Raw genomic sequence first — 144,179 nt, 5'->3', positions numbered from 1 at the left:
TACAAATAACACACATAGCTGAAATGATTCAGTCTGCGATTTATGCCACACAACAGAAAGGATGACTGTATTTTTGTCTGTTCGTGTGTGTGTGTGTGTGTGTGTGTGTGTGTGTGTGTGTGTGTGTGTGTGTGTGTGTCTGTCTGTCTGTCTGTCTGTCTGTCTGTCTGTCTGTCTGTCTGTCTGTCTGTCTGTCTGTCTGTGTGTGTGTGTGTGCTCCAGTTTGGTTTTTGTTTTCATTTTGGCGGGTGGTAGGTGGGGGTGGGGGTGTGGTTACACAACTCCACGGGAACTTGCTGCCAAACCAGATCATAGTCTGAAGTGTTGGTCATCTCCCACAGGTTATGCTCCTGTAATAAATACTGACGTGGTGGCCACCGTGGAGAACCCTCCTTTGACGTCATCGGACAACGCTACGTCATCAGTGATGTCACTGCTTGACAACGGAGCCGGTAAAACACATGCAAACATGGTTATATCATGTGTATTAAATAACATATTCTCTCCCATGTGGGATTTGTCAGTTTTAAAATGTAGAGTTTTTCCTTTGTAAAATGTATCAGTAGGCCCTACATCAGTAGTAATGCATGCACATGTATTGGTTAATTAGAAGTACAAGAACTAAAAGGCAAAGGTACAGAAGGTTATGAAATGGGTGATGGTAAGTTTATGTCTTGTCACAGTATGCAAAAGCAAAGACAAAACAAAAACAAAACAAAAACGAACACACACTGCGGAAATGTCTGTTTGTTCTCGAAAATTTTTTTTTTAACCAAGAAACATTACAAACTGGCAGATGCTTCTTTTTCGTGTAGCAGCCGACCTTATAAATCCCCACAGAACCGCCCGTCATGTAAAATAAGAGCATACATACATGTCTCCGCTTGGACGCATGACAAAAATCGACAGCCTGGCTGCTTTTTGCGCAGAAAGCGAATTTTTCGCTGAATTGGTTTTTGTTATTTTCATGGCACGAGTGTCAATCTGCAAAAGTATTTGAAGAAACTATTCAGACTCTCGGCGTCCCTTCGAAATTTTAGAGCGGCAGAGCATCGATCTTCATCGTACGATGATAACCGTGGTTGGTACGCTTGAGGCTCGACCACAGCTAGGCGGAAGGTATCGTTGACTACTATGATAGTGGTGGTCCAGTGAACGATACCTTCCGCCTGTGGCTCGACCTCAGTCTTTGAAGTCTCCGATGATCCCAATGCGCAGAGGGACTAGCCAGGCTGTGGAGCAGTATCTGCATGAGATCAGCTAAGTGAGAAGATGCTCTTATCCCATGTAAAAGTCTACATAGTTCTGTAGTACTGTACGTGGTTGTTCGCACAGTAAATAATGTGGTATCTTTCAACCAGCACAATTGCCATCTTTTGCTATATTTCCCATTTCCGTTTTCTCCCCCAGGTTCTGACGTCAAAAAAGATGACGGAATCTACTCGTCCTACGTCACCACCTTCACAGCCAATGGGCGGTACAATGTGCACGTGCTGGTGCGTGACGTCACAGGCACGGTGGTGGCGGACGGGGTGGTGGGGGTGGGGGTGCCTCCATCAGCAGCCAGACGACGACGTTCTGGTTACCAGAGAAAGTCAGCCCCCGTGGAATCTTTTCAACGTATATCATCACCTGGCTCGTTCACACTGCAAAACTATGATGGTAAGAGGAACTTGGAAGTCTAACGGCACAGTTCTTTCAATCAATATGAGGCTTATATCGCGCGAATTCCGTGGGTACAGTTTTAAGCGCAGGGATTTTTTTAATTTAAAAAAAAAATTTTATGCAATTTATATCGCGCACATATTCAAGGCGCAGGGATTTATTTATGCCGTGTGAGATGGAATTTTTTTTTTACACAATACATCACAAATTCACATGGGCCAGCAGATCGCAGCCATTTTGGCGCATATCCTACTTTTCACGGCCTATTATTCCAAGTCACACGGGTATTTTGGTGGACATTTTTATCTATGCCTATACAATTTTGCCAGGAAAGACCCTTTTGTCAATCGTGGGATCTTTAACGTGCACACCCCAATGTAGTGTACATGAAGGGACCTCGGTTTTTAGTCTCATCCGAAAGACTAGCACTTGAACCCACCACCTAGGTTAGGAAAGGGGGGAGAAAATTGCTAACGCCCTGACCCAGGGTCGAACTCGCAACATCTCGCTTCCGAGCGCAAGTGCGTTACCACTCGGCCACCCAGTCCATCTTATTCCTTGTCGGTTCCTGATTCCAAAAACATGTAGATATGATATGTTTGGATTAAAAACACGCTCAGAAAGTTCAAAGAAGAGAGGTGCAGTAAAGCGTGCTATGCAGCACAGCGAAACCACTACCGCGCTAAACACTGAGGCTCGTCAGTTTCACTGCGTTTTGCACGAGCGGCGGACAACGGTCATTGTTAAAAAATGCAGTGCGTTCAGTTTCATTCTGTGAGTTACACAGCTTGACTAAATGTAGTAATTTCGCCTTACGCGACTTGTTTTCTCTTTTTTCTTTCAGCTTCCCTGGGGGACATGATTCCCCCGTCTCGCATCAGTGACCTACAAGTGAGACGAGTGGGGGCAACAAGCGTGGAATTGGAGTGGACTGCACCTGGCGATAACCTCGACCAAGGCACAGGTAACTTCTGTCACTCACAGCTCGTATGTGCAAACAACCACAGTGAAACCTCTCTTTTAAAACCTGAGAAAAATATGTGAGAAAAATCGGGTTTGAAGAAAGATGATGTCTTAAAATGGGGGTAAATTGATTTAATTTACATAACTTGTCAACAGAAAGTGTCTACAAGAAAGCACGGCCTCAAAAGGGGGAATCCTAAATTGGGGGGGGGGGGGGGGGGTTCAAATGTCCCCTGACACAAGACTTGCGTGTCCTAAAAAGAGGTGGACGAACAAGACACACAACAGATTTTTGTTAATTATTTTTGGTGAAGTTTAAAATCTATTTGTTTACATTATTTCGAGGTAAGGATGATTGTGGCTAAACATGCCGCCAAGGCCATTGTCATCAGAAGATACAAGGCCCATCTCTACAGCATAATCTCATTTTCCAGACTTTAAAACATCTGATAAAATCAAGTCTTAAAAGGCAGGAATCCTATAAATGGAGGTACATTCACAGAACAACATAAGGTCTTAAAAGGGAGTGGGGGGAGGGGGTCTAAAATGGGGTGTTCTACTGTGCTCAGATCTAAAACTTTTGATGTGGATGATGTTTTCACAAAGCTGTTGCTAAAAGTGCATCTCTGTTCTCCCCTGTATCAACCAGCTGCTGGGTACGTGCTGAAGATGACGAGAGACTTTGAGGTTCTGTTCAGCAACCACAGCCAAGTGGTCGACGTCAGTGACCAGCAGATAATGGCGGGCAGCCTCCACTCACCCCTGGCTAGTGGGTCCAGGGAAAGCATCACCGTCTATGTCAGCGGAGGTCAGTTCTTACAGATTGTCTGCGCAATATAAGGAACTGCAGCATGCTTCTGGCCAGGGCTAACTCTTACGATGTCAGCAATGTCAGAACAGACCCGAAGTTCCAGACAAACAAATACAATTGTCATTTTTTATTCCTTATAAATGGCATGGGTCGCGTGCAACTGTAAATACCACAATCATTTGCAAGGGCCCGGGTGTATCTGAAACACATGGACAGGAGCACGTGTGAATTTTTTTGTCCGAGAAAAAGCAAGAGTATTCACTCTTTCACAACCGATACAAACCCGACAGAGTTATTTCCCAAAATGGTCTATTGTACCTCATTGCTGATTCTCCTTCCTCTCTTTTTCAGGTGCAGCTACCTTCTATTTTGCTATCCAAGCATATGACAATACCAGCAACATTTCACCACCGTCCAACATCGTCAGTGCCACAACAGCCTTTGCGGCGCAAGAAACATCCCCTTTTGACCCCCTCGTTTTGACGATTGTGGTTTCCATCGCTGCTGGCATTCTGATTGTGGGTGTTGTCGGTATTTTGCTGCATCGTCGCCGTTCTGGATCCAAAAACATAGAGCGAAGAAGAACCAAAGTGATGCATCCTAATTTTTAATTGCGCGTGCTTTTCAGTGAAGAGAACTTTTTTAGAAATGAGTGGATTGAATTCTTCTTCTTTTTCTGCGTACATTGACTGAAACTCTAACGCACATTCGTGTTTTTTGCACGAGTGGGTTTTTAGGTGTATCAGGGACCTATAATAAGAATCAAAAAACAAGAATGGTGTGTTAATTGGAATATTTAATTCATGACAAATCAGAACGTTACATTTACATTACGTCGACCCAGTGGTCTTTGAAGCAGACAAACAGACAAACGCTTATAATGAACTTATCTCAAAATTGTCTTTCCCTCCATTTTCTTTCAAACCCTGTTCGTTCCGTGTTGCGTCTGCTTTTTGTTGTCTTTTGTGTTCTTTTCCTGATGAAGCTTCCAGAAGCGAAAATTCGTAATCGTCTTGTGTCGTCTTTGTATCGGTGAGTACAGTAATCCTTTGTTTTTTAACTTTTTTCAAAATTGTCAACAAAACTCGCTTGCAAGCATTCTTTTTTTTAAGTTTTTTTAGCTAAAGAAATTTCACAGATTGACATTTGTGTCAGTTACGAAACTAAATCAGAAAAACGTTCCCACCCTGCTCAGAAAACAAGCAGTGTGAAGATGTTTGGTATGTGTCCAAGTGGAGGAATGCTCTTATCCCATGATGCATTGTACATTTTAAATATCGGTCGATTAAACAGACACCAGTGATGCTCCTTCAACGAACATCAATACTTCACTATAAAGGCAAACTGCTTTATGAAAATGTTATGAAGCGTAAAATAGACTGGAGCATTGATGAAAGATTGTGTCATGTGTAACAGTATAAAAGCGCAAAGAGCATAATTGTAAAGTTATGATGTTGCGCTATATAAATGCTCATTTATTATTATTATTATTATTATTATGAATAAAGAACCTCCGGTGGAGCAGCTAGGGGGAAGCATTGTGTAGTGTCAGAAGTGCAAAGATAGAAATGTGATTCTCTGAGAACGATGTTGACAGTCACTACAGTGCTACCTGTGATTAAAGGACACTTGGGACAAGCAGAATGTGTGGCTACAGGGCAGGTGGCTTGTTATGACAGGTATCATTTAGTGAAGATCAAGATGACAGACAAAAGGGACTGCAGGTTTTTTCAGACAAGTGAATAGAAAATCGTCAAAAACTTAGGAGGAAATAAGGTTAGTCAAAATCTTATGTAACACACAGAAAATGTTATCAGTGTTCCAACACCTTGACGTAAGAGAAGAAGGGAAAATGATTAACACACGAGGAATGTTGCTTACAGCTTCAAAAACAATTTAATGCGCTGATTTTCCATATCAGACATACTACCTAGAGAGGTTGAAAAGAAGGAATTACTCCAGAAGGAGGAAGATTCTCCAGCCTGTGTTTTTATTGGGAGGTGTCCTCTATCAGAGCGGCCTCGCATTGCAGGTTCCACTGTAGCTCACCAACGACGCAGCATTGTTTGACTTACCGTGTAGGCCTATATATTAACCAAGCATTTATTGAGTGTCACTTTTTTGTTGATCATTACACAGTGACTTTTCGTCCTATCTGAAACAAGAGACTGGGTGTGGCTGTGGTATGGATTGGTTTTCTCTTTGAATTCAGCGCAGGGCTTGCTCACTCTCCGTTGTTACAGAACAAAAAGATGTCATGTTTGAACAATGGTTTATTATTCCGCAGTGACTCGATTACTATTGATGTTACTAAAGTGAGAAATGTTAAATTCTTCTTCAGATAACTTTTCATGAAAATGTTTTGAATATGGGACAAATTATATGAACACATTTGCTTCTCTTCCTTGTTTGTTATTTTTGTTACATTTTAAACCAACCCAACTCGTGTAGTAGGGACCACTAATGCTCCAAAACACACACACACACACACACACCTGTGAGCATACATAAAGTGGGAATCCTACCGTTTACCGTTTAACTTACAGCTCTACTTATGGGTCACATGCAATCAAACATAGCAACCAACACATGCACACACACACACACACACTCACACACTTCACTTTACCACCAGCAGACACAGACATGTTTTCAGAATTCAACATAGTGTGTTCTTTTATTAGTTTTGCACCACAAAGAATCTGTAAAATATGCCACATTATGAATACAACACCACTTCGTCAATATTAGGCTGCAAGACTGCTGAAGACAACAACAACAACAAACTACTGAACACCATTGTAAACAAGATACAGCAGTCATGAGATATGGCATTGCCAAGCCCTGAAATAAAAGGAAAAGATCTGCTTCATTTCAGAACTAAAAATCATGACGTTTGAATTTCATAGGAATAGTGTTCCTGCTAATTTTATATGTCTTTTTAACAACAATTTTTTTGTGTGGGAAAGATTACAACTGCACGTGCAAATGATATATCACCTACTCACTGCTGAAAAATTCAGCAAACAAAATGATGATCCTTTCACAGCAACAATAAAAAAAACCATATTGCATCACACTTCCAAGCTAATGTAATTTAGTAAATATGTGCTTTTTAAAATACACTTCAGAAAGTTTATTTTTCTTAATGCAACATCAATACAACATTCAATACAAATTGATTTTTTTAGCTAATGCAGTTCTGTGAGTGTATGCTTCTTGAAATACCACTTAACAAAGTAAATTTTCCAAAGGCAACATCACTTATGAGCCACACATCATACACAAATATCAGACTAGCATTACAAATAAATCAGCAAATGCATCAGAAAAGAAGTAATGTTAACACCCATACACACAAATAAAATGATATGACTAGAACCAAACTTACTATCACAGACAAATCTAGAAATACAATGGGATAAATATTTTCTTTCTTGTAGCAAGCCACTCAACTATGACAAAGGAGTGAGAGGGTCAAATTTCAATTCACTAATTATGTCAATCAAAATTATTATTCACCAGCAAACAACATTATCACAATAATTGAAAGAAACGAGGAAAGTCTTTCATCTACAGCTCAGCCGGTGCGAGTTGCATCATGAACTTTTTGCTTGGCACTTAAATATGCAAGTCAGGTACAAAGCCAGCCCGTGAAAAATGCCTTGGGTGATAATCACAAGTATGATACAAAATAAATTATTTGTGATATGTCGGTCAACATAAGATGCAATTACCATGGAACCTTCTTTAAAGACCCCCCCCCCCCCCCCCCCCCCCCCCCCCCCCTGATTGAAGGCTTCCCGCTTTCTTTTTTATCTAATACCCTCCTGACTCATTGTCTCCCAGGTACGGATATATCCGTACCCACTCATATGGCTCTATCTGACCAAGTACGTATATATCCGCTCAGACTGTTAGCTTCAGTCGCTTACTGTAACGTCGATCTAACGCCTGCATTCCAGCACAGTTTCTACACAGTTACTACAATTCTGAGTGACCTGCTGCAGCTCAGCTGGTCTCGACCAAAAAAAAATTGGTCAACATAGGTGGGGTAGAAAGTGTTGACTTCCCCCTTTTTTCTTTTTTTAGACTTTTTTTTGTCCATGTCGTCCGTAAATTTACCATTTCAAGACTTTCTTTATTCTTTATTTGGTGTTTAACGTCGTTTTCAACCACGAAGGTTATATCGCGACGGGGAAAGGGGGGAGATGGGATAGAGCCACTTGTCAATTGTTTCTTGTTCACAAAAGCACTAATCAAAAATTTGCTCCAGGGGCTTGCAACGTAGTGCGATGTATTACCTTACTGGGAGAATGCAAGTTTCCAGTACAAAGGACTTAACATTTCTTACATACGGCTTGACTAAAATCTTTACAAACATGGACTATATTCTACACAAGAAACACTTAACAAGGGTAAAAAGAGAAACAGAATCCGTTAGTCGCCTCTTACGACATGCTGGGGAGCATGGGGTAAATTCTTCCCCCTAACCCGCGGGAGGTCCATTTCAAGACTCCTTCCCTTTAAGACCCAATGATTTGTGGAGGTCTTAAAGAGGAGGGTGGTGGGGTGCTCGTTCGGCTGTAATAAGACAGCAAAGAACACAAGTACAACTTATTCTTTTACACACTCACAGACAAAAGTTGTTGATAACACTTCCTTGTCTGCTGTGTTTGGGACACTAGCTGTTTCAGGCACTAAAACCTTTCACCCGTATCTCTAATTTCTCATACTTCTCCACAATCTGTTTTTCCTTCTTCTTAGCTACGTCATCCTGTGTTATAGTTTTAGACGTCGCATTCTCATGGTGAGATTCAAATCGGAGGTAAAAAGAAAACCCCACTAGCATTGAGGACAGTATGATTAACGTATCCAATCAGCCATAATTATGTTAACATTTTACAGAAAATGAGATCACAAAAAATTTGAAAATGATGTCTGTTATTATGTTTGTTATAGCTCAGCACACCAAAATAAATAACTTTTTGATAACTTAGCAAATTGATGATGTCAAAATGTGTACTCGTAGGTGCAGAAAAACAGTAAAGTTGAAGAAAAACACACATAGTAACAGATCACAAAAGATGCAACATTCACAGCTTGCACAAAATATAGACTTTGCAAAGAATATAAACAATTTGTGACCACAAATAAAAAGTATGCGTCGTTGTATGATATTTTCGTCACATAATGTTAACCATCTCCTTGCCTTTCTCTTTTTCCTCCCAAAAATATTCTTTTTTTATATTCTATTCCTTTTATCACAGGTATTAAAAAAACTGCTTTGTTCTAAAACATTTTGGTCTGCAATAAGTTACAAATAATTGTACCATTCATTTTGTATATGTTAATATATTGTACCATTCATTTTGTATAATTATGTTAATATATTATATTAACATATATATACAAAATGAATGGTACAATTATTTGTTTACCAATTATCCAATACTTTTCTCTTCATCGTCAGAACCGCCACCAACCTTTGTTTGCAGAATACATGTATTATTTGTTTCCTACTGACTCAAGACCATCCTTTCTGTTTCCCAAATACATCTGCAACTGTCTTGACTTTGTCGTACAGTTTCAGACAACAACAAAACACGAAATAGTGCTCTTCAACTCCTGTATGACAAGAAATGACAGAGAGCTATAGGGCTAAAAAGAAGGAAACATTTTAAACAAAACAGAAAAAAACAAAAGTTAAAGATGCTATTAAACTCCTGTACAGCTCCCGGCAAAAGCAAAATGAAATTTGTGCCCAAACTGTTGCTACAGTGCAACCCCCCTTTTAAGACCTCAATAAGTCTGAGAAAAACAGGGTCTTAAAAGGGAGGGAGTCTTAAAATGGGGGTAAATTTACAGAGGTTATGAACAAAAAGTCTGAAAAAACAGGGTCTTAAAAGGGAGGGAGTCTTAAATTGGGGGGGTCTTAAAATGGGGGGTGCTCTTTGTTTTACTTGTAGTTTTGATTTACCTTTTCAGCTTGGTATTAATTTTACAGCAAAAATTATTTATGAGAAGAAAAAACGCTCACAACAGTGTAGGCGAGAGTGGTATTTTCCTTTGCCGGGAACTGTACATAAATACATTGCTATTGCACCCTTCCCTAGTATTGCACACTCCCCTTCATCCCCTGTGACCTTACAAAATGCACCAACGGAAGGCCACAACACTGAAATTGCACATAGAGAAAGAGTTAAACAAGTGGATTGCGTAGAGATTCATCAGGCAGTCGGGGGTCGGCGTAGAAGCAATAGATCCGCCACGTCTCAGGAGTCGTCAGGAGGCAGAGCATCGGGGTTGATGTACTTACAAAGCTCTGTCTCGTCTGACACGAAGGTCACCTTGCTCGCCGTCACTTCGTTCAGCCTGCGCAAAGAGAAGGAAAAACAGTGTTCACTTTAGCTGGAATTTGCAGGCATTTTACCAGGGACAAGGACAAATGTGTTATCGTTCAGGCATACCTTGCCCATACATAATTAGGTACATTCAGGGCATCAATTCATATTTGACAGAAAAACATACAAACACACACAACAACAACAAAATTAACATGTATGTCAGGGCGTTGGCAGCCGGTTTTACCAGTTTAAACGTGAGAATACTGAAAAGAAATCGCCAACCGATCGCTCTGACCCATACGGATTGCACAACCAAAGGGAGATCATCCGAGTGAATGTGACCAGATACACCAACTCTAAACTACCAGTAACTGAAAGAGGATACACACAGCCAAATTACATTCAAGCTAAGGGTCAGTGACATGATACACAATGGCAGTGGGGCATGAGTGTCAGTGTGGGACAGATGTAAGAAATCGGCAACCTCCAAAACTCATGAACACTTTCCATTTCCAGTTTAGAGATATCAACTGTATGCCGTGCATAGCTTGTTGCGTTCCCCAAGTTATATCTGTCACCCAATATTTATTAAATGAAAAATGTTTAAACTAACTGGACACAAGCAATAACTGGACACAGTTTGCTTTTGACTTCAATAAAATCAGCTTTCCAGTAGCTAGAGGATTTGTGTTTCATACAAAAACTGCCTACAGCTGGTTTGCTCCTTTCTCTGTGCGAGTTGCTTCGCCTCGCTTTGAAAAGCTTGGCACAGTGAAAGGGGCTCTTACTCTGCCACACAGATTAAATATCATGACAGATTATTTTCCAAACATCATCTATTATGATGATATAATGGTGGTTGAGATTTGGTTTGACTGGTTTGGCATATCAAAACAAGTGGCTTTAGTGACAGGAAGCATACACCCTTGCAGAGAATTACAGGTATGAAAAAAAACCTAGCAAAGAATAAACTTGTTACAATGTTTCTGCATTACAATGAAGCTTTTGCTATGCAAGTACACTAAATAGTTTCTCAAATGAATGAATTTTGGAAGTTTACAATGATATAAAACACATGTATTTTGTTGCACAAAATCCATTGCTAAAAGAGCACTGGCCAAAGGGAAAGCATCAGTACAGATGTGCCTTCTTCTTCTGCGTTCGTGGGCCAAAACTCCCACGTACACTCGTGTTTTTTGCACGAGTGGAATTTTACGTGTATGACCGTTTTTTACCCCGCCATTTAGGCAGCCATACGCCGTTTTCGGAGGAAGCATGCTGGGTATTTTCGTGTTTCTATAACCCACCAAACTCTGACATGGATTACAGGATCTTTTTCGTGCGTACTTGGTCTTGTGCTTGTGTGTACACACGGGGGTGTTCGGACACCGAGGAGAGTCTGCACACAAAGTTGACTCTGAGAAATAAATCTCTCGCCGAACGTGGGGACGAACTCACGCTGACAGCGGCCAACTGGATACAAATCCAGCGCGCTACCGACTGAGCTACATCCCCGCCCTGTACAGATGTGCCAATACGCCATATCCTCAACTACCCGTAACTCAAAGAGGATGCACATAATCATTTAAACTCGTTAATAATCGTAAAAAAGTCGCAACTGCAACTGACCATGGGCTAATGACGGTCCAGCAGCCAGTGAAGATGAGGGGGGAGTTGATGATGAGGCAGTTGCCCAGACGCTCGGGGTAGTTGCGTGAGAACAACCAGATGAGGCTCTTGACAAACTGGTAGTCCATGCTGGCCAGAGTGAAGCCCTTCAGGTCGAAGATGAGGAGCAGGTTGTCAATCACACTCTCGTTGCACTTCTTGCAGGCAGACTCCTGTTAAAGATGAAAAAAAAGTGGTAAGTAAAGATAAAAATAGGATCAGGTGACAGGTACCCATTTCCAGCTGGTTTAGACTGGAGAGCGCTTGGAAAATTTGGGTACTTGTATTCGTCTTGGATGGGGATCGAACCCACGACCTCCAGCATGAGAGGCAAGCGCTCAAACCACTGTGCCACTCCGGCTCTCGATAACAAAGTGGTACCTGCCATTAAAACCCGAAAGTGTCCTCACATTGCAGGTGACTCACCTTTTGCGACACTTTTATTTTGGTCAAGATATGAGACGAAAGGTGACTTTTATTGGGAGGTGTCCTCTCGGGATGTCAATCACACTCTCATTACATTTCTTGCAGGCAGACACTCCTGCCCCAAAATCAAATAGAGTTTGTACCCGCCATGAAAAGTACACCCTTTGGGACCAGCCAAAATGTCTACACTGCACTGATCCAACATCAAAGTCAAGTTGTTCACTTTTAACTGATGTTTTGCTACCAGTAAATGTTTTTCTCATTTATCTTGTCACTGAAAGGCTAAACAGCGAAGGGTAAGTAAATGATCCAAATGTAGACAAGAACAGTCACTGAGAGAACTTTACGCAAAAGCAGCATCCTGGCCGCTGAGGGAGTAAGAAGGGTTGAAAGTGAATTTCATCCTCAAATGGTTATGATAATAAGAGCATAGTTGCCAACCTTCTGAAGTCAAAATCCAGGAGCCAGGGGGTCCAGGGGGACCGTTTAATCTTGAATATGAGCAGGGAGAAGTTGTAAAATTTGGGAGATTCCCAGAAAATCCGGGAGGGTTGGCAGCTATGTAAGTGGAAGGTTAACAACAGGATAACATTACCCGCTATTACGAGTTAGTCGTGTGACAGAGAGTTTTCTTGCACACGAGACTGTAGATGTCTCACGACGGCGTAGCCGAAGTGAGACAGCAGCAGTCGAGTGTGCAATAAAACTCTCTGTCACACGACTAACTCGTAATAGCGATTATGTCATACAGCATAGGCATAGAAAGACAGAAATGAGTTTTTGGGGACGAAATAACAGGCACAAAACAAGACTGAAAAACACAATTGCCCTTTTACACATACCCTACACACGCATGCGCGCAGAAGATAGATTCAATGCGTTTCGTGTCTTTTCTGGTTGAATGCATTCAACAAAGTATCAACCAACGTTTCTGAATCTTTCAATGAAAAAAAATAAACTTATAAACAGCACATACCAACGAAAGCTAAACACACAAACACACACGCGCACTAACACAGATTGAATGCAAAGCGCAAACGAACACGGAGGAATATTGTAAGTCAGGTCGTGGGAAAGTCCACCCGAAATGTTCCACAGGGGAACTGGTTGTGTTTGTATTGTTTATTTTCTCACAGTGATGTTGATGGTTTTTACAGTGCCGTTTTGAAAAAATATTTTCCGAATTTGGGGCACACTTTTGACTTTTGGTTCGTTTATCTCGTCGAAGTAACATTCGAGTGTTTCTAAATCAAACCCTTCCAACACCGCTGGTGCAGATTAGACCTGCCTGACTGTCTGCGTGCGTGTTTGAGCTGAAGACGAAGCCTCAATCGCCAAAGCGTCACCTATCTGGAGGTCCTGAGCATCGGATGTACGTTGATACGTGGTGAGATCCGCACGGAACTGTCTGTGCAACTTTTCCTAGTCACAGGTGTAAGGTTCGATCTTTTCTTTGAAATTTCGTCCTCTGTGTACGTAGCAAAGCGTTTCGCCATTTTCGGTTTTCGTTGCAGACGACGATAGTGAAAGTAGTACCTATGGTTTTGTTTTGACCTTTCGTATTCAGGGTTCTTAATTGAAGCTTGGTAAAGGGAGCTTGTCGTGTAAGTGGAAAGTTGACAAAGCTTTTGAAAACAGAAATTGATGAAGAAGAAAATGTGGCTTTCAGTTATATACAGGAGAACGGGGTTGGTGTTATTCTTTTTCCGTCAAACACAAAGTACACAGATAAAACGTGTTTGACTAACCAAGGCCTGTTGGCACACTATTCAGAATGCACAACAAAATGTAACAACACTTTGATACCCATTTTTCTATGTTCGTGATCACTTGAAATAAATACTGAAAACATAAGTGTTTAAGTTAGTGACTGAATGTATATGAAGGTAAAAATGTTCAGAAATAAATGCATAATCAAAATAATTGATTTCGGCATCAAAGCGTGTAACATGCAATCTTGCACACGTTTGCTTTAGTAGTGGCAAAGAAGGAATGCGTGTGACATACCAGGATGTACACAAGGAATTTCCGCAGCTTGTCAATGTCTCTGTCGTATGCATTGTGTTTCCTTGCAGCAACATAGATTACGGGCCTGAAAGCAAACAAGCATAATCAAATGTCAATCAAGCTGTGTCACTAAATTCATTCAGGGAAATCGACTACTGAAATAAGTGTAATGTTAAACTTGTGGGGTCCTGTTTTGGCCTATATGGTCCGCTGGACCCAAAAAGCAACAACAATCAAATCAAATCAAATCAAATCGACTACTGGATATTTAAATTTTACTGGTTAACAAAAACATCAAAATTCCAGAAATGAAATTGGCAACTGGTCACACATACCAATTGATATTTCATTTGACGTTTTCACCTGGCTAAAAATGTTCTAGGTTCAGGAGGAAAAAACAGGGTCAATTGGGGAATTGGGAACATTAAATTTCTTCTTATTTGGCCTTACGAGGCCTCACCTAATGCCTCACCTCACCTAACCTTATTCAACACTTGTCTGCTTCAAGGCACTGACAAATAGAATGAAAATCAACCGTATGCCACCAAGCAAAACTGTTGGGATAAATATGATCCTATTACAATAAGACTGATTTAGAGCCGTTAGTTCTTTACAAATCAGTGTGACCATTCATAAACACTCCTTCCTTTGTGTATAGCTCATCACAGATTATTCAGGACTTAATTTACTGTGCATGTATAAGTATGGCCCATACGTGCAAGTGTGTGTGTGTGTGTATGTGGGGATCTATGGTGTGTGTGTGCATGCTTGCATGTGTGCGCATTCATGGATGCATGTGTGTGTGTGTGTGTGTGTGTGTGTGTGTGTGTGTGAGCGTGCGTGCGTGTGTGCGTGCACGTGTGTGTGTCAGTCAGCAAAAAAAAAGTTCTGTACAAAATAAACGGTCACAAGACTTCTCACCTGCCTTTGTTGTCACGGTTACGCAGAATGTGCACCTTGCCTGTGGCCATCTCCTCAGCAATGTCGGGGTCGTCAGGTGACAGGGAATCTACCCCGAACTCTCGGCGCCATTTATTGTACTTAAGCAACATCTTGAATGCCACATCCACATCCTGGAAGGCACGCAAAAACCGGCGTAGCGATGCATCTGTGTGAGCCTGTATCAACACACAGGCAGGTAATAGACAATTTACCATTTGAACATTTTCATTTTCAGGCACAAATATGTGTTCTTGTTATCATTACTTTTAAAGGTACGTTGCTTCCTGCATAAACCATCACATTCACCACCACGGGTCTGTCTAGGAGTTTACATGGGATAAGAGCATCCTTACACTCGGACACATACCAAACATCTATTTATTTATATGGGAGATTTATAATATAGCGCTTGACGTTCTCTAAGCGCTTTACATATTAATTTCTGCCGTGTGAGATGGAATTTTTTACACAATAATTATATCACGCATGCACATCGGCCAGTAAATCTCAAGCCATTACGGCGAATATTTACTTTTCACGGCCTATTATTCCAAGTCACACGGGTATATTTGGTGGACAATTTTTATCTATGCCTATACAATTTTACCAGGAAAGACACTTTTGTCAATGGTGGGATCTTTAACGTGCACACCCCAATGTAGTGTACACGAAGGGACCTCGGTTTTTCATCTCATCCGAAAGACTAGCACTTGAACCCACCACCACCTGGGCTAGGAAAGGCGGAAGAAAATTGCTTACGCCCCGACCCAGGGTCGAACTCGCAACCTCTCGCTTCCGAGGCAAGTGCACTTACCACTCGGCCACCCTTTTAAATATCAACAACCTGTGTAGAGTGGGAACTTTTTCATGAATCAGTTTTGCTGTCACTTATGAAATTAAATTCGCAAAAACGTCCCACTCTGCACAGAAACTGAGAAAGCAGGACAGGTAGTTGATTCTGGGTATATGTTCAAGTGAAAGGAGACTGACCAGTCCTTGTACCCCTGCCTCATTTGGGAAACACCCCTCCCCCCTCATACAATGGGTCCACCCCTGTATAATTCAAGAAATTACCCCCCGCCCCCTCCCCTCTGCATTGAACAATGTGAACATGGAGTGATGTGTGATTAAAAGACTGATTTATGTGTGAGCAGAAGCATTGTGATTGCTAATATCCGGGTTAAAAAAAAAGACAGATCAGTGGTAGGAAATATGATCTCTTACATGAGAAGGGTGCTACCGTTAGACAAACACTTAAAGTTCCTCAATTTGATTTAGTGCACACACAAACCAAGCGTAATGACGCATCTGTGTGTGCCTGCCTATGTTACAGAATACCACACCAACTTGATTTAATGCCAAAAATAAAACAACACTTTTTGACACAATCACTGAACTGAGTTCGACCAAACACCTGGCAAATTTATTGTGATAATGAAACATACACTGCCTTGTGAATTTTTTTTTTTTTACAAAAGGTAATAAATCTTCAAAAAATGGATGTTACCGTAAAATACAAAAGCATCTTTATTCATATTCCTGTTTCTTCTTTCTCTTTCTTGAACACTTAATCTTTAACGAGGTTCTCTTCTTTGAATCGCCTTCTTTTTGCTTCATGTCAAATGTCAAAGCCATTAAAGATGGCAGTTTAGTATGATATATAAACAACTGTACCACAATGGGACTTCCCATCCGTTGTATCATAAACATTCCCCTGTGCCTATCATCCGACATAAAAACAAGAGAGACTGACATCTGTTGTGTTTATGAATGAAAATGAGTAAAAATAAGACAGTTAAGAAAAAATTGCACAGGGTAAATTGGTGACATCAGCCCACGCATACATTAGTTCAGAAAACACTGAATTATGGTCAATAAAATGAATTTGAAGGTCACACACACGCACACACACACACACACACAGGTTTGTTTGTTTATTTGTTGCTTAACGTCCAGCCGACTATGCAGAGCCATATCAGGACGAGGAAGGGGGGGATGAAGGGGGCCACTTGTCAAGCGATTCCTGTTTACAAATGCACTAACCCATTACTTGTGTCCCAGCAGGCTTTAGTAAAACTAAATTAATACCTACTGGAAGATTACCAGTTTCCAGTATGTTAAAATAGGCTTAACCTATCTACTGCTGGGCTTACATCAGAACACTAACAGATTAAACTATACATGAATCGCGAGACAAGCGGCAAGAGAAGAGATTTTTGGAAAAAATACAGGTGAATGAGCAAGAAGGCAGAAAAAAGAAAAGAATTCATGAAGAAAAAGAGAGCATGACAGGAAAGAGGAACCAAAAATCTACCTAACAGCAAACTAGAAAGCTCCTGCGGTTCCAAAAACAGGAGGGGCCTTTAATTTCATAACCGCAGTGCCCCACTGCGGGACACACACACAGGGACAACTATACTCAAAACAAAAACACAGTGTGAACATCATACTGAATGTATTAGATCAATAAATGTCTACAGCAACAGAATTATTTGCTGCTATCTGATTCACCTGCATAGGTAACTGCCACTAACACCACACAGCAGCCAGTAAAACCCCATGACATGGAGGTTTAGTTCAAAGATACCTTAATTCCCTCTCATAAAAATGATCATGTAAACCACCACAGATCTGCCCAGGCTTTTACATGAGATAAGAGCAATTTCTTCCTCATGAAAAAAATTAAAAAAATATACAGCCTGGCTGCTTTCTCTTCTGAGTTGACAATTTTGCGGAATTTATTTTATTTATTTATTTTTGAGGATTTATATCGCGCACGTATCTCACCACACAAGGCGACTCAAGGCGCATGTTACCTATTAATGCCGTGTGAGATGGAATTTTTTACACAATATATCACGCATTCACATCGGCCAGTAGATCGACTGCCTTTAGGCGCTGCATCCACCTTTCACGGCCTATTATTCCAGGTCACACGGGTATTTTAGTGGACATTTTTATCTGCGCCTATACAATTTTGCCAGGAAAGACCCTTTTGTCAATCGTGGGATCTTTAACGTGCATACCCCAATGTAGTGTACACGAAGGGACCTCGGTTTATCGTCTCATCCGAAAGACTAGCACTTGAACCCACCACCTAGGTTAGGAAAGGGGGGAGAAAATTGCTAACGCCCTGACCCAGGGTCGAACTCGCAACCTCTCGCTTCCGAGCGCAAGTGCGTTACCACTCGGCCACCCAGACCACAAATTCAACTCATAACTATATATATAACCTACCTCAATCTGCAAAATTATTTCAGCAAAGTAATATCATACCCTCAATTTATCTGAAGTACTTGTATTTATCTCTTGAAACATTCTTCTCCGAAATGAGAGGACAAACAATTCTTCAAAACCCAAGTTCACTTCATTTGTATGACTTAATAGACACCTGTGATATCATTAAACGTTCATTAACTGCGATAGCCTTAACTGCCATAAACCTGCTTCCCCCTTCTACGTCACAGTCACACACATGGAGTATAAAACACAGAGATAATGCTTTCAACCTACCTGAGAAGGGTCAGCCTCGAATAAGATCTGAAAAAGGAAAAAACAATTGGTGAAGCAACTAGCTGTGAAAGAGATGAGTACCATGCAGATTTGAAGCCAATTCTTTTTGTGACTGGGCCGCAGAAAGGACTCCAGAAATGGCTCACTTATGAACTGTTTTCGTTGTTCTTCTTCATCAGCAAACTTAATTTACAACACATAATTATGGTGTATGGAACTCTCAATGTATGCACTTGAAAGTACAGTTGAACCTAATTTAAGTCCTCCAAGAGTCTGTGAAAAGTAAGTGGCATTAAAAGGATTGAGTCTTAAAATGGAGGTAAATTTACAGAGGTAAAGGAAAGAAAATCTGAAAAATCAATGTCTTACAAGGGGGGAATTTTTCTTTCTCGGGGTGCCTGAAGAGTTGGGTTCCGCTATATAGTATACACACATCAATGTCAAAGGTAAATATGTGTCGCATGACCCTGCCTCGATGATAATGCATACAGTTACAACACAAGTTGCAACTGCTTTGCCTTAGTGTTCTTTTTGTCCCTACATTAATATTGAATTCGTTGTACATGTACTGCCTGGATGATAATACAAATAGCCAATGTGAAATGGCCTTCTAATTTAGTTTTGTTTAGTTTGTTTGTTTGTTTACTGATCATGTCTGTTCCCTTTCAATACCCTCTCAATGGCAAAAGTAAGAAAAAGCCATTCTCCAAGAATAAAGTACCGTAAGTATGTGTAGTGCCAACAAAGTAAAGACAGAACCAACACCAACAATCAGAATGTGCTGACACCAACACTGACTGATAAAATAAGTCAAAACTCTTCACAAACCTAGGTCAACATTCTGGAGAGTTGCTAAGACCCCTAACCAGTTATGTATGATTGAACATTTGATTTCCCTTCATTGAGCCATGAGATGTCAGAGTTCGAGAAAAACTCATATTTAGGCGGCTAGCCAAGATGACAAAAGAGTGCATGTTTCAATGTTTGTGTGCTATCAAAAGTACAAAATAAAAGGAATTCCAACTAAAATCCATTGATACATTAATGTTATTTGTATTTTTGACCAAAAATGACATTTTACACAGATCTCGACAGTCATTGTTTTCCTCGACTGTTGGTGCAATCTCGTAGGAACACTGACAACCTCAATCTGTGTAAAATGTCATATTTTGGTCAAAAATACAAATACAAAACGTAAAAAAAAAGTGAATCCCTCAATTTAAGATGACATGCTTTTAAGACAAGTTGCTTATCCATATTTTCTGTTTTTACATCTACAAATTTACCTCAATTTTAAAACTACAGTAACTAACTTTCTGGGATTTTTATGAGGCCAATAAGGGGGTTCCACTGTGTTTTCTCAATGTACAGACTCTCTTAGTGGTTTTCAGGCAAAGGGTCAGCTGTTTCATTGTCTATCTCCTTATGCTAATATAAATATTAATTTTTGTAATCTTTTGTCAGTGGAACAGCTGTCACTACAGGCTAGGTAGAGTGGGTTGCCGCTTGTTCATATAGGTGAAGCAATTATAGGATCGAACAGACGTCACTATAAGCGAACAGACGTCATTATAAGCGGAGAAAAATCCATTAACATCCTTACCCTCCAACCAGATACCAGTTAGTGTTTATTCTTTGGTCTATGAACAAATCCCAAGAAACAAAGACGATAAAGTTAAGTCAATAAATCTTGTCAGCAGAGCTTGCAGACACAAAAAATTAGGATTTGAAGGGTGAACACCATTCCTAAACCTAAATCTGGTGACAGAGATGTCGTTTGGCGTACACAGTCGGCAAAACTCCTTTCAAATTACCAAACACATCGCCATCATTGTGGAAGATCTGCTGAACTATTTTTTTTACGGTGGAGGAAAGTGGATGGCAAGGACGGCTTTAAACTTTGGAACGTTTCCAAAACTGTCTTGGTTATCTCATCTAAATTGCCAAAAGAAAGAAAGCTTAGCAAGACACCAAAATGATCATGATAAAAAAAGAAGTAATGATCAGTGGTACATGTAATCGTTCATTTGCAAGTGTGCGGTGTAAAGTAAATTCATGACAGTAGCTAGATTTAGAGAGAAGAACAAAGCCCACCACTTTCTCTTCGCCACCTCATTTTCTCTTGCCCGCTGGGATGCGTGCGCACAACGAAACTCAACAGCGCGTGTTAAAAAGTGTCGCGGTTTAGACTGACGCCAGCAGAGAAGTTCTGTTCGCAGAAGAAGCGTGATGTGCGATGTGTGTTATGTGCGATTAATTTGCAACCCGAAGCTCTACTCATACAATTTATAACTGTTCAAAGTGAGACAGTTCATAGATTAAGGTCTGCCCTTTAAATATAAGTATTCTATTTATATTAGGGAAGACATAGAACTCTAAAGTCGTGAAGCGGCAACCGGCTCCGGGCCGCCATCTTTCATTTTCCCAAGCGCAACCTAGGCAAATGTATGCTACAGAAATGCAGTGAAAGATCGACTTTAGCGTCCACTCCAGACCTTTAAGTAGGAAGATATTAACAGTTAAAAATAACGATCAAGTAACCTATATCCAATAGATTAAAGGTTTCCATACAGAAATAACCAAAACATGATTACAAAGTCAACGAAAGTAGAATCGTAGAATCGCCCAAATCAACGAAAGTCGTTTGTGTTTTTGGTGTGAACTTCGTTTCACCGCCAACCGGAAATGACGTGTACGCAACATTTGGGATTAGCACTTCCTTATATGGCACGAAACAAATGTGGTTGGTTGAAAAAAGTCTGTACTAAATAAGCCTATTATCTGCACTTGTGCATACAGGGGCAGATAGGCACAAAACCATATATTCACAAAAGGGAGAACCACGGGACCTGCTGGTGTGTGTGTTTGCGTGTCAGTGCTCTTTGTGAATATAATTACTGCAGTTTCAGGCTTTGTACACTAAACACTCATCCACAAAATAAATTATTCATATGTTTACAATAATCGGATTCCTCCATCTGAAACTAACACAAAGTTGGAAATCAAGTTCTACTTCTAGCCTCAGGAATATAACTGCACATTCCTATTCCTCTGACGACCATGTATAAAGCTCACTGGCTGTCACTCCCAAAGCCACAAAAGCAAATCAATAATCCTGGACTACCAAACCGCAGTAGCTTTGTGCTTGACAAAGATCTTTACAATTCGCCCAGGAGAGGGCTTAATAAACTCTTGCCATACCACTTCACCAGCCCCCCCCCCCCCCCCTTTTCAAGAAATGTGAGGATGGGAAATGATTCCCCCCCCCCCCCCCTTTTCAAGAAATGTGAGGATGGGAAATGGGAATCATTTCTACTTGTTTAAATATTATGAAATCCTACCAGTGTGTGAAATTTGGAAATTCGTGTTAAAACAATTCTGAGAAAACGTCATGTTTTATTTTTGGCCAGGCTTACCCATTAAGAGGAGCTCTAATAATGATAATGAAAGCTTAAACTCCTTGTTTTCACTACCTATTTTATTCATGTTTTTATTATTTAGTTAGTGGAAGAATCTTTTGTAATGTATCTTTGATGGTGTATGCTTTTAATTAAGCGTTGCCGACTATGAATGTAGATGTAAATGCTTGTATAACTGTGTTTTAATTTTAAATGTGTCAAGCGCAAAGAGCATAATTGTAAAGTTATGATGTTGCGCTATATAAATGCTCATTTATTATTATTATTATTATTATTATTATAGTATTATATATATACAGCGCAAACCACAAAATGTCTCTGTGCTCTCCAGGTTTTAAAAAACTATACCTACAACTAACAACACACTATTTTAACACTTAATTAATAACATCTAAATTTCTAATGCTCACCTTGCATCTTTCCTTTAGTTCCAGAAAGTCCTTTTCAAATTCTTCAGCAGATTTCTGTTCTTCTGCCATATTTACAAACTTGTATAAAAAGTCAGAGAGCCTCAAAACTATACAAAAAGCAGCTGTCACCAGAGTTTTCCACGGGCTGAAGGCTCAGAAAAGCAGCACATAACCGAAAAATGAACCTGGTGCAATCTTCCTTCATCAGACACTTGTAAGCCAATGTCCTGGCCTGAGGGGATGTATCGACAATAAAATCCACTGTCTAATCCATCTTCACTGCCAGTGTCAATGTCATTGGGACCCTGTCAACGCCACTTGGTAAAGTCTGACGAAAGGAGTCCTTGCCTGTGAAAACAGTACACCACAGAGAGTATTTAGTTAGATTCTTCTTCTTCTTCTTCTTCTTCTTCGTCGTTCGCTCAGAGTTAGATTCCAAACTGGTTCAAAACTGACCAATGAATAAACAAACTTTAAACAAAACAAAAATAAACTAACAAAACTGTTGCCACTGTTCACTTCATCCTAAAATACATTATAATCCTCCTTTTCAAAATTAAAATTTAATTGCACAATGTATAGTTTACTCACACCCCAGGCCTTTCAGTGTTTAACAATTGATCAGTGTGTAGAATTTGATTATTTTACAGCACTCCCTCAACCCCCGTGTTACCTCCTTCATTGCCAGGTCCGATCTATCGATCCGTCATAAACATTGACAGTCCCCGTGACTTCATTAATTTGACGTGCTGCAGATCAACGTTTTTCCCCACACTGAGCTCACGTTGACTGATGGTGATGGTCAACTCAGTCAGTGGGAGCAAACTGTGGTCGTTGATTTCATAAAACAGCTATTCAGTTGAATTTTTAAAAATCTTTTTCAGCCTTAAAAGCACGTTAATGTCAAAGCAAACGAATGCTACCGCTGGACCAAGCGAAGCCACGTTTTCACGACTTGTTTTGATCAAAACAGACGCAGATATGCAGAGGCAGCGTCTGCAAGATGCCGATCGTTTCAAAGATTTCGTAAAGAAATTAAAGCCGCATATAATGTGTGATATACCCATGAGACGTCAAAACGAAAGCAACGTCTTTATCGAATGCGTTTCTTCTGAGAAAAACAGAAATATTTGATGTGGTCTACTTACGTGCCCAGAAGACAGATGTGTACACCAGATCCAAGGAAACTCTGTCCCAGCCATTGATTAGGGGACTTAACTCAATCGCTCTTTGCAAGCTTTGATGAAGGGAACAAACTCCAACCTCACGAGTGACAGCTGGCACTGAGCTAGTTTTGAGGTTTACAGAACTGAAGTACCCGGTCATTTACGGACACATACGGCCGCGGTAAATTACAAATTCTGAACAGAAATATTGCCCAGTTCGGTCTTCTCTACCCCAACAAAAGAAAAAAATCGAATATTGACTGAATGTGTATAAGGTTTAAAACGGTCAGACTGACTGCACGTAAAAAACAACAAAACACTCAGTCGTGAATAAAACACGAATGTACGTGGGAGTTTCAGCCCATGAACGAAGAAGAAGAAGAAGAAGAAAAAGAAGAAGAAGAAAACTGAATGTTCACCCGAAAACTGAGTTCAAGGAGTGCTATGGATAGAAATAACAAGCAAAATAAGGATTAAAAGAATTTCTAAGATAATGTTAAAACTTGCACATGGTCCGTGTATTACTGGTTTGTTCACAAACACAAGGCTACTCAGTGAAGAAATTACTGAGATTCTACCTTGGATATGTAAACTTGATAAATCAGCCATCATTGAAACAGTGATCACACGGAGTGATACAGGAACAAACCAGAACACAGAACACAGCCGTTTAATTTTCAGGGGGAAAAACAACTTTGCACACACTTTGGACACTGTGTTTGTGCGGCGATCGTTAGAATCGGTGTGTGTGTGTGTGTGTGTGTGTGTCACGTTGTGTGTGTATGTGTGGCCGTGTCACTGTGCCGCGCGCGCGCCCGCGTGTGTGTGTGTGTGTGTGTGTGTGTGTCAAGTTATGTGTTGGTGTTTTTTGTGCAACAGGTAACAATCTGTAGGGCTTAAATCGGGTGAGTTTGGCTACCGCTCAATTTCAGACCTGTTGAGTCGATCCCCAAATTCGGATTTTATCAGTTTTGGCCCGAGAGCACAAACACTTGATCAGACCATTTGACATTCAAACTTGTTTGGTACTTCGTGGAATGATCATTCATAAGCTGAAATTAATGTACACAAAATATAAAGTAAATCTGTCAACAGATGTAGACGTAAATTGCATTTTTATGGGTGGCATGTTTTTGGGGTCACCCTCTATATAACGCTATCCTTAGCGGATTATGACTTTATTCAGTTATTCTGCAGAAATGCTGGAGATTAAACGATTTTTCTGCAGCATTTCTGCATAATGTCATCATCCGCCGAAGCATCGTTTTTCAGTTTCTACAGAAAAACAGTTTTTCTGCAGCCATGATAGTGTTTACATGTTTTTCTGCGGCATTATTGCGATTAACTTTTTCTTCGGAATAATCTGTGACAGTTTTTCTGGAGAAAAACCAACGATCTTGTAAACTGAGTAGCGTTTGTACCCGTCCCCCCCCCCCCCCCCCCCCCGGGATATGATAGCTTGCTCCACATTGGACCAATCAGAAGGCGTGTCAGTGGTCATTCACTCCCATTCATTCATTCGGAATGTCTTCTGTGTGATATGCTACCGGCGGTGCAAATGATACAACACAAAGTGAAAGTTTTGATACAGACGGTTATTTCTCCGCCTCTGACAGTACATGTGTGTGTATGAGTGTGAGCGTGTGTGCGTGTGTGTGTGTGCCGTTTTAATGTGTTTATCACTGAGTGAGACATTGTGTATGTGCATGTGTGCATGTCACGGTGTGTGTGTGTGTCAGACTTGAAGTATGTGTGCGCGGCGATGGTGTGTGTGTGTGTGTGTGTGTGAAGTGTGGGGGATATGCGCGTGCCGACACTATGCATTCTTTTGATATTCCAAAAACCGAGCTAGGTCAGAACGACAATCAACTGGTGAGTCGAACACAGCCATAAACAGCACGGCCCCTCCGTGAAGCATGCAGGGTACACACTGGCTCGTCACCGTGTGTCGCCCCACTGACTGAAGGGCGGTCAGCAAACAAAGGAATGTCGGGTCGGTCAAGCAGATTTTGGCGCATCTGCTGCCCTCATTGACCCAACAACACATCAGACACCTTCATTACCTTTACTTCATGTGTGTATTTTTCTACTCGTGTTAGTTTATCGTCATAGTGCTCAGATTTGTATCGCGGCCGGTAATTTTGGACGAGTCCATCTCTCAACAGAGGGGGATTTGACCGTGCGCGTCTCCAATACTATAATAAGCAAGTACAAAATGCTGCCAAAAAAAATGTAAGAAGTTTTTCTTGAGAAAAAAAACCAGCACCGTTTTACTGCAGCTTTCTTTATTTCAATTTTACTGCAGTAAAATGTTTTTCTGCAGAAAAAAAGATGCTTGGGCGGATGATGACATCAAGTTATTCAGAAATGCTGCAGAAAACCCGTTTTTTCTGGAGCATTTCTGTTTTTCTGCAGAATAACAACTGAACTAAAGTCATAATCCGCTGAGGATATAACGCCGTGTCTCTCACTCTTTGCCGCATATATCTGGCTTCAAACGCCGGGACCGAGTGATCGAGCTCCTGGGCTGCTCAATCAACAGCACAGAATATGATTGACATGATGAGTGTAGAAAATCTAGACATTGAATGTGTCGGGACTGTCCCGTGTGTGTCACGGTCAGTGTGTGTGTGTGTGTGTGTGTGTGTGTGTGTGCCGTGTGTGTGTGTGTGTGTGTGTGTGTGTGTGCGTGTGTGTGTGCCGGGGTGTGTCAGTGTGTGTCTCAGTGCCTGTCAGTGTCACCCGGTATGTCTTTGCCAGTCAGTCAGTTTGTGTGTGTGCGTGCGTGCGTGTGTGTGTGTGTGTGTGTGTCAGCCGGTGTGTGCATCGACTGTGTGACCGTGTGCTCAGTTACGAGATGAGAGAAGTTATGTTTATTTGTCTGACCACTGTCCATTCGTCCGCGAGTCAGTCTGTCAGGCTGTGTCTTTGTCTGTCTCTCCGTCTGTTTGTCTGTGTTCACTGAAGCGCTGGGACATTTAACTGCAATTAGTGAATCAATGAGTAATTACGTTCCGTACTGTCAAGTTGCCTTTTTTACACCGCAAGGTTAAGCCGAGATAAGATATTGCAACAATGCTTGCTAGAGTTACCGCTTTGTTATGATAACATTTAACACCAAATAATCATGTTAGTGCATTCCAGCTCGCAGCGGGTTCAAAAGATGATGTAAAGTATCATAGTCACAGGTCATTCTGATAATTCTCGCTCCACGGCTATCGCCAGAGATGAGCCGAACTCATTTTGACCTGAGGTCAGGATGAGTCACAGGTAGGCTATCATCTTTAGGCTACTATCAGCACGAGGTCAAGAAATGTAGGATTTTGCGCACTGACAATTACATAATTTACATGTAGGCTGGTATTCGCTTCGTCTTTTTCAACTTTCATCAACGACAACGTGCACGTATCAAGACTCTCTTGAAATTCGGAAAATAACGTTTGAACGTGTGCGTAGTTTTGAACTCTCCTCGACGTGCGGAGTGTATAAGACTCCCCGAGTTGCTGGAAAAAAAACCCACCTGAACACGCTTCTGGAAGATTGCGTATCTTTCAACTGTCCTTGACGGGCATCAGTCTACGAGCCTCCCTGAATTGCTGGGGGGAAAACCTTTTGGACTGAGAGCGAGTTGAAACTTGACACTCGAACATGAACTTGCTGTTCACACCTGTGGTTCACATTGTGTTGACCGCTCTGGTCATTGGTCACTCCAATGGACAGAGAGGCGTGGGTCAGCGGCCCAACATTGTTTTTATTCTGGCCGACGACTACGGGTTCCATGACATCGGGTACCATGGGTCGCGGATTCGAACCCCAAACCTTGACCGCCTGGCAGCGGATGGTGTGAAACTGGAGAACTACTACGTGCAGCCCATCTGTACCCCTACCCGTAGTCAGCTCATGTCGGGTAGATACCAGATCCACACCGGTAAGTCATGTAATTATGCATCTGTACTCCTACCCCAATCGTAGTCAGCTCATGTCAGGTAGATACCAGTACAGTGGATTCCCTCTTTTAAGCTCTTTAAGACCCCCCTCAGATTAAGACTTTTTAAGACCCTTCGTTCTCAAATGTTCTGTTTAGAAGCTCTGCAAATTTACCTCCATTTTAATACCGCCTTCATTTTAATACCACCTTCATTTTAATATCGCCTTCATTTTAATACCGCCTTCATTTTAATACCGCCTTCATTTTAATACCGCAATACCGCCTTCATTTTAATACCGCCCGCCTTCATTTTAATACCGCCTTCATTTTGATATCGGCCTTGCATCTAAATACCGCCTAAGAACAAGTCATCCTACTCAGACTCCGCACTGGACATAACAGACTAAACCATCATATGGCCACAAAGCTGAAGCTAGTTCCCTCCCCCCTATGTCCGTGTGGCAAGAATCAGACAGCAGAGCACATCCTGCAGGCTTGTCCATACCACAGTGCTCTGAGGGACACCACCTGGCCAGAGGAGACAGCGCTACAAAAGAAGCTATACGGCCCCAAAGAGGACTTGGAGAGGACAGCACGTTTCGCGCTGCAGTCCGGACTGACGATCTAACAGCGAACGACAAGAAGAAGAAATACCGCCTTCATTTTAATACCGCCTTCATTTTAATATCGCCTTCATTTTAATACCGCCTTCATTTTAATACCTGATTTTCTAAGGTTTTTGAAAGTCGTAAAAGGGGTGTTCCTGTGTATTTGGTATTTGACACTGTGGCCGCTTAGGTCTACAACACGGTATCATCTGGGCGGGTCAACCGAAAGCCTTACTGTGCCTTTAACCAAGTATTCAGTCTTGACATTGTGTGATTTAGGTCTACAACACGGCATTATCTGTACCGGCACGGTTGGCCTAGTGGTAAGGCGTCCGCCCCGTGATCGGGAGGTCGTGGGTTCGAACCCCGGCCGGGTCATACCTAAGACTTTAAAATTGGCAATCTAGTGGCTGCTCCGCCTGGCCTCTGGCATTGTGGGGTTAGTGCTAGGACTGGTTGGTCCGGTGTCAGAATAATGTGACTGGGTGAGACATGAAGCCTGTGCTGCGACTTCTGTCTTGTGTGTGGCGCACGTTACATGTCAAAGCAGCACCGCCCTGATATGGCCCTTCGCGGTCGGCTGGGCGTTAAGCAAACAAACAAACAAACAAACGGCATTATCTAGGCGGGTCAACCCAACACCTTACTGTGCCTGTAAACAAGTCCTTGACCCTGTGTGATTTAGGTCTACAACACGGCATTATCTAGTCGGGTCAACCGAAAGCCTTACTGTGCCTTTAACCAAGTATTTAGTCTTGACATTGTGTGATTTAGGTCTACAACACGGCATTATCTAGGCGGGTCAACCCAACGCCTTACTGTGCCTTTAACCAAGTATTTAGTCTTGACATTGTGTGATTTAGGACTACAACATGGCATTATCTATGAGGGTCAACCCAACACCTTACTGTGCCTGAACAAGTATTCACTCCTTGACCCTGTGTGATTTAGGTCTACAACACGGCATTATCTAGTCGGGTCAACCGAAAGCCTTACTGTGCCTTTAACCAAGTATTTAGTCTTGACATTGTGTGATTTAGATCTACAACACGCATTATCTAGGCGGGTCAACCCAAAGCCTTACTGTGCCTTTAACCAAGTACAACGGCATAATCTTTACATCCTTTTGTCAGTTGTTTTTCTCTGTTGTTAGTTATAGTTGACTTATAGGATACAAATGTGAGAAGATAATGTGGTTAAAGTGTGATAAGGTGATAATGTGATATAATTTTTAAACAGGCAATGCCGGCATTGCTTCTATTTGTAGGCTTATTTTAGTAAGTGTGTGGGTACAATGTTTGCGTGTAACGATATGATGTGAATATGCGATGCGAATGTTACTACATGCATGGTTGATTGATTGACTAATTGATTGATTTTACAGACACACAGTCAAGCTTGTAATTTCTCTTTTAGAGATGAATAAAGATTATTGTATTGTATTGTATTGTATTGTATTGTATTGTATTGTAGTCTTGACATTGTGTGATTTAGGACTACTACACGCATCATCTAGGCGGGTCAACCCAACGCCTTACTGTGCCCTTACCCAAGTATTTAGTCTTTCACACTGTGGCTCAGGTCCACAACCTAACGCCTTACTGTGCCCTTAACCAAGTATTTAGTCTTTGACACTTTGTGCCTTAGGTCTACAACACGGCATCATCTGGGCGGCTCAACCCAACGGCCTACCCCGGAACAGCCCCACCATGGCCGACAAGCTGAGGGAAGCCGGGTACTCCACTCACGCGGTGGGCAAGTGGCACCTGGGCTTCTACAAAGACGAGTTCCTGCCTACCAGCCGCGGGTTCGATTCTTACTACGGCTACCTCACAGGGTCGGAAGAATACTTCACCCACTCCCGCTGCTACGGCCATGGGTGTGAGTGATTTGTGTTTTGACTGGGAAGCGATCAGAATTGATCGATGCACAATTTTCCATACGTTGTTATTTTGTTTAAAAAAATTAATTATCCCCCTTGTGTGTGTGTGTGTGTGTGTGTGTGTGTGTGTGTGTGTGTGTGTGTGTGTGTGTGTGTGTGTGTGTGTGTGTGTGTGTGTGTGTGTGTGTGTGTGTGTTCTTCAAGTCACATAAAGAAAGAGATAAAAAAAAAAAAAAAGATTACACACAACAATACAAAAAAAGAGAAGACAAACGGTAGGAGCAGGGTTTAATCTAGAGGGGGGGGGGGGGGGGAGGAGGGAGGGTCCTTGGTTTTTCTTTTATCTCAAGGAAAGAAGAATCACGGAAGTTACAAGACACTAAAATTAACATCAAAAATCAAAACAAATATGTTGTTGGAACGTTTTATTATTGACAAAACAAAACGTTAAGTTCACATATATATATCGACCCAGCGGTCTTTTAAGTGCACAGACATACACTAATGATTAGACAAAACGTTCAGAATGTTCAGCCGCTTGCATTTAAATCAAATCAAAGCTAAGCAACCAAAACACACTTTGAACTGTCCTCAGGGTGCGGTCTGGACCTACGAGACAACACGGACCCCGTGTTCACAGAGAACGGGACCTACTCGGCCCACCTCTTCACGCGACAGGCGGAGCAGGTCATCAGGCAGCACGCAGCCAGCGCTAGTTCCAAGCCCCTGTTTCTCTACTTGGCCTACCAGTCCGTGCACGGCCCTCTGCAGGTCCCCGAGCAGTACATGGAGCAGTACCAGGACATCGAGGACACGAACAGGAGGACCTACGCTGGCATGGTGACCTGTATGGATGAAGGCATGTCCTCTTTGGCGTGTACAGTTTTATTAGCTCTGAGGTTGTATATATGTCATGGCTGAGATTTGAATCTGTCTAGATTACGAATCTACCTTGATAGGATCAGAATTCAGATCTCAGTCTGATGTTATCATCTGAATGAAATGAGAATCTTTGGTCATAAAAAAAAACGCGATTCTACTTGCATCTGGCTGAGATCGGAATTCCAAATTCTATTCACAAGATCACTGGAGAAAATCACAATTCTAAATTTTCTTCTCCTTCTACTTCCACAAGGTTCATTCAGAGCCTACGTTGTCAGAAAAGGTTATTCTTAGCCAGGCAAACTGCGGCCTGGACTTTGGGAATCGGCGCACAAGGACTTTTATAGCTAACACTGAAGGTCAGGTATTTGCAAAATGTCAACGAAAGAGTTGAGACTCAGAACTAGCGTGTAGTAAACACTTTTTGACTGTGAAGAATATTGGATCATACGACATCGTTTCATTCAACTTTTCAGATCCTCCATTTATTGGTTTTTTTTCATTTTTGCAGACTTATTGCTCAGGGCAAAAGTCAACGTTATCGTCTACTAGGCAATATCGGGCTAGATGTACTCACTAGAATAATAGAGGCAAATAAGGGAGGTCGTGGGATATAGGATGGAACCCCCCTTTTAAGACCTCCAAAAATATGAGATAATCGGGTCTTCTCCCATCTCCCCCCTTTCCCCGTCGCGATATAACCTTGAACGGTTGAAAACGACGTTAAACACCAAATAAAGAAAGAAAGAATCGGGTCTTCAGAAGGAGGGAGTCTTAAAATGGGGGTAATTTTACAGAGGTTATGAACATAAAGTCCGAGAAAACAGGGTCTTAAAACGGAGGGAGTATTAAATTAGTTTTGTTTTTAAAGGGGGGTTTCATTGTAATAACAAAGATGTGATTGCAGCTGTGGGCAATGTGACGGCCACACTGGACGCTGCGGGTCTGCTGGACAACACGGTGATCGTCTTCTCCACGGACAACGGCGGCCAAGTCCACGCAGGGGGGAACAACTGGCCCCTGAGGGGGTGGAAGGGGTCGCTGTGGGAGGGGGGAATGAAGGGGGTTGGCTTCGTGCACAGCAAGAGGCTCATCCCTAACAAGGGATCCATCAACAAGGTCTGTTTGTTTGTTTGTTTGTTTGTCTATTTGTTTGTTTGTTTGTTTGTTTTTTGTTGTTGTTTACCAAGGGGTCAAGCGAGACCGATGAAGCATCGTACGGAATAAGGACTCATTGCACACGTGTCCTGATTCATCGATATCGGAGTGGGTTCGAACCCCGGATTCGGCAAGAGATTTATTTAAGAATCTCCTTGGTGTCCGAACATCCCCATGTGCTCTTGCGCACGATAAAGAACCTAAATCCACAGCGAAAGCATCAGGACTTGGAAAACACCAACACATGCTTGCAACAACAAAATGAGTAAGATTCCATACTTTCATAATAACATCCTGAAGAAGGCAGTTTGCCGAAATATTGAAAAAGAAAAATCTAACCTGGTTACCGATGTGTCCACTTTTGTTTGAGATAGTACTGTATGGCACCTCGCTCTCTCCTTGGAGAAAGCAACCCAAGTTTTCACCATGGTAACCTCATATGATATGACCTTACCTCGTCTTGCCTTACCTTGTTGTCGTTTCCATTTATAAATGGCCTCTAACGCCACCTTCATAACTCTTCATACATCTTCATTCTAACTGTCAATCGCAGGGGTTCATGCACGTGTCCGACTGGTACCCGACTTTCGTGGAAGGTTTGGCCGGGTGGTCCCTCAACGGTACCCTGCCTCTGGACGGGCACAACCAGTGGGGTAGCATCACGGGTACACAGCCCAGCCCCCGCACAGAACTCCTTCACAACATCGACATCCTGACTGCTAAGAACGGGGTGGGACGGTACCCCGGGTACTTTGACACCGGCGTGCGAGCTGCAATCCGGGTGGGAGACATGAAACTGATCACTGGTCAGCCTGGCAACGGCTCCTGGATTTCTCCTCCTGAACTCAGCGGGAATCACACACAATCTGGTTTGCCTAAAGGTGGGTCAACTCAGACCGCGATACAAGACACACGAAAAGCAATTTCTTCTTTTATTCTCTTTTTACATTTAGTCAAGTCTTGACTAAATGTTTTAACGTAGAGGGGGAATCGAGACGAGGGTCGTGGTGTATGTGCGTGCGTGCGTGTGTGTGTGTGTGTGTGTGTCTGTGTGTGTGTGTAGAGCGATTCAGACTAAACTACTGGACCGATCTTTATGAAATTTGACATGAGAGTTCCTTGGTATGAAATCCCCAGACGTTTTTTTCATTTTTTTTTATAAATGTCTTTTATGACGTCATATCCGGCTTTTCGTGAAAGTTGAGGCGGCACTGTCACGCTCTCATTTTTCAACCAAATTGGTTGAAATTTTGGTCAAGTAATCTTCGACGAAGCCCGGACTTTGGTATTGCATTTCAGCTTGGAGGCTTAACATTTGATTAATGAGTTTGCTCATTAAAGTTGTCATTAAAATTGATTTTTTTGCAAACAGATTTAAAATTGATTGCATCGTATTCTTCATCACATTCTGAATCTAAAAATATATACATATGTCATGTTTACTCTTAAAATGTGATCACAATTAACGAAAATAGAATAATTAGTCTTACGATTAAAATGTAAGAAATCGATCCAAAAATGATGTCATCTTATTTGTGATCATTTCCTGATTCTAAAAACATATAGATATGATAGGTTGTATTCAAAACAAGCTCAGAAAGTTAACAAGAATACAGAAAAGCGCGCTTTCCTGCTTAGCACAATACGCTACCGCGCTAATCTGGCGTGTCAATATCACTACGTTTTGCACGTGGAAGGTGAGCGATTTCCTTCACGCGGGGATTGACGAAGCTGTACTGTCTTAGTCAATAAATACAGTGCGTTCAGTTTCATCCCGTGAGTTCGACAGCTTGACTAAATGTAGTAATTTCGTCTTACGCGACTTGTTTATTTTTTGCTTGTTTGTGACCGTATAAAGGTTGTAAACTTTGCGCAAGCTGTACAAGAAAATGTGTTATTGTTTTTTTATATAAAAAAAAACACCACACAAACGTCATTGGAATGAAACAGTCGCTATTACGTTGACCTAGCTGAATAGCGTATTTAACATATTTACATGATAAACATTATATTTTGACAACTTAAATAGCAGATTGTTTCACTGAATATTTAATTCTTTGTAATTTCAACATTGCAGAATTTATTTTTGTACAAAAAATTCTAATATTGCACACTCAGGCCAAGACAAAACCGGAGATCGTCCCATCCCGGATGGAAAGCTTCCCATCCAGAACGTGTGGCTGTTCAACATCACGGCTGACCCCGAGGAGCGCCACGACCTGTCGGACACCCGCCAGGACATCGTCAAGCAGCTGTTGCAAAAACTGACCGGCTACAACGCTACCGCTGAGCCACCGCGCTACCCCCCTGACGACCCAGCCTGTGATCCCCGCAAGCATGGCGGCGTGTGGGGGCCGTGGCAATAACATCAAGTGGAAATAGGGCAGAATAATAATGATGATGATGATGATGGATGATTGATGATTGATGATTGATGATTGATGATGATTGATGATGATGATGATGATGATAATGATGATGAGGATGATGATGATGAGGATGAGGATGATGATGATAGGCCTAAAAGCACAAGTAAGAAAGAACAAATTACAAAAACGACCCACGGTACACCCCTGAAGACCCGGCCTCACTTAAACCCCAGCACGCATGGCGGCAGTGGAGATAAAATGAACTGATACTAGTGTAGAAAATAAGAAGAATAGGAATACTAAGAATGATAAGGATAATGAAAATGATAAAAAAGCCTAAAAGTACAATCTTTTTTTTTTTTAAATGAAAACACGATACCCCAAAGATGACTCGGCCTGTTTTCACCACAGCAAGCTTTGCTGCGTGTGTAGGCCGTGAACATGCCCACAACTGTGAATTGGTTCGATTCTGAACATTTATCAGTACCTGTACAGAAACGTGGCTCCCATGTCGGAAACAGCGTTTCTTTCTTTTCTTTATTTGGTGTTTAACGTCGTTTTCAACCACGAAGGTTATATCGCGACGGGGGAAACAGCGTGCAATGCGGCATTGCTAAAAGTCTTATAAATGTGTAATCAAAAATCAGGTTTGTTATAAGTTCTTGACCGAATTACATTGTTTGCAATAAAATGTATATCTTTCGTTGTTTTCTTGTTTGGACTGACAGCTTGGACTGTCACACAAACACGCGCCCACGTTATCATACACACACAGTCACACCGTCACACACACACACACACACAAGCACACACACACACACACACAAGCACACACACACACACACACACACACGACACACACACACATACACACACGCACACACATTCACACACGTATGACCAAAGGCTAGCATAAATTAGGAAAGATAAAAGTTGGTAAAGAAGCTGCTTTTCCTATGCGCTTACACTCGGGAAATGCCTACAGCTACCCGTACACACATTTAACAAAATATTTAACAATGACAGTGATTGAAGTGAATGGTCATGAATGGTCCCTAGACTGCCGTGTTTAGATCAGAGAAGAGGTGCCAAGTGAACAAGAACACCAGAGACAGTCACGGGCTATGTCATTGACACATCACAGGAAACAGCCGTTGACTGTTGGGTAACCACGCTCACAAAAAACAGCAAGTGACTGCCTGGCTGACTGGTAGATCAAAACAAAACCGAAGAGGTTCTGGGGGGCCCACGATGCTCTTCGCCAAGCTCCGAACATAGTCACTGCTCTTATGCTCTCCGTATGATATACGAAGCAGTTTCCTCAGGCACTTGGTCTCCAATGTCAAGATTCTTCGTTCATCGTCGGCCAGCGGTGTCTATTATATGTCTCGCAGCCGTATAGCAGAATAAAGACGAATATTGCTATTTCATATGTTACGTGGATTTCCATTGGTCAATTGGGCAAAACTGAGCTCAGTGCAAAAGTGATATCGACGACATTTCCGTCGATATCAGTTTTGATATCGACGACCTCTTTATTGCTTCCCCACTTCAAAAACAAAAACACCTAAATTTAAAAACAAACAAATATATATGAAAATGTAATTATCCCAGAATTTAGTTGAGCAAGTGACTAAAGACTTTTTGAAAGGAAAGACATTTTAAAATACTGAAAAGTACAAGAAAAGAGTGAACAAAAAGAAATAATAATCAGAGGGAGGAATATGGAACAGCCAAAACTGAGACAAATACTTTTGTAATTTCTTTACAGAAAATACAAAATGTCCAGAGAATTAGCAATATATCTAACATTGACTGACTGTGTGATGATATCTTCTGCCATTGGTCTGTTTCGACAGTGATATCAAAATCTCGACCTCCGGTCTCGATTTTGATATCACTGTCTCAACAGACCATAGCAGAAGATATCATCACACAGTCCGTCAATATTGGGTACTATAGACCCGAAGAGATTTGAAAGCTGATGTTTCTCTTCCACGCCCTGTTTAGTCTTACCATCGCTACTGTGTCGTCGGAGGATGATGAAGACACGGTAGGCAACGGAAGAGCTGGTCCAACACCGTGAAAGAATGGACACAGATGAGTTTTCCTGTACTGTCTCTTCTGCCACCACGCCCCGACTGATAATGATGACGATGATGACGACGACGACGACGACGACGACGATGATGATGATGATGATGATGATGATGATGATGATGATGATGATGGCCATGATGATGATGATGGTGATGAAGAGAGAGAGAGATTAACAATTTATTGATTACTTATTTTTGCTGATTTTTAAGAGTGCACTTGGGAAACAATCACGAAAGACCGGCACGGTTGGCCTGGTGGTAAGGCGTCTGCCCCGTGATCGGGAGGTCGTGGGTTCGAACCCCGGCCGGGTCATACCTAAGACTTTAAATTTGGCAATCTAGTGGCTGCTCCGCCTGGCGTACATGAAGCCTGTGCTGCGACTTCTGTCTTGTGTGGCGCACGTTATATGTCAAAGCAGCACCGCCCTGATATGGCCCTTCGTGGTCGGCTGGGCGTTAAGCAAACAAACAAACAAACAAACAAACAATCACGACACAGTCGGAAACAATGCCCTTACATGGACAGGTGTCAAGGAGTGCTTCGCAAAATGTCCTCTCAAGCTTTTCAGACCTAGTCAGTCCAAGTTTCAAAACAAATTTGTAAAAACTCTCGGAGATGAGTCAATTACTGTAGTAAGGAATGCTTAGCAAATTTTTCCCCGACAGCATTGACTCCCGAGGTGCTCGGCACTGAAAAGGTTCTTGGCCGTCCACCAATAAAGCGGTCTCGTTCGAAGATGACGAAGAAGAAAATATGCCAGGAGTGATTGATGAATATACTTTGAGGACACGGTCTTTGGCTTCTCGGTCAATTACATGAGAGGAAATGATAAATATGCTTTCAGGAAACGGCTGTCTACTTCTTGGTCAATTTCATGACAGGAAATGATAAATATGCTTTCAGGAATCGGCTGTCTGCTTCTTGGTCAATTACATGACAGTAAATGATAAATATGCTTTCAGGAAACGGCTGTCTACTTCTTGGTCAATTACATGACAGGAAATGATAAATATGCTTTCAGGAAACGGCTGTCTACTTCTTGGTCAATTACATGACAGGAAATGATAAATATGCTTTCAGGAAACGGCTGTCTGCTTCTTGTTCAATTTCTTGACAGGAAATGATAAATATGCTTTCAGGAAACGGCTGTTTGCTTCTTGGTCAATTACCTGACAGTAAATGATAAATATGCTTTCAGGAAACGCCCGTCGACTTCTTGGTCAATTCCCTGGCAGAAAACAATGTTAGAAAACCCACTGGTACTGTCCTGCACAATGGCGTAGCTCTGATACCAGTTCCTGTGGTCGCTCATACTGTCGAGGTTCCTCAACTTGCATACGCACAACTGTAGCTTGGCTGTGCATTCTCAGCAGGAGGAATGTGTTGTGTTTGCATACTTAAAAAGAAATTCCTCCGAGGTAGGAAAAACACCCCCGTCAAAGGGAAATAACCTTCCCAGTTGGTGGCAGTGACTGAGTGAGAATGGTTATTTCCCTTTGACCATTAAGATGTCCCTCTATAAGTCCTTGTATAATTTTAATCCACCAATAACTCCCTAACCGTGTGTTTGACTGGTCCCAATTTTTGTAAGGACTGTCGTCTCAGGAATGTATAGAACCTGTTCACCAAGTTTGGTGACGATCGGTCCGTTCATTCTTGAGATCTATATGCGAACACAAACACACAAACAAACAAACACATCGACCGAAACCTATACACACCCCTATACCGGGGGTGTAAATAGGTACTCAATCTAAATCAAAATAATGGATTTTATGATAATGAGTACAAAGACAAGCGTGAAGCGATATCAAATCATTAAGTCAATCTGATGTCGGGCTGAAACTAAAAGTTCAATACTGAAAACACGGGATCAGCCATCATGAGACTAGTGAGGCTTGGCTAGCAGAAACCCGAAAGCCGAGACTGGTCGTGCTTGTCTCCGCAAAGCATGCGAACCAATGTTCTTTCATTTTGAGCACATTTTCAGAATAAACATGACTAATCTGTACTGATATTTTTGGATTCAGGTAATGATGAGAATACAATGCAATCAATTTTGAATCTGTTATTTAATCTTTAATTTGAATCAGAAAATTAAGTAAAATGTTTTTTCTATCTTCCAAACTCAAATGCAATCCCACACTCCGGCCCGGGTCAAAGATGGTTTGATCAACATTTTTATCAAGTATAATTGAAAAATGAGGTCGCCACAGTGCGGCCTCAACTTCTTTTAAAAAGCCGGATATGACGTCAACAAAGACAGTTATTGAGAAAACTGGAGAAAAAACCCTGAGGATATTATCTGGAAGAATGCACAATCTTGAACATCTGTCGAGCAGTTTTCTTAGAATCGCTGTGCTCGCACACACATACATACATCCTCACCCTCGTCTCGATTCCCAGTCTATCTGAAAAAAAACCTGGGGAAAAAAACAGGATTTTTTTTTTACTGCACTCATACCTTGGGTAGTTTAAACTTAAATACTTCAGATTTTGGAGGAGAAATACAATATATTTGGTTCTTTCTAAGACAACGAATCAGAAAACCATTCGTTTCACGCAAATTAAGGTATACCATTGGTTCTGTTACATCATGAGCTCTTAAAATGTGCCCAACGATCTAAACCCCTGCAACAAAATAATCTTCAATTCGAAAAGTGAGATAAAAAGTCCCCAAAAATGCTCCTTTTTTTAACTTTTTTTTTTATAAAAGTCGCAGCGTATATACTGAGAAATTAAACTGCAAATAAGTGTGCAATATTCTTTTCTCGGTGTTCATCCCGAAAATAGTGTTGTTTTCTTTCAGGCCATCTAAAGCAACGTTTCATTGCTATGCAGTGTGTTATGATTCCCCAGGGCAAAACAGGGGTTGGTAAGTGTGTGTGTGTGTGTGTGTGTGTGTGTGTGTGTTTGTGTGTGTGTGTGTGTGTGTGTGTGTGTGTTTGTGTGTGTGTGTTAGTGTGTGCGCGTGCGTGGGTGCGTGCGTGCGTGTGTATGTGTGTTTGTGTGTGTGTGTTTATGTGTGCGTGTGTTTGTAGAAGTGCAGGATGCCCACAAAGGATTCTGCTCAGCTCTAAAGGCTTGACTCCAAAGCCATCATCTGTTATCAGTCAGCACGGGCCCGCATTGTGGACAGGAAAGAGCGAACCTCGTCACAGGAGACGAGCTGTGACTCTAGGGCTGTGCTCAAACAGCGGAGAGCGGCGTCATTTCTGTCGTCACTCGCCCCACACGCTTCGTCCCCGGTCCTCTCCACTGACCTGGACACTGAAGTCCTTGCTGTGGATGCTGCCAACGGATCATCGCCGTTCTTCTCCAGCCACTCCAGCAGTCGCCTCTCTTCTCGCTTCCTCCGCTTCTCCACCATCATGTTGAAGGTGCAGAGGAAGGGGTTGAGCGCCGAGTTGAGCAGCAGCACGAAGATGGCCAAAGCCACGTTGACCTTGCCAGGGATAGGAACGTCCCCTCTGGCCAGCAGGCCCAGGAGTCTGTACCAACTGATCATTGCTGTGGGCCGATTCGCGTTTTCGCGGTGACTTTTTACTGCATGAGGAGAGGTGGGTGAAAAGTTTCGCGTGTAGCACGGCCGGTTGTCTTTCCTTGGCGGCCACGGAAGCCTCCTCTTTCTTCACCTTTCTCGTCGGGCTGGACATGTTCTTGGCCTTGTGTTCCTCTTCCGGCCGGTTTCAGAAGAGACTGCTCAGCTGGTGCAGCCTGTTGTGTTTCTTGGCTCATCGCCCTCGGCTTGGCTGCGTTGCCTTAGTTACCTGGGATATCCGGGACAGAGATCTACACAGGGACGAACATTTGCTCTGTGTTGCCTTCGCTCAGTGACGGGATGGGCGGTGAAACTTTCCTCGTGCTCGTGGTGCTCAACACTCTCCTTGCCCTCGCCACCCCTGTCTGCCAGGCTCTCGTGTACAGAGAGGTCTGCTCGCAATACGTCATGGCCAGCATCAGCCCACGATCACAGGACATGATGTCAGCACGACGTGTGATGACGATGGTGATCACTGACGTCATCTGCTGGGTCGGGATCGGTGTGACGGGACTACTGTCGTCACTGGGCGTGGCGGGTGTTGGGAGGGAGGTCTTGCAATGGTCGTTGCTGTGTTGGTCATTCCACTCAAGGCAGCGGTCAACCCGGCGCTGTTCCTGCTCGGTTGTTTCATGGAGAGGAAGAGACTGAATGAGGAGGCCCGACAAGAGATACTGTAGCAAGAGATCTCTGGCCCGACTGATGATACTGTTCAGGGCACAGTCAAAGGCCAAGAATTGACCACAGTCGCCAAATCATTGCCGTCAGATCCGAGATGCAGAGAGGATGTGTTTGGGGTTTTGGAGCATGGACAGCAGTCAAAGCGTACTACATTTGAAGACATTGAGGAGTGTGAATGAATGCAAATGAGCTAATATGCTGTCATACAGGAATCAAACACAACTCCAAATGTAGGTTCCCTCCACTGTATTATTCAGCTATGACAACATACACACGAATACACACAATCATGAACATAAATGTTAGGTATTCAAAAAATCAGGTACTCACAGGTTTGGATGCAAAAACAAAGCAAGATTACAATCTCGTACACAATTGCACTAACAAAACCCTCTACCCTTCACTTATGTAGAGAAATACACAAACAGTCCGTGAACTCACAGGCACACGATATCTACTTTACTGGTATCGACTCACGGCTCGTGTGTAATCAGAAAAAACAGTTACAGTTCATAATCCGGCAGACTCAAATCACCGTCTGCTCTGACTACTAAACACTCATTATATCTTAAGTAATTAAGATCTTATAGACATATTTTAACTCTGTTCATACACAGAATTACACAGCGTCTATAGCCGTTCACTAGGAAATGTATCTGAATACTAATTCCTTCTACTGGCGACCTCGGTCTACTCAGTTTCTATCGCCCTGTGACTTCTATGGTCCAACTATACGGACAACCATAACCTTGCACTAGCTTCTCGAAATCCCGTCGAATCTCAGCAATGCGGGTCTATAGGCATGATACTTCGGCGGCTTCTCAGATCCTTCATACTGTCATCTGGACACTATCTTCCTTTCCGACCGGTTATATGACGCACTGCACAACATAAATAGCGGACATCTTGTCTTAGATATCTGTCTGCTATGTTTACACTTTACAGTGTTAGTCGATTCACTTATGCGATAAACACTAGCGATATTCAAATGCTTATTCCATTTACCTGTTAAGTGCTTTACTCGGGCTTACTTTCTCCCGGTCGATTACTGTGACAACCCCTCTCTGTCCCCGGACAGTGGTTAAGTGTAACGATATCTTCGTTGCGATTTACAACGTCAACTCTCTTCGGTCAGTGAGCTGAATTCACAGTCCGTGCACCCATAGACTATGGTGCACCACACTTCGCTATGTCACGCTGGATCTCTGGTTAGCGCTTCTAAAAGCGTGGAGGATATCACTGTCAAACTTTGCCTGTTAGTGTTATTCGTGATTTCCTTCACAAGGAGCTTTTAAAACGTCGTGAAAATAAAGGTCGCGTTTTAGAATTACAGGAGTAGTCTTCTGTCAGTTTATTCAACTGATTCAGCTGGTGAAGATGAGGCTAGGTGAACACATTTGTTGGTGTTTTGTTTGCTATTTGCTACTATCTTTTTGTGTATTGTCAATGTTCCCTGTGTGCTGACGAGCATACGCGTAAGAATGTGTGTCGCTGAAGAGATCATTTCCAAGAATTCACATTGCTCCAGTTATCATTTTTCTCCCCGTGTAACAAAGACTCTGCCTTGTTCTTCTTCTTCATGTTCTCCAATCTTTTGTGAATGTTCTTCACAGTTCACATATTTTCTGAAACACGAGCAGACGTCACATGTACCTTCCATAGCTTATCTTTTTACCATTGTTGTGAAAACGTTGTTCAGTGCTCTGCTTCTACATTCTTAGACGGGTTGGGTTTTGTGTGTGTGTGTGTGTGTGTGTGGATGTTCTGAGAAAAACAAACAGGTGACGAATTTAGAAAGTGAGTAAATGTACAATTATAAAACGTTTGGTCACAGCACATTTTAAAAGTACCGCTCCCACCGGAAAACCGGTTAAAACAAACGGTCTGGAGAGAACAAAATGGTGCCTTAAACCGATGCAATGACCTACATTGGTTCTCAAAACTATTCTGAAGTAGGTGCGGCACTCATGCTGGAGTATACTCACATTTGTAGGAACATTTTCAAACCTATTATGGTTAAAAAAAAATTTTTAAAAAAATAAAAAATTTTTTCGAGCGCGGCCGTTATGCATAACGTCCTGAGAGGTTATTCCGAACGGACGACGTGCCGACGGACGTTATGTCGAACGGTGTGTTCGTGTGTGAGTTTACATGAGTGTTTGTACGTATTGTATGTATCTATTACTATCTGACGGGCATTATGTGGTCTGTATGTCCGAGTCTGTTTTTGCATCTGGGTTTGTGAGAGTGTTTTTCTTTCCGTTTTATTTGTGTTTAGGGAGCCCAGGTTTGAATGTATATATATGAATCTTACGGACATTGTGCGGCGAGACTATGTGTGTGTGTGTGTGTGTGTGTGTGTGTGATTGTGTGTGTGTGTGTGTGCGTGTGTGTGCGTGTGTGTGAGTGTGCGTGTGAGTGTGTGTGCGTGTGTGTGTGAATCTCAGTATTTGTCTTTCCGTCTGTACATTTTTGTTGTTGAGGGGGGTGGGGGGGAATTGTTTGTATGTATGTATACACACACACACACACACACACACATACGCGAGCGCATTCGAGTGTAGACCAAGAGTCACAAGAGAAGGGGTTAGTGTGTGGAAGAAATGGCTAAATGATAGTGAGCCCAAGCACATGAAGCAGGAGTGCAAGACCAGCAACGTCCATCTGGCATAACGTCCTTTCGGCATAACGTCTGTTCGGCATAACGTTCTTTCGGCATAACGTCTGTTCGGCATAACGTCCTTTCGGCATAACGTCTGTTCGGCATAACGTCCTTTCGGTATAACGTCCTTTAGGCATAACGTCCGTTGGCATCACGTTCTTTCGGCATAACGTCCGTTAGGCATAACGTCCATCTGGCATAACGTCCTTTAGGTATAACGAACATCTGGAATAACGTCCTTTCGGCATAACGTCTGTTCGGCATAACGTCCTTCAGGCATAACGTCTGTTCGGCATAACGTCCTTCAGGCATAACGTTCGTTTGGCATCACGTCCTTTAGGCATAACGTCCGTTTGGCATCACGTCCATTAGGCATAACGTCTGTTCGGCAAACGTCCGTCGGCATAACGTACGTCGTCATAACATACTAGTACCATTGATTGGCACTTTGAACTAAATTCCATATTTAGTAAGCCAGAGATTGTCTGTTTGCGTATAGGTTACTGTACAGAGAAACAATTGTGCAGAGTTAAAAGCAACCAGAAGTAGTCTTCAAAACAGTTGTAACATTGTGCCTCCGACTCTCCCTACACACACACACATGAAGGTGGATACTTTATTTTTTCTTCACCAATGACAAGACATAGCACGACAAAACAACAGCTCCCTGCCATGCTTATTGACATACAATTCAAGCAATAATTTTCAACCAAAATCGTATGTCTCTGTGTGTATGTGTGTGTTGATTTAACGAGTTTACAGGATTTGTTTGTTTGTTTATTTGTTGCTTAACGTCCAGCCGACTACGCAGAGCCATATCAGGACGAGGAAGGGGGGGATGAAGGGGGCCACTTGTCAAGCGATTCCTGTTTACAAATGCACTAACCCATTACTTGTGTCCCAGCAGGCTTTAGTAAAACTAAATTAATACCTACTGGAAGATTACCAGTTTCCAGTATGTTAAAATAGGCTTAACCTATCTACTGCTGGACTTACATCAGAACACTAACAGATTAAACTATACATGAATCGCGAGACAAGCGGCAAGAGAAGAGATTTTTGGAAAAAATACAGGTGAATGAGCAAGAAGGCAGAAAAAAGAAAAGAATTCACGAAGAAAAAGAGAGCATGACAGGAAAGAGGAACCAAAAATCTACCTAACAGCAAACTAGAAAGCTCCTGCGGTTCCAAAAACAGGAGGGGCTTTTAATTTCATAACCGCAGTGCCCCACTGCGGGAAGTTTACAGGATGAAGTAAACAAAACAGTGTTATGAGTGAGCAGACACTCACACATACACACACAGGACAATCCCTGAGGTACCAGTACTAGCTTACACAGAGTGTACTTTTGTTCTTTAAGCTCGTTGTGATTGTATTGCCTTGAATGTTTAGCACAGAGTAGAGAAATGATAGTACTGTCAATCTTTCTTTCTTTCTTTCTTTATTTGGTGTTTAACGTCGTTTTCAACCTTTCAAGGTTATATCGCGACAGGGAAAGGGGGGGGATGGGATAGAGCCACTTGTTAATTGTTTCTTGTTCACAAAAGCACTAATAAAAAAATTGCTCCAGGGGCTTGCAACGTAGTACAATATATGACCTTACTGGGAGAATGCAAGTTTCCAGTACAAAGGACTTAACATTTCTTACATACTGCTTGACTAAAATCTTTACAAACATTGACTATATTCTATACAAGAAACACTTAACAAGGGTAAAAGGAGAAACAGAATCCGTTATTCGCCTCTTACGACATGCTGGGGAGCATAGGGTAAATTCTTCCCCCTAACCCGCGGGGGGTTACTGTCAATCAAAATACGGAGTTTCATCATGAGAGGTGCAGTACCAGTATTAAAAAACCAAATAAGCATTGGGGGAAAAAACGGAAAATGTTGCTCAGCGAAAAATAGTTTACTGTGAGCAAGAAAGATTTTTTTTTAATCTGAGGCAGATCAGCCTGCAACCTTCGTTTTGTTCTATAATAAAGTTAGAACGAGAAAGGTCAATATTTGGTCAAAAATAAAAAAACAAAAAATGTCGTAACACAACTGTAAATGGCAATAAAAAAACAGCTCAGAACAAAACTGTGTTGTGCATGTTAAGTTGTAGCATATCAAATTCCAAGGCTATATTTTTCAAAATATAGGAAATACAATGTAAATATCAAATAAACATCACTTTTACGCTAATTTAATTTTGTTTACACTGGTTCTGTACCTCTCCTGAAAAAAACACCTGTTCACTTTTAGTAAATACAGTACTGAAAGTTTTGTATTCTGTGCTAAAGATTCAAGGCAATACAGTCACAATGAGATTCAAACAAAAATAAACAAAAAATACACTCTCTGTAAGCGAGTTCTGGTACCTTAGAGAGCAAACGTCTCAGCATCAGTGCTAAATCAACATTGATGAATCTCTTAAAAATGAAAAAAATCAGTTGTCCATGACAATCACACAAAGAAAGCAACTTAATGGACAATCTCCAAATCAACATCAAGATGCGAACTGGTATCCAACCAGCATACACGTTGACAACACTCTTAATGCAGGTCTGCTGCATGTTCCTCCACGTTCATTACACATAAAGTCAGTAATACAGAAATAAAATGATAAATAAAGAATTGTGTGGAAAAGGTACAAATAAAATAAAATAGATGCACTTTTGAAACATGTGCTTTCCCTTTCCCTAAAGACATTGACTCAAAGCAATGAAGGGTCAGATTCAGACATTGAATAGTGACCAAGCAAGGCTGATGAAGCACATCATGCAACTTAACCTAATAAGGGAGCAGTGGGAGGGTGGGAGAGAGAGAGAAGAAAAAAGTATTTTCATTTAAAAATGCAGCCACCTACTATCGTAAGCTCATGCCAGAAACTCAGAAAGATTAAACAAGTCGCGTAAGGCGAAATTACTACATTTAGTCAAACTGTGGAACTCACAGAATGAAACTGAGCGCACTGCATTTTTGCACAATGACCGTAGTCCGCCGCTCGTGCAAAACGCAGTGAAACTGACGAGCCTGTTTAGCGCGGTAGTGGTTTCGCTGTGCTGCATAGCACGCTTTTCTGTACCTCTCTTCGTTTTAACTTTCTGAGCGTGTTTTTAATCCAAACATATCATATCTATGTTTTTGGAATCAGAAACCGACAAAGAATAAGATGAAATTGTTTTTAAATCGATTTCGGAAATTTTATTTTAATCATAATTTTTATATTTTTATTTTTCAGAGCTTGTTTTTAATCCAATAATAAGATATTTATATGTTTTTGGAATCAGAAAATGATGAAGAATAAGATAAACGTAAATTTGGATCGTTTCATAAAAATGTTTTTTTAATGACAATTTTCAGATTTTTAATGACCAAAGTCATTAATTAATTTTTAAGCCACCAAGCTGAAATGCAATACCAAAGTCCAGCCTTCGTCGAAGATTGCTTTACAAAAATTTCAATCAATTTGATTGAAAAATGAGGGTGTGCCTCAACTTTTACAAAAAGCCGGATATGACGTCGTCAAAGACATTTATCCAAAAAATGAAAAAAACGTCTGGGGATTTCATACCCAGGAACTCCCATGTCAAATTTCATAAAGATCGATCCAGTAGTTTAGTCTTAATCGCTCCACACACACACACACACACACACACACACACACACACACACACACACACACTGTACACACACACACACAGACACACACACACCACGACCCTCGTCTCGATTCCCCCTCTGTGTTAAAACATTTAGTCAAAACTTGACTAAATGTAAAAACAAAGAAACAAACGGTCTTAGTGAACTGCTTTATTGGTCAAAATAATAGCTTCTTGTTTTTGTTTTTAATTCCAATATGATAAATTATTGAAAAAAGATATTTGAAAAAGTTCCGGTATTTGATTGCTCACTGTCTTTTTCCTCTACAAGCCGCAGAGAACTGATTTTGTTCTTATTTCTACAAATTTAAACTAGCAAAGACATGGCACAGAAAATAAAACTTAAAAAACCTATTTTTTAACACACTTGTTTATCAAGTGTGCTGTTGAAATGATAATAGTAGCAGAAGTAGAATTAATAACTATAATAATAATAATGAATTAATCCACATACACAGTGTTACTTCAGCAAAGAACAGAAAACTATTTAAAATCACAGTCGAACTTCATGCTCGTCTATTTCAAGTACTGGCCAAAAGTTCATGCAGCAAAAGTTTTTCTTCTTTTTTAACATGAGCAGAAAGCCCCTAATGGTTTAACCATGAGGGCGTTCTAACATCATTTATCATCAAGCTTCTTTTTCTAAAAGAGCTTCGGTTAAACAAAAGTTATGAAAAACTTACAGCCTGCTGATTTAAAAAAATTAAATCAGACACATAATTGAGCGAGAAAAAATGCTACTTGTGGGACTACCATATCAAACATTCAGATACAAATCCTCTCCCTCCATTATTTGTAAGAAAACCAAGCCGTTTCAAAATGACTCATTTCAAGAATAACATTAGTAATAATAACAACAATAATGTTGTGAGAATATAAGCATCGCCAGAAAACTGTCACTGGAATAACAAACTCAGAACAAATCTAGCAAAGTAGCATTCATCTTAGCTCTGGGGCTAAAACCTTATTAAAAACTTGTGAAACTTGAACAAAATACAGACAGGATATCTAACAAAGAAAAATAACCCTTCTAATTGAAATCTGTAGGGGACGAAGGAGGAAAGAAAGAAACTCAAAAACAGAGGGGAAGGGGGAAAGAGAGACAGAACAAGTGGGAGTCTGAAAAAGACAGAATCTGAAAGATGGGAAAGGGGGTAAATTGTGAAGGGATGAGAATCCATAAGATAAATGTTACTTATACTCGGTTCCCTTACATGACATTTACTAAATCAAAATGACCTGCTAGAACAACAGGTTATAAGAAAAAGGTGTTAATGACATTTTCCCATGTGCATGATAATTATATCTTTCACTGTGCATTGTTACTCTGCATCAAAAGCATCATTTTACTAATCATCTCATCCTACACAAACACATTTTTCCCCCTAAATTAGCAATACTGAGAATTCAAAATGTCAGCAGAACTTGGGCGCATTCTTATTTTGACCTTCTATAACAAGCCTGTGTTCACCATGCTAAAGCAAATTATGAGCTGCGCTCTGTGTTATTCAAGTAAAACAGCCTTCAGCCTAAAGTATTAGTTACTTTAAAGTGTGTGATATTTTCACCTTTAGCTTTGAATGCTGTCAGAAATAAGTATACAAACATGACAGTGATATCTAGCTAATGTAAACCCTGTTTGTCTCTTATTACGCTTTTTAGAATTTTATTTGTTATGTTCTTTGGAGTTATTCCATGTACAGTTAAACTGGTATGCACTTGAGAAAATGCCAAAAACACACCTTTGCAAGAAGCTCCCCAGAAGCCAAAATGCACATCAGAGTGTAAAAGAAAACTTTACACAGTGATCGTGTTTATAATAATGAACAGTGGACAGACACCAAGGTACATCCCTGTATAAAAATCATTCTCTGATTCAGAGCTTGAGGCATAGAAATTCTTTCCAAAAAACATTGCAAATCCAAATGGCTTGCTTGCCTAACGTAAATTGTACTAAATCAACAATGAAAAGCTGATGAGGTTTTAACCCTTACATAATGGACAGTTGTGGCATTCTCTTCTCCGCAGGTCAATAAAGTGAACATCTTATTTAGGATATCATTTCTTTCTTTCTTTCTTTATTTGGTGTTTAACGTCGTTTTCAACCACGAAGGTTATATCGCGACGGGGAAAGGGGGGGAGATGGGATAGAGCCACTTGTTAATTGTTTCTTGTTCACAAAAGCACTAATCCAAAAATTGCTCCAGGGGCTTGCAATGTAGTACAATATATTACCTTACTGGGAGAATGCAAGTTTCCAGTACAAAGGACTTAACATTTCTTACATACTGCTTGACTAAAATCTTCACAAAAATTGACTATATTCTATACAAGAAACACTTAACAAGGGTAAAAGGAGAAACAGAATCCGTTAGTCGCCTCTTACGACATGCTGGGGAGCATCAGGTAAATTCTTCCCCCTAACCCGCGGGGGGTAGAATATCATTTAAAATTTAACCAGAATGCAGGAATATATAAATATGATGCTGAAGAAGACAACATTTCTAAAAACAAAACTAATCTTGACTTCAAATCTACCAGATCACTTACATCACCTTACACATTGAAGCAGAATATCTGGCTTTTGCAAACCCTTTTTCTTCTCTCATTTTTTACTTCTTCTTCCTTTTTATTTGTTGGTGTTTGCTTGACCTTGCGATTAAAAAGGTTTTCCAAATTATTCACTATTTCCATCATAAGATGATCACTTTTTTGATGCCTGGGAGAAGAATGCTCTGCTAGGCCCACTAAAACTGGGCCGATACAACCATTTCTTACAAAAATTTACATCTCTGCATGTTACTGCCAAAAAATCCCAATCCTTATCAAATGTTTTCAACAATGCCAGCAATGTAGAACATAGTGCTACAAAAGCATAACACCCTCTGAAATAGATAGGTTTTAAAGCCTTACAGTGGTACCCACAATGAGAGGACACCTTCTATGAGAGGAAACCTTCTCTTGTCATGTTGTCTATCATCATGACCAGCATAAACCTGTCATGACTGGCCACTTGCTATGTAGGGACACAATTGACGGGTCCCAACGGCGTCCTTTCCTGGCAGGTATCACTGTCCATCAATCTGTACCTGAGCGTCACACTCGCCGGTTTCTACACACATGAACTCCCCACATGCACACAGTGCATAAACCCTCTTGTGCAAAACCCCACATAATGCAGTTCACAGTCGTGGAAGATTGGCCTGTTGTCACATCCATTTCATGTTGTTTTTGTGACACCCAAGCCCTCGTAAATTCTGTACCAAAATACCCTCTATTCAGACTCATGGACTTGCACATTCTCACAGTTTGCCTGTATGCTCATTACAAATTACTTCTCAATGTGCACTTGCTGCATACAGTCAATTGTATGTCTATCAAAACTACATAGAGAAGATTTTTTTAACAAACAGATCAACCAAAGAGACCTTTACCAATTTCTTGTAAAATCCAGTTACAAAAAATTAATTATGATCCATCCATGGACAAATTCAGCACACAGTGTGAACTTGAAGCGTCATAATAAAATCCAACAACATGGACTTAGAGTGTGAATCCCAACTTACAAAACATTGAAACTACTGAACAACATTTTATAGATTTGAATGTGTATGATACGCAGGTTTTTCACACCCATGCCAAGAAAAAAAAACTCACAACATGCACACAGTGCAAAATTTCGACTGAACAAACCATACTAACTTTTTAAAAAAAATCCCTATAGAAATCTGAATTACTTTTCTACTCACTTTCAGCTTCAGTTATTGTATTCAAACCTTTGACATGCACTTGGTGCATAAACTGTGCCAAGCTGAGTCCTCTGTCACCTCACAGTCGTGGAACTCTTGAGTAACTTTAACATGCTAAACTTTGCACATAAATGCAAACTCAAAGATGTTGTCCATGCAACCCTTACAGACAATGTAAAACCAATGCCTAGACAGGGCACTTTATCACAATCAACCAGGGTAAAAAAAACAAATGAATTACACTTTTCTTTATGACCAAAAATGTCTGTGAAGATTTTTTTCAGCACTGTACATCACAATAATCAACTCTGATGTTTTCTGCTATAAAAAAAACAACCTTCCTAACAGGCACAGATAAAAGATGGATTCAAAACAAACTTATCTAAGACTCTCCAGCACATAATTATTTTCATGTGTGAGCACAAACCAACAGCAAACGTGATTTTCTCTCAACCTTAATTAACAGTGTAAAAAATAATACCTAGTACATTGTAATTTATAATAATAATCATAATAATAATATTCATAATAATAGTAAACAGTAAAGCTTGCAAACAACAACAGCTTCAGCAGACTTACAGGTGTCAAAAGATATTCCACCCGTTCAAGAGACAAATTATCACACTGTTTACAAAACACACATCAAAACCACATTAGCAAATCCCAAGAGGGTCACAATTCCAACCACTAATGTGTGTGTGCTTTTTAAACACTTGATGGCAAGTATACACTACAGAAACACGGTGTGTTCAAAGTCTCTTGACCAAGAGGGTGAAACAGATTTCAAGTTAAACATAATGTGTGCAGACCCTTGCAGCTCCAAAATCTCGTGTTAGCTGTGTCCTTGTCCGGAGAAACCAAGAAGTGCTGACAATTCTGCCATCAGGGAGAAGAATCAAGCTGAATGTCAGCTTGACCTGTGCCTGGGTCATTTCCACTCTGCCATAAAGGAAGACAGGTCATCAGCTGAGTCCAGGGAGAAGCCCCCCCACCCCCCCCCCCCCCCTTCACCACCAAATTTAGACCATTTAAGGGATTTTTTTAACAGACAATTTGGAGCCACTAAATTCAAGAAAATGCAAAAAAAAATCAACATATATATTTTTAATACTTTCAGACTTACTTTTTTTTTAAACTTTAATTGGTAAACCTGTCTGGTAACTGTTGTCAAAATTCAGAATTTAGAATTTCAGGATGGGAATGTTTATCCCTGTACCCATCAACCAACAGCAGAAACGAATTCCAAACACTAGTAGTGTAGATCTAAGATGCAGTGAGAAAAAACTTATCAATCTCAGGAATCGTCAACAAAGGTAAAGAGATAAGTCAAACATTATAAAAAGGAAATCTTGTCTTGCTGAAATCTATGATTGCCATTATGTCTTCAAAGCATTCAAATAATGTATCACCAAGAAAACAAATGATATCCAGGCAGAATCAGGGATACAAGATGTTTCATGACATATAGTTGCCCAAACCAGGACATTCTACTAACCTGGATTGAAGTCGTTCCAATTTTGCTGTCGGATAGTGTCTTCTCCAGTGCCATACATTTTCCCCTGTACAAAACAAAAGCCAATCATGCAGTCACTTTCCCTATAAATCCCAACCAGTACTGAACAAACATTTACTACTTAAAGCCTGACCTCCTCTACAAAACTTTCCCTACAGTGGTTCCACAGCCTTTATCAGCTAAGCTGTCAACATAAGACCTCGTGCTAGTGGTGGTTTGTTCAGCGGAGTCAATTAGGCGTTTATAGTAGTGCCAAGACTGTTTGTTTATCTAGCGCGCCGACTTCTGACAGCTCCTGTAGGCTAGCGTGTACCCTGGGACAAGGAGATTTACGATGCAGGAGCTGTCAGAAGTCGGCGATAGCATGGGCTAGATAAACAAACAGGCTTGACACTACTATAAACGCTTAATTGACGCAGCTGAACAAACAACCGCCAGCACAAGGTTTTGTGTTGACAGCTTAGCTGATAAAAGGTGTGGAACCACGGAAGGGAAAGTTTTGTAGAGGAGGTCGGGCTTTAAAGCACCTACATCGTTTTGACTTTGTTTGTTAGATTTCTTTTTTTCAAACAAATTTGCTGCAAAGTAGTTCCCATGCACACACATTACATTCTTATTCTATCTAGATGCAATCTGAGCAAAAGAAAAACTGACTGATTATAAATGTAATTACCCCTTAGGTACAGTACTTTCAAATCCACAAAAACTGCACTCTTCTCAGACTCCTAGAGCTTAACTTTCCAGTGTCAAGCCTTTAAATATATACACAGAGGTTCTGGGGCTACATTATGTCCAAACCTAACACTAAAAATCCTTAAAATCCCAAAACCTGAACATACATTGCTGCGAGTTTTGAAACGTAACAGTCAGACGTGAAATCAAATTTTAGTTTTTTCCAGAACTGGAAATCAGGAATAAACCCAAAACTTTCACTGTCAACATATTAACCAAGAAATGTAAAATATAATGAAATTCAAAAACAAATAAGACTGCTAATGTTACCTCGCTGGCATCTCTAAAGCGAGAATATTCACGCTTCTAAGATAAGTCCATTATTTGTATCATAAGTGTTTGTCTGTCTACTTAAAAGACAACTGGGTCGACGTACCAGTAAATGTAACGTTTTGTTTTGTCAATAATGAACGTTCCATTAACCTACAATTCTTATTTTTTGATTCTGCAAAATATCATGCGTCGTCAGATTTGACTGTGAATCAAAATGTTTCACTCACAATGGATTGTGTGGTATCCTTGAGCTCCCTGTCCCCTGGAACGGCTTCTTGTAGCAGTAGGCTCACAAGCTTCGGGTTTTCTCCAGTTTTCTGAAACAAAAACCACACATTGAGATCAAAAGACTCTACTCTGAAGCACAGCACGATGTTATATTGCATTCAATAATCAACTTTGTTCACTCGTTGTTGTTTTTAAACCAGAATGTTCACAAGACTGACATTGAAGCACAGCAGATCAGGAGCAGGACGTTAATACATGTACAGCTATCAATAATCATCTTTTTTACTCTTTACACAAAAAAAGTTTGTTAATCCAGAATATCCAAAACTCTCTGCATAAATGTTTTAGTCACCATTGGATCCATTGGATCAATTAAAAAAATCCACCTATCCACCTTGATAGCGAAAAAAGATAACAAAAGAAAAATTTCATTGGAATGAATACATTTTCTCTGATTTTTTGCTGACAAGTACACAAAAATATGGCACAAAATCCTACAAACATTGCAGTTCAGTTTTTCATGCCACCTCTGCCCTGAAGAGCTGATTTTCTCAGATGCTATCTGGTACTACAGTGGAACACCCCAATAAGGACCTCTACAAATCTAAGAAAATCAAGTCTCAAAAGGGAAGAGCCTTAAAATGGAGGTTTTTTGTTTGTTTGTTTGCTTAATGCCCAGCCGACCACGAAGGGCCATATTTCATTTTTTTTCTTCATTTTTTCATTACTTTATTGTCCCATCGCTGGGAAATTCGGGTCGCTTCCTCCCAGTGGAAAGCTAGCAGCAACGGAGTCGCGCTACCCAGGTGTCTGCGTGTTTAGGTGTATTCTGCCACCTGCACTTATGGCAGAATGACCAAGGTCTTTTACGTGCCATTGTGATGACACGGGGGTGGGACATGGCTTCCGTCTCTGGGTCTGCACATAAAGTTGACCCGTGTCCGTCCCGGCCCGAATTCGAACCTGCGACCTTTCGATCACAAGTCCAGTGCTCTACCAACTGAGCTACCGGGCCCCCAGGGCGGTGCTGCTTTGACATATATAACGTGCGCCACACACAAGACAGAAGTCGCAGCACAGGCTTCATGTCTCACCCAGTCACATTATTCTGACACCGGACCAACCAGTCCTAGCACTAACCCCATAATGCCAGACGCCAGGCGGAGCAGCCACTAGATTGCCAATTTTAAAGTCTTAGGTATGACCCGGCCGGGGTTCGAACCCACGACCTCCCGAACACGGGGTGGACGCCTTACCACTAGGCCAACCGTGCCGGTCTTAAAATAGAGGTAAATTTAGAGGTTATGAATAGAAATTGTGAAAAAGTAAGGTCTTAACACTTTCTACCCCACCTATGTTGACCAAGTTTTTTTTAGCCGAGACCAGCTGTGCTGCAGCAGGTCACTCAGAATTGTGGTAACTGTGTAGAAACTGTGTATCAACACGCTGGAATGCAGGCGTTAGATCGACATTACAGGAAGCGATTTAAGTGACTGTGTGTATGGATATATCCGTCCTAAGTCAGATCGAGCCATATGAGTGGGTACGGGTACATCCGTACCTGGGAGACAATGAGTTAAAAGGGAGGTCTAATATTGGGCGGTCTTAAAAGGGGGGTTCAACTGTAAAAAGAGGAGGGCACTGTATCACAACAGACTGTTGCACTGACCATGGAGATTTGCAGCTCCACTGACTGAAGCTCCAGCGCTAGTCTCTCCGTGGTAGTGTTGGCCTGGATGGCGCTCGTCTCCAGGTTGTGAACTATCTCCGGGATCTGCCGTCTCCAGAAATCAAGGCCCCTGCAAGCACACAAACAGGAAACTGTCAAATCTGATACAGACCTGGGAACCCTTGTTTTGCACTTGGAACATTTCCAAACAAACTTCACGTACTCCACACAGCATTTGAACATCCATGATTCAAACAGGCTTCACACGTGTCCTTTGCACCGTTAATTTAGTTTACCAATACATTTAAAACAAATGCTTCTTTTAATGTTTACTGACAAAAACTGTAATTAAGTGTCAAAATACTGGATTGAATTCGGGAAGCGCTTGTGAAGAAGAGTAGATTAGGAATTTTTTTTTTCATATTTTTTTTCCACTGACCATACTGATCGTATTCTACAGAATCACGCGTACAAAATACAGTGGAGTCCAGCTATAACGAACCTGGGTAAAACGAAATCCCGCTTTTAACGAACTGCCATTGATTTCCCGGCAGACAGCCTTCTATTTCTTACTTGTTACTTTCGGGCTACAACGAACCTTTTGAACTCATTTGCATAACGAACCCCTCTTATAACAAACACGTTTTCATCCCCCCAGAGCAGTTTTGTCTCTAAAAGTCACAAGGCTACAACGAACGGTGCAAGGTCTCGGCCAACCAAGACTATGGCATACTCGTAGCAAAGCCCGGTAGCTCAGTTGGTAGAGCACTGGACTTGTGATCGGAAGGTCGCAGGTTCGAATTCGGGCCGGGACGGACACGGGTCAACTTTATGTGCAGACCCAGAGACGGAAGCCATGTCCCACCCCCGTGTCATCACAATGGCACGTAAAAGACCTTGGTCATTCTGCCATAAGTGCAAGTGGCTGAATACACCTAAACACGCAGACACCTGGGTAGCGCGACTCCGTTGCTGCTAGCTTTCCACTGGGAGAAAGCGACCCGAATTTCCCAGCGATGGGACAATAAAGTAATGAAAATGAAAAATGAAATGAAATGAATGGTACCGTAAACCAAGAATAGTGACGTAATTACGTCACGGTCGAAAGTCTTTGACGTCAATGCCTCCCTGTAGTCTTTTTCTCTCGCGCGGTGTGTGTGTGTTCATTTTGTGCACATGTGTTAGTGTTACTGTTTGTGTGTGTGTGTGTGTGTGTGTTTGTGTTTGTGTGTGTGTGTGTGTGTGCGCGCGTGCATGAGTCTGTACTCGTGTGTGTGTGTGTGGTGTGTGTGTGTGTGTGTGTAAGAAAGAAAGAGAGAGAGAGGGAGGGAGAGAGAGAGAGTGTGTATGTGTGTGTGTGTGTATGTGTGTGTGAATGTCTGAAGAGTACTCTGGTCCAGCGCGAGCGTTTTTTATAGACACTGACCTTCTTCCCAGGGGTCAATGACCCAGTTTTAGCTATGAGGTGGTTCCCCTGTCATATGAGAGAGGAAACACTTCCTGCACAGGGGTCAGTGACAGTTTAATCTATGGGGCGGTCTCTTTGATGTCTCAGCTGAAACATGCATTATCACAAGTTGTTTGACTGGTACTCAGGCGGTCTCTTTGATTTTTTTCTATTTTGATACACTCCAGGAAAAAAAGTCCCGCCTTATGACCCGGAAAATACCGTACATGCTTTTACACGACTTTTTAAATTTTACTTCTAAAATTACAGTAAAGTGAACATTTGAACTATGCCTCTCTATGGATTATATTATGAAGCATGCAGAGATTGTACTCTCCAAGGAAAGATCGATGGGACGATCATTTGAAGGTGAGTGGGAAAACTTGTCTTGAGGCCATTTAGGGTTGAAAACTCTACAGCGAATTACTGATATAACGAACTAAAATGTATCTCCCTTGAGATTCGTTGTACCCGGACTCCACTGTACGTCAAAATCGTATGGGTTCCCAGATCTGCAGATATTTCCATTCATAATGATAATTCTAACAGTGAGCAAAGCTGTAACCTATACCCACTTTTAAGACTGATTTTAACACACACACAAAAAACAGCTGTGACTTTGAAATGTATGTAAAAACCTCATATTTAACAACATAACAAGAAAAGAACATAGAATATATATCAAGATAAAACACTAACCCCCAAGGGGAGTACATGTTGGTGGGTGCAGGCTGGAGAGGGGTGGCCATGGAGGGAGCCGGGCAAGCCGTCATCTGTGGTGTGTACATGCTGGGCACCAGAGCTGATGTCGGGTAAGGGCGGTGCTGCAGCGACAACACCGGTGTGCACAGCATGATAGTCTGTCACAAAGAATGCATTCATGCACACATGGAAGAAAATGACAAATGAGTACAGTGGAACTCCCCTCTTAAAGACCCCGTTCCTGCAAGACCCCCTTTTCTCCAAGTTTCCATTCATATCCTCTGTAAATAGTCTTTCGGATGAAACGAAAAACCGAGGTCCCTTCGTGTACACTACATTGGGGTGTGCACGTTACAAGATCCCACCATTGACAAAAGGGTCTTTCCTGGCAAAATTGTATAGGCATAGATAAAAATGTCCACCAAAATACCCGTGTGACTTGGAATAATAGGCCGCGAAAAGTAGGATATGCGCCGAAATGGCTGCGATCTGCTGGCCGATGTGAATGCGTGATGTATTGTGTAAAAAAATTCCATCTCACACGGCATAAATAAATCCCTGCGCCTTGAATATGTGCGCGATATAAATTGCATAAAAAAAAAATTAAAAAAAATAAAAATCCCTGCGCTTAGAACTGTACCCACGGAATACGCGCGATATAAGCCTCATATTGATTGATTGATTGATAAATTTACCCCCATTTTGAGACATCCTCTATCATAAGGCCTGATTTCTTACAATTTTTGAAGGTTTTGAAATTGAGGAATCTACTGTGTAAGAAAAATCTTGTGAGAGTTGTATTTTTCACATTACCAGAGAAATACACTTTTTGCATTTTCTTTTAAGTCAATTTTGCAATAATAGAGCAGGGTATTTTTCTTTCCTGAATGAAATAAACTCAAGAATCAAATCTGTCTGTCCTTTCTTATAAAGCTGACAAAATCCCACACAATCTTTAAGTGTATTCAATTACCTCTTCGGCAGTAACCTGCACAGGGGCGGTGTTGCCTCCCTTGATGCGAGCTACCCTGTTTATCGGGCCGAACCTGGACACCAGTGGGGGATCAAATGGGATGAAGAAATCATCCTCATCATCCAGGGAGGTGGCCGACATCCTGAAATGTTGCATTGTGTACTGTCAAGTCCACTTTTCCTTGTTTCCATTTTGTATTGTAAATATGTGGCACTTCATTCCAAAAGTTCAATCGTTTGCTTCCGTTTTGCTCCCATATGTGGCTCTTCATTCCTAAATGAATGTTAATCGTTTGCTTCCCTTGTGCTTTGGTTACTGTGTTCAGGATTGTCCTAATCAGACATTTCAATTCATTTACTTTATTTTCCCATTGCTGGGAAATTCAGGTCGCTTTCTCCCAGTGAAAAGCTAGCAGCAACGAGAGTGGCACTACCCAGGTGTGAGTGCGTTTAGGTGTAATCAGCCACCTGCACTTATGGCAGAATGACTTGTCCCTCCCCGCCAAGATTCGAACCCGTGACCCTAGGATCATAAGTCCAGACCTGTTTACCCCCAAAACTTGACAAGAGTAATAGTCAAGTCAAAAAATAGTAATCTGATGACCAAAATAGTAACCCAGTGGTTACAAACAACAACATTAGTAACACAAACCTTAGTTGAAGCACATTTGAAAATCATAGTCTGAACTCAAATGGAGTATTTTCCCAAAATAATCCTAAAAAATAGTAATAAATTACTCCAAAGGGTAAACAGGTCTGCAAGTCCATGCAGTGCTCTATCAATTGAGCTACCCGGCCCCCAGACATAAAATTCACTGCAAACCAGCCTGCTTCCAATCAAGAAGTTAATTGATGGTTTGATGTCAATCTGTGACCAAGGCATTTTTGTTTGTAGCAAATACTGTTCAGTTCTTATGGTAACATACTCAATACTTTCCAGGCTGCACTGCAATTCTTCAATAAGAAACTCTGAAAAACAGACATTTAGATGACTACAGCCTTATTCTACTCCAAAAGAAAGGTTTTAAACACCTTAACCTGAATAAAATAGCATGCTTTCTGTAGAGTCCTGGGGTGATGAGCATGAGAAAGTGCTCAACTGGGTGGGAACCGGTTGAAATTGAGATTTGTTTGAGATCTCAACCAACCCGACCCAGGGCTTGGTTCCCACCCCGTCAGGCACTTTCTCTTGCACACCATCCCCATGGCAGCAGAAAGTAAAGTGACTGTGAAACCCACCTGGACATGTGCATGCCAATATAGTCAGCATCGTCGCTCTGACCATCTTCAGCCAGGTCGTGGCGCGGGGGGTAGTCTCCACATGCTCCGCCCGATGCCTGCGTCATGCAAGCAAACCTTATCTACCATAAACAATCAAAACACTTCAAATCCTAAGGTTTCATTCCTAACCCCCTGACTGCCACAATACATATGACTGGTACGTTTTTTGCCATGATGAAAAAATCAATACTCTCACAAGGAAAACAACCTCAACTTGGTTTTAACAGATTTGTATCCAAATACATAACATAAAACAATTAATAATAAGCAACCAGGGCATGAACTCAAGCAAAAGATTATTTTATGTGTTTAACTTGTTTTTTGTCTACGGACAGCCAGCCGGCCGGGCAGAAAAATCCTCATAACTAAGACTCCCAATTGCTCAGGTTAGTCAAAATGTAAAAAATTGAGGATCTCAAGAATGATCTCTGGAGCTTTAAAAATTCTGGATATCCAACAAAGAATGGAAAAGTATGCAAGTTGAAGCAGCAAGTACCTCGGATGCGCCAACATATGGTCTGTAGGACGAGGCGCTGGTGCTGGTATTTCCAGATCTGCTGCTATAGTTCACTTCAGGTCTGCTATAGTTCACTTCAGGTCTGCTATAGTTCACTTCAGGTCTGCTATAGTTCATTTCAGGTCTGCTACTTTGGTTCATTTCAGGTCTGCTACTGTAGTTCGTAGCTTCAACGCTGGTAGCAGGTCCGTCACGCTGCATCATCTTCTGGGGCGGAGGACCCACGGCATAGCCCTGACTCGTGTGATGACCTTGATTCAGTTGATACCTGGTCAGGTGCTCTGATTCTGTGAAACGCACAGGAGACGGTGAAGACACTGAATCAAAATGGAAAACCAACAGACGGAGGGAAATGAAAGACAAATAAAGACGTGATTTTTACTTGGCGCATAGCTGTTGCCAAACAAAAGGTGCTACAGCTAACAATGTATACAAAACACATTGACAAAAAGAAACAAGTCGCGTAAGGCGAAATTACTACATTTAGTCAAGCTGTGGAACTCACAGAATGAAACTGAACGCACTGCATTTTTTCACAATAATAATAATAATAATAAATGAGCATTTATATAGCGCAACATCATAACTTTACAATTATGCTCTTTGCGCTTGACACATTTAAAATTAAAACACAGTTATACAAGCATTTACATCTACATTCATAGTCAGCAACGCTTAATTAAAAGCATACACCATCAAACATACATTACAAAAGATTCTTCCACTACCTAAATAATAAAAACATGAATAAAACAGGTAGTGAAAACAAGGAAATACCAGCTGAATACCCTTAATCAAACAGAACCTGTTATCAACAATACTGAACAAGAAGGGCAAAGCCCATACGACTCACATGCTTGACCTTGACATGACCTTGACAAGGTCAAATAACTAAACCTAGCAATGACATCATACACTAAGAACTGCTTTACACATTTTTCCTACCAAAATACATGTGACCTGGACCCAAGGTCAAGGTCATCCAAGGTCATGCAACACAAAGCTGTTAATTCAAGACATAGGAAGTACAATGGTGCTTATTGGCCCTTTCTACCATGAGATATGGTCACTTTTAGTGGTTCACTACCTTATTTTGGTCACATTTCATAAGGGTCAAAGTGACCTTGACCTTGATCATATGTGACCAAATGTGTCTCATGATGAAAGCATAACATGTGCCCCACATAATTTTTAAGTTTGAAACAGTTATCTTCCATAGTTCAGGGTCAAGGTCACTTCAAAATATGTATACAATCCAACTTTAAAGGACCCTTGCGACCTTGACCTTGAAGCAAGGTCAACCAAACTGGTGTCCAAAGATAGGGCTTACATTGCCCTGTATAGCATACATAGCTAAGGTTGCCATTCTCGATAACTTCAGAAAAAAATGCGAAAATGTGAAAAATGGTCGTTTTTAAGACAACAATTACGGCCCCTGTGACCTTGAACTTGAACTTGAAGTAAGGTCAAGTTGCCGCACATGTTTTTTGAGATCTTGTAACCATACACCATCAGGCCACATCAGGTGTTGATAGACTGAATAGTGTCCAAGAAATATCCAACGTTAAAGTTTTCCGGACGGACGGACGCCGGGACGGACGGACGGACGACTCGGGTGAGTACATAGACTCACTTTTGCTTCGCATGTGAGTCAAAAAGGAAGCAAGCAAGGAAAAAAGTCAGAAAATTAGAAGTTCTTGACACGAAAAGATGGTTAGCACCAGAAAAAGGCACTCTCAGGAAAATGACGTACCCAGCTCGTCCAGTGTATGAGTTGTACGCGTGGCGACCAAAGAGTCCTTCACCGACACGGGCATTCGACTGACAGCAGGATGAGGACTGGTGGAAAGAACTCGGTCCAAGTCATTGTTGCTGACCGGAGCCGAGCACTCATGCTGCAGGTGGGAGATCAGCCTGGACTTGCGGTTGCGCAGTTTTTCTAACGTCTACAACATCAAACGAGAACGGACAAATTTAATCAAGGTGTTTTGACCATTTGCAACCTGCAAGAGAAACCTCTGTGAGCCACACAAATTATTTTCAGATTGCTTTCTGAAAATGTTCACTCAGTTATCCTTACACTCAAAACTTCTTTCTTATAATGCAAAGACACAATCTCTTTAAAACATAATCCTTTTGTATCAATCAAATCAAATCAAATTAACTTTATTATCTCAATCTGAGAAATAACATTTTATCTGAGATGAAACCTGAACTGAAATAGCCATAGGTAATTTTGAATGTGTTTAAAACAGGTCCCATGCGTGTACATCAGTGTTTCCATTCAAGACCGCCCAGAAGAAGGACAAATGTTCTTTTACACAGTGTACACACATAGTCACCTTTTCAAACAACAGGGTCTGAACAAGACTAGTCTAAGGAGCTCACAGAGAGATTAGAACATACAAAAAAGATGGGGGAGCAATTAGAAAAAATGCTACAGTGAAATAATGTTGCATTAGAAGTTACAGCTTTTGATGATGAAGTTGCTGCCACAAGCGTTCTGAAGGCATCTAGGCTTTACCTTTCAATGCAAAACGTCGTTGGTCCAAACATAAACTGTTTGCACAAAAGACGCTGCACTGAAAGTGTGCACACAAGGTTTCAGGTGGGATCAAAACAGTTCTGCATTTCCGATATTTTTGAGAAGTGTGGCAGCAACTTGTACAAGGTACTGTCATCACTGTCATCTAAACCAAGTCATTAACAAAAAAAGCAGCTAAACAAACCAAAACTGGTGGGGAATACGCTCTCAAGAAAGTGAAGGTAAAAATAAGATGGCCAAATGCGGGAAGCAAGAGTTTCCCCCCTTTCGGAACAGGGCAAAACCTTGCGTTCCTTTACAATGTGAATGGAGACACAATACCTGGAACGTCATGTCTCATTTGTGCCGCGCTTCATTCGGCAACCCATTGTTTTTGCCACTGTTCTTTTCGCCGACAAAAAAGGGATGCCACCTGGTCTTGAAGCAGGACTGCAACTAGACATACTCCATACATATGACTCCCCCACATCCCCCCTCCCTCCCGCAACAACACCCCCAACTCTCCCTCTGGCTCAAAACAGGACAACTGTGGCATTTTAGTTATGCTTGAAGTTAACAGTATTTTTTTCGTACATTTTCTTGGTGTCAAACATTACACCTGTTAAAAAAAGCGGTTGATAAGGCATATTTTGAAGTGGTTTTTTTTTTTTGTTTTTTTTTTTGGGGGGGGGGGGGGGGGGGATCTGCTACATCAGAAAGGATAATGTAACCCCCAAACACTTTTATTTTTCATTTATTAAATAACTTTCTTTAATGTAAAGTCTATACTAGAATGCCACAGTCCACATCAAAGGGCTGCCGTTTGACGTTCCATGCAATGATGCCAGTGGGATAGGCGAGAGGACTGCAACAAAGGCCTTCCCTCATCTATGCTGAGCCAGAACGCGTTGAACAACATCCACATCGCGTTGCACACTACAGTATTGTACTGGTTCTTCCATTGTCTTATTTCTGCTGTAAGTTACACAGTCCCGCAACTAAATTTCAGTTGACAGAACAAACTTCCCACAACAAGAAACGCCAAAATGATGAACATTTCTTTATCTACAGTAAGTAATCAGACAGGAATTTGATATAGAACAAACATGAAATGAACGAGGGGGACTGTCATCCCACCACCTCCTCCTGTTGAACCTCTCAAAACAATTCGCCACTTTCACCTGTTTTAAAGGTTTGTTTCCAAAACTGCCAAGTCGGGGCAGTGATATGCATGGTGAACCAAATGTCAATTTTAACCCGTTTCATCGGAACCAGTACTATACTGTAGCAATCCTCTTAAACCCACCAGCAGTCTGTTGCCTAGCCTATATAGGCCTATGTATCAGTCCAAGTCAAATGTCGTTTGCGTGTCAGTGTCTTTGAACAAAACAGGTTGCCTTGGAGCTACTAACATTATACACATTTAAATAAATCGGGGCTACTACAATCCAACAACCTGATCTGAACATAAAGAAGTTCAGTCTGCATGAAAATAAATTATTCGTAAACTCAGTTTGTTAACATAAAAGTACTCACGTTTTGAGGGGACAAGAAAAAAAATTAACTGTGTTACCCAATGAAACACACAAGATGTAAAATCCACTTGCAGACGATTCTCCACTGGATGGAAAAAGGAATTTATTTTGTTGCTTGTGTTTACTGGTCGTTGGTTAAAATGAGATTTAAATTCTATTAGGTGTGGCGTTTCATGATGCTCAGTTAAATGTTTGAGCCATCAGGTGAAGCTGGACGAAGAGACTCAGAGAGAGAGAGAGAGAGAGAGAGAGAGAGAGAGAGAGAGAGAGAGAGAGAGAGAGAGAAAGAGGGATAGATAGATAGAAAGAGAGAGAGAGGGAGAGAGAGAGGGAGAGAGAGAGAGGGAGAGAGAGAGAGAGGGAGAGAGAGAGAGAGAGAGAGAGAGAGAGAGAGAGAGAGAGAGAGAGAGAGAGAGAGAGAGAGACAGAGAGAGAGGGAGGGAGAGAGAGACAAAGAGACCAACTGAAAAAGATGCAGAGAGATAGAGAGATAGAGAAAATGTTTGTAATTGAATCGATGTGTGTAATATTACTAACGGCAAAGAGGAATGCATGTGACTTGTGCGTGCGTATGAGAGTCTGCACGTGCATTCAATACGCTGTCATATCTCTGGATGAAGTATTTAATCACGATTTTGTTCCTCCTGATTATTGACATTTTCGTCCAACTGTAGGTTGTTTTTTTTAGTCAAATACAAACAACACCATGACAAGTCACAAACATCTGATGACAAAGACACACAGGCAGTCAGTCGTGCACATGAATAACAGATGTAGACAAACAAAAGTAAAAGCCACACTCACACAACGTTCGTTCATTTTACCATTCTTTCAGAAAGAAAAATACCTTGAAAATGGTAAGGGGAAAGATACTTCTTAAGGCAAATACCAAAATGAAGTCGTGCTACCAAAGAATAACAATAGACTATTTGAATTTTTGCTTTCAATTTTCAAGTTATTTTTCTCTCCGACTTGAAAATCCCTGTGTGTACTCCACCCACAAAACACATGGCCAAATATTTACTCAAATGTGAAAATTCTGACATTTATTTTACATACTTTTAAGACTGCCAGTAACGTTCGCTTAAAAAATCTCGGCCCTGAAAGTCCCTCATTTCCTTACCAGCCTTTGACTGGGGCCTACTGAATTATCCTAGTAAAACAGACACATTACAATGACGAATGCAGCTCCAAACAGACAGTGCAAAAAATCTAGCTAGAAATCTATTTTGTTTCAAAAATGTTCACTTGCCATGGGAAGCTCATAATTCCCCACTTTCAGGGCTGAAAATGGTAAAACTGCACATGAATATGCTACATTGAACATGTGCTGAACACATGTAAAAACCGGGTAGCCATTGAAATGCTACAAAGACTTTGATTTCCAGACGAAGATTAGCGAGTGAATCTTAGACTGAGTTAAAATGTGCAGCTTACCTATTGATAGATAAGACTGCTACAATACCAGTCATGGTAATGTGTAACAAATATGACAATGACAAAAAAGACAGATACAATTTTTTAGAAAAGCTCTTTTTTAAAAAAATCATTATTATAATAACTGTGATTAAAAAAACAAAAATGTCATTAAAATAAGCTATATAATGAACTGAATGGAAATATAAATAATCCTACAGTCTACCCCTCTGACAAAATCATTCCCAGGGCCTTCAACAATATTTACTTTTTTCATGTTAATAAGTTTAAAACTTCAAATTAAGAATTAACAATACAATAAATCTGAGTATTGACTACAAAATCATGTACTGATTCTGCCAAGATGAAAAATATACAGAACGTGTCATCATTGGACAAAGTTTGAAAATAAATGCTTTTGAGTCCATGTTAATATACAATACAGACATCTAACCTTCACACTGCAATACTCTTCAGCAACAACAAATTCTTGTTGCTACGGAGCCATCAATTACACACTACACATAAAGTGCTATATAATGTGACATATAAAACTAATAACTGTCACTCCTCATCACTAACACCTATCACGAAAATTGGGGACTCGGGAAAAAAGGATAACAAAACCAATTGACGAAAAATGGGGAATCGGAAAAAAGGATAACGAAACCAATCCTGACTAATGGAAATAATTTTGTGAGAGAAAAATAAAATCGACAAAATGTCAAAATCTGACAGACGCGAAGTAGATATGCACGGAAACAACAAATCATCACATTTCTTTCACTTAAAGTTAAAGGCACAGTCCTTCCAGTGAAAACAGTTCAGCTCACCTTCACTTAAAGTTAAAGGCACAGTCCTTCCAGTGAAAACAGTTCAGCTCACCATCTCAGATCTGGCCAGGCTGTTACATGGGATATAAGCGGTACCCGATATCAGACCACCCCTCCATTTGGTCACATACCCAGACTGGGTGTTCTCTGTGCAGAGTGGATTTTATGAATTAATTGCGTAAAAACCACTAGTGGCTGTTGATTTTTGGTATGTGTCTACGAGGAGGGAGGGTCTTATCCCATGGTAGATTTGAAATAGTTAGCGCCAAACAAATGCTGTTTCTGTGAACTTTGTATACATGTCATGATTGTAACCTTTGTTAAAATAAACTTATGTTTAAACCAACTCCTTTGAATTGGGGAAAAAAATATAAAATAAAAAAAATAAAAAAATGTTTTCACGGGAAGGAGAGTGCCTTTACCTCTACTTTTGTCATTCAAGAATAGTTACAGGAGAGTAATTTCTCTCATAAAATCTAATCTACCCAATGGTCACGTGCTATGTACAAAATACAATTTCCGGGACAAAAATTACTCACACGTTATCTTTTGACCAAATTTACATTTACAAAATACATGTATGAACATTATCACCACTGAGGGAAAAAACGCTTCTTTACACACTGGGAAAGAGTTTGATAATTGTAACAATTATTACAATAGGACACATCTGAGATACAAGGACATTTATCCATATGGCACAGAAAATATGACCCAAAAAAATGCGATCAAGGGGAATACACTTTATTTTATGTGTCCTTTTTAGTGAGATAAATACCGCCAAAATGTTGAAATTTCCCCCATGTATTCTGAGTGGTTTTAGCATCAGTAAATTAAGTCACATGAGACTGGTCAGAACTGTATTCAGCAGCAATTTCTTTCCATTTCCCACCACACACAATTTTCACACCACATTTTGTGTATCTGCTGACCATTCTACAAAAACGTTCACCAAAGGAATGTGCCACGCTCGCAGATTACAAGGTTAAAAATATCCAGCCAAAACGCTGTTCAAAAAGTCTCAATCAGTGACGATCTAGCATGTTCTTAGGCCTCGTGTGGCGAAAAGGGGCGCGCATTCGGATCAAGATCACTTTCAGTTGGGACTAGAGGCACAGAAACCATGGTGCAGTTTTGGGGTTGGCAGCCTGGGAATGCAGTGAAAACTCCACTGGTCTGTTGAAAGAAAATACACCTTTCAGTAATCATACACTCATTTAACAGTGCCCTACACTGACTGAACGTATCTGCCTCTGTAGACAAAGGCTGAACAACATTTCCTCTTTCATGTGCGATCGTTTTGCAGGGCAAGAAGACATCATCTCCTTCTCATCAAACATCCTGAACAATCTCAAAACCTTGTACTTTTCATCTTGTCTCTATTGTTACTAGGGGGAAACATTTCCCGTCTTTTGAGGGGAATTGAAACTGAAATGATGCAGATAACCACAATGGTAATAATTCAAAAAGAACCCATGTACCGTAAATTATGTCACCAGACAACCATGGACACCTCTTGCTATCCAATGAACTAGCAAACACAAAAAGCGAATGGTGCATTTTTAGAACTACCTGACGGGTCACTTATAGTAATACATAGTGAATTTAAGATAAATTAATTTTCAGATCCAATACTGGTCCCAGAAAATCCATGTTTTTTTTTATGTTTGTTTGCTTAATCTGAATGTACGACAAAGATGAAGTTAGATTATGTCTGTGTACCCTTTACCCTGAATAAAACAAAAATCTGTACATGAACATTTCTGGGTTCTCTGTTTTTGTTTGTTTTTGTTAACACTATTTACAAACTTGTGCCTACAACATGAAAAACACACAGAATCAACTGAAACAAATTGACGCAACTATAACAGTATCAACTGTTACGGAAATTCCATCCAGCATCTAATCACCGATACTGTCTTTTGTGACCTTCAACAATTTTCTGATTGTTCACGCATGTGACCTTTCAAAACAGCCTGCTGGGCAGACACACAGACAGACAGACAAAACATATAAACAGACCCATAGCTAATCATGTATTGCAACATGAGTCTGATTTTTAGATCCGGTGAAACATGACCTTGAAACAAGTTTTTTAATCACACTCACAGAAACACTTATGCAGGGATGAAAGATGATGTTTGTAATTAGGAAAATGTGCCTGAAGACAAGGAAGCTCCAACGTTTACACATTTTGCTCCATGATTTAAAGTTTTTCAACACCTAAAATGATAGGAAAATCAGGAAGACCATCCGCAAATCCCTTCTTGTAACAGGATTTCCTGTGAGCTTTCATCCCTGCTAATGACCTCACATTACATACCCCCTTTTATACGAAATAAGAAACACATAAATCATACATTAGCAAATTGCTCAGTTTCAAAATGATTGTTTCAAAGCTACAGTAAAACCTGACCTGGCGACCACCTCTCGATAACAACTACTTGCCCACAACGACCATTTCAGAGAATCCCGGATGACCATTTTATTCTATTTCATTTTATTCTAAATCACCTTTATAAAGTGACCATAATTATATATCCACCACTTTTGGTCGATCCCTTGTGTGGTTGTTATCGACAGGTTTGACTGTATTAGTAAAATAAATGCACTTAAATGACTACAACTAAATTTCTCTTCTCTTGTACAAGTTGTTCCTCCATGTCGCTTTTTCTCAAGTTTGATTTTTTGTATCACTGTGTGTGACAACCTGAAGCAAAATTCTTGTCTGAAAATAACCTGTAATCTGGCACAGTACTGTACTTGACTACCCTATATAGGAAACATTGTCATATAACAAATGTGAGCATACCTGCATGAATATATACACACGCACACAACAAGACAAAGAGAAGATATGTATCGATTGTGTAAACGATATTGATGCAGTGTCTGTATGATTTTGAATTGCATGTATTGTGTAAAATAAAAATATGTGTGTAAAAACGAAATCTGTTATGTATACCTCATACGTAACCTGCCTATCAATTGTTCTCCTGAATCGAAAATTTTTAATTAAATTTTGATTTAATATAATATACTTACCCAATTCTTATGAATGCATTGACTTTAGTCCCACATGCTAGATGTCGAAAAACCTCTCAAATTACCTGCCCTTAGTAGGGTGGTAACCAAGCTAAAAGCGACGCCATAGCCGTTGCTATGGCCTGACCTTGCTCGGTTACCCATAACACCCTGCGCACCACGTGAGCGCTAGCATCCGTAATGTTCATTCGAGACTATTAGTCAAACAAACCCCCAAGGACATAATCCAGCGGGGACGGATGGGAGGGTATTAACTATAAGAATTGGGTAAGTATATTATATTAAATCAAAATTTAATTAAAAATTTTCGATTTAATCACATATTCTTACTCCAATTCTTATGAATGCAGATTCCTCCTAAAGGCGGAGGGAACTTACTTATGTCCTTGCAAGCACCTGCCCTGCAGCCACCAAAGCCGGCAAAGCACTGGAGCCATCCAGTCGCGTGCAAGAGATGTCACGAAGGTAGAAGTTGATGAATACATCGTCTGACTTCCAGTAAGCTGTCTGCAAGACATCGCTTAATCGCCCTGAACGTAAGACGGCCACAGAGGACGCCCAGGCCCTGGCCTCATGTACTCGAGCTGATGTCAGAGGAAGGACTGAACGCCCCCCCCTCTCCTGAGAGAGCCACCACTCATAAGCTCGTCTAATGAGGGTCGCCACCCATCTTGTAAGGGTCAATTTCGATATGTCCCTGTCATATTTCGTGTTCAATGAAATGAACAAAAGTTTTTGGCTTTTGGCCCTAACCAACTGAGTGCGAGCCAAGTAAGACTTCAAGGCCCTAACTGGACAGTTAGCTAAGTCTGGATCGTGCGAAGCTAAGATAGTCCCAAGCGGGGGGACTCGGACCACGGGCGGGGATTGGCCTGGCTTTTGATTTTTCGCGAGAAAACCAGGCCGGAAATGAAGCGACATTGAACCATCGCGCTCAAACGCGATGTCTTCCGACAAACCCGACAAGGCATGTATCTCACTGCCTCGCCGAGCAGTAGCCAGAAGAAGCAGAAAAACCGTCTTGCGTGTTAAATCAGTCAGGCTAGCAGCCTGCAAAGGCTCAAACGCCGCAGAACGCAAATATTCTAAAACCAAAAATAAGTCCCATGCCGGGACAGAGGTCCGTCTCTGCGCTTCCTGGAGAGCGGCCCCTTTGATCACACTAGCAATCACTCCGTTAACGTTAATCAATCTGCCTATCTGTCTCAGAGTAGCAGATATAGCAGAACGTCGGACTCTCAAAGCAGAGGCCGAACTGCCCTGAGCAGACAAAAAAGAAAGATGATTTGCCACCTGTAAGGAGCGCGGGGCCACGGCATTGACCCCCGTCTCCCTACACCACTTGGCCCAGGCGGCCCAATGGCAAGCATACACAGACGCAGTCGAGGACCTATGCGCCTTAAAAACCAAATCCAGCGTAGAGTCTGAAGCGCCAGATTTCCGCAGTTCCGACCTCACAGTCTCCAAACGTGTAGGCGCAGGGCCTGCGGGTCTCTGTGCGGGATGCCTGTTCTTGGCTGAACGAGCTCTCCCCGCCCCAGATTTAGAGGGATCGGAACCCCTTTTGCCAGCAACAGCAGATCTGGAAACCACTGCTGGGAAGGCCACCAGGGGGCTACCAGCAGCAGGAGCTCCGGACGATCCAGCTCGGCCTTCCTCACCACTCTGCTGAGTAGAGGAAAGGGAGGATATGCGTAGGCCTGAAGGCCGCTCCACGAGATCTCCAACGCATTGCTTGCCCAAGCTTCCGTGTCCGGAAAGGGGGACACGAAAATGGGAAGTCTCTTTGAAAATCTCGTTGCAAATAGATCGATCATGGGTTTCTCCACCTGTGCCCACAGGCGCTGGAGCGCCCCGTGAGTGATCGTCCATTCGGTGTGCAACACCTGAGAGGACCTGCTGAGCGCATCCGCCAGAGCGTTGAGCTTGCCCGGCAGGAACTCTGCTGAGATCATGATCCGATGCGAGTGGCACCACACCAGAACCTCGCATGCCCTGTCTGACAGGGAAAACGACCGAGCTCCTCCCTGCTTGTTGATGTAGGCAGCGACAGTTGTATTGTCCGTGTGCAACCGGACATGTCTGCCGCCCACCAGAGGGAGAAACGCAAGCAAACCGAGGGAAACAGCCTCCAACTCCAGGCGATTGATATGCCAGAGACGCTGGGCCTGAGTCCAAAGACCGGAGGCCGCCTGGCCCCCGATGTGGGCCCCCCACCCAGCCATAGACGCATCCGTAAACAGATCTATGTCCGGAGGGGGCAGAGAGATGGGGACCCCCTGAGAGATCCAGTCTAGGTCCAGCCACCGAGCCGTCGCGTGACTGAACCATCCCTGTGTGGAGACGATTTTGTCCCAATCTTGCGAAGCCGGCTCCCAGAGAGAGCTGAGCGCAGCCTGGAAAGGCCTCTTGTACACCCTCCCTAAGGGAACCAGAGTTGCCATAGATTCCATTTGGCCCAGAATCGAGGTAAGGACCCTCACCGAAGCCTGCTGGCTGCCAGCCACGGCCGAAATGAGAGCATGAAGCTTCTGAATCCTCTCCTGCGTAGGCCGGACCGTCCAAGCGACAGTGTCGAACGCCATACCGAGGTAAACAAACCTCTGCGAGGGAGTCAATTCCGACTTCGCTTGGTTCACAGAGAACCCCAGGCTCAGAGCCCGGTTCAACACTACCTGAGTGTTCAAGAGGCACACTGATTGACTCTGACTCAGAATCAACCAGTCGTCGAGGTACGTCCGTAGACGAATACCTCTTTGCCTGATCAGCGCGGCCAACTGTCTGATCACCAAAGTGAAAACCCACGGGGCCAGGGACAGCCCGAAGGGCAGAGCCCTGAATTGAAAGATCCGATGACCCCAGCGGAACCGGAGCCACTTTCTGTCCACTTGATACATAAGGATATGAAAGTAGGCGTCCGTCAAATCCACCGAAGTCACCCAATCTCCCCGGCGCAGGGCCTCCCTGACCGAAGCTGGCGTTTCCATACGAAACTTGATCTTCCGCAGAAACTTGTTCAAGACCGAAAGATCGAGAACAGGCCTCCAGCGGCCCGACGCCTTGGGCACAACAAACAGGCGTCCGTAAAACCCCGGCGAGGAGTGATCCACAATCTCCTCTATAGCCTCTTTGGCCAAAAGAGACCTGATCTCTGTCTCTATGGCCGCTCTGGCCTCCAGGCTGGCCGGAAAACGAAAGGGAGGAGGAACCCTGGTCAAGGGAGCCTTTTCCCCCTCCCACAACAGGCGGAATCCCGATCGCACCACCCGCAAAATCCATTGGCTGTGCACTAACGCCTGCCACATGGAAATGGCCCTGGTGGGGCCCCCCGCCACCACAAAAGTGGGGGGAACAGGGGTGATGTGATCGGGAGAGCCTCATTGGGGGGAGGGCTTTCGAGCCCCCCCCCTCCCCTTCCCGAACGAGGGTTTCTTAGGATAAGGAGCACCCTTGGCTGGTGCGCCCTTATCTCCCTGTTCCTTAGGACGAGAGGCGTTGTGCTGCTTCTTGTTCCAGGCAGGCTTAGAAGAAGACTGAGATTTCTTTGGGATTTTAAACGAAATCCCAACGAGATGTCTGTCTTTAGCCTCCTGCACTTCCCGCTGCCTTGCATCCAGGGCTACTCTACCCAGGAGAGAGCCCTCAACAAAAGGCGAGGAACGAAGCGAGTCCACAGTGGACTGCTGGGAAAAACCTGCTTGAGACAGCAGCAAATCACGTCGTGAAAAGACAGCATGAGCATACAGCCTCGCTGAAATGCTCATCCTCTCAGAATTCACCATCCCCAAAGCAGCAAGCAGTGTGGAGATATCACTGGCTGAGGCGTCTTCCCTGAGTCTAAACGGCTCCAAAGAGCCAGCCACAGCTCGAGTAAGAGCTCGGAGCAAAGACTCTGCCATAGAAGCCAATTCCAGATCAAGACGCCCAATCTCCTCCAGAGAAGAGAGAGAAGCGTCCGAGAACGAGACCCCTTCCTTAGCAGAAGGTTGCTTTGGCAACAAGGCAAGCAACTCCGGCGGAATTGGCAAAGTTGCCCTCGGCAAAGCAAAAGTCTGAACAAAGTTCCTAGACTTCACATTCCAGTCCAGCTTTTTCTGCACTAACGGCGAAAAAGCAGTGGCCTGCGCGTTTGACGCTAGCCATGGATCGGCTGAAGCAGGCGCTGTATCATGAGCATGCAACAAAGGGAAAGGAGTTGGCGACAGACCGCTGCCCTGAGGGGCCGGACGAGCCAAAAGTTGCGACATGTGATAAGCCACGGCAGGTGATTCCACAAAACGAAACGATTGTGAACTCTCCTGCGAAGGCCGAAAATCATTCGCCGCGGATGGTGGAAAAGAGACATCCTGTCCTGAATCCACCACCCCCTCCGGAAAGTAACGAGCTGCCACACAAGCCGCTCTTCTCATGGCTTGCCTAAATCCAAAAGGCAAGACTACACACTCCTCATCTTCCACAGAAGAATCCGAATCCCCAGCCTGTACAGTATCACTGTACACAGGAGGGGAGACAGGAGCAGCAAAAGCGTGACCCGATCCCGCTTGCCACCCACCATCCCCCCCCTGCCCCACTGGGGTAGAAGGGTAGACAGTAGGCACAGAGGCCCGCCAAGAAGGCGGGGGGAGGGGGCCAGCCAACAAAGCCGCGCCAGGCCCATTGTCGGTAGACCGCTGACCGGGCGCTTGGCCCCAACAGTCAAAACCGGTCTGGCCAGTTTGAGCTACCCCGCCCGCTGCATGCGGTGGGAGTTGGCTCGTAGCTGTAGCAAGCGAACCCTGCGAGGGGTAAGACTGAGTGAGAGGCGAGACCGTGAAAGGCCGCCCCCACCCGTCAACCTGCTGTAGTCCCGATGCCCCACCACCCCACCACCCCTGCTGGGGAGAGGGGCGGCTGCTAGCAGTGGACAATAGCGGCACTGACTGAGACGCCAGTCCAACAGCGGACACCCGATCATGCCCGGCGGGCGAGAAAGGGTGAGCCGCTACACCAGCCCCCACCCAGTCCCGCCCAGTGGGTGGGAAAGAGTGAGACGCTGACACAGCCCCCTGCCCCCAGTGGGGCAAGGTGGGACCAAGCCCAGGCTGTGACTTACCATGCCCCCTCTCTCCCTCTCCCACCCGGGGAGAGAGCTGACTTCCCACTGCAGTGTTGCTAAAAGCAAGCTGAGCGGGAAGAAAAAGAGAGGAAGCAGACCCCCTCTCCTTACGGAGAGAGTGTTCGAGCGCAACCGCAGCACTACCAGAGGCAGAGAGGGAAGGCCCGAACTGGTCAGGTGCACCAAGCAAGTGCGCAGAAGAAATGGCCGCCCGGCCACCCCCCCCATCCGCGGGAGTCGCCATAGTCGACGACGACGACGACCCCAGCCGAGCCAGGGAGGAAGGATCCCCTACCGCCGGAGGCAGAGGAGGGACCCCAGAGCGAGACGCAAACTGTTGAGAAATAAAATCAAACAATTCGGACTTCAACGAGCCCAGGGCTGAAGGCCCCGGCTCCTCACCCCTATCAGGGGACGCGAGCTGTGAGCGAACGGAACCCGTCCTCGGAGGGATAGGAACATCAAACGAAGTGCTATTTGACGGATCTTCTACCCGCATAATAGGCAAATCCACGCTCTTGGCTTTACTCTTAGCTTTAGCTTTCTTAACTGGGCTAAGAGCCTTGTCACCTTCCAGTCTCGCACTCAGTTTAGCTTTGTTGTCGGCCATTTTAAGACCGGCGAAAACAGTCACCCAGAACAAAATTATCTGCGTGCGTGTTCAAAACAAAGCTATCAACATTTACATTCCAAACGTAAAAAGGAAAGATCTCACCAAAAGGTAGACGGACAGGTAGACCCCCAAGAACCGGCTAGTCTCACGGACGAGCAGGCATGTGAAGGCCAAAAGTGAGAGCGAAATTCGGACACGTCCACCGTGTGTTGTCGAAAGTCGAGAATGAACATTACGGATGCTAGCGCTCACGTGGTGCGCAGGGTGTTATGGGTAACCGAGCAAGGTCAGGCCATAGCAACGGCTATGGCGTCGCTTTTAGCTTGGTTACCACCCTACTAAGGGCAGGTAATTTGAGAGGTTTTTCGACATCTAGCATGTGGGACTAAAGTCAATGCATTCATAAGAATTGGAGTAAGAATATGTGATTAAATGAGGGTGGGGGAGGGAGTGGGGAGGTTGGGGGGATGAGGGTGGGGGTGGGGGGGAGGAGAGGGGAGGGAAGGAGGGGGTAGGGGTTTGGGTAGCAGGTGAGGTGGCTAGTTACACAAATCAGAATGTTGAATCATTTGTTAACATTATTGTTAATCAAGGCACCAATTTAATCACTTTATTGTCTGCCTGCCTGTCCGTCACTTTGTGAGTCACACAAACAACTGGTCAAGCTGTCTGTCCATGATAATGCGTTCTCTGAGATAAATGCTGGATGGAACATTACGATGAATATGGCAGGTGCAGGTGAAGCTGTAAGAGAAATGTTCTGCATTGTACCCAATGCGATCTCTCAAACATTTCTCTGCATTGTACCCCATGCATCTCTCAAAGTACACACTGAACATCCATTCACAAAGCTTCTCTATACAGGAAAACAGGCCATGTAAACAAGCTCGGGAGTTCTTAATCATGAACCTCCACTGTTATCATTCACTCACACACACACAAATGTACAGACAGAAACAAATTGTACAAAAGAGTGATGGATCTTTGAATCATGTAATATCCAATAATCGTATAAATCTCTGATACAGGCATCCTAAATGATGATGGAGTGTATACATGTATCAATTTCTTGTGTTATTTTTTGCAGATTTTTAAATCCAACCTCATTTTAATAATATAAGAAGCTATGAAAAAAAAAAAACCATCCACTTGTTCAGCATTAGTGTGTTGACCAAGCAAAATCTTCGAGACTCATTTTGAAAATGTGCCTTTTCTACAGTTACGGTGCCAGCAGCCACTTTTGGACTGGATAAGAATCAAACATATTCCAAGATCCAACACTGTGAAAACAAAAGCACAAGACCAAAGTCTGTTCATAATAAGCATTTCAAATGTACGTTCAAGTTCGAGTTGAATACATCAGAAAGGTTATCACATCATAAGCTAGAGATGGTGACGAAACCAAGACCACAAGAGAAGAGGAAAGTAAGGCCAGGATGAGCACAACTCAATCACAACTTTTCACTGATCTCACAGTAGTATATGACAAAATCATTGTGAACGATTTGATAAGGACGCCATGTCAGATCATGTATTTTGTTACACCTTCAGCTGGACTACTTGTATTACTATGCGTATGAGGTGTGTTATACCATCAGTCTGAACAAAGCTTTGACAAAGTACTTGTGGGCAGCAAAATGTCAAATGTGTGTAAAGTCTCAAACAGGCATCTTCTGCTTTAGGCCTAGTGGTGACCTTACGAGTCATTTTCTCCTGCTGACACCAAGACAAGCTTCATTCTCAAAATTGTGTGTCGTTTTTTGGGAAGCGTGCAGAAGCCACATAATCTGTATGTGACGGTATTAGAAGCATTATTTGCATTCTGTCGTCTTTTTGAACTTTCTTTTGCTTTTGACGTCAGAGACTTTACATTGGAAGACGGGGTCAAGAAGAAACAACTTGTTTTGATTGATCGGGGTCCTTTGTCTTTAAAGCAGAGACTTTGGCCATAGGACTTGAGATTAGGACAAGTTTACTAAGCAAGCTTTGTACATGCGAAACTGGTGCAGAGTCTGAAACTATTGCTATAAGCACTTCCTATGTGTCCAAAGATTTTCTCTTCAGTTTTGTTCTTGTTCTTCCTTTTCTTTCCATTTCGGAATATCTCCTCTGATTGCAGTTCGTTTAAAAACTGCATTGGCATTAAAATTCATCATGTGGTACACAGACAGCTGCCATGAAAACCATTTAACATGACCAAACAACACACACTTAATTTCAAATCTATTCAACACATTTTCCGCATTCTCTAAGCAGTCCTTTTGCAAACCAGGCAAACACGATCTAAGAAAGTACATTACATGGCTCATTGATTACTTTCAATTCATAAAGAGTCCTGCGTTTCATGAGAAAAGAAACAAGTTCATCTGTAATACAATGGTGTGTAAAAGCTCAATCACAAAAGCCCATATGAAGCAAAATACTAAACATAATCAGTACACATCAACAATTTTCCTGTGAAAATACATGATAAAGGAAGAGGATGGCATCAAAAGTGACACAGGAAGATTGTGTACAGCAGTCAAAAATAGACAGCAAGGCAGAACAAGCAATCGCATAGCACAGCATTGCATAGACACAGCAGAAGATGAGACGGAAAAAAATCACACCAACAAGCCACCTACCTGCATGGGAACCATGGGAGTGGGAATGTCGGGCCCAGGCGCGCAGACAAAGGCTTCGGGCGTGAATGTCTGCATGGCCCCAGCCACCATCTGCCCCATGGGGTACACCGGCCCCACGCCAGGCACCTGCTGGTGAATGCAGGGGGCACCCTGGGCCACCATCTCTACCACCCTGGCTTGGAGATTGGGGTGGATTCCGGGAGGGGGTAGGGGAGGTCTGGGGACCTGGGGCATGTTGGATGGGGGACCTCCGGGGGGGAGGGGTTGGGGAACGTTGGGGTTGATGGCAGCGTTGTGGTACTGTATCCCTATGTCCGACGGGGGCTGGAACCTCACACTTATCCCTGGCGGGAATCCCCCAGGAATCTGATCCCTGCTCATTCCTGAAAATAAAAGTGAAACGGGCGGATTCAGCGTACAATGCCAGATGAACTCAATAAACATGAGCATACAAAGACACAGGTATAAGCACAGTCACACTTCCGTACTTGTGCGTACACAGAAACACACTTCCTAAGTCATCCAAAACTGACACACTGCTATGCACTACTGTTCGACAGAATGATATGCATAAAAAAAGGTCCCTAGAACAGAACATTTAACTTGATTTCTTATATACAGCACTATCATTTCTGTGCATGAACTTGATGTATGACGCTATCTATGCATGCAGCTAAGCAAGAACTCAATCCAGTTCAAGGTAATTTGTTCATGTCAATGCTTCTTATTCTCTCAGGTGCCCGGGCTGAGGTGCACGAAGCGAAACTGGGTGCCACCCTACTTTGTGGGGGCCATCTTTCTTTCTTTATTTGGTGTTTAACGTCATTTTCAACCACAAAGGTTATATCGCGACGGGGAAAGGGGGGAGATGGGATAGAGCCACTTGTCAATTGTTTCTTGTTCACAAAAGCACTAATCAAAAATTTGCTCCAGGGGCTTGCAACGTAGTACAATATATGACCTTACTGGGAGAATGCAAGTTTCCAGTACAAAGGACTTAACATTTCTTACATACTGCTTGACTAAAATCTTTACAAACATTGACTATATTCTATACAAGAAACACTCAACAAGGGTAAAAGGAGAAACAGAATCCGTTAGTCGCCTCTTACGACATGCTGGGGAGCATCGGGTAAATTCTTTCTCGTCCCAACCAATATGGGACTCCCCCTAACCCGCGGGGGGTGAAGCGAAAGTGGGTGCTACACAACTTGGTGGGAGCCAGCTGCGGGGTCTGATTGGCTGACATTGAGATTTGTTGTAATTTGTTGCCAACCAGTTGGGTGGCACCCAGTTTTGCATCGTGCACCGCTGCCTTGGAGACTGGTTCGGCATTACACTGACTTACTAATGCTGTCTACATTCAGAGCGCTTGGTTTCTTACACCCTGTCATTAGCGCTACACCGTACTTGCAATGGTCATGATCCTTACATTACTACTACATGTACTACTACTACAAATAATAATGCATAATATTTCTCGAGCACATATATCCAGGGTTAAGTCCTGCTCAGAGCTCTATACAATCATTGGGAAAGAAACAACAACCGAAAACAGATGTTGATGACTGCACTTCCACACTGAAGAACAGCGACTGAAGTCTCACCTTCAGGGATGTTTGGTGCGGCAGCAAGAGGCATGTGAACAGCCGGGTGGTTGACGGGCATGCCGGGCGGGATGATGGGAATGATGGCCGGGGGGCCCTGGGGTTGAGGGGCCATGGCCAGCGGCCACGGGGGGTTGTTGGGGGGCTGTCCCGGGTCTGGGGGCTGGGGGGGACTGATGGACATGCCTGCCATGGGACCAATCAGCATCCCCAAGTTGTTGCCCCTGTAACAAACGCAAAAATGTTTGGCTGAGACGTGTCCCCATCATAAAACCTTTAATTGTCCGATTCATTCCCTCGCTGGCTGTGTAAAGGCGTGTAAAGCTCATATCTTCTCTTTTACTACAGTCAGGAATCTCAAATTTGGCAAGCATCGTATGTACCCCATTTTCAAGCTACACGCCACATTTCAGCTCAATTGATCCGAAGTACAAGAGATTTGACAGCGTGAAACCGATACACCACTGTATTTTCATGAATTGACAACTTACAGTGTGCCCTTGATGTATAAATGAATACACCACACACACCCACTGTTTGTCTGTTTGTTGTATTCTTCTTCGTCTGTTGTTGTTTATTGAACAGTTTGTTGCCCGTTAAAAGCAAGTTACCCAGCATGTCAGCTTACGTCCTACAGGCAGTAGAATTGTTAAAGAGATAAGATATACATGTTCGTGTTCCAGCCAAAACTCACACAGTACTGTCTAGTGTCAAGCAGAAAACCTTTACAGATATCGAACAACAAGAACAAAACTGAAACCTGCTCTAGTCCTTTAGCACTGTCATGGTTAATCACATTAAAAATGATACAAATTATTATAAACACTAAACACTTAAAGTTTCACACTTTTGGCAGCTGAAAATCTCTCAGTTGTAGCTAACAGCAGTACATCATATTACTTCTTTTCAGACAAGATAGGATATTTTGCACTGTATTGAATTACGATACACAATATCTTATCTTGTGTTAAATCTTTATACGTGTCTTTTTTTTTCTCGTAATTGTGAGGCAGTGTTGAGAAAGGCACATCTCTGTTTTGTGGAGACAGTCAAAGTATTTGTTCTTGTTCTTCTGCTTCATGTGGGGGGTGGGGTGATGACGGGCACATATTTCTCCTCGAGAGAAACTCCTAATACATGTACAACTCTTACCCGTCCCCAATGTCCATGGTGTGGTGGTGATAAAGGTCGGGTTTGAGTAACGCAGGGTCCTCTGTCTGCTTCATGCTTTGAGAATGTGAGAAAAAGTCCCAAGACATGTACAACTCTTACCCGTCCCCAATGTCCATGCTGTGGTCGTGATAAAGGTCGGGTTTGTGTAGTGCAGGGTCCTCTGCCTGAAACATTTCGGGGCCTCGTGGCCTGGCGGGTACAGCCATCACCGCTGGGCCCCCTACCCCTCCTCTCTGGTTCAGCTTCTTGGAGCGACACCGATACCTAGCAAACACAAACCACAGGAAAATGCTTAGCATTTGAGGTGTGCTGCAAAGTCCAGTGGCAACAATACAGGGGAAACTACCATAGACAACCGGATGAGGATTGTCGAGTCGAACAATGACTGTCGAGATTTCTGTCAAATGTCATATTTTCAATTTTGGTCAAAAATACAAATGACATTAAAGGCATACTAACGCACTCCCGTGTTTACAAAGTGTAGTTTGCCCACAATCGATGTCAAACGCACCATAAGACCATATAATGACGATATGTCACCATGCGCGGACCATAATACATGCATTACAGCTTGTTCTAGCCTCTGAAAAAGTGAGGATGTCAACAAAGCCGCGGTGTTAGCTCGATTGCATCAACGTTACATGTGTTGCCAAATCTATAAATAGGACCATCTAGATCAAAATAAAAATTCAAATATCTCAACATTTAAGGGCTCCTAGACCACAATATTTTGCAGGGAACTTAATTTAGTCTGTCTCCAGCTCTGGGTAAGGCAATTAGCGTGTATATTCATCAGCTTTCTATGCCTTTAATTTTACGTATAGATCCATTTCAGTAAGAATTCCTTTTGATTTGTAAGTACGAACGCACATAAAGAATGCACTCTGTTGTAGTCTCGATCAGCCACCTAAATATAAGTTTTCGACAGCCTCTGACGTCACATGGCGCAAAGAAGGGAAATCCAGTGTTGAATCGATACATTCATTGTTTCAAACCTAAATTCTGATATTTATTAGAAAGACAGGAGATTTGGGCCCACGAAAGATAAGCTCTTGCTTGAGTTCTTGCCCTCATTGTTTATAAACCTTGGCACATAATTTCAGGACCGTCTCTCTCAGAAATGATGAACGGTGGCTGACCTCGGCAATTGCAGTCACTGACCCAGTGACCCCACCTCAAAGTCTGTAAACAACAGCTGCCAGGGATATCTTTTTTTTTTTTAAGTCGCCAAATTCGTCTTGGGACGGAAATCCGTCTGAGACTGAACAACTGCCATTGCTTCATGATACTTAATTTAAATAAAATCTTGTTGAAACCAAAGACTGGAGATACAATGTCTGTCCCTTACTGTTCCAACTCGTCCTGAGAGTGGGCGAAAGTGCAGGTGGCGTCACGAGGACAGCTGCCCTTGGCCAGGAAATCGCGGCACATGCTTGTCTTGTAGCGGGTGTTCTGCGGCGGGGCGATCTCGGGGCGGCGGTGGTTGAAGCGCTTGACGAAGTCCACCAGTCCCTGCACCACGATCTTGAGTGACTTCATGACCGCCTCCAGGTCTTCCCATGACGGCGCTGGGCAGTCTGTCAGCCATTCAAACAGAGGGAGTCATGTGTGAGTATAAAGCCTCATGATGACGGAATAACATACAAGAGCAGTTCCCCCATTCCTCTTTACTTATTTACAAACATTACAGGACAGCTAAAAAGTTAATAGGTGTACAAGAAAATGCTCAAAACTAACAAGAAAAACCATCACTAGCCTCATACTCAACACCCTCCAAATTTTGAAATAAGAGATTTTTTATCTTTACAAAAACCATAATAATTACAATTTTTCGTGACCAAATTGATTTTTTTTACAAACTACCAACCCTACTTTTTGTATCATGTTTCCCCTATCCAACATATTTTTGCAGTTACCTGGACTGGGGTCAATTTTGGCCAGAAAGTCAAGGTGTGGACGCAAACGATTTAAGTTGCAGGGGTCCCCCAGTCTCTGCAGTACCAGCACCATCTCATTGATGCCTTGTGTGAAGGACTGTGGACTTTGGTGCTGCACACACACACACACACACACACACACACACACACACACACACACACACACACACACACACACACACACACACACACACACACACACACAATCACAACAACATTAATAATAATAGCCAGCTGTTACTGCTATTTCTAACAAGTTTATTTGTACATCAGAACACCAAGGTGGGAAACCTAACAAAAGAATCACAAACCAGAACAGGTGTAATAGCTATTTAAAAAAATAAAATTCAAACATTTCTCAAGAATTCTAATGCCTAACAAAAGTATGTGTGAGTCAAATCTTCTTTCTTTTTTAATTCAAATATTTGTTATAACTTGGAGATAAGCAACAAAACTCTGTGGTCCATACTAATAGTCTTGATAAAAACCTTTTCATACAGGGTCGTCATAAGGCAAGATTATATTCAAAATAGGGGAATTTAATTTACAGAAGAAATTCAGTCTCCAATGAACCATTTACACATACTGAACATCTTTCTTATTATCTTATTCAGCAGAATTATTAATATTTGTGCTGAACATGACTGACAAAATTGCAGAACTGTGTGAATCCACCAATTATGTAAGCATCTCCTCTTTTTTCTTCTTTTTCAAAAAAATAAAAGTTACAACCATTGTGCTAAAAAGTTTAGTGTTTACTTTGTCGATAATGGACTGCATGTGCGCCTCTTTTACACACACTGAACATTTTCCTTATTATCTTATTTAGCAGAATTTTTAATATTTGTGCCGACCATGACTAAAATAATGCAGAATGGAGTGAATTCACCATTTTTGAAATCAACTCCTCTCCTTTTTTCTCAAAATTTGCTTTTTTACAACCACTGCGCCAAAAAAGTTTAATGTTTACCTTGTCTATAATGGACTGCATGTGTGACTTGTGCAGGGCATCACCATACAACAGAGACGACCACTGCTCCGGTGAAATGCGAAGTCCGGCCTCCATGGCAATCTCCACAATCTGTGCGTCGTGCTCCAGGCGTAGCGTGTCATACGTTCGGAACTCCTCCTTCAGCTGCATCAGCGACGACTCTTCTTCTCTCTTTGTCACCTGGAATAATAATTATAATACAGTAACAATTTTCATGGGCTGAAACTCCAACATTCACTCATGTTTTTGCCCAAATGGATTTTTACGTGCATGACCATTTTCACCCCGCCATTCAGGCCGCATACGCCGATTTCGGGGGAAGCATGCTGGGTATTTTCGTGTTTCTATAACCAACCGAACTCTGACATGGATTACAGGATCTTTTCCGTGCGCACTTGGTCTTGTGCTTGCGTGTACACACGAAGGGGGATAAGGCACTAGCAGGTCTGCACATAAGTTGACCTGGGAGATCGGAAAAATCTCCACCCTTAACCCACCAGGCGGCCACAGCCGGGATTTGAACTCACGACCATCCGATTAGGAGGCCGATGCCTTATCCACTACGCCTGTCATAATAATAATAATAATAATAATAATAATAATAACTGTCAGTAAGTACTGGTGTCATATGACTGATGTGAAACAGTTGATTGGTTAATCGCAATGCCCTAAAACTTTAAAATGATAGCGCACTCAAAAAGCTTTTAATTGTTGTGGACATCTCTGAATTCATTGAAGTCGCCGTTTTGTTGCAAAAGTAATTAGGCATGAATAGTTCTTTACACAGCTGGACCTGTTGATCTCATTTACGTTCTAACAACCTACCTTTCTTGTTTTTTGATTCTGTTGATCTCATTTACATGATATATACCCACCTGTGAGTATATGGTTTAGTTATCTAATGAGCGGTCTCTTACATCAGAATAAATTCCTTTAACTTTGAAGTTCTGCCTCACCTTAAAACAGGAGGCTCTGTAGAGAAGCTGCACAACGTGGCCGATGGCAGTCTTTGACGCCTGAGGGTACTGCTTCTCCAGTCTCTGCACAACAAACAGCACCAGCACTTTCCTAGACAGTGCTGAACCATCTTCCAGCGCTAGAAGAATCAGGCGGAGAACCTCCTCCTGCATACCTGCAAAGTAACAACAACAAGGATGATAGTTGAGAATTTAACAAATTTGTTCCCTCTTTTCTAACATGTTTCCTTTCATGATACTCGAAAAATGCAGAAATCTGTAAGGAAATAACTGGTCAAATCAGGAATCTGTGAGGAAATAACTGGTCAAATCAGGAATCTGTGAGGAAATAACTGGTCAAATCAGGAATCTGTGAGGAAATAACTGGTCAAATCAGGAATCTGTGAGGAAATAACTGGTCAAATCAGGAATCTGTGAGGAAATAACTGGTCAAATCAGGAATCTGTGAGGAAATAACTGGTCAAATCAGGAATCTGTGAGGAAATAACTGGTCAAATCAGGAATCTGTGAGGAAATAACTGGTCAAATCAGGAATCTGTGAGGAAATAACTGGTCAAATCAGGAATCTGTGAGGAAATAACTGGTCAAATCAGGAATCTGTGAGGAAATAACTGGTCAAATCAGGAATCTGTGAGGAAATAACTGGTCAAATCAGGAATCTGTGAGGAAATAACTGGTCAAATCAGGAATCTGTGAGGAAATAACTGGTCAAATCAGAAATCTGTGAGGAAATAACTGGTCAAATCAGGAATCTGTGAGGAAATAACTGGTCAAATCAGGAATCCAAAAACAGATAGACTGCTAACGTTCCAAAATTCAGAATAAAAAAACAAGAAAGGTAGGTGATTGGAACATTGAATTATTGACAAAACAAAACATTGTACTTACTGGTCTGGGTGGCCGAGTGGTAACGCACTTGCGCTCGGAAGCGAGAGGTTGCGAGTTCGACCCTGGGTCAGGGCGTTAGCAATTTTCTCCCCCCTTTCCTAACCTAGGTGGTGGGTTCAAGTGCTAGTCTTTCGGATGAGACGAAAAACCGAGGTCCCTTCGTGTACACTACATTGGGGTGTGCACGTTAAAGATCCCACGATTGACAAAAGGGTCTTTGCTGGCAAAATTGTTTAGGCATAGATAAAAATGTCCACCAAAATACCCGTGTGACTTGGAATAATAGGCCGTGAAAAGTAGGATATGCGCTGAAATGGCTGCGATCTGCTGGCCGGTGTGAATGCGTGATGTATTGTGTAAAAAAATTCCATCTCACACGGCATAAATAAATCCCTGCGCCTTGAATATGTGCGCGATATAAATTGCATAAAAAAATTGTTTTAAATAAAAATCCCTGCGCTTAGAACTGTACCCACGGAATACGCGCGATATAATTGATTGATTGACATTTACCACTGGGTCGACGTACTGTAAATATAACCTTTTGTTTTGTCAATAATTAAACGGTCCAATAACCTACCTTTCTTGTTTTTTGATTTTGTCAAATCAAGACACTCCTGATTTTTTGATTGGCACTTTTAATCTCTTCCACTAGAATGAAAGAACGTCAGATACTGAAATCAGCGTATGGCTGCCTAAATGGCGGGGTAAAATCGGCCATACACGTAAAAACACACTTGTGCAAAAACACAAGTGTACATGGGAGTTTCAGCTAACGAACGTAGAAGAAGAAGACTGAATAGAAAAAAGTCTTTACACTCAAGCTCTCAGATTAAAACTGCACTTACCTGGCCCCAAGAACTGACAGCCACGGGCTCTGACGGCAGCCCACAGGTTTGCAGACAGCTGCTGAGGGTTCTGGTGGGCCAGGATCAACTCCGTCACAGAGCGCTCGCCCAGACTGCGCGCCGCTCTGGCCGCCCTTGACCTTCCCTCCTCCTCCACCAGCTGACAGTTGATGAGCACCAGCAGTTTGCGCTGCATGGGGCGGCTCAGCATGCAGCTTGTGCTGTGTTGTGTGGGGGTGTTGACATTGCGGCCGTTGCGCGTCTGTAAGGAGGGTGGGTGGTAGCCCTGTTTGTTGACTTTCAGGTCGGACAGGTCCTCGTTGTTCTTTTCCAGCTCGTTTATTGAATCTGCAACCATGTCACACACACACTGTCTCAATCATCGCAACAACACACATCTAATCACTCGTCTCACAACTTCAAATTCAAGTCTCATAATAATCATAATAAAAATAGAAGCTCACAAAGCTGGGGCGGGGAGATAGCTGTCAGTTGTGGCGCTGGCTTTGAAACCAGTCGTCACTAGCAGCGTTGACCCCCACGTTCAGCAAGGGATTTATTTCCCAGAGTCAACTTTGTGTCACAGAATCTCCTCAGCGTCTGAACAACCCCATGTGCACGCATGCGCATGATAAAGATCCTAAATTCACACCAAAAACCTCAGGGCTTGGAACCATAAACATACACATGCATGAAAAACAAGAAGAGCAAACGCTCGATCGAGTCACTTTCGCAGTTCTGAATATTATATGAGGCATCAGATGGACAGGAAGAAATTGCTATTCACAACACAATGCATACCTGAAGAATTCAAGACATACCTGTGACCTTGAAAAAGGTCAAAGGTCACCAAAGCAGACGTCAAAGTGTAGAGGTCACTGGGAGTCACGTTCACATAAAATTTGAGCCCGGTCACTTTTATAGTTTCCGAGAAAAGCCCAACGTTAAGTTGTGTGTTGCCAAACAGAAAAGGCTAGTTATCTCCCTTGTTTTTCTGATAACGTTCGTAAAAGGCTACAGATGTAAATACTCACAGGACTTCATATCATAGCTTATCCTTAGCATGAGCCATAAAATATTGTGTCCTCCTTGCTGTACCATAACTAACTGTAACACTCATGAATCACGCTACAATATTTCAACACAATAAAAAATATTTACATCCAACTCCAAGTTACAGCATACTACTACTAGTACTATTACTAGGAAAAGACAAAAGTCCTAGGGAGAGGAGAGTGCTTCCATGTAAAACTAAAGTAAAAGTCAGTTGTACTTCTACTGTGTGGGCCCACACACTCGTGACATAGACAGATAGATCTGTGTCACTGTCAAATGTGTGTGTGTGTGTGTGTGTATGTGCGCACATACTGACATAGACAGATATATATGTGTCAGTGTGTGTCACAATAATCCTACAAATTGGTAAAATTACTCATCCACCTATAAAGCTGAGGTTGTGCAGGGGGAGGGTACAGAGGATCAAGTAATTTTACTCAAAGGCAGTAAATTTCGCTCCCATCATGATCAATCCTATTCATTGTAACAGTGTAAGTCTAAACAGACAGAAAAAAGAAAAAAAACACCACACAATGTATACAACAGATTAATCACACCATGCACTCACAGTTACACACACTGAACCAGAACAGAAAATGTCACCATCGCTTACCTTCAGACAGAGCCTTCAGGTAGACAGCCAACTCCTCTATACATTTGCGAGCTGATTCATAACACTCTGTCTTTTTGGCGTCAGAAATGTTACCAACACTGAGTTCCTCGTCAATGAGTTTATCAGGTATAGCTGCCCCAATCAGCTGCAGCAAGGCGTAGTTGACAGGCAGCTTGTCAATATCACAGTTAATGGGGCTCTGGTCGAACGGGCACTTGCTCTGCTGCAGCTGTGATAGGCACTGCTTACACACTGTGTGCCCACACCCCAGGCTGATGGGCCTGTTGATGTTCTCGCTGAAGAACTTGTAGCAGACTTCGCATGTCAGAAACTCTGTCCATTGTGGGCCCTGCCCTGGCATGATGCTGGCGAAAACTGCTTCCGCTCTCTCAGCCTCCTCGCTGCTGAAGCTGTTGTTATTCTTGTCAATGCTGCTGTAGTGGTCTCTGTAGTTGAGACGGTTGTCAATGTGACTTAATGTATCATAGGACTCACTGGAAAGAACAACATAACACACTTTAACTGGCTTCAAAACAAAGCAGCACATAAAACAAGTATGGAAGAACCCTCAAAGTTCAAACCGATAACACTAACAGAACTTTCCTTAACACAATGAAAATATTATGAGGGCACACTTTTCTTCTTAACAATTATTTTTACATGGACACATAAATAATTTGACACAATACACACATGTATAACACTAACAGCAACAGGTCATTAAAAGATCATGCCAGTATCCCTGCAAGCAACTCCACTCTATCCTTTCATCTGAAGAACTTATTCTTTTAAAATCTAAATAGTGCACTACCACGTACTGTACCAGTTCCAGTATAGACCAGAGCACTGATTTATTAAAGCTCAAGCTATTTCTCATTTTCTGTCTCTGTTAACATTACGTGTTGGTTGGCACGTCTGCTGGCCTTTTCACCCTATGACTATTATTACTACTAGTATCGTAACAAATAAATAGAGCTCTATAGTAAAAGTCTCACCTCCGCAGATTCTATTTGTAGTTCTAGGAATTCAAGTGACAAATTCTTCCTACACATTGTGCCGCTTTATTACATCAAACTTGGAAGATCCGCTAGGGTCTGAATGTCAAAAAGGCTAACCCAAAATAGGCTGGCAACCAGAAATAACCCACCAGGAAGTGGAGCTGTTAAATAGCTTTGAAAAATATCATCTACTGTATTTACTGGCGACGTGTCCCTAAATTTACACCATCCATCTCGCATTCACAAACAAGTTTACCCCCACAGATCTGTTCAGGCTTTTATGCAGAATTTATAACAGTAGCCTTTCATTGTACACACCAAAAGTCAACAGTCTGACTGCTTTGTACAGAGAATTGAGCAGATTGACTTAATTACAGAACTTTACAAACAATAACCTGAAGAAGCATCCACCGAGCCGGGCTGTGGATTATAGGCATGCCCTTAACCTGGACAGAACGTATTGTGGTGGTGAACGTCATCGCTTAACAGTTACACGAGAAGAAATTTATGTTGAACCTACGCAGACACTCAGCACATTGACATTGGTGGTGTTTATGTGCCAGTTGAACTTGAAGTATTTCTTTCTGTCTCTGGTGCTGGTTCGTTTTCGACTGCAAGCTTACTTTGTCATCAGATTTAAACAGAGCTGACACGTTCGCTGTTTACATTATCCACAGGTTAACCAAACTTCATTTTCGTTCCTCAAAAATCGCTGTCAGACATGTAATGAAAGATTCTTCGTTAAATCTGGGTCACATTTCCAAGGCCACACCGTAGTCAGTAGGCCGACATCGAAAACCGAAAAACCCAGCTTTTCAATCTTCCTGCCTAGAATAAACAGCAACAATCGCTTACCTTGAATTACTCATCAATGCGATGAAAATAGCCTTCCAGTATTGTCTTTCGCAAAAACCGAAAGACAGGAAAGGGAAAATTTGTAAAAATGAACCGGACTGTGGATTCCACGAATAATTTTTACACCATCTTGGATGTTTGTCTGCTGCGCAAAACTAGTGGATAGAGGTCCGACAAGTCGGTTGCGGAGACGGAGGCTTCGCGGCCGACAAGCCGGTTGAAGAGACTCCTTGGCCGACTATCATCATTGATGATTTACCGATAAAGATATGATTGACTTAAAATGCAAAGTATCGTTGGCTTTCTTATTCATAGCTTAAAAACCCACGAATGCTACATTTTGTTTATTTGACACCACTGATAAATTAAAGAATTAAAAAAAATATGATATATATTAATTATAGTCTATTTATATCTATGGTTTCACCAAGACTGTATAGCATCGTCAGGCGGTGGAAAAGACGGTGAAATTAGCAAGCCAGTACAGCAGGATAGCACGCTTTTCTGTATCTCTATTCTTTTTAACTTTCTGAGCTTGTTTTTAATCCTAACAAAAGATATCTTTAAGTTTTTGGAATCAGGAATCAACAAGGAACAAGATGAAATTGTTTTTAAATCGATTTATGAAATTTAATTTTTATTTTTAAATTTCAGAGCGTGTTTTTGATCCGAATATAACATATTTATATGTTTTTGGAATCAGGAAATGACGAAGAATAAGATGAATTTATTTTGGATCGTTTCAATCTACAAACAAATTTTTAATTACAATTTTCAGATTTTTAATGACCAAACTCATGAATTAGTTGTTAAGCCTCCAAGCTGAAATGCAATACCAAAGTCCGGCCGGCTTTGTCGAACATTGCTCGACTCCAAATTGATTAAACATTGAAAGCGTGACTTCACTAAAAGCCGGTTATGACGTTATCAAAGACATGTATCGGAAAAATGAAAAAAACGTCTGGGGATATTATACCCAGGAACTCTCATGTGAAGTTTTATGAAAATCGGTCCGGTAGTTTTCTCTGAATCGCTCTACACACACACACACACACGCCCGCACATACACCACCACCCTCGTTTCGATTCCCCGTCTAAAACATTTACTTGACTAAAGGTAAACAAGTCGTGTAAGGCGAAAATACAACATTTAGTCAAGTAGCTGTCGAACTCACAGAATGAAACTGAACGCAACGCAACGCAGCAAGACCGTATACTCGTAGCATCGTCACGCAGTGCCAGTGGAATTGACAAGAAGAGCGGGGTATTCGTTGCGCTGAGAAGGATAGCACGCTTTTCTGTACCTCTCTTCGTTTTAACTTTCTGAGCGTCTTTTTAATCCAAACATATCATATCTATATGTTTTTGGAATCAGGAACCGACAAGGAATAAGATGAAAGTGTTTTTAAATTGATTTCGAAAAAAAAAATTGATAATAATTTTTATATTTTTAATTTTCAGAGCTTGTTGTTAATCCAAATATAACATATTTATATGTTTTTGGAATCAGCAAATGATGGAGAATAAGATGATCGTAAATTTGGATCGTTTTATAAAAAAAAATATTTTTTTTACAATTTTCAGATTTTTAATGACCAAAGTCATTAATTAATTTTTAAGCCACCAAGCTGAAATGCAATACCGAAGTCCGGGCTTCGTCGAAGACTACTTGACCAAAATTTCAACCAATTTGGTTGCAAAATGAGAGCGTGACAGTGCCGCCTCAACTTTCACGAAAAGCCGGATATGACGTCATCAAAGACATTTATCGAAAAAAAGAAAAAAAACGTTCGGGGATATCAATCCCAGGAACTCTCATGTAACATTTCATAGAGATCGGTCCAGTAGTTTGGTCTGAATCGCTCTACACGCACGCACGCACGCACGCACACACACACACACATACACACACACACACACACACACACACACACACACACACACACACACACACACGCCCGCACATACACACATACACCACGACCCTCGTTTCGATTCCCCCTCTATGTTAAAACATTTAGTCAAAACTTGACTAAATGTAAAAATACCGCGACGACGTAGTAGAATGAAAGAATAACAAGTCGCGTAAGGCGAAAATACAACATTTAGTCAAGTAGCTGTCGAACTCACAGAATGAAACGGAACGCAATGCAATTTTTCAGCAAGACCGTATACTCGTAGTATCGTCAGTCCACCTCTCATGGCAAAGGCAGTGAAATTGACAAGAAGAGCGGTTTAGTAGTTGCGCTGAGAAGGATAGCACGCTTTTCTGTACCTCTCTTCGTTTTAACTTCCTGAGCGTGTTTTTAATCCAAACATATCATATCTATATGTTTTTGGAATCAGGAACCGACAAGGAATAAGATGAAAGTGTTTTTAAATTGATTTCGACAATTTAATTATGATAATAATTTTTATATTTTTAATTTTCAGAGCTTGTTTTTAATCTAAATATAACATATTTATATGTTTTTGGAATCAGGAAATGATGGAGAATAAGATGATCGTAAATTTGAATCGTTTTATAAAAATTTTTTTTTTTTTTACAATTTTCAGATTTTTAATGACCAAAGTCATTAATTAATTTTTAAGCCACCAAGCTGAAATGCAATACCGAAGTCCGGGCTTTGTCGAAGACTACTTGACGAAAATTTCAACCAATTTGGTTGAAAAATGAGAGCGTGACAGTGCCGCCTCAACTTTCACGAAAAGCCGGATATGACGTCATCAAAGACATTTATCAAAAAAACGAAAAAAATGTTCGGGGATATCAATCCCAGGAACTCTCATGGAAAATTTCATAAAGATCGGTCCAGTAGTTTGGTCTGAATCGCTCTACACACACGCACGCACGCACGCACGCACGCACGCACGCACGCACGCACGCACACACATACACCACGACCCTCGTTTCGATTCCCCCTCTATGTTAAAACATTTAGTCAAAACTTGACTAAATGTAAAAAGTATTGTTGTAGTGTCACAGTGTGTGTGTGTGTGTGTGTGTGTGTGTGTGTGTGTGTGTGTGTGTGTGTGTGTGTGTGTGTTGAAGTTGCTTGATCAGTCCCCGATGCAGCGCTGAGTCCCCCGTCACGTTTCTCAGCCGCGGCGAGACTTATTGCCGACCAATTGACACTGAACAGCGATGTAGCGGTCTTGAGTTTTTCCTGAGCCCAACTTTCTCATTCGGTCACTGCATGCTCGGACGGGCGCTGTGGCGTGGTGGTAAGACGTCGGCCTCTTAATCGGAAGGTCGAGGGTTCGAATCCCGGTCGCGGCCGCCTGGTGGGTTAAGTGTGGAGATTTTTCCGATCTCCCAGGTCAACTTATGTGCAGACCTGCTAGTGGCTTATCCCCCTTCGTGTGTACACGCAAGCACAAGACCAAGTGCGCACGGAAAAGATCCTGTAATCCATGTCAGAGTTCGGTGGGTTATAGAAACACGAAAATATCTAGCATGCTTCCTCCGAAAGCGGCGTATGGCTGCCTTAATGGCGGGGTAAAATTCCACTCGTGCAAAAAACACGAGTGTACGTGGGAGTTTCAGCCCACGAACGCAGAAGAAGACTGCATGCTCGAAAACGGGGGAGAAATCTCAGACCGTGTACATCATGGGCCCAACTTTCTCCTGTAGACCAGCTTTCTCGTCGGCTAACAAGTTCTGTGGAGCTACTCGCATTTAATAAACAACTTGACTAGTGAAATACTCTGCGTTTACTTTTACCAGCAGCATTGCCTTTTACATTTAGTCAAGTTTTGACTAAATATTTTAACATAGACGGGGAATCGAGACGAGGGTCGTGGTGTACACTCTTCAAAAAAAGTTAAGGATCACTTTTTTACAAGCACGCCACACAAAACAGACAAGACCGAATTCTTTCATTTTTTAAAAAATTATATAATTGAACAATCAAGGAGTAATGACAAACAAAGCAAAGATCGAACGCGGCAGCGACAATTTAGCTAGAGTGTGTCAAACGTGACAACCCTCGAAAATGGAATTCACAACAATGTGAATCAGTGTCAATAACGCGTGTGCCCTCCGTTGTGTGCCAGGCATTCAACACATCGTTGGCGCATGGAGTGGATCAGGTTGCATATGAATGCTCTGGGAACTCCATTCCACTCCTGCTGGAGCCATTGCAGCAGTTGACCCAGATTGGCAGGAGGAGGGTGATGTTGCTGTACCCGACGACAAAGCTCGTCCCACATGTGCTCTATGGGGTTCAGGTCCGGCGGGGCTGTTGACTGGCCACAGCATCCTGTTGACCCTGGCCTGCTGGATGAAGGTGTTTACAGCTGCAGAGCGATGAGGAGGTGCGTTGTCATCCTGAAGAATCGCTCCCGGGATCGCTTGGAGGGCTGGAACGACCAGGGGTTGCAGGATCTCATTCTGGTAGCGGACACCGGTCAAGTTGCCCACTACATGGTTGTTATGGAGTGGTATAGCCCGGTTTTTAGACAATCATAAATGCCTCTACACAACTCTATAAATTTAGTATTTGTTTACAGACTTGAATGTAATCTGAATAGTTGTCCGCTACAGTAGCTTACAAGGCACAAGCGCACACGCACTCACACACGCAAAAACCTGGTGTTAAATGGATCTTGACACTGCCAAGACTAATTATTATTGTTTACAAAGCTTTTTACATCACAAAATCATTTCCGGGTTTCGACCAGTACCCTAGGCCGACAACACCGCAAGAAACTCTACAGTCCAAGACGCAGACACCTTTTGGCTCAAACAAAGCAGCTTAACAGGTAAGACGAATAGGTATTCTACTGTACGTTACCCTACTGCCATCTTTCGGCTTTCAAGATGTTGGTATGGCTGTAAGTCCTTCAGACGACTGACAAGGATGCACCAGTCCTCACGACACCGCGACCATTGCTTGACGTAGTCCTTGATCCTTCCAGTTCGTCTCGGCGGCTAACTGTAGAACCCTGCCAGCTCTCCATGCCATGGTCATGTACATCAAGCCGCAGTTGACTGGTTCAGTTCAGCCTCCGTCGATGAAACCCTCCAGTTGGAACACTGTAAAGTTTATAGTCCATAAATCAACTTGTCTTTAGTTTCTTTCACTCGCACAATAAAAATACTCACTCGTCCAACATATTAAGCTGCATGAGCCAATATAATTATTTACACGTTAATTCCTGTTTTCTAAAGCCAAGAAAACGTTACGTAAAACCCTCACATGTTTAAGCAGTGTAGCACAATAGCTTAGGCCTACACAATAACGTTAAACACAGAAACAGTCACTCTTCTCACATACGACAGCATGACATGAAAATATAACCGGTTTCAAACATACCTCAAAAGAGTGTAAAGCCAACATTTAGTACAGTCGCCGGCCTGGCATGAATATGAAAATGGAAGATATCACGTAGACTGATAGGGAAAGTTCGTCAGTCTTCATCCTTCTTCAGTCAGATACCTAAAACAGGAGCCCGTCTGCTAACGTGTTACGAAAAACATGAGTCGAGCTTGGCTCCTTGACGGCGACTGATTTTACAAAGTCGTTCTTGCTATGACATTGCCAGTGAGCTGTCGCCTGCATTACTTGCACGTGAAAAACCTTGTCAGTTACACAAAGGTTCAACTGCGGTCAACGCGACGGTATGCAGCCTATAGCCCTTTCCAATGTCTGACCATCGCTATAGTCTATTCTATTTACAACAATACACATTACCAAAAATACGAGTAAACCGCTTCGTAACATCACCCCCTTTCCTCAAAAGAAAATGAATTGTTGAAAAAACGATGAAATTTTCTGAATCTCGATCAGAGATTATCCAAAAAGTCAAAAGAATTATATACAGGGGTCATGTTCAGAAGCTGTTTAAAAAAATTATGAATGAAACTCGAGTTAGACCTTGGCCTTGCAAGAATATATACCAGTCAACACATCAAATCAAAAATCAAATCAAATCTGAAAATGTTACTGGACAAACAGGACAAACAAAACAATCATTCACACCCGTGTAAGCGCACGTGCCTTGAGATAGAAAACAATACTGCTAAAGGGTCAAACAAACAAACACTATTGGGCGCCAGATGTTATGGTCCCTTATTGGGCGCCAGATGTTATGGAGTGGTATAGCCCGGTTTTTAGACAATCATAAATGCCTCTACACAACTCTATAAATTTAGTATTTGTTTACAGACTTGAATGTAATCTGAATAGTTGTCCGCTACAGTAGCTTACAAGGCACAAGCGCACACGCACTCACACACGCAAAAACCTGGTGTTAAATGGATCTTGACACTGCCAAGACTAATTATTATTGTTTACAAAGCTTTTTACATCACAAAATCATTTCCGGGTTTCGACCAGTACCCTAGGCCGACAACACCGCAAGAAACTCTACAGTCCAAGACGCAGACACCTTTTGGCTCAAACAAAGCAGCTTAACAGGTAAGACGAATAGGTATTCTACTGTACGTTACCCTACTGCCATCTTTCGGCTTTCAAGATGTTGGTATGGCTGTAAGTCCTTCAGACGACTGACAAGGATGCACCAGTCCTCACGACACCGCGACCATTGCTTGACGTAGTCCTTGATCCTTCCAGTTCGTCTCGGCGGCTAACTGTAGAACCCTGCCAGCTCTCCATGCCATGGTCATGTACATCAAGCCGCAGTTGACTGGTTCAGTTCAGCCTCCGTCGATGAAACCCTCCAGTTGGAACACTGTAAAGTTTATAGTCCATAAATCAACTTGTCTTTAGTTTCTTTCACTCGCACAATAAAAATACTCACTCGTCCAACATATTAAGCTGCATGAGCCAATATAATTATTTACACGTTAATTCCTGTTTTCTAAAGCCAAGAAAACGTTACGTAAAACCCTCACATGTTTAAGCAGTGTAGCACAATAGCTTAGGCCTACACAATAACGTTAAACACAGAAACAGTCACTCTTCTCACATACGACAGCATGACATGAAAATATAACCGGTTTCAAACATACCTCAAAAGAGTGTAAAGCCAACATTTAGTACAGTCGCCGGCCTGGCATGAATATGAAAATGGAAGATATCACGTAGACTGATAGGGAAAGTTCGTCAGTCTTCATCCTTCTTCAGTCAGATACCTAAAACAGGAGCCCGTCTGCTAACGTGTTACGAAAAACATGAGTCGAGCTTGGCTCCTTGACGGCGACTGATTTTACAAAGTCGTTCTTGCTATGACATTGCCAGTGAGCTGTCGCCTGCATTACTTGCACGTGAAAAACCTTGTCAGTTACACAAAGGTTCAACTGCGGTCAACGCGACGGTATGCAGCCTATAGCCCTTTCCAATGTCTGACCATCGCTATAGTCTATTCTATTTACAACAATACACATTACCAAAAATACGAGTAAACCGCTTCGTAACATCGGTACAGAAGTGTCCTTTGACGTGTGCTGATCCCTCCCCAGACCATCACAGTGCCTCCGCCAAAACGCTGTCGTTCCTGAACAGCGCCTTCTCCACACTCGGATGCGACCATCAGCAGGTTCCAAGCAAAAGCGAGACTCATCTGTAAACAACACCTGAGCCCACTGCTGACGTTGCCACCTCACATGTTGAGTGCACCAGGCTCGGCGAGCTGCTCGGTGATTAGCAGTCAGGGTTGTTCCTCGGACTGGACGCCTTGCACGCAAGTCAAAGTTGTGTAAGCGGTTTCGGATCGTCTGACCACTAACAACAGTGTTGGTGGTAGCTTGTAGGCGTTGCCTAATGTTGTTTGCCGTCGCCATTCTTTGTTGCATGGCCTGCCTCTGAATGAAGCGATCCTCTCTTTGTGTGGTGACTCTGGGCCGACCAGAACGTTGTCGCTCCTGCACTCTTCCAGTTGCGTGGAATCTCTGTTTTAGTCTGATGATGACAGAGGGAGCCACTGCAAGCCTCTGGGCCACTTGCCTGGCAGCAACACCGTCTTGTAGCCATCCTATTGCCCTTCCTCTATCCAAATCGCTCAGTTTTCTTCGTGGGGGCATGTTGCTACTGTGCATAATTGTGTCAGCGTGTCAACCTTTAAACACAAGCTGGTGAGCGATGTTCATAGCCAGGACCCTGTTGTAGCACGTGCATCACAACCTTTTGCCCTGGCATGCGTTCCGCAAATTTCATGGGGCTATAAAAAAAACCACCCTTTTTCTTCCAAAATGCACAAGCTTTTGAGAAGTCCCACAAAGGGAAATAACTCTGCGTGCCAAACAAAATTCTAGGTCAAGACTCATTGTTCATTTGTTAATTCAAACACATTAATCTTTGAATTATTATGTCGATGTTTAATTTTTTGGCAATTTTTTATAATTAGATCCGTTTTTTCAACCGATCCTTAACTTTTTTTGAAGAGTGTATGTGTGTGTGTATGTGTAGGACGATTCAGAGAAAACTATTGGACCGATCTTCATAAGACTTTACATGAGAGTGCCTGAGTATGGTATCCCCAGACGGTTTTTTTTTAAAGTTTTTTTTTTATAAATGTCTTCAATGACGTCATATCCGGCTTTTTTGAAAGTTGAGGCGGCACTATCACACCCTCATTTTTCGATCAAATTGATAAAAATGTTGGTTAAGCAATCTTCGACGAAGCCCGGACTTTAAGTACTGCATTTCAGCTTGAAGGCATAACAATTGATTAATGAGTTTGGTCATTAAAAATCTAAAAATTCTAATTAAAATTAAAAATGTAGAAATCGATTTAAAAATAACTTATCTTATTCTTTATCATTTCCTAATTTCGAAAACATATAGATATGTTATGTTTGGATGAAAAACAAGCTCAGAAAGTTAAAAAGAATAGAGAAAAGCGCGCTTTCCTGTGAATCCTTTACGCTACTGCGCTACACTGGCTTGTTAGTTTCCACATGCTTTTTTTGTGTGAAAGTGGCAAGAGCTTTTATGGCTCAATGCCTCGGGGAAATGGAGTGCGTTAATTTCATTCTGTGATTACGACGGGTTGACTAAATGTAGTAATTAATTTCGCTTAACGCGACTTGTTTAATGACTGTACTCGGCCTAGTGTCCAGATTTGGTGAAATACGGACATGAAAACATATGATTGAGAAATCTCGTTCAATGAGAAATCTCGGATCAGGGTACGTACTTGACTTTCTCCCGTGACCATATTTGAAAATAATTTCTCGTCGACTAACAAGTAGTCGTGATCCTGTTTTCTCAGTAGGCCCTACTTCTGTAAATTTAGCTGCTCGCGCCATTTTATTGACATTAGCGACAAGAGTTTGCAAACTACAGCCCTAAAAATCAAATATATACATGAATGTCGAAGAGTGAATTGAGACAGATGGTTTGGACGGAAATGGCGTCATGACGGTTGTGGTCATTTCAAGTGGCCGGCGAATGAGAATGCGTGTCTACTGATGAGAAACTAAGTATCCTTAGCGGATTATGACTTCATTCAGTTATTCCTCGGAAAAACAGAAATGCTGCAGCAAAAACGGGTTTTCCGGGGAATAACTGAATGATAATTTCATCATCCGCCTAAGCATAGTTTTTTATGCGGTAAAATTGAAATAACGAATGCTTTGGTAAAATTGTGCTGTTGTTTTACTGCAGAAAAACGTCTTAATTTTTTTCCGCGGCATTTTGTACTCTTGCTCATTATAATATTGGAGCACGTGGGTTCCCCCTCTGATGAGAAATGGACTCGTCCAAAATTACCCAGAAAACGCGGGCCGTGGGCACTGAAAGCAGGAACTGCTAATTACAAAATTACGCTGGTAACACACTTACCTGTCAGCAAAAATGATCACATTTGCCTTCGTGTTCGATTTGCTTAAAAAATTGTTCCACGCTCAGCCACCATTGTGAAGTTGAATGGGGGTAAATGACCACACGCCTCAAGTTCTCGGATTGGTTGGCCACTGTGGAGCAAGCTATTATATCTGGGGGGGGGGGGGGGGGGGGGGGGGGGGGTGGAGACCACTGAGTTCTCTCTGGAGACGGATACAAAGTTTTAACACTATACTTTACAAGAGCGTTGGTTTTCCTGCAGAAAAACTGTCACAAATTATTCCGAAGAAAAAGTGAATCGCAATGATAATGCCGCGGAAAAACATGTAAACACTATGCTGCGGAAAAACTGTTTTGCCGGCTGCGGAAAAAACGATGCTTCGGCGGATTATGACATTATTCAGTTATTCCCCAGAAAAAAAAGGTTTTTGCTGCACCATTTCTGTTTTTCCGGGGAATAACTGAATAAAGTCATAATCTGCTAAGGACCGCTACATGTTAGCTGCCAATCTCTCGTTGCTGTTCATGTTCACCGACAACCGCAGACCGCGAATCTTTCGGTATCCGACAATCAATCGTAAATTTATCATTCTTGCCTGGCTAGGATGCGGTAGACTGGGTTCGGCAGACTGAGACTGATGCGGCAGGTTGGGATGACACGCTTTATTGAAAAGCTATCGGCTGAGCAGGCTTGCCTCTGCGAAATGGGAGTCAGCAAAAAAACGCAGACCCGTCAGTCTGACTGACTCGGAACACTGAAAAAACAGGTATCTTGGTGGACAGACAGAAACCTCTACACTATGTACTAATAATAACAAGTAGACCTGCGGTGGAAGTGGACGAAGTTCCCTCAGGCCAGCTTATCATATATATATGTTCGAGGGCGAATCGTAATACTAACAGCCGGACGGAGACAAAGGGCTTCTCGACCGACTCATCCGTCGGACCTCGAGCAACTCTGACGTATAATACAGAAGATCTGATTGGTTAAAAGTTCTTGCAACCAATGAAACTGACTCACATAAAATCCATTCATTGTGCAAGTAATTTTCCATTTGCTCATCCAGCATCTATTTTTGTCTTTTTGTTCCATTTTTTGGCTCCACGTAAGTGTAGCCTATGCGATGATAAACTTTGTCTGTCTGTGCGTGCGTGCGTATGTATGTATACATGTGTGTATGTCTGTGGTAGAAACTTTAACATTTCCGAGTCTATGGATTACGTCAGTCTCGGTCAAAAGTGTTCGACGTGACTGTGTGATAGAAACTATTTGAAGACGTCACATTATGACGTAAGAGGGTTAGACGTCACGCAAAGGAATTACTGAAAGTCTCGGTCATTGTTATTGTGAGCGGGCCGAGACTTCTTGGCAGATCCAGGGTCTCGCTTTCTTGCATAGTTTCACCTATGCTTACTGTGTGTGTGTGTGTGTGTGTGTGTGTGTGTGTGTGTGTGTGTGTGTGTGTGTGTGTGTGACGGTGTGTGTGTGACGGAGTGATTGAGTTTGTGTTACTGTTTGTCGATTTCTTACGTGAGCCTTGAAGGCTTCGCCTCTTGTTCATCGTTGTTATGAGCTTTTGCCACGCGCGATGTGCGTGAAAGTTGACGATTATGTGAAGGAAGCTACGGTTTCGAATTGTTAGTTGGGGCGCCTGTGTCAGTTGTTTTGATTGACACATTACTGACGTGTAAGAACCGAAAGTTGGTGTGGGGTGTGACCGTGCGCGCGAGAGAGAGAGTGTGTGTTTGTGTTGTGTGTGTGTTTTCTAATGAGAAATGTGTGTGTGTGTGGAATACCAAACAGAAATGCGCGTGTGTGTGTGGAATACCAAACAGAAATGCACAGCTAATTAAAAATTAAGTAGATGTGTACTGCCGGGCAGTACATACCCCAAGCGAAGTCGTCCATCTGTGTGTACATGATTCTCTCTCTCTCTCTCTCTCTCTCTCTCTCTCTCTCTCTCTCTGTCTTAAAATGTGTCATCGATGACGTGTTTTCATACTTGCTAATGCGGCAGGCTAATCATGACGTCAAATTGAAACTTCTTGAAGTCTCTCAGAAAGGGACATGAAAACCATGTGGGGGTTACTGGTTTGGGCTGAAAAAAAACCCAACTCCACCTAAAATTCAAGCGCCTATGGGGCTGAATTATGCAGCATAAATTGTGAAACATCAGGATATCTCACACTTTCAATTCTGCCATCATGTCAAATCTGACAACAAACCTACCCACAAAATGTCATAAATATCGGTGTAGAATTGAGACTTAACGGTTTTTAACTGCCAAAAATAAGTTTTTTTGACTGGAATAGTTTGTCTTGAAATTCAGTTTGGGACAACGGACCCACCCACTAAATTTCATAAAGATAGGTGACAATTTAAATGTAACGGTTTTTAACTGCCAAAATTATGTTTTTCTTCTGGAAAAGTATGGAGTGAAAATCAGTTGGGGACAACGAACCTACCCACAAAATTTCATAAATATCGATGAAGAATTGAGATTTAACGGTTTTTAACTGCCAAAAATAAGGTTTTTTGTCTGGAAAAGTATGTCTTAAAATTCAGTTTGGGACAACGGACCCACCCACTAAATTTCATAAAGATAGGTGAAGAATTGAAATATAACGTTTTTTAACTGCCAAAATTATGTCTTTCTTCTGGAAAAGTATAGAGTGAAAATCAGTTGGGGACAACGAACCTACCCACAAAATTTCATAAATATCGGTGAAGAATTGAAATTTAACGGTTTTTAACTGCCAAAATTATGTTTTTCTTCTGGAAAAGTATGGAGTGAAAATAAGTTGGGGACAACAAACCTACCTTTAAAATTTCATAAGAATCAGTGAAGAAATAGGATTTAACGATTTTTTAACGGCCTTTAAATCATTGGTGATGTCATCATAACCCAGTCGTTGTAGTTGTCGTCGTAGTTGTTGGTGTTGTTGTTGTCATGTTCGTTGTCGTGATTGTTGTTGTTCTCGTGTTGTTGTTTTTGTTGTTGTTGTTGTTGTTGTTGTCGTCGTCGTCGTCGATGTCATTTGTTGTTGTTGTTGTTATCGTCGTCGTCGTCGTCATCGTCGTCGTTGTCAGAGGTTATTTCTAAAGATTTCATTGATAGTCTTTGTTCTCGTCACCAAGACTTGCTAAGAACAAGCTTGGAACAGCAAGAGTTCCAAGAACAAGATTAGAACAACTCATTACATCATTACCAGTACGTCATTTGTATTTAGAACACACTTTAGAAAAAACTCTTCAGCTACAAACCAGTCACCCTCACATGGCGGAGGTGTTTGTCTAAACCACTTACTGAAATGTTTTGAGGTTTAATGACCATACACATGTTGAACCGGTGAGTGTCTTCCGCTGCTTAATTCGCAAATAACTATTTTATTAAAGTCCGCTTGAAACGCTCAAAGATGAAATTCCATGTTAAAAAGTGACAAAAGTTTCACATTTTCCCGTTGTAACAGCTTCCGATGATATTGTATGAAAATTCTGATCCTCTGAGAGGATTCCCCGAAACAAAATCAGTTTGTACGCCTAATTTTAATAGAATTGTCCAAACAGTGTCGCTAATATTGTGCTAAAAGATGAATTCTAGAACAATGTCCAGACAGACACCACTTGGCAAAAAAATTTTCAGTGCTGGGAGATGAAAAAAAAAACTACCTCGCTACGCGCGGGCTTCGCCCGCGCTCCGCTTGGACAAGGAGTTTAAAAATGAAGTTAGTGGTGGTGGTGATGGTGTGTGTATGTGTTCCTTCTGACTAATCAACCTTGGATCTGAAGCTGTTATATACAAGGAAGTTTTTCAAATGCAAAATCTGCAAAGTTGTTAATGTTTAAACTCTCCAGTCACGATTACAATGTTAATTGTTACTTACGAATCACTTGCTAAACAACATTTGGGAAAGAATCTGTTACTTCAACAACAAAGATGATGAGTCACAGAACAATGTATAGGACTCAATCACTTGACAGTTGTTGTACTGGTACATGTACATCATTCGAGACAATTAGGCAATAAACAGACCAACCAACAGACCCACCAACCAACTGACCGAACGAACACACACGACACACACACCAACATTCTGAGACTCATTGGTGTTTTAAAATTGCACTTTACTGTATTGGCAGTAAATACTTCTTAGTATGTAATGAATGACATAGCATTGACAACAAACTGTAAATCAACTTTTTCATACCGTAACAGAAAGCATGTTTTTAACATATATCTACTGTATAAATCTGTATAGATGACTCCAGGACCATGATTGCACTTACATGTTACTGCATGCCACAAATCTTTTACACAGAAATAAGGGAGAGAGAGAAAAAACACAGTCCCATGCAAACAAATCACATAGTGCAGTTTTCACAAAATGAGCTGCGAACCATTCATTTAATCACAGTATGAAGACAAAAACAATTTTTTGCTAACCTTCTGTAGGAGAACTCTCTCCGCCCTCTCTTTCTCTTTCCCTCTCTCTCTCACACACACACACACACACACACACACCAACACACACACATGCATACACTCATACACACACACACACACACACGTATACATACAAGCATACTTGGAAATGCTGTGATAATCAAAGATACATGTGCATTTAAAAAAATCTTGTGTACGAAGGACCCTGTAGTAAAATGTGCATGAAGACAAAACAAGGACGCTCACAAACAAAAGAAAGTGCCCTAATAAAGAAACTTCTGCAACAAATTAAACGTTGCAGTTACTCAGGATAGGTGGGGTTGACACAAAAAAGCACAAAAGTATTCACCTTCCTACATGCATAAAAAATGCCGGCCTCTACACTGTCATAAATTAACATATACACGTATGGTCTCTTTTGTACTTGGTGGTCATAAAGATTGGCACTGTAATGCCATGGGATGTTACTTTTGTTTCAGTTTTGCCATTAGAGTCGCATTTTCTTTTTTCATTTGTTGATAGTCCTCTGTGATCTTCTCCAAGTTAGCAAGCACCTTCTTATGACTCTCCGTTTCAATCTGCACACAAACACAACACAAAGGATCATTACAATATATTGAGGATAACCGACATGGTTTTAAATGGCAGTAGTGTCTGTGATTAATGGATATCCATGGGACCAACTAAAAGTGTCCGAACAGCTCAGGTGTCCTGTCATGACAGGTATACTGTGGAACCCACTTTTTACACCCCCCCCCCCCCCCATCCCATTTAACATTTAAGACTCCTTCCCTTCTAACTCCCTGATTTTATGTTCACAACCTCTGTAAATTGACCTCCATTTTAAGACTCCCTCCTTTTAAAGACCTGATTTTCTCAGACTTTTTGAGGTCTTGAAAGGGGGTTCCACTGTACTTTGGTTAAGTTTGCCGACATAAGGGCAGAAGAAGGTGTCCTCTATTGGGAAGTGTCCTCTCATCAGAGGGGCCTATCATTACAGGTACATGCACCACTGAAGTTATGATGACAGTGGAACCCCCCTTTAAAGACACCCACATTTAAGACTCCTTCCCTTTTGAGACCTTGTTTTCTCAGACTTTCTGATCATAACGGCTGTACATTTATTGGATATCCTTGGGACCAACCAAAAGTGTCCTAACAGCTCAGGTGTCTCGTCATGACAGGTATACTGTGGAACCCACTTTTTACACCACCCCCCACATCCCATTTAAGACTCCTTCATAACCTCTGTAAATGTATCCCCATTTAAGACTCCTTCATAACCTCTGTAAATGTATCCCCATTTAAGACTCCTTCATAACCTCTGTAAATATATCCCCATTTAAGACTCCTTCATAACCTCTAAATGTATCCCCATTTAAGACTCCTTCATAACCTCTGTAAATGTATCCCCATTTAAGACTCCTTCATAACCTCTGTAAATGTATCCCCATTTAAGACTCCTTCATAACCTCTGTAAATGTATCCCCATTTAAGACTCCTTCATAACCTCTGTAAATGTATCCCCATTTAAGACTCCTTCATAAACCTCTGTAAATGTATTCACATTTAAGACTCCTTCATAACCTCTGTAAATGTATCCCCATTTAAGACTCCTTCATAACCTCTAAATGTATCCCCATTTAAAGACTCCTTCATAACCTCTGTAAATGTATCCCCATTTAAGACTCCTTCATAACCTCTGTAAATGTATCCCCATTTAAGACTCCTTCCTTGTATGACCTGATTTTCTCAGATTGTTGGTGGTCTTAAAAGGGGGGTTCCATTGTACCACAGAAGCTAAAAAGTGAAGATGATCAACAAGGACACTATCAATCATATATTATGGATAGCTCATGCAACACTGTTTGGAATTCCCCATCCAGTCATGACTGACACTGACATCACAGCATAGGGGAAAGTATTACACAGGGAAGTACTATTGCAACAGCAACATCATTTTCCCCCAAGAAAGGAAGCAAATCTGATTGTCCGCCGTAGAAAAAGAAGGAAGTTCAAAATACTGCCAAAATTGGTTGTGCACTTGTATACTGTACAAATGCACACACTGAATAGACAATAACACACATACATTTACACACACACACACTGTACACACACACACACACACATGCATGCATGCATGCACACACACACACACATGCATGCATGCACACACACACACACACACACACACACACACACACACACACACACACACAACTATACCTGATCTTCTAGGTCCCTGATTTCTCTTAGAATGACTCCAGTCTCCTCCACTGTCTTGGTAAGCTGCTCACAGTTCTGTAACAACCAATGCTTCTGTTTTCATTTTCTAACACCACAATATACGTGATCTTCACTTTTCTTCCAGCACGCTGTGGAATTCACTGGGTTTCTTCTGTTGTTTTGTATCGAGCAGTCTATTGTTTCTTACTCGTTAACAGGGCTTTCTCTGTTTTTGTGATGTACAGTCTATCGTTTCTTACTTGTTAACAGGGCTTTCCCTGTTTTTGTGTGTGGTACAGTCTATCGTTTCTTACTCGTTAACAGGGCTTTCCCTGTTTTTGTGTGTGGTACAGTCTATCGTTTCTTACTCGTTAACAGGGCTTTCCCTGTTTTTGTGTGTGGTACAGTCTATCGTTTTTTTACTCGTTAACAGGACTTTCCCTGTTGTTTTGTGTGGTACAGTCTATCATTTCTTTCTCAATCACTGGGCTTTCCCTGTTGTTTTGTGTCGTTTCTTACTCAATCAATCAATTGACCAACCAACCAACAACATCCTGGTGGTAAAATGTAACTACCATGTCATATAATTTTCTTTGGATCTAATTGTCCTCAAGGGGTCATGCCAATACGTCCCAGTACCATTGTGTCCCAGTACCATTGCGTCCCAAAAAAATGCCGTCTCATTGCGTCCCATTAAGCAATCCCATTGGGTCCCAATACCATTGGGTCCCAGTGCCATTGCGTCCCGTACCATTGCGTCCCAACAAAATTGCGTGTCGATAGGTCCCAAGAAAATTCCATCTCGATACGTCCCATAAAGGAATCCCATTACGTCCCCGTACCATTACGTCCCAACACAATTGTTATTTGAGCAATGCTTGAACGCTGCGGTGGGCAGTGTGTGTGTGTTAGTGTGTGTGTGTGTGTGTTATGTACGTATGTATGTAGGTGTCTGTGTCTACATTTGTGCGTGTATGGGTTTCGCTATCTGTGTGTCTCGGTGTCTATTTGCTGAAGGTTCGATGACTGGACAGTCAGTCTAGCTTTTCTCAGAAACGGGTTTAAACATCGTCTACTCAGTAAATAAGCATACAGTCATGTCATGCTCGATTACATACAGTGGAATACAAAGCGGTGTACTGTACTGTTTCGGTATTTTTCTTTGTGTCGAGCACCGCTAAACTGAGCATATATTAATTTTACACTTCGGTTTAGGTTAGCGTGCTTCAGTTCATTTTAAAAGAAAGAACATGGTTACCTCAGAAAACCTGTAAGGAAAGCAAGGAGCGCCTCAAAACAAACAAACTGACATGCAATATCCTTTACAGTTTCTGATTATATCGTGAAGGATTTTTTTTCTCCCATGAACAAACAGTTATTTATTTATTTATTTATTTTTATTTTTTTCCACTTCACCTCATCTCGACTAACCGGTACACATCTTCTTTTTTTTCTATTTGTAAAATACTGCTATGTACCGACACAATTTTTATTACAAATCGTGTTGAACGCGTTTTGTAATAAAAATTGTGTAATCCGAACACGATTTGTAATAAATTTATTACAAAACGCACTTTTATTACAAAACGTGTCGCTACACTGCTACAGTAACATTTCAGAAATTAAATTCACTAGTATTGGGACCTAATGGTACGGGGACGCAATGGCACGTAATTGTAGTGGGACGTAATGGTACTGGGACGCAATGGTACTGGGACCCAATGGTATTGGGACGCAATGGTACTGGGACGCAATGGTACTGGGACGTAATGGTACTGGGACGTAATGGTACTGGGACGTAATGGTATTGGGACGTATTGACATGTTCCCGTCCTCAAGCATCATAAAACAAAACTGACTTTCATGAGGAACTGGAAGAAACCCAAGAATTGCAAGGGTTTCAACAAAAAGGGTGTACATTTCCCTGCACAGAGTTGTTAAGAATAAGTAACAATGGTTCCTTTTAGTCGTCTCTTCCTTGGATAAATCTTCACATTTAAAAAGAAAAATCTCTATGCCTCCACAGTCAGAAAAAAGAAACAAGAGGGAATACACATATAAACACACTCACCTCGTGTAATGCCGCTAAAAACCGATACGCCTTCTTTACACTCTCATCCCGCTTCGCATCCTGCGTAAAAGAAAACATCAAATTAACCTAATGCCGTCCAGAGCGCCCAATATCGCCTTACGAGAACCCATACGCAGATCCTGGAACCACTAGAAAAGCCTGCTATATATACGCTCCCTGCGATGTTTCAGTGTTTATAATTTCAGAAAAATTGCTGTGGTTACTTTGCAATGATTTTCTTCAAGTTTGAAAGTGACGGAGTTACTTCCCATGTCAGGGGAGGCAAAAGGGTAAAGACCTCAATACACAAAACCAGATCTTTATGAAAGCTACAATGTATTTTGTATTAAATATCAATGATCTTCAATATGCTAGTAAAGGGGTACCTGCCATGAAAAGACATCCTTCAGACCATTCAAAAATTTGCTCACATTGCAGGTGGCCTAGCTGTCATGACAACAGAATGAGTTCCATTGTACTGTAATGCAAAATTCTGCTTGTGTGGTGTGTGAAAAAAGGTCAGATAATATCTTACCCTGAAAATCTGCTCATCTGTGACAGTGAAAGTTCTGTCCAGTTTTCCTGACAAGGAGTTGATTTCTTTCTGGATGCTTTTTGTTTCTATCAAGATCTGCAAAGCGACAAATTGCAATTTCAGATTTAAATGAACATTTGCTCCCAGCAATAGACGAACACCTTAAATAACTCCATCGGGTTTGTATGGGTTGTGGGAGAGTGACCTTTTCTTGCAAAACGGCAGACAAACAATGAAGGGACCAATCACAATCGTTCGTGTCTCCACGTGTTACCGGCACACCCCTCGCTAGTGATTGGTCCCTCCATTGTTTGTCTGCCATTTTGCAAGAAAAGGTCACTCTCACACAACCCATACAAACCCAACAGAGTTATTTTCGGAATTCGTCTATTAAAGGCGGACATGAAATAAGAAAATGTACACAACAAGATGGTGCCAAGTAAACTGCCTTGCAGCCACAAACATTCAGTAAGTCAGTCAGAACCAAAGTCATATAAGATACTCAAAATCCTCAAAGTTTTGACAGAATCTAATCTCAAATGAGCAAAGTAATTTAAAAACAAGGCAGAAAACACAGATTGTGCTGTATGGAAGGAGTTGAACTGATGTCTAGTTTCTGTCAAGATGGTCAACATCAGTCCTGTTCCTGTAATGCCTCTACAAATGAAAAACAATGGCTAAAAACCTAAGGATAGTAGTATATATACATGTATATATATATAAATTTAGAATGAGAGCGCCGCTAAAAACGCCAAAATGTGCACTCAAATCGCTTGGTAATTTCGAAGAAAAATGTACACAATTTACATTTATATATATAAACAAAAAACAACAACATATGAATGGCAGCTTACCCTGTCAATCTCTTGTTTTTGCTTCTTGATGTTTGCCACAATTTCCATTATTTTCCGCGTGTATGCCGTTCGATTCACGTCTTTAGTCATCCTTTCGTACTCCATTTGCTGCACACACAAAAAGAGAATCCAACGATCAGAAACAGAAAAGAGGACACAGAAAATGCAACTGCCGATTAGATAAGGGGATTGATTAAACAAGCAAAATGAATGTGAGTATAAATGATTTAATAATAAACTAGTTACCACAATCATTTAAAGGAAAAGGAACATGTTCACATTGCCGGCAGCATCCAGCAAAATGCCCATATCATTCCGAATCACTGACTGACCCCGACATGGACCTAACTAAGTAAAACTCTACATTACGACCCCTCATTGTAACAACCGAATTTCGGTTACATTTTCAAAGTTGTTAAACAGAGATACCCCTGTAATGATTTACTGAAACAACATCCCCCCCCCCCTTATTTTTATAAACTTTTTATACATGTCTTTCTTATACTTAAAACATAATGTTATTTCATGCCGCACACTTCCACATCAGGGGCAGTTTCAAAAGCAAACCAAACACAGCTTACAAGGCACTCTGAGATACTACTGATAATAATAAACACTTATTAATCGCAAAAGTGTTCACGGTGATGTATGTACAGAACACACCACATAATAAAATCAATGAATGAATGTATAATCAAAGCTGCACTTGCGACAACCTATCTGAAGTGACCACCTGCCCACAAAGACCATCCTGAGGATCGATCCCAGACAAGTTTTTCTTCTATATGATTAATCTTTTCATAGCAACCACTTGTCTATTACGACCACTATTAGTCAGTCCCTTGGGTGGTCGCTATAGACAAGATTGACTGTATGTCTCTCATTTTCATTTTTTCATTTTTACATTTAGTCAAGTTTTGACTAAATGTTTTAACATAGAGGGGGAATCGAGACGAGGGTCGTGGTGTATGTGTGTGTGTCTGTCTGTCTGTGCGTTTGTGTGTCTAGAGCGATTCAGACCAAACTACTGGACCGATCTTTATGAAATTTGACATGAGAGTTCCTGGGAATGATATCCCCGGAGGTTTTTTTCATTTTTTCGATAAATACTTTTGATGACGTCATATCCGGCTTTTTGTAAAAGTTGAGGCGGCACTGTCACACCCTCATTTTTCAATCAAATTGATTGAAATTTTGGCCAAGCTATCTTCGACGAAGGCCGGACTTCGGTATTGCATTTCAGCTTGGTGGCTTCAAAATTAATAAATGACTTTGGTCATTAAAAATCTAAAAATTGTAATAATTTTTTTTTTTATATAAAACGATCCAAATTTACGTTCATCTTATTCTACATCATTTCCTGATTCCAAAAACATATAAATATGTTATATTTGGATTAAAAACAAGCTCTGAAAATTAAAAATATAAAAATTATGATCAAAACTAAATTTCCGAAACCGATTTAAAAACAATTTCATCTTATTCCTTGTCGGTTCCTGATTCCCAAAACATATAGATATGATATGTTTTGATTAAAAACACGCTCAGAAAGTTAAAACGAAGAGAGGTACAGAAAAGCGTGCTATGCAACACAGCGAAACCACTACCGCGCTGAACAGGCTCGTCAGTTTCACTCCGTTTTGCACAAGCGGCGGACTACGGTCATTGTGAAAAAATGCAGTGCGTTCAGTTTCATTCTGTGAGTTCCACAGCTTGACTAAATGTAGTAATTTCGCCTTACGCGACTTATTACTTTATTGTCCCATCGCTGGGAAATTTGGGTCGCTTCCTCCCAGTTGAAAGCTAGCAGCAACAGAGTCGCACTACCCAGGTGTATGCGTGTTTCGGTGTAATCAGCCACCTGCACTTATGGCAGAATGACCGAGGTCTTGTACGTGCCATAGTGGCGACACAGGGGTGGAACATGGATACCGTGTCTGAGACTGACATAAAGTCGACCAGTGTCCGTCCCGGCTCGGATTCGAACCCATGACCATAGGATAACAAGTCCAGTGCTCTACCAGCTGAGCTGTCCACTGACCAGTTGTTTTTGTAAGTCTTCCTTCTGCCTGGCTTCATCGGCCACCTCCTTCATCTTGCTGCGAAACGTCTTCATCTCCTCCAGCTGTCTCTGGGCCTCAGACTGAAACACATGGAAATAACATTGGCCATCATTTGAAAATAGACGACGCACAGAAATAACTGCCAGGTGAGTATGCGTTGTGAAAGAGTGAATATTGTGTGTGTGTGTGTGGTGTTTATTGGAATTGTAAAGTGCTTGGAGCCGTGAATCGGGACCTGTGCTATAGAAAAGTGATTTATTATTATTATTATTATTATTATATTCTTGTGGCATGAAAACTAGAGAAAAAACATATATTTAAGCAACATAAAACATGCATTATACAATTAACATCAAAGAAGAATAAGAGTGATTTCCCAAAATATGAGGCACGCTTTCCTGAGTGACATTATGGGCCAGTCACTAGCGAGGGGTGTGTCTTGCCCACGTGTGGAGATAGGCTGCTTGCTAGTGATTGGCCTAAATGTCATGCGCTAAAGCTTGTCTCATATTTTGGGAAATCACTCTTAATCTTACTTGACGTTAATTGTATATAGCATGTTTTATGTTACTTGAATATATTTTTTTCTCTTTTTTCATGCCACAGGCAATAAAATACTCATTGACTGAAACACACAGATAATTCATTTTGACAAAGAGATAAATAGATTTTAGCTGTGCACGATTCTGCCCTAATGTGACTGAGTCAGACACCTTTAGATAGCAACTGGCTTTGAATGTACAGGTAGCACAACTATTTGCAACAAAAACATAGCTGTTAAGTGAAATAGAGTTGGTATGCAATAGAAACAACAAACACTAAAAACGCAAAAAAGCATCCAAATAAGGCAGTTCCAATTACATTGCCAATACTTTTAAAAAATGTCTCTCACATCAGTAGCATGAAAAGGACACCAGAACAACTTCCTTTTAACACTTTCTACCCCACCTATGTTGACCAAGTTTTTTTTTTAGCTGAGACCAGCTGTGCTGCAGCAGGTCACTCAGAATTGTAATAACTGTGTAGAAACTGTTTAGCAAAATGATGGAATGCAGGCGTTAGATGGACGTTACAGGAAGCGACTGAAGTGACTGTGGGTACGGATATATCCGTACCTGGGAGACAATGAGTTAAGGTAACTGTCATGGGGTCCATGCAGTGGAGTGACTAACAACTCTTGATAAAGATGCTGCGTAAACGAACCATGATACAGTGGAACCCCTGTTAGATACCCTAATTCTAGACTTTCCCCTTTTTAAGACCTGGCTTTCTCAGATTTGCTGTTCACAACCTGCAAATTTAACTCTATTCTAAGACTGCCTCCTTTTCGAGACCTGATTTTCTTAGATTTGTAAAGATCTTTAAAAAAAAAAGGGGGGGGGGGGTTATGCTATACAAGTGCAATGAATGGACAACTAACCTCTCTCTGAGAGCTGAGTTCACGCAGAGTCCTAAACTGGTCGATGAGAGGTGCTCGATGCTTCTCCCACTGTGCCGCTAAGCTCAGCAACCTCTGAGCACTGCCGTCCACCACTCCCTGAAAATAAAACCAAGCACACCATGAGAACACTCAAACAATGTTAAAAAACAAAAGGACCACCACAATAAGCTTATAGCTTGTTGTAGATTCTAAACATGCTCATTAGATATTGTATCTATGTATTGTTGAATTGTTGAATAAAACCAAAAGAAAAACAAAAATTCTGTAGTCACAAAGATAGGGACAGCACAAGTACAATGATAACATTTTTGCCTATGGATGCTTCTTTGAGACACAAACAAGATGAAAAATCAAGAGTAACCTAGAGTTCAATCATAAGGATAAGATATCATATAGTCCTGTGTGGGAGGTTCCCTTCATGGAAATTCAGGTTGCTTTCTCCCTTTGGGAAAAATGAGAAAAGGCAGCTTCTTCAACATGTTATACAATCTGCCCATGCCCTGCTACCTCTCCAAAGCGACCAATCGCAAGGATCCGAAATTAGTTTTTCTTCTACATGATTAATCTGTCCATAGCGACCACCTGTCAATAACGACCACTTTTGGACGGTCACTTAAGTGGTCGTTTTGGACAGGTTTGACTGTACTATACAATCACCTAACCCCAACTGTGTCTAACCTGCAGCTTCTGAATGTTATTGTGGGCGTCTGGCAGCAAATCCAGTGTGCGTTTTTTGACTTGGAAAGCCTCCTCCTTGTCTTGTCTCTGCTGCGCAGCGCTGGACACGGCTTCGTCCATCTGCTGTCGACTGGCGGTCATCTTCCTCATGTCCAGCTCCAGTTGGTCAATCTGGGACAGCAGCTGGGTCAATTCTTCCCGTAGCTGCTGCTGTTCTTCTTCTCGCTTGCGCTGCGTTTCCTGCAAAAGAGGGATAGTTTGATGTTTCTTTTATCCAGTGTTTTTGGTTTAAATTTTTTTTTTATTCAATTTTGATATTGTGACATATGTACACTATTTGGCATTGATGTTGCGTACTCAAGCATACTGTGTATAATAGCTTCTTCTTCTTCTTGTCGATCACACTTATATTGTCAGCCCGGACAGCGAGACGAATGATGCCGTCTTCTCCAGGTTTTCCTTTCAGCCGTACAGCTTACAGTGGTGGGGGACTGCAGCTTATACAATGTATTAGCGAATCCTAGATGTAACATGAAAGAAATAAACAATGTTTTTTTGTTTTGGGGGTTGTGTTTATCTCTGTCTTTCTCTTACATGCAAGCAGCTCTGAACTCTTTATAGAGAAGACAAAAAGAAAGGAAGGAAAAACAACAAAAAAGTAGAATTGTCACAAGAAAGAGAGAAAGACAGCCAAACAACTGTCATGAAGCAAAAGCCAGCAGTCTACATTTTGAATGTTATTTGTGTACAAGAAAGTTTACTGTTTATTACAGAACTACATCCCAGACTAAACCCCAGGAAATCATATCTGGTAGGCAAATAAAGATGTGTGTTAGTACTGTTACATGTCACAATCACCGGACATCCGTCCATGGAAGTATCAGCAAGCTGCTGGCAGGCTTAATTTGTTCCGTAAATGTTTGCATGGTGGTTTACGTCCACTGACTCCTACATGTTGCCTCTTTTCTACACATCAGCAGACTGGTGACAGCCTCAAGTCACAAGAGCAGTGTTATCAGTGTAGGTGGTATCAAACGAAGTGGTATCAATCTAAGTGGTAACCAGAGTAGAGCTATCAGTGTAACTCACTTCTTCTGTGTCTTTGGATGGCACTGCTGCTCCAATCTGAGCCATTGTTTTCTCTTCATCCTGAAAACAAACAAGTCGCGTAAGGCGAAAATACAACATTTAGTCAAGTAGCTGTCGAACTCACAGAATGAAACTGAACGCAATGCAACGCAGCAAGACCGTATACTCGTAGCATCGTCAGTCCACCGCTCACGGCATAGGCAGTGAAATTGACAAGAAGAGCGGGGTAGTAGTTGCGCTGGAAAGGATAGCACGCTTTTCTGTACCTCTCTTCGTTTTAACTTTCTGAGCGTGTTTTTAATCCAAACATATCATATCTATATGTTTTTGGAATCAGGAACCGACAAGGAATAAGATGAAAGTGTTTTTAAATTGATTTGGAAAATTTAATTTTGATAATAATTTTTATATATTTAATTTTCAGAGCTTGTTTTTAATCTGAATATAACATATTTATATGTTTTTGGAATCAGCAAATGATGGAGAATAAGATAAACGTAAATTTGGATCGTTTTATAAAAATTTTTTGTTTTTACAATTTTCAGATTTTTAATGACCAAAGTCATAAATTAATTTTTAAGCCACCACGCTGAAATGCAATACCGAAGTCCGGGCTTCGTCGAACATTACCCGACCAAAATTTCAACCAGTTTGGTTGAAAAATGAGGGCGTGACAGTGCCGCCTCAACTTTCACGAAAAGCCGGATATGACGTCATCAAAGACATTTATAAAACAAGAAGAGCAAACGCTCGATCGAGTCACTTTCGCAGTTCTGAATATTATATGAGGCATCAGATGGACAGGAAGAAATTGCTATTCACAACACAATACAGATGTAAATAATTTGATGTAAAGAATAATCCTATAAAGTTTGAATCAAATCCGATGAATAGTTTCAGAGATATGATATTTCAATTTTTTTCCTTCAAGACATACCTGTGACCTTGAAAAAGGTCAAAGGTCACCAAAGCAGACGTCAAAGTGTAGAGGTCACTGGGAGTCACGTTCACATAAAATTTGAGCCCGGTCACTTTTATAGTTTCCGAGAAAAGCCCAACGTTAAGTTGTGTGTTGCCGAACAGAAAAGGCTAGTTATCTCCCTTGTTTTTCTGATAACGTTCGTAAAAGGCTACAGATGTAAATACTTTGATGTAAAGAATAATCCTACAAAGTTTCAATCACATCCGATGAACTTTGTCAAAGATATAAAATGTCTAATTTTTCCTTTGACGCTGACCTGTGACCTTGAAAAAGGTCAAAGGTCAACGAAACCATCGTTAAAGTGTAGAGGTCATTGGAGGTCACGACTAAACAAAATATGAGCCGGATCGCTTTGATAGTTTCCGAGAAAAGTCCAACGTTAAGGTGGTGTCTATGGCCGGCCGGCCGGCCGGCCGGCCGGACGGCCGGCCGGCCGGATGGCCGGCCGGACAGACTAACACTGACCGATTACATAGAGTCACTTTTTCTCAAGTGACTCAAAAAATGAAAAAAAACGTCTGAGGATATCATACCCAGGAACTCTCATGTCAAATTTCATAAAGATCGGTCCAGTAGTTTAGTCTGAATCGCTCTACACACACACACAGACACACACACACACACGCACATACACCACGACCCTCGTCTCGATTCCCCCCTCTACGTTAATACATTTAGTCAAAACTTGACTAAAATAATGTAAAAATACATTATTTCCATATCTGTGTGTGTGTTCGCGATGCACGGCCAAAGTTCTCGATGGATCTGCTTCAAATTTGGTGGGCATATTCAGGTAGACCCCGGACACAATCTGGTCGATGAAAATTTTCAACACGTGCTCTCAGCGCGCAGCGCTGAACCGATTTTGGTTTTTCTGTTCATCCATTCCCAGTAACTCTTCCTTATCTTCTCCAGTGTTTTGCGTTTATCTCCCTTCCTTCGTGTGGCGCGCTACGGTATGACAAGCAGCTTCAGATATTCCCGTTACTATTTTTAGAAGGTCACTGCACTGTCCAGAAAGCTTTCCTTGCACCCGTAAGTTGTCCTCACTGTAAAAGTGCAAAGGTCGAATCAATTTATAGCCACGCGAAAAAATACACTGTCATCTATCTCTATATATATTTAGAGATATAGATATAGATATATATATATATATATACGGCTTCTGTGTGTGTGTGTGTGTGTGTGTGTGTGTGTGTGTGTGTGTGTGTGTGTGTGTGGGCAACACCTGTGGATTGTAGAGTTCTGTTTGTGATGTGGTCTGGCGGCTTTGGTGTGTCTGTATGATGAAAGTGGACAAACACTCAAGTCCTTAATGGCTCAAAACCGTAGGACTTTTAATATTAATTTTAACGTGTCTGTATGTTCTGGCCTTCCTTTGAGAAGCCATAACAGTTTTTAAAGGGTTTAGAGATAAGCTCTAAATATCTCAATCCTGTTTGAGTGGACTTCGCCTCCAAAGGTGATTGTGGTGTTTCGGCACTCGGTTACATTCGGCGTCGTCGACCAGGATGGGACTCATGATATGTTCAGGAATGGCATTATGGCATTATGGCCACTGAATCATTTACATGCTGTTTCCATTCCACGAATCTGGGAGGGACCTAAGCTTGGCGGGTCCATGGTTCGGAACTTTGGGGACAAAGTTCATTCAAACGGGGGTGGGTGTGACAGGGAGACTACCGTCGCCCTTCACAGCAGACTCTGCAGAGTTGTTCGCCTTAGAAGTTGTGAGCTATTTATAGCTCGCAAGGCAACACCTGTGGATTGTAGAGTTCTGTTTGTGATATCGTAAATATTATGCATCAAATTTGGTGGGCATATTCAGGTGGACCCCGGGCACAAACTGGTGGATGAAAATTTTCAACACGTGCTCTGAGCCGGCGAACCGCTACTTTGTCTCGCGATCCACCCAGCAAAGCCGGGTATTCCTCTAGTCTTTCAATATATGAGTACATGATGTAATATGCATGTTTCAGCTACAATGACCATGGCACTATCTTCTTGCACCACTCCTCTTAGACATCAAAGGCGTTGGTCTCAGTTGAAAACATAAGTCATTGACCTGGAGTCACAACTCTTCTCTGACATCAAGGGGACAGAGTTTGCGCGATTTCAGGGCAATAAAAAGCCATATACACCTGTGTATATCAAAAACAAACTTCAATCAAAAAACAAAAAACAGAGGAACCGACCTACCTACCCTAATGTTTTTAGCCATGTCTTAGGAAACAAACATGTATAGATATTTATATTTTTGCCTAAGCTTAAAGATGTATAAATCATTTACCCCAAACAGCCTTTCCCAATACACAGCCCCACTCCTCTCACCTTGCCGTACAAGAGTTTTTCAGTGTGAGCAAAGCGCGAGCCTTTCGTCTTGGTCCCGCCGCGAGCGTTCTGGCTGATTGACGCCATGACCTGCTGAAGGTCACGCAGCGAGTCCATGGTACTGCCTCCGTCCCGCTGCTTGGCGTCCTGCTTCAGTCGGTCCGTTAACATCTTCTGGATCTTGCTCATCTTCCTCGCCTTATAGTCCTGAAACAAGAATTCCGAAAGTAAAAAGACTGCCAATGTTTTAAAATTCAGAATAAAAAAAACAAGACAGGTATGCTGTTTGAAGATTTAATTATTGACAAAACAAATCGTTACGTTCACAGATATTTCTACCCAGCGGTCTTTTAAGTGAACAGACAAAAAAACACTAATTATACAGAAAACTTATCTGACAAATTGTTCAGCTGCTTGCAAGGAGGACATAAGCGAGGCAAACAAAATGTGAACGTAACATTTTGTTTTGTCAATAATTAAACGTTCCAACAACATACATTGCTTGTTTTTTTGTCCTGACACAAGACTCAGGAAAGTACTCTTTATGTATACAGTACATTTGGGTTGGAGTTAGACTTGTGATGATGACAAGGCGGAGAAGGAAAGAGTGTAGAACAGTGGAACCTCAATTTTAAGACTCCCTCCCTTTTAAGACCCTTTTTCTCAGATTTTCTGTTCAAAACTTCTTGAAAATTACTCTTCGTTTTAAGACTCACTGATTTTCTCAGATTTCTGAACCAGCTTGCAAACAAACAAAAAACATAACACAAGTGGAAGTTGAAATCCCACTTACCTATTTGCAAATTAAAACAATAAAAGAAAATTATACATTCAACAGCATGTCTTAAAACACTTCTCAAAAGTGTCAGCAAAATCAGACAACTGACTGTCTACTTTAACTAACTTATAGAATCACTTTAACATAACTGGCTGGGGGAACAAACAGCTTTTCTCCCATGTAGTTAATCAATCAATCAATCAATATGAGGCTTATATCGCGCGTATTCCGTGGGTACAGTTCTAAGCGCAGGGATTTTTTAATTTTTTTAATTTTAAATTTTATTTTATGCAATTTATATCGCGCACATAGTCAAGGCGCAGGGATTTATTTATGCCGTGTGAGATGGAATTTTTTTACACAATACATCACGCATTCACATCGGCCAGCAGATCGCAGCCATTTCGGCGCATATCCTACTTTTCACGGCCTATTATTCCAAGTCACACGGGTAGTTAATGCCCATGGACGCTGTTCCTATTTCACACAAGCTCCAAATCACAAAAGAAATGTTTCCTGTCATTCTGAATTTCTTTATCACCCGAGGAAATAAAATACACAAGAAACAATTAAGCAAAAACCCCATGGACTCAAAACTGTCACCAATAACTAGAGGTAGGCATGTACAGCATGTTAAGCTCATATCTCCTTTTTTGCCACAGGAAGGAACCTAATTTTGTTGCTACAGGCATGTGTACCCCATGTCCAAGTTACATACACCAAACATTAGCTCCATCAACCCATAAACCAGAGATCTAAGCGCGGACAAACAAACAGACAGAAGAAAAAAGAAAGAAAACAACAAAGAGACAGAGAGAAACCCATAAACCTCTGAATATACAGTTGTGTAAAAACAAAAAAGCCATCACATTCTGTGACAGCCTGGAAGTGAGACCTAAGTTCGGACAAACAGATAGACAGGCAAACAAACAAAAAACCCAGAGTGAAACCTATACACCTCCGAATATACAGGGGTGTACACATGCAAGAACACAACGCCACACCTTCTGTGACAGTCTGGAAGTGAGACCCGACTGGTTCCACTCGGTCTCCCATTCCTGTTGCCTGGCAACTTCTGCCGCTGTCATCTCCAGAACTGACGGAGCTGTGTCAGCGTGACACTGTGTCTGACTGGTCAGAAATGCTAGCTGCTTTCCATAATACTGACGTTGCTCTGAAATCAAAGCAGAAATATAAGTTGATTTATATAACTGTAACTGTTATATATTGAAAATATAACTTTTCTGTTTAGAAATTCTCCGAACTTTGTATGAAACGATTCATTCACTTATAGATTGATGTATTCATTTTCTTCCTTTACTTATTTTGAAGACATGGCAGGAGACGTAAAGTGGGTTGCTTTTACCTAGTGAAATCCCACTTCAGCAAAATCTTCTTTTTTTTATATTCTTCTACTAAATGTGTGTTCATTCAATGCATACAATTTGTACTTCTGTAAATGCTGTTGCTACAGATTTTGTTTTTGCTTTGTGCATGTGTGTTTTGGCAGTTTCTCTCTCGCACCATGTACTCAATCTGGAGAAACAGATAAGCTAGACTGAAAAAGAATGGTCAATCTCATCATGCAGAAAGGGGGAGCAACTCTGTAAGAACCATCTACCTTTTGGCAGTTTGACTGTAAGACTGGCCACATCCCTTGGTACTGCCACGTGGCACGCATGATATCTGTGCATACAGCTCGTACCCTGAAACAGATGGATACAGTGTACTTCTTAGTACATGTGAACAAAAATAACAAGCCACTCAGCTTGCACAAATACAAAACAATCGTCACTGTCATGTAGATATCTTCCTTGTTACATTGTTTTCAAATTATGAAAAGATTGAAATAAAATGTATGCTTTCAAAAGAAGTAGAAAAAACACACAAAACAAATGACACAAACAGAAATAAAAGGAAAAATAAGGGAGACAGGAATTTGAAAATAATCAAAACAGTGATTCTAATGACAGTTAAATGCACCTGCACACATTTATTTCTCTCTCTCTATCTACATAATACACATGTACACACACAGCTATACATGAAAATTACATGTGGTGCAACACACCTCTCTATGCCATCCAGGTTGCTTGGTGCGGTTTCGCAGACCTCGGTCTTTGAGGAATGTTGGTACCCATGGCAATGCTAACTGAGCTCCAAGCTCGGTGGAGATGGCCCTGTGTAGCATCACAGAAGAACCTGCATAGACAACAGCAAACAGAACTATAAGCCTGCAGTATAATAGATTGGAACCCCCCTTTAAACACTTCCCCCCTTTTTAAGACATTGCCTTTTCAGATTTTCTGTTCATAACCTCTGTACATTTACCTCCATTTTAAGACTCCCTCCTTTTTAAGACCTGATTTTCTCAGATTTGTGGAGGTCTTAAAAGGGGGTTCCACTGCATACCAAGATGACAAACAGGGGCATTCACTCCAGTAGCACCTGACATGGGACGGGACTCCCTTAGGAGTGTTTCTCTCATGATTGATATAGACAGAGTACATGGCAGAGTGGTTAGAGCACATGCTCAAAAACAAGGAATGAATTGTGTGCCTTATACCTGTGTCAAGCTGTAGAACTAATTCAGTGAAAACCTCTGTACATAAAGCTAGCAAGGATATTAATATTCAATAATAATATATGGGCAATATCTAGATTAAGCCCCATGTCAGCTTCGTCAACATGCTGAATAATTCTCAAATTATTTACTCTTCTTACTATATGTGATGTTACTTCTACGAGGCTGTATCTGGAGTATGCCAACAAATGTGTCCAACTGGAAGGATGCTCTTATAAAATACAATATAAAAAGCCTTGACATTATTGTTCAGACGGGAAGAAAAATATCTTCAAATAAAAAAAAATTAAAAAAACATTACCCATTGGTTCATCAGCCACTTGTGAGGTGTCCTTAGGAAGCTTTTCCACAAGGAACATGAAGATTTTACGGATCTCTGCTTCATTAGAATACAGGAATGTCTGGTAACCTAAGTCACCCCCTCTGTAACCCATGTCCTGAAAAAAAAGAAAACAAATTACATAACGCCATATCAAAACATTTAGTCAAACTGTCTTCCTAAAAGCAGGGTCCCCACTGGTTTTTAGAAACAAAATTCCATGACTTTTCCATGACTTTCCATGAGCCTCAATAACATTTTCCATGACTAGATCCACAGGTCGCCATTTCTGAACACGCAAACTTTTTACGTCTTGTCACTGCCAGTTTTGACACTGGCTTGCTTTGCACTGAATTTGAGTCAGTTTCTACGCTCTCTTCGACAAGCAAGTCAAGCATTTGCTACGCAGTCAGATTATCGGTAATGTTTGCTGGTCCTGTCATTTCACTAAACTGGACCAGCCACTGTTTGTATCCATCTGCCCTTTCGTAAATTCCGTTTCGTAACCGTCACTGTGACTTGACGAACTGTCATTTTTTTCACCGCGATACACAGTTCATTGCGAAGATCTTCCTTGGTAATTCGTTCCAATTCCGCATACTTTTTGTTGTCAAGAAACAACTCGAAAGAAAGTTTCAAACTCATCATCCTCCATCTTGCTTGTCGAAGCGCTAAAGTACTTTATTGATGCAAAAACAAAAGCAGAAAACTTCGACGAAACCGACTCAAATGCAGCGCAGACGACACGACGAGATAACGGAAGGAAGTGAGCCTTGCTTTGGCTCAAGTGCTGTTAAAAATACCGTTATTCTCGTATGCAAATACGAACGAGAAGTTGGTCATACGAACAAGCCTTGTGCTGGCGACGCAAATCGCTGCTGGCTGGCAAGGGGGGGGGGGGGGGGGGGGGGAAGGCTGGGCGACAAAAATAGCCGCTGGCGTGCTAAAGGTTAATTTTTTTTCTTTCTTATTTTTGTTAAATTCCATGACTTTCCATGACTTAAATTGAAATTCTATGACTTTCCAGGCCTGGAAAATTAAAAATCAAATTCCATGACTTTCCAGGTTTTCCATGACCTGTACGAACCCTGTAAAAGATTAAAACTGAACATTTACGATCATATTTGATTAACACTTTCTACCCCACCTATATCGACCAAGTTTTTTTAGCCGAGACCAGCTGTGCTGCAGCAGGTCACTCAGAATTGTAGTAACTGTGTAGAAAACTGTGTATCAACACGATGGAATGCAGGCGTTTAGATCGACGTTACAGGAAGTGACTGAAGTGACTGTGTGTACGGGTATATCCGTACCAGGTCAGATAGAGCCATATGAGTGGGTACGGATATATCCGTACCTGGGAGACAATGAGTTTAATTACTGAGACTAGTAAGTCCTGAGCTGGCCTAAACCCTGCCACCGAGACACTTAGACAGCGCTGACTCAGTGTTCTTGGTGACTGAGTGAACCTAAGTTGCATGAAACAAATTTTCTTTATTTCTGAGCACACTTTCAAAGCAAACACAGCATACAATTATTTTGGATTCAGTAAATAATTAAGAATACAGTGCAACAGTTTTTACATTTAGTCACGTTTTGACTAAATGTATTTCTACACAGACTGTGAATCAAGATGAGCGTGAAGGTGTATTGTGTGTATGTGTCCAAACCCATAATATTTACATGTTTACCTGCACATAATTTGCCAATGATGCACCCATTCTAAAGCGTGCAGACATCCCTGGCGGGAGTGTGTTGGGAAGGTCTGCATCGTTGTTGATGAATTTTATACACTGGACTGCTGCTGATACAATCAAATCTGTGTTGAACTGCCTCAGGTTATGCACTTCTTCATCTATGTCGCTGTAGACATAATAGAAACATGAGTAAAATGTGGTTCATAACTACCCCATTCAGAAGTAGATGTTTGTATTACAACTGTTCAGAACTTCTGTAAAGGTAAAGGACTGTAAGTATAACCCAAATTAACCCCACTGTGTAAGCCTATTCTAAAGAAAAGTTAATCTCTTTCCATAATTATATAAGAACACAGTTTCAGTGTGGGTTATTTAGGATCCTGCCATTGGTGACCTTAATAGGCTAACTGAAGCGCTCTTACTGTACTGAATAACTCTGGAACTGAGGATTGCGTCACTGGACCCCTCCCCCTTTTGTATCCTTGGACCCGATAGTAGGGTACCTTTTTTTCTCCACTAAAATCACTTGTGTGATTCCTCGCTATTGTATAAACTCTAAGGTCAATGTACAGCGGAGGTTATTCTAGGCTGCGCACGTCTGGTTCCATTTCAGAATGCGACTGTGCCGTGGACATCTTTAATAGCTGGCACACTTTCGATTGAACTTCAGTGAAAGTGAAACATGCATGATTCACAGCAGTCTGTCTGTGTCTACTGAAAGGCATATCAATCGTTCTGCCCGCGCTCTACAATAGAAACTACTCAAGCACAGAGCAACATTCTTGGACTGAAATCCGAAGGTCTAAAATAAGACAGAAGAGGCTGAAGTTGATCTTACCAGCCGATGGAGCGGAGCGAGTGGATAATAATTCTGTCGACTTCCTCCATCTTGAGCAGTCATGTGACACTAGGACTAAAGCAAACCACACGAAGCAACAGTTGACCCGTTCTAGGATACGACCGTGTAAGAATAAGTCCCCCCTACCCCCCCCCCCCCCCCCCTGTGTGTGTGTGTGTGACAGAGAGAGAGAGAGAGTGACAGAGACAGAGAGACAGAGAGAGAATGTGTGTTTGCAGTCCACACAAATAAAATAACGACCACCTAAGGGACTGACCAAAAGTGGTTGGTAAAGACAGTGGGTTGCTATGGAAAGGTGAATGATACAGGGTAAACAACTCACCTGGTATCCTTTGGAATTGTCGTTTTCAAGACCAGGTCCTAAGGGCTGTAATGCCTAATCTTTTCATCATGTTGCAGTTTGTGTTCGTCAGTTTTATGCACGCGCACCCAGCAACTCTGTGTGTGTGTGTGTGTGCAGTGCGTGTGTGTGGTGTGTGTGTGTGTGCTGTGGGTGTGTGTGTGTGTGTGGTGTGTGTGTGTGTCAGTGTATGTGGTGTGTGTGTGAATGTGTGTTGCTTTTGTACTATTTTCCTATAATGGTGTTTCCAGAAAAATCCAAATCAATGATGTTTGTAAGTTTTCTTGTAGTGTAAGACACAATGATCATGCAGTTACACTACTCATACTAGAGTTGGTAGAAGAGTTTTGACAAACTGATACATTACATGTGTTTCAGTGCGCGAACAGTGCAACTTTCATGCAACTGTCTTGGTACATTTATTTATACGTTATTCCATACATGCTTAAAAAACCCAGTTTTTAAATGTGGATCCACTATGCATGTATAATTTGGGGCTTCTAGCTATATGATATTTAAACACACGCACGCACGCCACACACACACACGCACGACACACACACACGCTCTTTCTCTGCACACACAGTAGAGTCCAAGGAACAGAACAGTACTTCATTGTTGAATTTTAATAGCACTGTCAATAAGAGTGGAGGTTGGGTGATGCATATATATGTCAATTTTTGTCACCAACATTATCTTTATCGTAATTGTCATCAACATAGAATTTGCAGAAAAAACATTAACAGTACCATTGGCGCATGAAAGCTGACTTTTAGGCTTCAGCATATGGACACACACACAAAAGACAAGACTCTACAATTACGGCACACAACTCTTGGAATGACATCACGAAAGCAGAGCAAATGACCAGAGAATGATAGACCAGAACATTGTCCCGCACCTGGTAATAAAATTCAACCCTTCCTGTCAGAGTGTCACGTTCTCTGATCCATCCAACACTGTACAAATTATGCAAATACTGCCAAAGCTAGCTTTGTGTTCATGGGAGTGAAAGCATTTGTGGGTCTCGCTCCCATTTTGGTGTTAGCATTGTGACAGTACCAGCAGCTCAGTTGATTCTTGGAACAAAAAAGCGAACATGCTTGCATGCCAACATTTTTAAATACATGGTGTATGACAAAACCACAGGCACTGAGACAGTACGTTCTACTGGCTGCTCCAAACAAGAGGAAAACTCAAAAAAGCAAGCAAACACAAAAATACACACAGGCACATGAAATGTAAACAAGTACATGTATAATTAAAATATTCACTAGTCCAAAAAAACAAAACAAGGATGAAAAAATGTACATGAAAGGCTTCCATCACAAGTATTTCTTTGATCAAATGAAACAAGTTTCACAGACGATAAAAACATAGCAAAGCTGTAACAGAAAAAGGCAAGCACAAAACAATTGCAAGTTTCCAGTGTAAACTGGGTTTAGTCATCCATCAGTCCATGTTCTTGCATAAATTCATCAACACACACACACACACACACACACACACACACACACACACACACACACACACACACACACAACCTTGCTACTGTGTAACTAAAACCAGAGATTGAAACCAGCCACAGACAAAAAAAGACCCAGGTTTCGACAGTACCTCTGACAGTCTACCAATACCAATCACATCCAGCAAAGACAATCCACCTTGTACGTTATCCTTTCCTTCTTACAACACACAATTTTCAACATTATCTGTTTCTTTCTTACAACACACAATTTTCAACATTATCTGTTTCTTTCTTACAACACACAATTTTCAACCCCATCTGTTTCTTTCTTACAACACACAATTTTCAACCCTATCTGTTTCTTTCTTACAACACACCATTTTCAACCCTATCTGTTTCTTTCTTACAACACACCATTTTCAACCCTATCTGTTTCTTTCTTACAACACCCCATTTTCAACCCCATCTTTTTCTTTCTTACAACACACCATTTTCAACCCCATCTGTTTCTTTCTTACAACACACAATTTTCAACCCTATCTGTTTCTTTCTTACAACACACAATTTTCAACCCTATCTGTTTCTTTCTTACAACACACAATTTTCCACATTATCTGTTTCTTTCTTACAACACACAATTTTCAACCCTATCTGTTTCTTTCTTACAACACACCATTTTCAACATTATTCTGTTTCTATCTTACAACACACCATTTTCAACCCTATCTGTTTCTTTCTTACAACACACAATTTTCAACCCCATCTGTTTCTTTCTTACAACACACAATTTTCAACCCCATCTGTTTCTTTCTTACAACACACAATTTTCAACCCTATCTGTTTCTTTCTTACAACACACAATTTTCAACCCTATCTGTTTCTTTCTTACAACACACCATTTTCAACCCCATCTGGGTTTTTTTCTTACAACACACAATTTTTAACCCAACACATCCAGAATTTGTATGGAAAAGCCATTGCACCATGTTTCAAACACAGGTTCTGCTACCCTTGGAACACACAACATTGACAAGTAGCTGTGAAATGTTTTCAATTTATCATCGTGGGAATGGACATGAAGATTTACACAAAGTGCATAAAAGGGAAAGAAAAGGGGCGGGTGCAAACTTTGGCAGCTTGACAGAGAATATTCACACAGAGTTACACTGGCAGTCAGTCATGTTACACAGGCATAACACACACAACGCACTCCCCACATTGGATATTACTGAACAACAAATTACTCTAAACGTCTTCGCAATTACTGGATATGACTGAACAACAAATAACGCTAAATGTCTTCGCAAATAAGACTAACTCATTTTCTGATAAGATGAGCAGCCCGTTTGTTTAAATAACCCAGGGCATGTTTGCAAATGTGCAAAAGATAGCAACAGAGTTCCTCTGTGCTTGAGCCTATCTAAATTCAAATTCCCACAAAAAAAACAGGACCTAGAAATAATTTTATTTCCTGCCCCATGGCTTCACTTTGGGACAGTTTCAATACTAATTTTGTTCCCACATACAGACAGTTAACGATTCTCATCTAAATAAAGCAGGGGAAAACTCTTATTGCCCAAGTTACGTGTAAGGCAGTTTAACTAGTATCACAACATTTTTTTGCTGTCAGGAGCAAATTTGGTTTCTTTTTATATATATATATAAATACACACTGTGTGAAACTTTACAAATCTGAAATAAATTAAGTGCATGAAACTAAAAAAATAAAGAATACAAATAAATACAATTGAAAGGCTAGTAGGCTAAGTGAAAGGATATGAGCCACATGTTTCTTTATAAAGCTGGTCTCATGAGACTATAATGTTTTGTCGCGTTCTACAGCAGAGAGAGAGGTCATCAAAGATATTTCCAGATCAAAATAGCTGAACTTAACCCCCTCTACCTTGTCAAAGGAAATCATTTCTTCGGGGTTATGGAGCAACATAATCCAACCACACACCCATTCTCATACTTTTTGTTTTCACACAAAGTTATGAATAAGATCTATTTGCAAATCATGTTCAGTTTTGAACAAAATAAAACAGGCACCCAATAGCGCTTCTGAATATGAGCATCAGGCTAAATATTTCATTTGGTCAATTCTTCTTTTAAGGCACTACTTTTTTGGTAAAAGTGTGGAATAATCATCTGCATCACTGGTGCTAAGATGTCATATTTTTCGCCATACATTGTCAATGTCATGGTTAACTTGTGAGAATATTGGGCCATTCTGAAAACAGTATTTCGCTTGAGTGGAAAGACATTCTTCTTTATTTGCTAAAATAATACGCTGCTTAGCTCTTCAGGCTTTCACTGATTTAAAAGTCATAGTATTCTCTTTTGAAAATATTATTTTCACCAGGTAAGACCTCTGTCCTCTATTGTTTCCCCTTTAACATCAAGGGCTGAGTCAGCAGAAATAACAGTTCAAGGTTGAGTATTTATACACCCCTTCCATCTTACCCTCCCCCTTCCAACACACACAAAGAAAAAGACCAACCATTGTGAAGGAATTAATACTTTGTTTCGTCCAAAGACAAATTATTCTTTCCGCAAAAAAATGTTCCATCATTAAGAGTTAGTCAATAAAACTGAACGGTTTATTCTACACACGTTTACAGTTTTTAGCACTAATTCAACATTTACCATGATGTCTTCACTGTGTAAAATAGAAACTTGTTACAGAAACAAATACTTCCCTAAAATGCAGCAACATGGACTTAAAAAGACACATCTGCACACAAAAATTACCTTTCAAAAGTAATACATTACAAAATCTAATAAAACTGACTCAAAACACTGACAGCCTTTATCAAACATGTGCCTCTTTGCAACATAAAAAGTATGTGTTATTTATTCTAAAAAGGAAAATATGCGTAACTCTGCCAACAAATGTGCAGCACTTTTAAAGTTAATAGACTTTAGTTTTTTCACATCTAAACAAATTAAAAACAAAGCAGTTTGACATGTAGGGGGAAAATGTAAAGGTTCAGCGACACAGGTTTGCCTGCTGTGCTGAATTACTTCCCTTTGAAGGCATGACACTGTTTGAGTCAAGTGGAGTTTACCTGATGCTCTGAATCTGCTACAGAGGGTTGGTAACCTTTGAGCAGGAAGGGGGAGGAAAAGAAATATTTACACAGATATATACCGAGACAGTGATATGGACTTAAGAGTTATGGAAATCATATAAATGACAGAATTTCATTCGGGGGAAAATGGGCAAGACAGAAACAAGCAAGCATAGAGCCATACAAGTAAGGCTTCACATACCAGACTTGGTAATCAAATTTGTCCTATCTAGACCTTAATAGGCAAAAAAAAAAAAGGCCTGTAGGACAGTAAGCCTCATAATCATCTCTTCACATACCTGACTACCCCTGCTTTCACAGACACATTTTTAGATCTACTTCCATCTCCAATCTTCAAAGAGAAGGCAAGGACTCTCAAATCAACAACAATTCTTAACAAAAAAAGCAGGAATCATCATCAATTATCAATATAACTATTTACACAATGCGCAGAAGTTCATCTACAGTAAATGTGATCAAAAACTGTCCAAGCAAGTGACAACCAAAGGATGGGGCGAAACATTTTGTGGCATAGGATTTTATTATCAGCACAAAAATCATTCAACTGTAACACAAGCACACATTATATGTGTAATGTACTACACTCATAATATGTATACAACAGGGCATGATGTCGCGTTGTAAGAAAGAAAATCACACGCAAACACTTAAAAAAAATAAAAAATAAAAAAATTCATCAATGGCCCATACATAGATCATTTTGAAGCGTACACACCCAAACCTTTCTCTGCCCCAGTATCGCCTCCACAGAAGACAACATGGATTGTGTATAATTATGAGCAAGTCAGATAGGACAGCAAAAAGCATAAATCACAAAGGGTACTTTTTGGGTAGTGGCTCAGGATAAATTGCAGTAAAATTTGCTGTATTTTTAAAACAGACTCTTGAGTTCTTTTCATGGCACCAGGCATGATATGCACACGAACACAACAGTCATTGGCATCAAGATCATAGAAAGAAACTTTTCAATCTTAAGAAAACGTTGAAAAAATGTGTTTTTAAAAAAAGGGAAAATAAGGTCAGAGTCTCTCAGGTACAATACCTGACTGATAAACAGCCTTAAACATCTCCGTTCCCTTATCATTCTCTCGAGTTCTACCCTCTTTGATTTAGAGATTTCTCTATTCTATTCCAACAAAAAAATCCAGCGTAGAATTTTTGGGACCCCACAACACTGTCTGTGCACACCCTGTCAAGTTATCGCTCACATTCAGATTCAGATCAATACAAACCACCCAAAGGATACAGCCAAACAATTTAAAGTAAATTCCAGATTAACATGTACAAATGATCCATTTTTTCCCCACACACAAAACTGGTCTAAGAACAACTTTAGCCTACCTTGAGGGTTCATTCATTTGGGTCGACTTTACTTTATTTGGTGTTTAACGTCGTTTTCAACCACGAAGGTTATATCGCGACGGGGCAAGGGGGGAGATGGGATAGAGCCACTTGTCAATTGTTTCTTGTTCACAAAAGCACTAATCAAAAATTTCTTTCTTTCTTTCTTTATTTGGTGTTTAACGTCGTTTTCAACCACGAAGGTTATATCGTGACGGGGAAAGGGGGGAGATGGGATAGAGCCACTTGTTAATTGTTTCTTGTTCACAAAAGCACAAATAAAAAATTTGCTCCAGGGGCTTGCAACGTAGTACAATATATTACCTTACTGGGAGAATGCAACTTTCCAGTACAAAGGACTCAACATTCTTACATACTGCTTGACTAAAATCTTTACAAACATTGACTATATTCTATACAAGAAACACTTAACAAAGGTAAAAGGAGAAACAGAATCCGTTAGTCGCCTCTTACGACATGCTGGGGAGCATCGGGTAAATTCTTCCCCCTAACCCGCGGGGGGAAAATTCTTCCCCCTAACCCGCAGGGGTATTTGGGTCGACAAACATCAACTGAAGTCACACAGACAGGACAGAAACATGCACACGCGCTCCTGGGAAATGAAAGAATAATGCCCCACCCCCTCCCTCCCTCCTCCAATTTTGTATTTAATTTTAATATTTTTGTTTATAAGCTACTGTGGTCATGACATGAACAGAAACAGAACAGATTTTCATGCTCCAGCTGGCAAAGTGTTCCAAACTAAAGCCAATAAAAGGTCCATCTGACTGATTAAAACAGCAAAGACCATGCAACGGCAACTTCCAAGATAAAGCCAATAAAGGTCTATCTATCTGACTGATTCAACAGCATTGACCATGCAATGGCAAAGAATACAACTATGAATTTTGTGTCTCTATTTCTTTTAATTCCTACCCTTTTCCTCGTTGATTGGAGAGAAATGGGGGTCCTTAACGTCCTCACAGGAAATTTTCCTTTTAGGGACATGAGTTGGTGATACGCTAAAAATCGTTGATTAATACGCCTGGACTCCTTTTGAGGAGAATTCCTTCCGAGATTTTGCCCCCGAGTATGTTTATATTTTAAATCATGCTATTTTCTAACACATTTATCCTCAATTAAATACTTTATTAAAGAAAGTCAAAGCATTAAACGAAGTAAGTACAGTGGAATCCATTTACTGCGAACTTCTGTGGAAATAGGTCGAAGTTACTTGTTGCAGACTATCACATCAAGCGCGTTGGAACCTATAAATTTGCCAATTGTGGAATTTCACCTTTTTTTTTTAACACCTGTTCAAGTTCTCAGTGAACAAACTCTGGGCAAAACAGGGCAAGAGACTTTTTGAGATATTTTGCATATATATACAGTATATTACATTACGTATTCATATAGCGAAAGAGCAAAATATATGACTGAATTGTCAGAATGCAATTACAAACATAACATGGACTTTTTGTTCAAAGGGGGAGGGACTGACATACTCTGTTTCAGCAAAGTTTTGAAAGTACCAGACATGGAAAGGAAAAAACCCACAAGAACACAGGTACCACCCTCTCTGCAGATATCAACTTACACAACAACTTAATTTTATGAGTCAAACGGTAGTTTCATCTTCATGTAGTACTCGATCTGTATCACAAACTTCAACCCATTTGCACCAAAGTCTTTTTCTTAGATACCTTATAATTATATGACTGTAAATAGCTCTGTCTAAAATAGACAATGTATAATTACACTTCATTTAATTTCATTTTCTGGACAACAGCTTTAACAAGAATCTGTCAAATGGCATTCCTTACTTGTGAAGGATATTAGCCTGCTAGATAAGTTATAGATCGCACATAACTTTTAACTTGTTCTCCAATGATAAGGAACCTGACAACCAAACCGTCAAAATAATGTGAGCAGTGTTCTTGTCCTTTGTATGTACATGTACATATATATTTATAAATAAAATCTATAGGCATAAGTATGGCAAAATGTCTTTTTTTCAGCAGATAAATTTACTTTTTGCCATGCCCTACTTTAGTCAAAACTCAGTGTCACTCTTCATACCTGTTCCAATACACATTTTCATATTACTCTAAAAGTGTCCAAAAAAGTACACTCTTGCACACACATTTGAACTGCAATCTGTGACATAATTTGCTGGGACTCTGTGTAAACCACACACATATCATAAAGCCGACATACTTGGAATTTGATGAAACACAATCACAAAGAAAACACTGCATTTGCAAATTTATGACCACTCCTGTCAAGAGTGGTAAAGGCAATTTGTCGTCATAAAGCTGAAATCAAGTTTTCAAGGCAAGAGAGTGCATTTTTGTGTGTGAGACAATTTAAATGTTCTTCCAAAGGCCCAGCATGCTAGTTTGCTAGTGTGTATGCTAGTTTGATGTAATGGTTGTTATTAGACTTGGAAACAAAGAGCAATGTGGAATTGAGTTCAGCCTTAAAAGGCACAGTCCCTCTGCTCTGTCTCAGATCTGACCAGGCATTTACATGCATGGGTGCAACCTGGAAAATTCCAAAAACCGGCAAAAGTTGGGGTCCAGCTTTTTTAGTATTTAAAATGCCAAAAAAAACCTCTCCTGGAACAAAAACATCGGCAGCCGATGAAACCAAAAACCGGCTGCCGGCGTGTAGCCGGCAGAGTTGCACCCATGTACATGGGATAAGACCAGCCCTCCACTTGGTCAGATCTGACCAGGCATTTACATGGGATAAGACCAGTCCTCCACTTGGTCACATACCAACACCAACATCCTGACTGCTTCCTGTGCACAGTGGCAATTATTTGTTGATAATTAATTTCACTCTAATCACTAGTGCTTACTTACTTACTTACTTTGCTGCCCCACATGCCAACCGGTATAACGGGCAGTATGTAAGTAAGTAAGTACTACTCATGCCTCAACATAGGGCCACAGCAACACTCCTCAAACATACAGTTACTTTTTTCTGAGACTAGCGACCTTTCAAAATAACTTCATAAAAAATGTCCCACGCTGCAACAAAAACATTCAGACTGTTGAATTTTGATTTTTGTTATGTGTTGAAAGTGGAAGGATGGTCTTATTCCATGTAAAAACCTGGGCAGATCTCAGATCAGGGGTGGGACTCTCGTGTGATGAAAAACGAGGAAATCCCTTTTTTCTAGGGGGGTTCGGGAGCATGCAAGTGACGCCCCAATGCATTGAAGCTCAAAATGACTATTAGTTATCAGGAGTTTTCAGTCAGCACAATTTAACTCTCAAGCCTCCAGTGTTGTGTTCCATCTTCACTTCTCTCCATATCATACTGTGATGAAATGGGACGCGGAAAAATAGATTACCCCAGTGGAATTCGTAAGTTCTGTCCACGAAAATCCGCGAAAAGTCCCACCCCTGCAGATAGTGCACCCAATTGTTTACAAAGGAAGAACAGGGCTTTGAAAGCAAGACTGTGTGCTAGAGCTATAATCTGTTCTTTCATGCATTCTTTGAAATGGGCTTCAACGGTATACATGAGATGGGAGAAGATTTTGTGATAACACACACATTGCATATTACTGCTACAAAACAATAAACTACTGGAGTTTGTGCTGGAAGCATGCTTCGATCTGAAAGATCTGACAAAAAATACCATGATTAAAAGGGATACAGTCCATGGAGGACTTTGAGTTTGACAGAAATCTCAAACAATTTCTTCGCTTTGACACTGACTATGTTCTTGCTATGATTTAGATAAATTTCCATTCATGCAACATAAATTATTCAAACTGGAAGAAATGCCTCAATAGAAAACACTTAGCTGTATGTTTAGATAAGATTGCCTTAAGGGAAGAGGTGGCACGAATTTTTTTACTAAAATCCTTCCAAAATGTGTTTTGGGTTTCCTGCAATATTAGGTACTTTGAACACCCTAGATTCATTGTGTCATGTTTATTTTGTCAATTGTATCGTATTTTTTGCAATAAAGTGATGAATTTCAAAGTGAGTGCACATGCATGAGTGATAAAAGTCAGAAAACTTGCTGAAAAATCGATGTTTTCAAGGGCTTGAAACAGCCACTTTTCTTCCAAGAAGACAAACTCGTTGCACTCGACACGATCCATCGGGAATTCCTGTTTGCTGGTGACGTCAACAATACCCCAAAATAGCCCGTTATTTTCGCTCAACTGTCAGAGCACAAGCATACTATCCGCGACAGGAATTCCCGGATTTGCAAGATTGACCGTCGATCTATGAGAGCTCTTCTCTGGTTGGTCATTGTAACTTACCATGGCTACTGGCGCATGCGCAACAAGCCTTATCCGCTGTAAACACAACATCGGTTTGTCGATCGAATTACACTACCGTCTATCAGTCGGCCAGCAATGTTCACTGCAAAATTCAACGATAGAAAGAGGTTTGTGGGGCAGGCATCGGGCAAGAGGAAGAAGCAGCTTGCATTAGCTCGAATAGCCGAACAAGAAAAGTCCACGGGCGATGAAAACGCGCCCCGCGAAGTTGGCGCAGCGGAGTGTGTCGTTTTGGATGGTGGAGGTGATGCACATTTTTCTCATCGACTTCAAGTCGAACCTCGGCCAGTGTTGTGCGATATACACGACAACCAGCAGGAAATAGAGGGTGCTTCAGCCTCTGCGAAGAAGCTAAGAAGATTCAGTGGTGCCGATGACTTGCAGAACGCACAAGTGCCAGCCGATGTGCCTGCTGAACCGAAACGTACATGGTGTATCGTTGAGTGTGGTCAGCTCAACTCGCTATTATCGGATGTGAAGTGCCCGGAATGCGAAGCAGGACATTTAACGATACGCGTTGGAGAATCCATGGGCTTGTCCCAAGAGTTAGCACTTTGCTGTGACAGCTGCCAGTACAGACGGTCAGAATTTTCTTCACCTAGAGAGAGCAACCGCAACCACATGAAGAATGTTCCCTTTGACGTGAACAAACAGATTGTCCTATACTCGCATGAGATTGGCAGTGGGTACTCAAGTGTGGAAAAGCTGTGCACAGTGTTTGGCATGCCCGTGATGAACAAAAGCTCATATCAAAGAATTGATAAAAAGGTCAATGCCAGCATCTTGGCCGTAACAAATGTCACACTGGTGGAAACTGTTGAGCATGTAAATGTTGCATACAGGCAGACCTTTCCTCAAGGTAGAGCAGATGTCCAGTTTGACGAAGAGGATGAAGACGCTGCCTGGGAAGAAGATGACGGTATTCTTTGGGTAGATGTTGCCTTTGATGGCACCTGGCATAAAAGGGGTTTTTCATCACATTATGGTGTAGGAGTGGTGGTTGACGTTCTCACTGGGTTGGTGCTCGACTTCTCTGTAAAATCCACCTACTGCCACACATGTGCCATGAATAAGGAGAAATTGGAGGAGATGACCCCTGCCCAACAACTGCGATGGGAGCAGCAACACCGGGCTGAGTGCAGCATCAACCACCAGGGATCTGCAAAGTCTATGGAGAGGGATGCAGCGTTGGAGTTATGGGGAAGGTAAGAATATAATCTGTATACCCCCACCATAGCCTATCTTTTAATTTTTGAAGTTCAGAACAGAGAGAGAGAGAGAGAGAGAGTGCACGAAGATTCGATTATGAATTAGTGACAATAACAAAGTTCATTTATAGCCTTTTATAACAAAACAAGAACAAAACAATACTACTGTGAAAATATTTTGTAACACAACACCCCCCCCCCCCCCCCCCTTTATAACTTTATAAGCAAATCCTGAACTCATAAATTGTGTTCTGCAAGTAGAGGTGCACAATTTGCTTGCCTACACAATGGGTTTTCTGATTTTTACTGTGCTGCAGGTCTGTTGAGCGTCACAACCTCAGGTACAGAACTATGCTGTCGGACGGAGATTCTACGGCTTTCAATGCTGTGGCTGCAGCTCAGCCCTACGGTCCCACACGTCCCATCACCAAGCTGGAATGTATCAACCACCTCCCCAAGAGAATGGGCACAGCTCTCCGCAAGGCAGCAAAGGATGAAAGGCTTGGTGGAAGAGGGGAGGGGCGACTAACAAAGGAAAAGTGCCAACGCTTGCAAAACTACTTCCGTAGCGCGATCCTCAACAACCTTGAAGATCAGCGAGCCATGGAGCAGGCGATCTGGGCCACTTTCTTCCATGTAACTTCAACGGACGAGGACCCTCACCATGACAGATGTCCAGCTGGGCCAGCCTCATGGTGCTTTTTTCAAAGAGCCAGGGCAGAAGAGCAACCACCACCTCCACACGCAGAGCACAACGGCACCGCCTTGTCCAGGGAAGTCTCGCATGCTGTTCTGCCCATCTACAGAAGAATGACCAATCCCATTCTTCTCAAGCGCGTGGCCCATGGCAAAACCCAGAACAGTAACGAGTCTCTGCACAATGTCATGTGGGGACACTGCCCCAAAGAAATCTTTGTTGGGAAAGGCCGGGTGGAAGCAGCCACCGCTGAGGCTGTTGCGAAGTTCAACAGAGGCAACTTTGCACTGGCACAGGTCATGGACCACATGAGCTTGCCAATAACTGATCTCATGGAGGCTGCTTTGGCCAAGAAAGACAAGGTTAGGATTCAGAAAGCAGAGAAAGCAACAGCTGTGGCCGCTGTGGCAGCCCGTAGGGCAAGATGTGCGGGTCGTCAACGCCAGCTGGAGCAGCAAGAAGACCAGGAGGGGGAGGTGTACGGAGCTGGACTGATGGGAGACGGGGGAGAATAAGTAACTGAACCATTTCAAGAAGTCCGTGAACAATACAGGAGCACTCATATCATCTTTATTTGGCCATCTGTCTTCATCTTTTTTACAGAAACATTTCACAAACTTTCAATCACCATTTTCTCAGAATATGATTTTCAAGGACGGTAACCACGCGACGAAGGTCTTCACTTCTCATCTACTTGTGGTAGACTACCAATTTTTTCACCCCAATCATTGTAAATGAATTCGCCCCGTAGTTACAGGAGCGCTTTTTCAAAAAAATTATGTTTTTTGTTTTTTATGAATTAGAATAAAAGCCTGACATAGCATTTTCATGCGAAAATATAATGTCGGCCAATTTTTTTTTATTTTATGGAAACTAAGGCTGATACTCACAAAAATGCTCTGTAACTACTGAGAAACGCTACTTGTGAGTTCATAACAACAAATATGAGGTTGTTAGCTTGAGAAATTTCTAAAATATCACGCTAGAGCTGAATAGACCGTTTCATGTTTTTTTGTCAAAAATCGAGCGTTTTTACCCATAAAAAGACCCTCAGGCAATTTTTTTGCACAAATGAGTCTTTTTATGTGTTTTTGCTTGATAATACGTACAAATATTGCAAGAAAAAGTGCAAACATCCAGTAGAAATTTTTCGTGCCACCTCTCCCCTTAAAATGAGTGTGCCATAACACTGTAAGCAAGCATTAGTTCAGGCTGAACCCCCCAAAATGTTATACTTGAATTAAAAAAAAAATCATATTGTTATTTGTGGGGGCATGTCTGAAAAAGTGTAATATGTTTAACTTAAATTATTTTCTCAGTAAAATGATAATACATTTGACTTATTAACTCCAAACTTTTTAAGGTTGTATTCTAGTATACGCTGAGCTGGGAAAAGAATACCCTTGATCTGTTCTTGTGTAGAACTAGAACTAACTGTCCCGTACTTAACAAACTTTTAAGGTTGTATTCTAGTATATGCTGAGCTGGGAAAAGAATACCCTTGATCTGTTCTTGTGTAGAACTAGAACTAACTGTCCCGTACTTAACAAACTTTTTAGAATGGAAGACAATGCTAGTATGGTTTTATTCCCATCACTTTCACACATCCACTCATGTGTAATAGCAGTGACATCACAGACTGAAAACAGTAGATTTTAGAAACATTTCCGCACAGATCTTTCTTTTCTGCTGGTTCAACTTTCCATGTCAAAAAGCCTTCTTAGGCTGAGCGAAATACATCAACACGATTTTGAGTGTAAGCTACTGAACAGCATTTGTGGAAATTCCTCAAAAAAGGTTTTCAATTGGGGGTGGAAAGGGTTTACGATATGGTCATTGGATGTGTGTGTGTGTGTGTGTAGAGAGCCGTTTCAAAAGTTACTTTTGACTCAAAATGATTCTGTAATCTGACTGTACTCTGTATGTTTTAATAACACCTTTTTTAACATTTGCTCCTGATATACATTCACATCAATAATCAAGAAATAACATGTGGCTGAACGAAATATGTGAATACAATGGACGCTAACAATCATGAAAGGATTTTTAATGTGCCTGTTCAACTGTATCATGGGTCAGAAGTAGTATACGATTATAGTAGCCAAACAGATGGATCTTTAGCGGTCATGAAACTTTTTCCGTACAACAGGAAAGTATCGAACGAGCAGAAGGCAGAGAATAAGAAATAACAGCTACTTTATGTAATTGTCAATGTTATGGCTAGCTGTTAAGCCCATACAACTTGTTGATCATATTGAATAACATACTGAGGCGTGTGAAACTATTCCCAACCCTGTTAACTTGCCTACTTAAGAACATTTTCTTTTCTCCCATGCCTATAGTATTTACTTAGGGGCAAGATTTGCATTTCAATAACGACGTGAAAACATTTTAGGATCAGCAGAGAGCATGCAAAGTTTTATTTTCTGTTATCTCAAGACATTTGTTCACAAAACATTACTGTTCTACAAGTACTATATTTACATCAATTTGGAAAGGTATTTGTTTCACTTGACAATTTCTGCACTGACCGAAATGAATAAAAATATTTGCATGTTTGTTTGTAAATGACACTTTGCAGCCTGATTTACAATTGTGCAGGCTTTCTACTGCAGTGGCCTTGAACACGCTCACAGAATGTATGAGCATATTTGCAAATTGGAAGTGAAAAAAACCATAAACACCAGTTCATTGTGCTCATCACAGCTTCAGTTTATAACACAGTCAAACCTCTGAACTTGTCCATTAGGTTTTGGTCGTATTTCTAACCATCTTTCTTCTCTCACGTTTAAAGCTTATGCACTATTTTACAGTGTCTTTGTGTTAATATGGGAAGAACAAACAGCGATAATCACTCAGAAAATTCTACTGAAAATGTAACCAACGATAATCACTTAAAAAATTCTACTGACAATTCAACAAATGATAATCACTTAGAAAACTCTACTGACAATTTAACAAACGATAATCACTTAGAAAACTCTACTGACAATTTAACCAGCGATAATCACTTCAAAAACTCTACTGACAATTAAACCAGCGATAATCACTTAGAAAACTCTACAGACAATTTAACCAACGCATTTTCTCCTACGTTGTCTTTGATACCTTGAAATGGTACACCTGTTGCAATTCTGCTAATGGAGTTATCGTCTAACATTTCAAGTTGCTGAACTGGCCGAGGGAACACTGACGACACCATGCAAGGTACAGATGCACCAACAGCAAAGTTATTATCTAATGCATATAAAAATCAATAGTAACCCCATGCCTTACATCCTTATCTTACACGCAGTGAGCGATACAATTCGGGTCATTACTTCAGTGGCCAGCAATTTTCCAGCAAACGCAACAGAATGCAGAAAAAAACAATAATATATGGCAGAGATAATGGAAGCTTCATGATTGACACACCACTCACAGGTCAAACTGATTCCTGTCACAATATTGCTTCCCATTTCAATTCAAGTGAATCAGAGGCAATATATATACATAACCATGAACTCACACATACCTGGTAAAAACAAAAAAGGAGAAAGAAGCCATTTTCAACTGCCCCAAATAACAAACAAAGCCCCCAAATACGCCAAGACAACTTTCTGGCAGATTCTCAGTCTCCATAGATCTTTTCACTTTGCCATTCCTGTGATGCAACAGGACTCTTCCCATCTGATTCTCAAACTAAATAAATTAGCAGAATACGTATTCTGTTTCTCTACAAACAAAAACAGATCAGATCAAAATTGACATCAAGTCGATCAACATTCAGAGAAAAAAGCCAACAATTCATCATTCTTCGGAATAATGTCGTGTCCAGTTTTAGATAACCTTCTTTGACAATTCAATTCATGAAAGTTAAATAAAAGCTTAATCATGTAAATATTGAAATTTGATTGTAGATTTTTACCGTTTATAGTGTAATTATATGATTCAAATAAATAGATCAATAAGTTAAATGATGCAATCCTACTTGACACACATTCACTTTCTTTTTCTGTGCGTTTCCTTGGTAAATCAACCAATAAATAAATAAATAAATGGTCAATAATCTGAAGGAGTTTTGTGACATTATCTAGATCGAACTTATCACGCAGTAGACAGCCTCCTATCACATAAAAACAATTAAGTAGCCATTGGACAAATCAAACCATTAAAATAAATGTAATCGCATTAATAACTGATGTGGTGTACAAGTAGTATTCTTCACCTTGAAGAAAAAACAAACAACACTTCAAATCAGATTTCCTTTGGAAATAAATGTATTCTTCAGAATCAAACAAAAAGGAAAGCTAGTCACAGACATGGTGCAAACCTGGACAAAAATGTAACAAAAAGAAAGAAAGAAAAATTATTCATGACTATCATTCTGTCCCTCAACAGCTGTACTGAGTAGCACTGACATGATCTCATGAAAACACTGGCTGAGGATATAAGTGGTTTCTGCCCTGCGCTTTGGAGACGTTCAACATGTTACCCCAGGCTTCCATGCAAACATATCACAAACATAATGACCCCAAAACTTGCACACAAATACCATTCCATTTTTCAACAAAGTCTGTGACGTTTTCCGTTTCACTTTGTGACCTCAGTCTGCTTTCCAGAAGCATCTTTCAAGTTTTAAATTATATCTGTAAGTCACCCTTGTCCTCATATGAATCACGTGAACTACCATGGAAGTTCCCTTATAATCACTCTCCTCACAACCAGTCTTGCACACACAGAGAAGAAAACTTCACACGCCGCCAAAGCCTCAGGCACAGGAAGATCTCGTACTGACATGTAATGGAGACAAGCTCACTGTCGCTGTAGGCAAGCACACAGTCGCTGTCTCTAGAAACGTAACAATCCTGTGGTCCAAATGATGAACAGCAGTAGAGGCACAAAATCCGACGCCATTCAAAAACACACTGTAATGTAGAAGGAGCACTGGCGCACGTTACACCGCTCACATTGGCGTACGTTACAACGCGTACGCTCACAAGACATCACTTCAGGGTAACGCCGCTTTACCCTGCTCTATTGCACTCACTCTCAAGGCATCACAGCCATCCTGCGACCGGTCCCAGGCTCTTCATCGTGCACTCAGCTCCGAGTCTGCAGCAGGCCGAAGCCAGGACCGCTTGCGCCCTTTTCCTTTCTCAGCATCTCGACTTTGATCCAGTCACACAGGAATGCTCACAACTATATGGCAGTACTGGGGGTTGTGTATACAGTCAACCCAGTGGGGAGGGGGTAGGGGGGAGATGGGGGAGAGGGGGGCCGAGGCTAAGACGAGGTCAGCTCCTTGAGGGCAGCGTTAGCGTAGGTGACCAGGTGCTTCATGCCGCTGTGCAGGGACAGAGGACCGTTGCGGTTGTCCAGGTGTTTAAAGAAGCCTGCAAGCAAATAAATCAAAACTGTATTCACAGGAAAAGGTATGACGGAAAAAAAATGGAACCGTCAAGATTGTGTACATCAATTTATCTATCATCATTTACTGATTACAACACCAACAACAACAAAGAACCTAGAGAGTACGGCACACATCATGAAGATTGTGCGTTTCCATTTCATCCATTCTCTTTTTTCATTCAACATTAAATAAGTACAACACCAACCACAATGAATCCCCCAGATGAAAGTACCCACCATGGAGGTTGTGTGCACCAACTTCGGTGTCTGACTGGTCCCAGAAGTCATACATCATTAAACTAGAGGAATACCCGGCTTCGCCGGGGTGAATCGCGAGACAGAGACAGACAGCGTGGCGGTTCACCACAATCACCTTTGAAGGCGAAGTCCTGTCAAACGGGATTGAGAATTTTAGAGCTTATTTCTAAGCCCTATATTATCTGTTATGGCTTCTCAAATGCCAGAACATACAGACAGAGCAAGCAAAGAGGGAAGCGGGCGAGTCTCTCTCTCCGAGTTTTCCGGCGTAATTGTACAGACAGACAAAAGCCGCCAGACCCCATCACAAACAGAACTCTACAATCCACAGGTGTTGCCCACACACACACACAAACACACACACACAAACACACACACACACACAGAAGCCGTATATATATATATGTATATCTATATGACTAAGTGCCAAAAGGTGCGCACGAAAAGCGGACAAAGGGGCTAAAAAATAAAAGTTGACAAACACGACTGATATTGTGATTTTTGTTAAGACAACAGATGCTGGAACCCAATTACGAAAAGAAAAGATAAATTTACCCAAATGATTTTACAAATAACGATAATTTTGTTCGTTATATCATTCAAAACGGCACTGAGTCATAGCATTAAGGTTATCTCGCACGTTTTTAAAGCTAGGGCTTTGAAACTTGGCACACAACCAAAGTATAATGACCTCCAGGTATGGTGCACATCACACTAAACAACATTGAATTTCAAGGTCACAGCGAGGTTAAATTTCCTTTGCAAACTGGAAAATTGTCGTTGTCACGTCTTACATGTTTTAATACTAGATCAGTTAGACTTTACATACTTCACATACTTTCAGCATTTTTATAAAACCTCATTAAAAGTGACCTGCTTGTTAATCTTTGTCAAAGTTCAAGGTCACAGCGGGGTCACATCTGGTCCAAATGTGGAATATTTTCAATTTATTCAGCGCGTTTATAGCACGAGCTTTGAAAATACACACAGTTCTAGTGTATAATGTTCACACACGATTAAAGTCTGGTTGAAAAAGTCAAGGTCACAGCAGGGTCGCGTTGAGGTCAAACATATACATTTTTCAATGAGGTTTTCTCATATGTTTTTGAAGCTAGGGCCTTGAAACTTGGCACACTACGCAAGTTAAATTAAACCTCATCAAATTCCAAGGTCACAGTAAGGTTAAAGATCCTTTAAGGATATTTTCTAAAAAAGGTGACCGCCTGGTTAATGTTTGTCAAATTTCAAGGTCACAGCAGTGCCATCTGGCTTAAACTTTGAAAAATTGTCAATTTCTTCAACTAGTTTTATAGTGTTTGAAGTCATTCACACATGATGAAAGTCTGGTTGATAAAATCAAACGTCAAGGTCGCAGCGGGGTCGCATTGAAGTCAGACACATACAATTGTCATTTTCACGAACGCCTTTTAAGCAACACCTTTGAAACTTCACACATTCCAAAGTTTTGATGTTGTTTGGTTATAATCAAAGTGTGGTCAATTTCCATGATTGAGAGCATTCAGAGGGGTCAAGTTGAGGTCACACAAAAGAGATTAAATTGTCGACACAACAGATGAGACTGGCTACCACTGTTTATTTTAATACACTTTTATGCAAATTTTAAATTGTGTTCAACCATATACACCAAACTCACCCAAACTCCTGAAACATCCAAGAAAAGGAAAAATGTGTCCAAGCAAGGAAAAACGCCATTTCTTCAAAGGCTGGAATAACTACAGAGGCAGCCGCGTCATTACACACAATGCAATTACGTCATACATCATACATTTCTATGAGTCATGTTGAATGGAATGGTGGCATGTGCCTCTATTCTAGCTAACAACAAAGCTGAAAAAATGAATAT

General features: G+C 41.5%; 7 protein-coding genes and 1 long non-coding RNA gene across 9 annotated transcripts in view; 3 read left to right on the top strand and 5 right to left on the bottom strand.

Annotated features, from left to right (window-relative positions):
* LOC138968818 (calcium-activated chloride channel regulator 3A-1-like) overlaps window positions 1–5,828 on the top strand; it is a 24,782-nt gene extending 18,954 nt beyond the window's left edge. The window contains exons 13-17 of the mRNA XM_070341469.1: window positions 342–452; window positions 1,411–1,662; window positions 2,510–2,629; window positions 3,278–3,436; window positions 3,791–5,828. Of these exons, the coding sequence (XP_070197570.1) occupies window positions 342–452; window positions 1,411–1,662; window positions 2,510–2,629; window positions 3,278–3,436; window positions 3,791–4,050 (902 nt within the window). The 3' untranslated portion in view covers window positions 4,051–5,828. The remainder of the gene's footprint in view (window positions 1–341; window positions 453–1,410; window positions 1,663–2,509; window positions 2,630–3,277; window positions 3,437–3,790) is intronic.
* Window positions 5,829–8,386: 2,558 nt separating this feature from the next.
* Window positions 8,387–23,390, bottom strand: LOC138968817 (uncharacterized). Its single transcript, XM_070341467.1, has 7 exons — window positions 23,320–23,390; window positions 22,172–22,519; window positions 18,343–18,369; window positions 14,809–15,005; window positions 13,888–13,972; window positions 11,416–11,627; window positions 8,387–9,814 (listed from the first exon to the last, which is right to left on the bottom strand). The coding sequence occupies exons 2-7, from the start codon at window positions 22,238–22,240 to the stop codon at window positions 9,715–9,717; spliced, it is 690 nt and encodes a 229-aa protein (XP_070197568.1). The 5' UTR covers window positions 22,241–22,519; window positions 23,320–23,390; the 3' UTR covers window positions 8,387–9,714.
* Window positions 23,391–26,537: 3,147 nt separating this feature from the next.
* Window positions 26,538–34,866, top strand: LOC138968816 (arylsulfatase J-like). The gene is made up of 6 exons (XM_070341466.1): window positions 26,538–27,265; window positions 29,521–29,754; window positions 30,351–30,614; window positions 31,545–31,756; window positions 32,349–32,676; window positions 33,914–34,866. The coding sequence occupies exons 1-6, from the start codon at window positions 26,986–26,988 to the stop codon at window positions 34,159–34,161; spliced, it is 1,566 nt and encodes a 521-aa protein (XP_070197567.1). The 5' UTR covers window positions 26,538–26,985; the 3' UTR covers window positions 34,162–34,866.
* An 8,884-nt stretch (window positions 34,867–43,750) lies between these two features.
* Window positions 43,751–89,646, bottom strand: LOC138968807 (roquin-1-like). Of its 2 annotated transcripts, none has more exons than XM_070341452.1 (19): window positions 89,508–89,646; window positions 87,655–88,148; window positions 85,986–86,333; window positions 84,229–84,404; window positions 83,252–83,452; window positions 82,261–82,393; window positions 81,693–81,921; window positions 80,444–80,608; window positions 79,172–79,395; window positions 77,565–77,947; window positions 61,633–61,825; window positions 59,859–60,196; window positions 59,321–59,418; window positions 58,083–58,224; window positions 57,107–57,267; window positions 54,961–55,090; window positions 53,291–53,380; window positions 52,041–52,104; window positions 43,751–51,484 (listed from the first exon to the last, which is right to left on the bottom strand). In XM_070341452.1, the coding sequence occupies exons 1-19, from the start codon at window positions 89,519–89,521 to the stop codon at window positions 51,474–51,476; spliced, it is 3,594 nt and encodes a 1,197-aa protein (XP_070197553.1). In that variant the 5' UTR covers window positions 89,522–89,646; the 3' UTR covers window positions 43,751–51,473. The 2 variants fall into 2 exon arrangements, with proteins under 2 accessions (XP_070197553.1, XP_070197554.1); XM_070341453.1 differs by having other exon boundaries at window positions 59,859–60,166.
* Window positions 89,647–94,104: 4,458 nt separating this feature from the next.
* LOC138968804 (uncharacterized) lies at window positions 94,105–96,477 on the bottom strand. Its single transcript, XR_011456288.1, has 2 exons — window positions 94,826–96,477; window positions 94,105–94,545 (listed from the first exon to the last, which is right to left on the bottom strand). It is a non-coding gene; the product is annotated as an uncharacterized lncRNA (long non-coding RNA).
* Window positions 96,478–103,365: 6,888 nt separating this feature from the next.
* LOC138968803 (coiled-coil domain-containing protein 22 homolog) lies at window positions 103,366–124,256 on the bottom strand. The gene is made up of 16 exons (XM_070341448.1): window positions 124,191–124,256; window positions 123,347–123,518; window positions 121,638–121,773; window positions 120,824–120,954; window positions 120,374–120,458; window positions 119,757–119,926; window positions 117,975–118,181; window positions 114,662–114,721; window positions 113,573–113,812; window positions 112,874–112,990; window positions 111,432–111,533; window positions 109,391–109,498; window positions 108,537–108,632; window positions 108,002–108,061; window positions 105,931–106,005; window positions 103,366–104,279 (listed from the first exon to the last, which is right to left on the bottom strand). The coding sequence occupies exons 1-16, from the start codon at window positions 124,238–124,240 to the stop codon at window positions 104,166–104,168; spliced, it is 1,923 nt and encodes a 640-aa protein (XP_070197549.1). The 5' UTR covers window positions 124,241–124,256; the 3' UTR covers window positions 103,366–104,165.
* A 10,404-nt stretch (window positions 124,257–134,660) lies between these two features.
* On the top strand, window positions 134,661–137,811 carry LOC138968811 (uncharacterized). Its single transcript, XM_070341458.1, has 2 exons — window positions 134,661–135,966; window positions 136,287–137,811. The coding sequence occupies exons 1-2, from the start codon at window positions 134,837–134,839 to the stop codon at window positions 137,179–137,181; spliced, it is 2,025 nt and encodes a 674-aa protein (XP_070197559.1). The 5' UTR covers window positions 134,661–134,836; the 3' UTR covers window positions 137,182–137,811.
* The window catches only part of LOC138968806 (AF4/FMR2 family member 1-like), an 84,066-nt gene continuing 77,106 nt past the window's right edge, over window positions 137,220–144,179 (bottom strand). The window contains exon 20 of the mRNA XM_070341450.1: window positions 137,220–142,041. Coding sequence (XP_070197551.1) covers window positions 141,932–142,041 — 110 coding nt within the window. The 3' untranslated portion in view covers window positions 137,220–141,931. The remainder of the gene's footprint in view (window positions 142,042–144,179) is intronic.

The sequence above is a fragment of the Littorina saxatilis genome, linkage group LG6, assembly GCF_037325665.1.
Source record: "Littorina saxatilis isolate snail1 linkage group LG6, US_GU_Lsax_2.0, whole genome shotgun sequence".
NCBI lineage: Eukaryota > Metazoa > Mollusca > Gastropoda > Littorinimorpha > Littorinidae > Littorina > Littorina saxatilis.
This window is presented reverse-complemented; position numbering and strand designations above follow the sequence as displayed.

Coding starts and splice junctions, on each gene's coding strand:
- LOC138968807 (XM_070341452.1), bottom strand. Junction 61,826..77,564: donor CTCCCATGGTTCCCATGCAG/GTAGGTGGCTTG, acceptor TTGATGTTGTAG/ACGTTAGAAAAACTGCGCAA. Junction 59,419..59,858: donor CATATGTTGGCGCATCCGAG/GTACTTGCTGCT, acceptor TGCATGACGCAG/GCATCGGGCGGAGCATGTGG.
- LOC138968811 (XM_070341458.1), top strand. CDS start 134,837: ATGTTCACTGCAAAATTCAACGATAGAAAGAGGTTTGTGGGGCAGGCA. Junction 135,967..136,286: donor GCGTTGGAGTTATGGGGAAG/GTAAGAATATAA, acceptor ACTGTGCTGCAG/GTCTGTTGAGCGTCACAACC.
- LOC138968816 (XM_070341466.1), top strand. CDS start 26,986: ATGAACTTGCTGTTCACACCTGTGGTTCACATTGTGTTGACCGCTCTG. Junction 29,755..30,350: donor CCGCTGCTACGGCCATGGGT/GTGAGTGATTTG, acceptor AACTGTCCTCAG/GGTGCGGTCTGGACCTACGA. Junction 31,757..32,348: donor ACAAGGGATCCATCAACAAG/GTCTGTTTGTTT, acceptor TGTCAATCGCAG/GGGTTCATGCACGTGTCCGA.
- LOC138968803 (XM_070341448.1), bottom strand. CDS start 124,240: ATGGAGGAAGTCGACAGAATTATTATCCACTCGCTCCGCTCCATCGGC. Junction 113,813..114,661: donor CATCCAAAGACACAGAAGAA/GTGAGTTACACT, acceptor CCTCTTTTGCAG/GAAACGCAGCGCAAGCGAGA. Junction 109,499..111,431: donor AAGACTTACAAAAACAACTG/GTCAGTGGACAG, acceptor TTGTGTGTGCAG/CAAATGGAGTACGAAAGGAT.
- LOC138968817 (XM_070341467.1), bottom strand. CDS start 22,240: ATGGCAGAAGAACAGAAATCTGCTGAAGAATTTGAAAAGGACTTTCTG. Junction 18,370..22,171: donor AACTAAAGGAAAGATGCAAG/GTGAGCATTAGA, acceptor TTCCTTTTTCAG/ATCTTATTCGAGGCTGACCC. Junction 9,815..11,415: donor TGGACCGTCATTAGCCCATG/GTCAGTTGCAGT, acceptor CTCTTTGCGCAG/GCTGAACGAAGTGACGGCGA.